The sequence below is a fragment of the Thunnus thynnus genome, chromosome 6 (genome assembly GCF_963924715.1).
Source record: "Thunnus thynnus chromosome 6, fThuThy2.1, whole genome shotgun sequence".
Lineage (NCBI taxonomy): Eukaryota > Metazoa > Chordata > Actinopteri > Scombriformes > Scombridae > Thunnus > Thunnus thynnus.
This window is the reverse complement of record NC_089522.1, coordinates 21,691,511-21,813,706: the sequence shown is the minus strand read 5'-3', so window position 1 is coordinate 21,813,706 and position 122,196 is coordinate 21,691,511. Positions and strand designations below refer to the sequence as shown.

Sequence of the window (122,196 nt, the reverse complement as noted above, 5' to 3'; positions counted from 1 at the left end):
TACGTATATAGTATAACATGAAAAATATATATTTTTATAATGAAAAAAGCCACAAAAGCTAAATTCCTCTAACTTTGTATGGGCAAAACAAATTGCAAAAACTTTTCTTAGTTCCCTAACAAATATCCTTTACAAGTTTTAATTTTAGGTCATTTAACAACAACAATTTAACAATTAATTTTATTTGTGAATTTAAATGTTAAATACATGTAATCTAAAAAAAATCTGGTATTGTTTTAATTTTTCATGTATAGTTTTTATCTGTTTTCATCAACATTATTTACATGTGAATAAAGATTTTTGCTTGTGTGTTGTGTGATTTGCTTTGTATTTCAACTAAATAAGTTAATGTAATTGTGTTAACTGCACTGTTTCCATCAAATAAACAGCTACCATAAATAATATACTGGATAAACAAGTACAGCCGACATTTTTCTGTCTTTTTCTTTGTTCTGTTGTTGCACTCACTTAGATCTTTGCAGTAGAGAAACAAATTATATTTGCATGAGCCATTTGCCTACATTTACATGAATTGCCTCTCTCATTTGTCCCATTTTTTGGAAACAATTAGAAACCGGAAATGAGCGTGACCACTAAATGACCACCAGGTGTCGTCCTGCACCACCTGGTGTGACAGGACTGATTGTGCAGCTGAACAAAGAGCCCATGACTGAGCTTCACACGCATTCAAATATTCTGTCATTACTCTAGAAAGAACAATGTCATATATTTTCTTACTTGTAAGATTTAAAAAAAAAAAAAAAAAAAAAAGCTACACCGTTTGTGTTTTCACTTGGTTCAATTCAACGCTGTGTACTGATTCTGATCGCACAATATACTAGGTCACCCTTCATCGTTCATTACATCTTCCGTGGAAGTAACCAATGAATGCTTCGCCATTATTTGCCCAGATTACAACAACAGACTGCGACGAGTAAATGCTTTTCACTGAGCCAGTTACATTTTCTCCACAGTAAAATTAGGCCTAGACCTATAGAATCAGGTTTTTCTGATATATACTTAACCCTTTTGTGATCAAACATTAGGAAAATATTATTTAAGCCTATTAAACATTACATACAGCTTTTTATGTTTACGTGCAACGTAGCTTGCGTGCACATTAGAGCTTGCAGTGCAGCACTGACTTGACGTTAGCCTGACTATTACAACATCTGTATTGTAGGGCCTGGCTTTATCACTGTAACCAGCTCATAATGCAGGCCATGGTGTATTACTGGTTAAAGTCACTTTAAAATAACAATCTAGAATGACACGAAATAATAATAATAATAATACAAAAAAAAAAAATAGTGTTTTCTAGATGCACCTATCCATAATTAAGACTGGAAACCAGTTAGAAAGCACAACCTACTACAATTCACAGTTGGGTTGTCCTCTATGTCCCAAATTTAACACCACCCGTGGGTGGACAATATGGAGACACCTGGATGCCTACATCAAAAATGCATGCATTTCCAAGGTTAGTTGATGAGGCGCATCTGCTTAAAAAATGACCTGAGAGACCTAACTGGCTCAGAGCTGACAAGCATGTTGGAAATGCAAATTGGTGCTAGGTCAGTGAGAGCTTTGTAAAACATCAAATATATTAGTAGATAAGTAATAGTATAATTGTTTGTAAACTATCTTTTCAAGAATTTTACTGAGAAATTGGAGGTTATTATAGGGTTTGTGTGGTCAATCTTTTTCCCCTCTGGAAAAAAAAGTATTCAAACTAGGACAACACAAGGAATGATTGGACCATTTGCAAACTGTTTTCTCAGATTACCATCAAAATCCTGGAGGCCCTAGGACAAAGTCAGTACCAAGCAGAGGTCAACATGACCATGGGAGGGAGACAGTTTCAACCTTCCTCAGAATCAGAATACTTTTATTGGCCGAGTGCTGTATATTTGAACATACAAGGAATTTAGCTTGGTGGCTGCATGTGTACATTTAAAAACAAAGCAATACAAACTGTACATAAAAAATGGAAAAAAGTAGGCTACATATAGTCTTGCTTAAAAGTTTGTGAACCCTTTAGAATTTTGTCTATTTCTACATAAATATGACCTAAAACATGATCCGATTCCTTTTATCTAGTTCTCAAACTAGATAAAAGGAACCCAATTAAACAAATAAGACAAAAACATTTAACTTAATCAATTATATATTGAGGAAAATTACCCAATCTTACATATTTGTGTGAGGCAAAAGTATGTACCCTTCCTTTCAGTAACAGGTGTGACCCCCTTTTGCAGCAATAACTTCAACCAAACATTTCCGGTAACTGTTTATCAGCCCTGCACATTGGCTTGGAGGAAGTTTAGCCCAATCCTGATTACAGGACAGTCTAAACTCAGGAATGATGGTGGGCTTCTTTGTATGAGCTGCTGCTTCAGATCCTTTCATAGCATTTCTATAGGATTAAGGTTAGGACAGTTCGATGTAAACAGCTCTTGCATGTCAAAGAGTGGCCAGCACTGATGTTGGAGTCATATAATCCATTTTGTCGTCCAGAGAACATTAGGCAACATGATTGTTGGAACTGCTGGTTTGCTTGCCCTACTTCCACGTCCTGTCACACCACTTTCAACGTTTCCTCTCTGGCGCATTCCAGGCAAGGCCTTGGTCTCCTTTGGATCCACTGGGCGGCACAGACCCAGCATGCTCAGCTATGATGATCATAGACATATTTCCCTTGCACTCCACACAATGACATAGATGTAGACGTAAACATGGACAAAGACACTGCATAGTTGGAACCAGGAGAAAAGAAAAAGGAGAAACATCAAAAAGGAAAGTTTTAATCCTACTCTTAAACATAGAGAGGGTGTCTGCACCCCGGACCGAATCTGGAAGATGGTTCCACAAGAGAGGAGCCTGATAGCTGAAGGCTCTGCCTCCTGTTCTACTTTTAAAGACTGTAGGAACCACCAGTAAGCCTGCATTCTGGGAGCGCAGTGTTCTAGTGGGATAATACGGTACTATGAGCTCTTCAAGATATGATGGTGCCTGACCATTAAGGGCTTTGTAAGTTAGGACAAGGATTTTAAATTCTATTCTAGATTTTACAGGAAGCCAATGTAGCGAAGCTAAAATGGGAGAAATGTGATCTGAAATGTGACATGCGGCTGCATTCTGAACCAGCTGATCCTGATCAAAAATAACTCCCAGATTCCTTACGGTGGCGCTGGAGACCAGGGTAATGCCATCCAGAGTAGCTATATCATTAGATAATGTGTTTCTAAGGTGTTTAGGGCCAAGCACAATAACTTCAGTGCAGTCACACACTGCTTCCTTGGTGCCACAGTCCCTGACATACTGGATAAATTCCTGGAGCTGCTATACACACTCCTGTCCTCTGTCAATTGAATGATAGTTCACATACAGCATACGGTGCAGTCCTCTCCACGACTGACTGTTTACACCTCACACACCTCCCCCAGAACATACTTCTTTTTCTCTGGGTTCATCTCAGGCTACTATTTCCAGCGTCCTCCCCTGGCATTAACACTTTCACTGATCCATTTCCCTATTCAGACTATTGTTACACATAGGGCCTTCCCCCTGGTGAGATGTTCCACTGTGTGCGGCGGATCAGAGCCTTGTTACTTGTGCTCCTTGGCTCAGGCCTCTGCTGTTGCTAGCAGTGCGTCTGTGCCCCTCAGGATGGCGCTGTTATATGCTCACCCCATTGTGAATAAGTTCTTCAAACTGAACAATTTATTCACTCTCAGTTGGGGGTGTTCCCCAGAGATAAAGCTGAGCTACTGACACACGCGAAGTGCTCCCAAGGGACTCTCCAGAACCTGTTGTTCCCCTTCTCCTTTCCACAAAGTTTGGTTGTAAAAAATAGGCAATAAATGGAAAGGGCAAAGTAATAATTGCCTTTGAAGTTCTTCCCTACACGATACACAGTGTGCTGTCTCTGTGTTTTGGGTGTATAAATGGGTAGAGGTCTCTTTGTAATGTGGTGATGAGTAAAGTTTTAGCTCAGTAGTTAGTGCAGTTGTCTATGATCTGGGAGACTCCAGTTTGACCTGGTGTGGGGACCTCCTTCGTAAGGTAGTTTATTCATGAACACTTATTGTAACACTTTAATTTTCTAAAATTAAAAGTGTAATAAAAACAAAAACAGGATTTTTAAGTCTCTTTCCATTTTTATTTGAATACAAATACAAATACAAATCATTTTGCTGCCTCAACAAATACAGATTCAAAGACAAATACTGGGACCTCTGCACATCCCTAGTCACAACCCCCACGAAATGACTTGTTTCACTATCAGAATTTGATCCATTTGGTCCGATAAGAGCCACACAATTTAATTGTTTTATCCCGATTCAAGTTAGCTGGAGGGCTATACCGGCAGTTAGCGGCACAGGCTGACAGAAGTCTCTAGTGAGCATGCTCCATGGATGCATAGAGAGTGCGCAGTATGTTTTCAGGAAGTGGGTTTTTTGGCTTCATGCGCCTCTGAGCAACTTTCATAGGAATGAACAGGGGCACACCTCTGACACTGTATCTAGTTCTCTTAATACATCCATGGTAAAATGAGACTTGTCCCCTCTGTCAGTTCATCACCCTGGTTAAATGACAACATTTGTCGTGTCCAGTGTAAATGTCGGAGGGTAGAGCGACTGTGGAAATCGACTATGCTCCATGGGCACTGTCTCCTTTACAAAGAACTTTTAACTGAATATAACAACATGGTTAAAGATGTGAGGGCTTCCTACTTTGCCAACCTAATCTCCTCCAGTAAACAGAACCCTAAAGTCCTGTTTGATACCATCAACAACATTGTCACTCCTGCACCTCCTGCTGTGCCTGTCTTTTCAAATAAGGATGCAGAAACTTTCTCTCTTTCTTTGTTGATAAGATTACAGATGTCAGGGCTAGCATCATCCCCTCCTCTACTCCCTTTTCTGCTTATCCCCTCCCATCTCCTTATCCGGCCGTCAGTTTTGGACTGCTTCTCTCCTATTTCCCTGCAAGACCTCATTGACCTGGTGGGCAGCATGAAACCTTCCTCCAGCCCTGCAGATATTTTACCAACATCTATGCTCAAAAATGTATTTGGGTGTATTGGTCCATGCCTGGTCTCTATTATAAATAGCTCCCTGCAGTCTGGTTGTGTCCCAGCCTATTTTAAACATGCAGTTATTCCACCTCTTCTGAAAAAAACTAAACTTGACCCTTTCCCAAAAACTACAGGCCTATAGCCAAGCTGCCTTTTATCTCTAAAGTTTTTCCAAAGAGAAAGTTGTTGCCAAACAGTTCACTGCTTTCTTGACTTAATACAACATTTGTCATGCGTCAGAAGCATTCCACTGAAGCAGCTCTTCTCAGAGTCTCCAGTGACATAACGATGTCTTCTGATGTGGGTGGCTGTTTTGGTGCTGCTAGATCTTGCTGGCAGTGGGTGGATGACTCTGGGAGCGTCCTGGACTGTTTCTCCTCCTATTTCTGAGATAGGAGTTTTTCTGTGTTGCTTGGTCCCTACATGTCTGACACTGCTGCTCTTTCCTGTGGTGTGTCCCAGGGTTCTATCTTGGGTCCTATATTATTTGCTCTGTATTTGCTTCCCTTAAGTCATATTATTAGCAAATTTAAAGGCGTGTCTTCTCACTGTTTCGCTGATGACATTCAGCTGTATGTCTCCTTTAAACCTGATGAGACTGATAAACTGTCTGTTTTGCACAATTACCTTACTGCCATAAAGGACTGGATGGCTAACAACTTTTTACAACTAAATGCAAATATGACTGAGGTCCTTATCATTGCTTCAAATGGCATAGGTTCCAAGGTTGCTCATTAAATTGGTTCCCTTTCTTCAGCTGTAAAATCTAATCTTATCTTGGTTATATTTGACCAGACTATGTACTTTGGCCCAGGCTTGCCTTGGATCAGTACCTTGTTATACTGCTATAGGGTGCCGGGGGACTTCCATGATGCACTGTATGTATTCATGTACCATTAATGCATGTTACTAACTTGGATACTAACTTCCCCATAGTTTTGTGCTTTTTTGTCTCGCAGGTGACCTTCAGCTGCAGACTGAGTGCTATCCAGCTTGATGCCCACTGCTGCTGCTATTATTATCAGTCATATTCTACTATCATTATTATTATTATTGTTGTTATTGATGTTGCTATACGTCTCTGTGTCTCTCTCTCCTCTCTCCCTCTTTCTCTCTCAACCCAACCAGTCAAGGCAGATGGCCGACCACCTAGAGCCCGATTCTACTCAAAGGAGGAGTTTTTCCTTGCCACTGTCACCAAGTGCTTGCTCATGGGGGAATATTGGGTCTCTGTAAATTTAAGAGTACAGTCTAGACCTGCTCTATATGAAAAGTGCCCTGAGATAACTTCTGTTCTGATTTGGTGATATATAAATAAAATTGACTTGATGTGAATTGACTTGGTTTGAGTCTTTACAGTCCGGAACCTCCTTCCAAAGGGGAGCGCCTGGAAGATGTGATGGGCTGGACAGGAAATGTGTAAAACTGGACCGTCATTGTCATTGGCAGGTTGAATTTCTTCAGTTGCCTGAGGATCATTTTCTTTCTCTTTGTTTTGATTGATAATTGGGAAATTTCCCATGAAAAAAAATGTTGCCATACTTAAGGGCCCTAACATAAGATGCACTGTTTTATTGAGGTCCATTTTTAAAATCTGTACTAATTGCAAACTTCTCAATTTAAAATAATGTATAAAGCCTTTAAGAGAGTCAATTGGCTTTTGGAATATATTTCTAATGGATAAACTTTGTATATTTTAATATATATTTTTTAAATCCGTGTGCTACCTCAAAGGGAAAAGAAGGACAAGAAGACCAACTTCTGCTAATGAGGTCAAGTGATTTCCTGTCCACTGCGGAGTGGACAACATTAAAATCCACCGGTTAATGTGAGTGAGTTAGGCTGAGTCTTTTCCTCAGCAGCTCAGGTTCAGTTCCGACCCAGACACTTTGCTGCATGTCATCCCCTCTCTCTATATCCCATCCTTCCTGTTTCTCTCAAAAACGTAAAAAAGTAAGTGCTGTTACTGTACCTTTTTCAGTGCCATGCTAAGAAGAGAAGTTTTTTTTGGATTAAACAGTAACAGAACTAGGCTAAAAGTTACTCATGTATGTACAGTATGTGTGTGTGTGGGGGTGGGTGGGTCTGTCATAGGCTACTTTTAGGGACAAATTTCTGACTTCAAACCAGTTAATTGGGGACGGCTTGCCCAACTGGGGACAAAAGTTGTGTCCCCAATTGGTAAAACGTTTTGGGTCAGTGGTTATGGTTAGGGTAAGTCTCCAGGGAATGAATGTAAATCTATGTAATGTCCCTAAAAGTGCCCTAAGACAACGTGTGTGTGTGTGTCTGTCTGTCTTACAGAGGAACAGAGCTAATGATAAAACAAGGAAGACAAAGACATGTTTTTTTCTCTCCATACATTAATTGAGCCACTCAAAGCACAGAGCGTGATTTTTTTAATGGTTGTTTAAAAGGTCAACAAGATATTTTTGTTTTGATATTTTTGTTTTATGAACTTTCATTTTCACTCATAGACCTGGGTGATTGTTTCTCTCGCGAGATCTGGCAACGTTGCATGCAATGATAAAAGGCTGTATGCATATCATTTCCATTATAAAAAGATATGCTAGACAGCAGATTTTATGTCTTAGACGGCTGGTTTCACTGCCTGATCGGAAAGAAAAAAACTACTCATCAGATGCAGAGCTAATCAGGACATCAGAAGGCATTAAGTGTGGAGTAATTGAATTGGCACACCCTCCCTGTGTCGCAATCGACCTCAGAGTAACTCCACGTTGCAGTAACGGAAAAAATAGCCTACCGATTCGACCGCTCCATTTGCGCAGCTGCATATCCCACTTCTGAAAAACTGACTGGGCTGCAGCATCAACACAAGAGTACCAGCCCCTTCTCCGCATCAGCACAGACTCTCTCCTCCTGACGCTGCGGGCACTCAAACCTCTGAGCACAGAAGACAGAGAGAGGAGGAAACGCGTAAAAACACAATGTTAGAAGAGTGCTTATAGACGACAAGGGAAGGAGAGCCGGCGAGAAACGGGCGAGTTGCAGCAGCCTACAGCGGTCTTCAGAGCTTCGCGGTGGCGGTGGAGGTTGGTCATGGTCGGACGGGGACTGTGGGTATGTAAGACCCGATTTGGAAAGCGAGGGAGCAGGCTCGGTATTTTGCCTTTTCTTTGCGCGGCGATAGCGAGCGCAGCCCTGTTGGCTCTGTTGTTTGTGGACTTCATCGAGTCATGGGTCACCTCTATGAGCATGAACACGGTGGTGGAGCCGCACGCCGGCATCATCCCCCCGCAGAGCGTCCCTCCCACCAGACCCGAGGAGTTCCTGCTCATGCCCAGCCCGCTCGTGTGCCAACGTGCGAAGCCTTACCTCATCACCATGGTTACCTCGGCTCCTGTCAATCAGAGGGCACGCCAAGCCATCAGGGACACCTGGGGTGGAGAGGTGGAGGTGAGGGGCCTGCGGGTCATGACCCTTTTCATGGTGGGTGTGGCGTCTGACCCTGGACTGGCCAAGCTGCTGATAGAGGAAGCCCGAGAGCGAGGAGACCTGATTCAGGGGCGTTTTTTGGACACCTACTCCAACCTCACCCTGAAGACCCTATCCATGCTGGGCTGGGCCCGCCGGTTCTGCCCTCAGGCTCACTTCATGGCCAAAGTGGATGATGATGTCTTGTTCAATCCCAGTGCCCTCCTGCACTTCCTAAACAAAAGCCGCAACCCCTATGAACAAGGAGACTTGTACCTCGGGAGGGTGCATCTCCATGTGGCTCCGGACCGTGACCCGGATAGCAAGCACTACCTCCCCTCAGGGGCCTACCCTCCCTCTGTCTTTCCAGACTACTGCAGTGGTACAGCCTATGTTCTGTCCCGTTCCGCATTGCTCAAAATTTCCCTGGCAGCCAATGCATCACCTTTATCCACACCTCTGCCCCCTGAGGATGTGTTTGTGGGTCTGTGTGCCCGGGCAGCTGGGGTGCTGCCCTCGCACTGCCCACTCTTCTCCGGCGGCCCAGGTGTGCCATACGGGCGCTGCTGCTTTCAGGCCATGGTGTCCATCCACCACATACCACCCAGGGAGATGCTGCACTACTGGGCTGACGTCCATTCATCACCCCCTTGTTCCTGGCTGAGTCTTCGCACTTCTCTGGGGATGTGCAAAGTCAGAGCGATGCTGGGGTCGGTGCTGGGGCTAGAGCAGGGGTTGTGAGGGTTGGTGAGAAGGAAAGCTGGACTCATCAGGGCTGTGCCTTGCTTCAATACTGTGAACAGCACAAGTGCTCTTCATGCTGGGAAGAAAATGTGACTTTATTTTTATGAGCTTTATTTTTTTAAACACTGTAATGTATTTAACAGGCTGTTTTTTGCAGAAAAGGGGACTATCAACCGAAGGTATGAAAAATTGCCACAGCAGTCTTTATCCTGTCTTTAGACAGTTTCAGCATCTTTCATTATTACACTGACTGTTGATGTATATGTAGAGCAAACACACAATATTGGCATGCTGATAGTATACAGTGAGGAAATACTGCAGCTTATGTGATGAATGCACATTGGACATTTCTACTTAAACACACAGTCTGACATCTGTAGGCTGCTACCTTCACATATTTAATACCTGTGTAGTCGATCACCAGCTACTTGGATTGTAGATGTTAGTCTAATAAGATGCTGAAATGCATGATGTCTCCAAAACATGCTACAATAGATATCAAACCCACAGGCTTCATATATCCCGCAGGAAGGGAGTAATGCTAATATTTATAACTTATGTTCACAACTGTAGAATAATCACTTCAGCACAGGATGTATGACAGGAGATGAGGTAATATGTTTTTCAGTAATATTTATATGATGATATATACAACATGCCATGAATTAGATAGTTGAAATTGGGGACAGTGATGCTTGTATGAGTTTGACAAGTTCTGCGATGGACAGCAGAGGATATTAGGTACCATAGGCTCTTGAAGGCTAAATTATTCCGCTGCTTCGTATCACCAGACACCGAAAATATATGAAATTGACGTGATACACCACTATAATCCCACTAAATAGTAGTATTTATAACTTTTCTCTGTAGTGAGATTAAACATTAAGTAGAGTGTGAATGGCAGCTTTGCACAGATGTGGCTGGACTTTATTTGGTCCCCGCCTTTGGCAAGCTGGAATGACTGTATTTCAAAACACACTATATTATGTGTCGGGTGAAGCCCCAGGCTGTGTTGCTCCTCCCGCAATTTAAATAAAGAGAAAATCAGTGTCTTTACACTCAGGAAATATATGTGAAAATGTGAATTGAATACTCAGTCACCAATAAACCAATCTGAATCTTATTTTAGGTTTTCTTGATGTTTTTTTCAGAAAGGAAACACACACACCTACATGTCAAATGTGTTTCTCATTAAAAAAAAAAAAGAATATCCCCCCTGCCTCTATGACAAATAAAGGAAAGGAGTGGCACAATATGAGTGTCATGTTACACCATGACGAGAAAACATGCTGGCAAACGAATCAGGAACTCAGTGCTTTGACATTTGATGTCAACTTAACCTGTCAATTTGTTTTTTCTAGAACTTGTTTGACAATGAGGATGTACCTGACGTGTTGCTGCCTGCAAATCATCTTTTGCTTTCCACATTCTTTCTTTTATCCCTAGAGCCTTAAAGGGTAGGTTCACAATTTTTCAAGTCTGTTTTAAAACAACAAATATAGTAACAAAAAGAGGCACTAAAAAGACTGTAACATTGAAAGATATCTACTTGATTTGACCAATTTGGACGACTGAAGCTTCATATTAGCTTCAGATAAACCTTTAAATACGTTTTTATTATGAAGGGATCTCCTAATATTCAGTATGAATGGAAGGAATGTTTTTATGACAAGAAAAACCTATTTCAATGTTCATTTGGGAACCTGACTATTGTTTTAAGAGAGACTTGAAAAATTGTGGACCTGTCCTTTAAGCCTGTAGCAAGTACACTCTGTAAGTCATGCCAAATTAATGCGCAACATGAACTGTTTATGTTTAGGGCTTCAAAGAGTCTGTGTGAATCATTGTCCACCCCGCCTTTATGAGTTATTTCCTCAAATTCTTGTGAACTGCCAGTGCCAGTTGGTAACTGTTATTCAGGAAGTGTGGTTGAAATCACTTCTGCAAGAGAGACCCGAGAACAAATATCATACGGACAATTTAGTCACACAAAGTAGTTGTCTTACTGATTGAAACATCCACAAACAGTATTAAAAATATCGGCAATTAGAGCCTTTGTCCCTCGGAGGAATTGGTATCTCTAGCTTCAGCTTCAATATATTTTGCAGTTTAGTAAGGTGTATTGTACTGGAAACCAGCCTCCCCAGTTCATAGTAGGTATGAGGAACTTCATAGCTAATCTATCCTGTTATCTAGTCTAACTGTATTTATTGAACTCAAGCAAGGATGTTAAATACCTCAGTGTGAATGTGACAGTGTGCATTAAACCCGCAGACAATAGGACAGTGTTTGTCACTCAAACACTTCCTGTTGTCGACTTCACCGTCCTCTTACTTTTTTTATTTTGAGAACCTCATGAGTATATACACTTTTCTGAATTCTTGTCCTTTTTGAATCATAAATGAATCATTACAAAATTATTTTACAGGACCTCATTGTTTGTCATTGCTACTTGTAACTGTTGAACAGACGTCACCCAAATATGCCGGCTGATGACTTTAGGAGGGATACAGGCTGTGCTAATATCAGCTGTTAATCCGTGACTTATTCTGTTAATGACTTCTAGTGCTGACAATGTGTAAGCATGTTTAAGTATGTTTTACATTCAGCTGTGATCTATAATAACACTGAATTCAGAGGTTTGGTATTATTTTGTTTATTTTTTAGAACATATTTATATAAAACATTTGACAGATGCCACCAAAGCACTCCATTTGACAAGGTCAAAAATCTTGCTTGAAAAAAATACAATTTAACACAAATTCTCGGTGACATCCATGCCAAAGAAGGGACCTCACATTAGTTCATCCACCCATGTAGACAGGAAGTGCTTCAGGCTACAGGCATTAAATAGAATTGCCCTACCACTGCACTCAACATTGATTACAGATGAACAAATGAGCTGACTACATCCAGAATTTCTGCAGGACTTGTTTTGCTCGCACAGAGCAGTAATGTGTCCTTTATATGAAGTTCAAAGGTCACTCCCACAGAATGTCACTGGGTTTTTGGCTGCACAATGGGTCCTCTTTTTCTACTTTTTGAATCTGTCCAGAGCTGATCTCTGGCTAGATAACGCCGCCGCCTTCTTCTCCCTCTCGCTTCTTTCTTTTTCCATCTTCACTTTGTCCTGCACGGTTTTTCGTATTACATCCTGTGGGGGGGGGGGGTAAACAAGTCACATGACAAGTTAGATGAGCCTAACACTGCAGATGTAGCAGAAAGATAGTGCTTTTGCATTGGTTATGTTCTGAATTACTTACCCTCTGGTCTTCATGAGCCACTTGCTTCTTGCGCCTTTCAACATTGCCAGTAGAGCTCCGACCTTTTTTCTTAAACTTGGGAACAAATTTTTCTTTGGCCAGCGGGTCATAGCCCTGACAAGACAAAACATGATTTCAGGAAGCTGTAAAAACAACATGTTCTGACCATGCATCAATATTTCAAAATGTACAGATGTGTGTCTTAAAATAAAATGTGATATTGTGCCATTAAGATGCTTCCAGACACTGACCAGAGCTTGGACCCTGTCTTGGTGCCTTTGCTGAAAGGTGGCATGGTCAACCTGCCCCAGCTCAGTCGGATCCAGGCTAATGAGATCTGGCTGGATCTTGTCCAGCAGGGCTTTAACCTCCCATTCCTGCCTCTGTTTTGCACTGCGGTATGGATTTGCATCCAGACCATCGAAGTTAGGCTCACCAGCACCTGAATGTAAATTAGAGTGACAAAGGGAAGAAGGGAAGAGAACAGTTCATGAAGTTAAAGCACAGAAAAATATAATGTATGGATTGTTTTCAAAGTAAATCAAAATATTTTGCTGTATGGTTAAGTGACAGCAGCCAATTTACATACCACCACACCAAGCTGAAACACCAGTTTTAGTTCACCAAACAATGACCTACTTATTGCTTCCTTGTTATTCAGTCTACTTTTAAATATGTAATGTGAAATCGAATCAGACCTGGTACAAGCATGCTAGTGAAACCGTCTCCATGCCCAACCCCGAGGACATCCTCAAAGGGACAGAAGTGCAGACCCCACACTGATCCCCGAACTCTATGAGCCATGTAGGGTTTAGTCACTGGAGAGCTCCACACGTCCCTGTACACCTGCAGGGAGACCGTTTTTACAGACACAGATGAATTGATTTGTGGGTATAAGGTTACCAATATGTAAAGATAAAAATGTCGTATGTGTCACAAGATTAAAAAAAAAGACAAAACTCTGAACACAATAATTATGATCAAAATTCATTTCTGTGGTGTCATGGGTCATTTCAGGCAATAACTTTCAACTTCATTTTAAAAAAAAATTCATCTTTGGAGAGAAGGTAGTTTGTCACTTCATTAAAAGGAAAGTAATATGTAACCATAAATTCATAGAAAGTTACTGAAAAGGCCAATGAATTAATTTGGTGCTTATTATATGGAAAATAGAGAGTGTTCAGTTGCACAGCAGGTCAGATGAACATGCTAAAATATAAATTTTACAAGCAAACAATTCACAACATACACAGTTTCAGGTTTGAAATAATAAATAATGACTGCTGCAACTAACAATTACTTTCATTATGGAGATATATAAAATCTAAGACCAAGAAAGGCAGCAAATTGTCACTTTAAAAACCTGGAAACATCAAACTTTTGGCATTTTTGCTTGAATGACCTAAACAATTAATCGATTATCAAAATAGTTGATTAATATTCTTTAACCTTAATCTAACAATTAATCAAATAATCTTTGCAAATCCATTTCCTAAATCTGCAGTTAACACTTTCTCCATTAAACAACAGTGTTTTTTGCTTCTCATGGTAAATATACAGCAGTGTTCTTTCATGACAAACTGCAGCTCCAAATGAAAAATGCATCACTTCCTGTGCACCGATTGTATTTCAATGACAAATCATTAAAACGTGCAGTGTGACAGGGATAATGACCTGAACAATATCTCCCGTGGCTGCAGACAGCAGCCCCTTTTGGCTCAGTGACAAACAAGAAGCTCCAGCTGGGAGGAAGTAGGACTTGAGGGGCTTGAAGGCTCTGATGTCATATACTTTCAGCTTTTTATCCATGCCTGATGTCACCATGTATCTGCCAAAAAAGGAGACCATTACAACAGAGTGCTCTCTGGTGGACACTGTGGAAACTGCAGTTCACTGCTCACAACAGAAAATATACTGTAGTAGTTATTCAGCCTATAAATCTCTTTATCATTTATGGAATTATTCAGCCAAAGAAGAACTTGTTCATTTTTTACCACCCACTGTTCTGCGTGGAGGGCGCTAGCACTATGACTGCTACAATGGAGAGTTGTATTAATAAGAACATGTAATACACTGTATCAATAGATTACACTATATTTTGTCATTGTGGTAATTTTTAAAAATGATGCAAAGTCATTAAAATAATCCAGGTACAATGCACAGCCAAGTATACAACTGAATCTTTGAATGTTGTCTCCAGAGGGTGTTAATGATTACAAAGACTTTTAATCAAAGAATAAAGTAAAATACCGTATTGACCTGAATATAAGACGACCCCCCCCACCTTTACCAACAGCTGCTTTTGGAAAAAGACTTTTGGAAGATACAACACACTTTGGGAATGTTTCCCTGAGATACTGATAATCCAAGGAGAAGACACACCTCATCCTTGAAGTCTTGAAGAAAAAAGTAAAATACTTCCATTAAAGCAGAAGGTAAATCTCACATTTGTGTATCTCTCTCCTGTCAGGCTCTTGGAAAAAAATCTACATTATTTTCTACAAAAATTAGCATTTTTCAGTGTGTTTGAGCTCCTCATCATCTGTGACAGAGGGAATTCTTGGCAGCTTGACAGATGATTCGGACCCCGGTCTGTTTCTGCAGTAAAGACGTTAGAAGGCGCTTTGGACTCATTTTTATAGATTTCTTTCCTCTGTGGCAGAAAAATGGCTTAAACTGGTACCAGTAGCTTAAACTGAGTTTAAAAAAAAACACTTTTTGGGGTGACTGACTCTAACAAACTCTAAAACTCTACAAACAATCCATAATGCTCTCTGTAGTAACTGGTGTTACACCTGCACATTCTCCATTCAAGAAGGATCTCTTATCTTGTGAGCATGTGATTGTGGTTATTGTCTTATATTCAGGCCAATACGGTAATAATGAAAACAATATCATTGGAACTACTATGAAGCAACCTCCTGCTTCCAAAATAAATAAATATCCATGAGAAGTTTACAGTTTTAAGATGACTCACGTGCCCGTCTTGTCCACAGTGACAGAGCGCACGCCGCCCTGGTGACAGAGCATCTTGACAAGGGCTTCTTTCTGGTTGGGCGACCAGAGGGTGACTGTGCCGTTAGGGTGGCCGAGGTGGATGATGGCATTATGAGGGTTCTGGCACATCACATCAAGACGGCCAGTCTTGGTGCAGATAGCTGCCACCTCCTTTCCCACAGACACATCGAGGTATTGCAGGAAACTTGTGGAACTCTGAACACAAGAGCAAGAACAGGAGGATTTAAGCTAAAGAAACACTCTCAACTGAGCTGCTGATATGTAACATCAGGGTTCAGGGCGAATCCGCAATTCACAGATGATACATTTTAGTTATGGTGACAAATATGCAACAGATCATGTGTAAATCCTAGAAAAGAGGTTTAATGAACCCACCGCTGTGGCTAGCAAAAAGTGGTAGGGGAGGAACTGCATACGAAGGACGTCATTGAATTTGCGGATGCAGTGAAGCTCTATTCCATTGGAGTCGTAGATGTATAGCCACTTCTTCTGAGCCACTGCGTACATGGTCTCACTGTGGAGCCACCTAAAACACAGTATTTTATTATATTTACAGAGTGGATGTTCACAGTTGCTGGTAGTAGAAGAATAATTCTAAAATACTAAGCTGTGTGCTAAGTATGTTATAACTATTACAAAATGGTTGGATAACTTACTTTACATCATTGACAGACTCCATCACATTTATCTCACACATCAGCTGTTTGGACTGCCAGTCTATACAAGCGACATGGCCTCTTCTGCCACCAAGCAGCAGGTGACTGGAGGAAAGAACACATCATTAACGACACACGAACACCTCAAACACACAAACATATTTATTTAAAAATGTCCTGAGTTTTCTCTTAACGCTGTTCCAACAATTTAAAAACATTTGCTGTAGTAGTTAAATGATTAAATTATTATATGCTGTCTTCCACTAACACAGATCATTTGGGAACATATAAATCAATACAAGATAAACATTTGATATGTTTGTTTGTATGAGTACAGAGAGTGTGACACTGACCGTCCAGTCCTGCTGTAATCTACTCGATATGGTCCAAACTGAGACAGTTTCAGATTAAAATACTGAGGAGGAAGTAGGAGAAAGGAAAAACAGATAAAGAAGAAGTAAATAGTCAGAGCAAAAACAAAAGACCTGGGACCTCCTAGAATTCATCTTAAATGTAATCAAACATTTGCCACAGTATGCTCATCTCTGACACATAAAAATACAATAATAAAGTTACATTAACTTGTATCTTTCCTGTACAAATCTTAAATGAAGTTTGACTGCATTGAAGAGAGAAGGCATTCAGAAACAGCAGCAAAAGCAGCACATGAAATGAAAAAAGAATTAATAAGTGACTTAGTAACAACTCTTAATCATGAGCTAAAAAGTAATCTAAGTCTTGTTCCCTTCAAAAAACATGGTGTTCAGTTAGTTTTGGGTGTGCTTTGTGCTTTTTTAACTAGACATAGAAAACATTGGATTTGATACAATACACTGGAAACAACATGTCCTGTGTGTACCACACACTGTTCCCAGCCTGTGTAATCCCACAGACACACAGCCTGTCGGATGATGGCTGAAAACCTGCCGTGCCCCAGGCAACCAACAGAAAATCCTCATATGTTATGTCTGGACTAGATTCTGTGTAGAGATTTTTTTATGCCAGGGAAGGTTTTGACCCACATAAATAGCTACTTTATCGTGGGTTTTTGCTGTAAATTGCTATTTAAAAGTAACATTTGATGATTAACAAGGTCAAAATATAAACCTTTAATAAATATCAGGGTTTCTGCAGGGTTCACTAAGTTAAATTTAAGACCTTTTAATACCACATAGAAAGCAAATTAACACCAGTCATACCAGAAAGTAACAAAGTATTATCGGAAACCAGTAAGGACGATTTCACCTAGAATTATTTATTATTATATCACATTATTTAGTACTTCCCTGCAGTATATAACGATAATTCCTGATTACATAATCAATTAATTTAATGTGACCAGGAAAGTGGCAGAAAACGTACAGATCAATTAACCAGTTACAAATGATTAACTTGAGTTAATTTGAGTTTTTGCAGCTTCCTGTACACAAAATCCACTGTTGCAAGAATTTTTTGAGGAAGATAAATTCTTTTAAAATTGCTTTTTAAGACTTTAAAAGACACATATGTAGATACCCTGAAATAAGGCCGCAGCACTAAAATGTCAGAAGTGCCTACACTAGTGTTCAGTCAGTGTCCCACCTTTGCCCCAGATGTTATATCCACAGCATCAGCAATATCCTCCTGAGAGATGGTACACGTGTCCTCGTCTTCATCTCCTTCTAGAAACCTGAGATTAAAGGGAAATGTAGCACAACCAGGTGTTTCAGCGGTGGCTTAAAGTGACACTTTTCACCATTTAATCTCTGTCAGTATAGTGACATAAATAAGCCAGCAGCTGAAATTACCCTGCATCCTCTGGGAGTAGAAGGTCAAACCGAGCAGCTTGTTTCTGGGCCATTTCGGAGGCTTCTTCTGAGCGAGCTATCACATCTTTCAGCTTGGAATGGTGGCGCCGAGGCTAGGACGAAAAGAATAATGAAATGAGATGACGCCTAGTGGAAACAGCTAACTTCATTTACTTACCAGGAATTGTAAATAAGACACATTGAGGTGCTTACCTTTTTAGTTTTTTCTTTCCTCTTGAACTTCTGCACCCTGTCTTCAGGAATAGGGGCAGGCCCAGGGAAAGGGTCTGATTTCTAAGGAGAAAATACACTCACTTTAATTTTTTTAACACTGAAATTATAATGCAGAGCTGGAGGATATAGTGATAGAATATAATACTGGAATACGACATTAGATGTTTTTGGGAATCTGTGGTATTTCAATAATGTGGTGTAGAGTAAATATGATCTACTTCTGGTTATAAATGTTGCTTTACAGTTCAGGGATGCACTGCATGTACATTCAGTACATGGCTCTTGAATCAACACATAAGTTTGGTACGACTATTGTTCACTTCCGTCACAAAGATAATACTTTAAGAAAGATACATTTTATACTACATTGGAAAAAGAAATTTACAAATATTGTTAGAAAACACTCACTGTTGCTGTGTTAAACGCACATAAATTTCAAATTCTAGCGGAGATCTTAACGTTTCCAAAGACACTAAAAATGTCAGGCCGAATTTGGGGGACATGTTTATAAAAATGATGCACGAGATTATTTTTATCAAAAATATTTCCAGTTGATGGAGTAGTGCAGCCATAAATCCCATGGCATCTTACCTTTGATATTTCATTTAGAGCTTAAGCAATTATCAAACGACAAAACTAATCAGCAACTATTTGTTTTATAATTTAGTAAATGTAATTTAGTAAAAATAATTTTTTAACACATTCCCTGTTCTATCTTATCTTACATAACAGTAAATAAACTCTATTAAAGCTGCAATGATAAGTCAATCGACATAAAATGAATTGCCAACTATTTTGACAACCAAATAACTGTTTTGAGTGATTTCATAAGAATGCCAAAACTCTCTTGATCCAGCTTCTTCAATATCACTATTTCCTGGTTTCTTTAGTTTATAATAGTAAACTGATTATCTTTGGGTTGTGGACTGTTTGATAGGACAAAAGAGAAAATTTTAGGTTGCAGCTTGGGCTTTAGGAAACAGTGATTTTTCACTATTTCCTGACATCTTATAGACCAAACAACTAATCAATTAATTGAGAAAATAATCAACAGATTAATGACAATAATCATTAGTTGCGGCCCCTAACTGTATAACTTTGGTTTTTGGACTGCTGGTCAGACAAAACAAGACATATAAAGATGTTGTCTCTTTTCTGACATTTTAGACCAAATGATGAACCTAACTGTTAGTTGCAGCTACTCATTTTTTTAGGCCACAACTATCCCTGGCCTGACGATACCTTACATAAAATGATCCTGTTGAGTTGTACACAGTTTAAAACTTAAATTTTAATTAAAAAGAGAGCACTGGTATCAGATTGGTACTCTGTCTCAGCAGATATCTAGAGCTTAAGTATTGGACTTGGTATACGGAGAGTTTGTTTGCAAGGTGATGAGATCTTGCTGTTATTTTTCTGTATTTAACCATCACATTAGGTTCAAGGTTTCAGTTAATTTGTTTTCAATCAGCTTCAGTGAGTTAATATAAACTGATTGAAAGGGGCATTGATGATGGGCCAGTCAAACAACAATCACTTTTATTCTCTTACCCCTGATATGACTTTATTTCCATCTGTTTGCTCCTCTTCTTGCTTTCTTTTCTTTGCCTTCTGTGTCTCCTGCTCCTCAGCAGCTTCAGTCGTCTCTTCGTCTTTTCCCACTTTGTTTTCATCTTTCTCCTCTTTCTGCGGTTCCTCCCAGTATCGAGCAGGAGGCTGTCGGAAAGGAGAAAATGGTCTCAGGTTAGCAGCAGCGACTTTACGGAAATAACTGAGTTTAGAGTATTAATTTGTGCTCAGAAACAGGGTCAGCTCGACTCCTCCGAGGACCTCCTCTAACTTACATCAAGGCTGCTGCAGTTAGCTGCCTGATGCTAGCAAATAACGAGCTAAATGCTACTTTGAATGTGTCAGTTTCAAAGGCACAGAGCTAGCCTGTCTTATCCGACAGCAACAAAAGCTCGACACCGTTGCGATAATGACCTCTTACTTATTTATTCACAGTTACCTTTTTCTTTTTCCCCACGTGTGTATCCTTTACCGTTGCCTCGCCGACCGACGCCATCTTTCTTGTATACGTTTTTTACTTCCTGTGACGTCTCTTCCTGCCCTGTCCACTCTCATACTGTAATATTATTATTGTAGTTATTTATCGGGACAGTGTACAGTTTTTAACATAAATGATGCGCTACACCAGAGTTAGCTCAAAGCTAATTTACATCTGCAGTCCTCCACAATCAAAATATACAACAGCACAACAATAAACAGTACAAAGCAAAAAAAACACACAGAACACATCATACAAAATACAAAGCCACACACAAAAGCAAATCACATACACCCACAAGCCCTTCAAACTTGCTCCTGTCAGCCCTGATCTCCTCATTCCCTCCATCGTGTCCTTTCTTTCTGAGGTATATTCCCTGCAGTTAACAATTACATGTTCAGTCAACAACTACATGTTCCTGGAACCTGACAATGCTCACAAAGTCCAGTTGGATGCTTCCCTATAATGTGGAGAGTCCTCCTCTTTTCTATTTCCTCCCCCTGTTTCTCTCAATACCAACTCTATTTGTCTTCCTCTTGTCTCCTGATCCCAGTGCTGCTGCCACTCTATTGATCCTAATCCAAATGCATGTGACCACAGTGCCTTGATGTATTACTTGTGAATGTATTTCCATTATTTCAAATAGTATGTCCTGCGGATTTAATGGATGTGCCTGGCTTTAAGCTGTACAGACGCTGAGTCGTTACAGATCAGAACTCTGTTAGGTTTGGCTTGTTCAATCCCCTCATAAGCCAAATGGCGTACAACTCTTGTTGTACTTGTTTATTTTATAAATGCCTGGAAGTATTACCTATACTAAAGTAATTAACAAACCCAATTATTTTATAAATGAATGTTATTGTTTTGTATTCCATGTAATCAAATAGTTACTTGATAGTGATTTTTACTTTTTTAAAATTATCAAGGTCCACTTACTAGCTTTTCCTGGGGCTTTCAACCAAACCCCACAGAAAACGCAGTTAGTGAACCGTAGCCTGATCATTGCTGGATTTTTTGAGGCAAATACCTACCTACTGATATTTGAGAGTTTTTAAAAAATCAGAAAATTATTTTTAGCCAATTTTCCTATATCTTTACATTGAAATAAAACATAAACTTATAATAAGGTTCCCTTACACTTGTTTTTTAAAGAACTGTGAACAAATTTGGCTTTTAGATGGATGCAGCCCAGATTCTTACTACTTGTCGGTTTAACTTGGTGGTGGACGAACTATGTAATGGTGTCACTGTTCCTAAATCGCCTTAAAAGCATCTTTGCATTTCTGTAGTGCAATTTTGTGTACTTATCGGCAGGACATATACAGTATCTGCAATAAGATAACAACAGCCGATGTATTACACAGGCTGATTTATTGGTTAATTTATCTAAAGGCTAGATTATCTAGAGTGGATCTTAGAATGGATTTTTTTTTTTGTCAGATAATTACAAACTCAAATTGAATCAAATTCCTTAATTTTCCTTTAATTCCGTTACCCTAACCCTAATCTTAACCTCAACCTGAAACCTAACCCTAACCGCTAGAGTTTGTCCCTCCAGCAGATCCAATCTAGCATTTACCCTCCCCTTCCAAGTGTGTAAGAAAACCTATGGTGGCTGCGAAAGGCCCAATCTAGAGCCGGTGTTTGGGTTGTCCATTTTATTCTGCTGTAGAAACATGGTGGTGCAACATGGCGGGCTCCATGGAAGAGGACTCGCTACGTCGGGTCCTCATATGTAGATTAAAGGGCTCATTCTAATGCAACAAAAACACAACAATTCTCATTTTCAGGTGATTATACACTAATTAAAACATACTTATGAATATTATATTCCATTTCTGCCAAGTCCCTTCTGCTAGATGCCACTAAATTCTACACGCTGCATCTTTAAGTAAAAGTTGAGATTTTTCAGCCCGGACCAAAGTGGTGGAACAACTGACAGACAGCCCTATAGAGTCAAGCCGCCAGTGTGGTAACTCTCACTTACCGCTATTAACCTAAGGTTAATCATGCATATAGCTTTGTTTTTATTTACCCAGCTTTTGAGATATACGTTGAAATATATAAAAGTTGAGTTCAAAAATTCATACTTGACATTCTGCAGCACAAAGCAAGTCTTTATCTGAAAGTCAGTAGTTAACTTACAGTATATGTATTTCCTTGCATGACATGTTTTAGAAGTGATCCCTCCCTTCAGATGCCCCATTAACTTCTTATCTGTTTATTTTGTGTGCGTGTGTGTGTATCCTCAACGACCGACAACCAATTAAACTTTTGAGAGGTTACAGCTGCACATGGCCTCTGGGTCCGTGCTCTTCCTCCCCAGGCTCACTGGAAATATTTTTGAAAATGGGCCAAGATTCTTCATCTATACATGGAGAAAGTGCAGTTCACAGACAGGACAGAACTGCAGATTGAAAACTAACTGCAAAGAAGAAGCTTTCTTATGTTTTTCTTGCTGTGTATTGTGGTTTTAACTCAAATGCACTTTAAAGGATAAAGAACTGTGTGTGTTTTGAGTTGAACACAAGCACACAGTTCCCAAGTGACTGTGACATTGTTTAAATGTGCATACACAACTTATGTAACTAAGGCAAAGTAATGAGGCTAGTGGGCCTCAAGGTTGGACAACGCCATCTGGGGAAAAAATCCCCAGGAAAACTAAATAAGGGTTGTCATGGGTGTAACAAAATAATAAGGAAACATGGATTTTGACTCTCGATGGGCAATTTATTGAATACTAGTTATAAAAAAAAAATCAGGTTTAGGGCAATTTATTTATTACAACATGATGAAAGCACAAAGTCCTAAAAAAAAAGAACAAAATGTTAATGCCAACTTGCCACGGACGCTAGAGAAAAAGATAAAATTACTAAAAACACCTCAGAATTCATACGAGCCAGACATGTAGGGGGTTACCCGAGTGCTACCAGGATTCCCGGACACCACCACACACATAGTTGTGCGCTGTCATCTAAACACAAGACGACACAATAGTGACCCGGTTGAAAATGCACACAGTTAGCACCTCACACCACCACCATGCAGTAGAGAGGAGAGGGACAGCAGCCAGTACAACACCCTGTTCGTTTGGCAGAGACACTAGGAAAAAAGGGGAAAAAGTAAGGCTGAAAGCCAACCTATCACACATACATAACTCGTTTATGGTTACAAAGAACAAAAAAATGTGGTATGAAAGTAGGAAAACCTGTGTTTGATGATTATTTGGGATTACTGATGCTGAGTTTTATGTATTAATCTGCTGCATTCAGACAGTCAGTTGTCAATAATGAAATAAAGGGGCCAAAACAGGGGGGGGGTACTGTATTCAGACAGACAGCAACAAGATATAACAGATTCTTCATCACTGCACACAATGAGTTGAAAAAAGTTGAATCAGACGAAATCTTGATGTATTAGGCAAACAGCTGCGTATACCATGCATGTTCTGTATGTTTCTGAGAAAAGAGGGGAATAAAGGGGAACGACTCGGGACTTCTGGTGGGACGGGGAGGGGCTGGACTTTTCATATCAGCTCTGGCACTGAGACCAAAATTACAGTGGGGAGACTATTATGTAACAGGAAGGAAAATAGTTGGGTGGTTAGGGAAAAATTACAAAAGGAGACAAGAAAAGGATAAGAAACAGAAACGACAGAGAAACTTGCGGTGATCAGCATGTCAGTAAATCCGGACAAGGTATGTCTGATCTGTTACTGGATTTCTAAATGAATCTCTTTTTTTAGACCTACGTGTGCTTTACTGTCAAGTGGGGTTCATTACTTGTTAAACATGTAGTGCAGAGCTTATGAGAATGGAATTGTAAATGCATGTAAAAGTGATGTATTATCAACTGCTTTTACATATTTGAAGAATTCAACCCCTCTTGTCTTTAACAGCAACAGTGTTTTTTCTAACTATTCTTTGAGCACAATATTGTCCTTTTTGGCTCTTAATTGTTTGTTGTTTCTATCCTTTTAAGATGACTTTTAGAAGTTATTTTTAAGACATTTTGACTTCACTGTCTGCAGATGACAATGAACAATGTTGTTTGGCATGTTACATTAATCCAATTCTTTATTTATTATGAATGAACTTTCGTACACTCTTGGTAAATATACAGTGTCAGTCAAAAGTGTGGACACACCTTCCCAAAGTGTCCAAACTTTTGACTGTTACTGTATGCACATTTTATTCATTTCATTTTAAACTCTGACAGATTTTTTCAGTTTATTTTTATTGTACATTTATTTTGTATTATATATTTTTGACTTGTGGTACTTGTACTATCTCTTACTTTGTGTAGGTAATTATAGTTTGAATTATCTTTTATATTTTGATTTTTATGTACCACAACATCAAGGCAAACCTACTTGACAATAAATCTTTTAATAAACCTTGTGCTTGTTTCTTCTTTTCTTTTTCCCCAAAATCAAATTGCTCCAGTTTCATTGCATTTTTTTTTTTTTAAAGATGGATTCACGAGCAGAGCTGTTTGATTTCCATGGAGTTTCCATGACCCACTATTTCACAGACAACTGGGAGAACATTCAAAACTTCCAGGCCAGGCCAGATGATATACTTATTGCAACATACCCCAAAGCAGGTCAGTCCATAATCTCTTAAAAAGATGTATGTATAGAGGTGAGGGGTCAGGATAGTCTAAGAGTACTGTCTCTAAAGAATACAGTCTAGACCTGCTCATATGAAAAGTGTCCCGAGATAACTTCTGTTATGATTTGGCACTATATAAATAAAATTGACTTGACTTTCTTTCTCCTCTTCTTCTTTTAGGGACCACATGGGTCTCATACATCCTTGACCTGCTGTATTTTGGCCAGAAATCTCCAGAGCGTGAGACATCCATCCCTATCTATGAAAGAGTGGCTTTCTTGGAGATCTGTGTCCCTCCTTTGGAGTCAGGTTAAACAGAAAATCTCACGTCACACACATATTTCATTTAAAACTGTGGTAGTGATTGTCTACATTTTTTCCAAATCAGTAAACTAAATCTTTGACATCGGGTTACATGAGATTGTGTTGTATTGTAAAGGTTGTGTAATAGTGAAAGTGGTTGTTGCATTTGTCTTAATCATCATATTAGAGAAGTTCTATTCCCATTATTAGCATGTTTCTATCTCACTGTAAAATTCAAGAAACTATACATGAATGGCTTATAGGATCAGAGTGTTGCTCTCTCCATCTTCATCTCTTCATCCAGGGAAAGATCTGGCGGACAAGCTCCCCACCTCTCCTCGACTCATTAAAACTCATTTTCCAGTCCAGTTTGTGCCAAAATCCTTTTGGGAGCAAAAATGCAGGGTACAGTAGCCTGTGTTTTATTTCCTTTCTCAACATATGATCACAGGAAGCTGAGATAGATGATGAAGTAACTTCAGCAGCATAAAGGACTCATATTTCATTTAAAGGCTAAATGACGACAAAATTAACAAACTGATGTATACTTCCAGCTACAAGAAACACTTATGTCTCATGTAATGTTAGCCTTTAGATTACTGAAGTCTTTTCTTCTCCTGTAGATGGTCTACGTGGCCCGAAACGCCAAGGACAACATGGTGTCTTATTTCCACTTCAATCATATGACTATGATTCAGCCAGAGCCAGGAGACTGGAGCAACTTCTTCCAGAAATTCATGGAGGGAAAGAGTATGTACAGAATGATAAGCAATATTAATGTTTTCATTGGAACAGAGATGCACATCTTTCCTCAACACTCTGCAAGTGCTTTCATGTATTGTTTTATTGCTTCAGTGGTGTGCGGATCCTGGTATGACCACGTGAACGGCTGGTGGAAGAAGAAACAGACTTATCCAAACCTCCATTACATGTTCTACGAAGATCTGATTGAGGTTATTTTTTATTTTTGGATTCCCTGTGCTTGTGTTTGTTTGTGCTGTAGCTGATAATAGCGGGATTATGTTTGACCATTGTGTTTCCAGGATACTGGACGGGAAATAGACAAACTCTGCTGCTTTCTTGGTTTGTCTCCTTCGACCGAGGAGAAGAACAGAATTGCATGTGGGGTGCAGTTTGACAACATGAAAAAGAACAACTTGGTCAACTATTCTACGTTCGCGATTATGGATTTCAAAATCTCTCCCTTCATGAGAAAAGGTAACCTGATGAATAATTAACAATGTGTGTGACAAGAAAAAACACAGCTGAAATACCTGACTGATTCTTTGTGGCTCTGCAGGGAAGGTTGGTGACTGGAAGAACCACTTCACTGTAGCTCAGAATGAAGAGTTTGATGAAGACTACAAGAAAAAGATGAAGGATCCCACTCTTCAGTTCCGCACTGAAATTTAAACAGGACTGAACAGGCTGAGAAAACAGTTATTGTAGCTGATATGATCTGAATTAGGCCTGTGAACTACATATCATGAACACAATAGATATCAAATTCTTTAAAAACAAGAGGATGTACTCTATCTGTATAAAACACAAATATTAACCATTGATGTAATTAACCAAATTAATTCTTAAAGAAAACATGTAGGTTGAGTTTGTATCATGTCTCTGTATGACTGAATGACAACTATAATTTACATTGATGCTCTCAAATGAGACAAAGAGATCTGTGTGATCAGTAATCCAAAGATATTCATTTGTTCTTTCCTTTTGTGTCTGCCATTTCTTGTACTCTGATTAAAACTAGGGTTTATATCATTTAAGTATATTTGTAATAAAACAATAATAGAACTCATTCTTACTGTTCCATTTTCTTCTGTGTGTGAGACAATAAAACTGAGTGGACATGCCAGAAGCCCAAAGGGACCAAGAGCAGCTGGCTGGCTGCACTGGGGGAAGGGTGAGGTGAAACACTTATCAGTGGGGAAACAAAGGCCGTGTCTGAAATCACTCCTAATTCACTATATACTGCACTACATTTACTTTCCACCATTTTATTTGAGTATCTGAATTCTGTGTGTGTAAATCTAACCACTATGTATAGTATACAGTCGCCTCAAAAATGTCACAATGAACAAAACAGTGGTGCATCTACACTACTTTCTGCTAATAAAGTCCCATAATGTAATGCATTTTATAGATGCAAAAAGTACCACTGTGTGTCTCTACAGCAGACAGTGATGATGCAAAACATGATGATTAGTAAGTCTCCAAAATCTCAATTAAACAAGTGAGTTTCTATTACATGGACATGTTTATTTACATAAATAAATTTGACTTTGACTTGACACAGGGAGTAGCGAATGAGTGAATGAGGGTGTAATTTCAGACAAAGCCAGTAGGTCTTTTATAAAACTAACAGTGACAATATTGAGCACACATGATTGAAGTACACTTCAACACAATTTTGGGTCAGTGCGAGTGCACATGGCCAAGCAGTGTGGAGAAACAATGGACCATGCAGAGAAAACAAAAAAAAGAGAAAAGGTAGAGCTGAGAGGGATAAATAAGTCCTCATCTGGTGTTTTCCTATATTTAAGAACCAATCTAAAGTAGTTGTCACTACTGAGCTCGCTTAGATATCAAAGGTCTATGACATTTAACTATGTTCCTGTTGAGTCAACATGTGTGTTCCCATTAAGCTGCCAATGCAGACTGGATTAAATATTTTTGCAAGCCTGAATATTTAGCATAACCTTTGCCCCTGTTTGCCAAGATGGTAAGAGCAAAGCAAAGCAGAGCAAAGAGAGCACTGTCAATATTCAGAAATTTGATTTGATGGCAATATTTTAGTGACAGATATCTAGGTCATTCTTGTCTGTTGGTTATAACTCTAAACCAAACTTATATGGCAATATGACCAAAATCTCAAATCCCACCATAGGTCATTTCATATCTGAATAACAATACCTATATCAATATAGCACATTTTAATTTAATTAATAAATAGTTGGTCCTTGCCCCCCTGTTGTCTGTCCATCGTTTGTACAGATTAAATACTCTTAAAAGTACAATAAAAGCTTTGCAAGTAAAAAGCAAAGAAGAATAATTTATTAATGTAATCCACATAAAAAAGACAGACAGACTCCAAATGATGAAAAATATTGTTGTAAAGAGTGTGATTTGCATCACAACAAAATAAATGATAGAGCGTAATATGAAACAATAGATGTTTTTCTCTTGATACACCATATATATCGTCCTATTGCACAGACCTAACCCAGCAGTATATATACTCGCCAAGATTAATTGACTCCTCGCCAGTTTGTCAATGTTGCTTCATGCCTTTCGCCTTCTAAACATCTTGTTACCTAAACCTGTTTCCCTGTTCCCTGTTATTAGTCTTTAAAGCAGTTTCTAAACAAACTAACATGATTAAAGGTTTATGTCACAGAGGAATACTATATATAGGCTTTGGATACATACACAATACTTCTAATTAAGATCAACTTATTGTTGGTTTGGCTCTGCACATGAGATTTATTGACAATAAGAAAAATAGTAGAGAATCAACAGCTTTATCTTTTAAAGAATTGAGGACAAACATGTGATATCAATCTGTAGAAACACGCTCAGACTGGAAAGTCAAGTAGAGACAAAAGACAGTTGTGCCAAGAAAGGAGGAGATGTATAGGGGAGATAAGAAGAGAAAGGTATAAATACTACAGAGACCAACAGTGATCAGAGGACAAACTGAACATCAACGGACAAGGTACTGTATGTCTCCAGATGAGTGTGTTTAATTATTAATTTTTATAATGTTCCTGTTTCAAATGCTTTACTTTGCAGTGGGGCTCAGTACTTGTTTAACATTCAACATGGAGCTAAACACAAAATTGTAAATTGTAAAAGCAAATTTGCTGTTCATCTTATGATGAACAGTGATCAGAGGACAAACTGAACATCAATGGACAAGGTACTGTATGTCTCCAGATGACTGCGTTTAATTACGATAATTTGTATAATTTTCCTTTTTTTAAAACACTTACTTAGGTGCTCTATAAATAAAGCTTATTATTATTATTGTTATGTTTGGATATGGATATACACACGATACTTGTAAGTAGGATCAATTCATTGTTGGTTTGGTTTGATCTGTTGACAATAAGGAAAATATAAAGAATTGCTAGTCTCCTTTTAAAAAATTGAGGACAACCATGTGAACTTTATGTTTTTGTAAAAGCAGGAGTATAGTGAACGAATAAGCCATAAGAACAATGAGTTACTAGAAAACAAAATAAAGACCAAGGTCAGTTGGGCAACGAGAGGGTAGTTGTACATTTGATGTATTACTAATGTGGGTGAGATAAGAAGAGAAAGGCATAAATGCTATATAAAGCGAACAGTGATCAGAGGACAAACTGAACATCAATGGACAAGGTACTGTATGTCTCCAGATGACTGCGTTTAATTACGATAATTTGTATAATTTTCCTTTTTTTTAAAAAACACTTTGCCTTATTTTCCAGTAGAGTTTAATACTTGTTTAACATTCAACATGGAGCTAAACACAACAAATATGTAAATGCAAATTTGCTGTTTGTCTTCTTCATTTTGAGAAATGACATGAATGTGTCTTGAAAATTATTTATTTCCTGAGACAATCTCAAAGTTAATTAGAATTAATTTACTACTTTCTCTTACTTTTACTTTCTTTTTAGTCTGTCCTTTTCCCCAACAATCAGATTGTTCTAGTATGAAACCAAACACCACCATATGTTTTTCATGTCTCTTTTTTCCTTTTTTTTTTAAAGATGGATTTATCTTCTCGACCAGAGCTGTTCGATTTCCACGGAGTGTCAATGACCCACTATTTCACAGACAACTGGGAGAACATTCAAAAGTTTCAGGCCAGGCCAGATGATATACTTATTGCATCATACCCCAAAGCAGGTCTGTCCATCAACATGAATAGCATGTGTAACTGCTCTTTAACAGATGTGTATATGGAGGTGAGTCGTTTGGATCGTGACAATCTTTTTTATTCTGTCTGTCTTTTAGGACAGACATGGCTCTGCTACATCCTTGACCTGCTGTACTTTGGTCAAACATCTCCAGAGTGTCAGACATCCATCCCTATCTATACAAGAGTGCCTAACTTAGAGATCACCGTGCCTTATCTGCAGCCAGGTTTAGCAAACAATCTCATACTCATCATATTTCATGTCACAAACTTGCACACAAACACTTGTGGTGGCCATGGTGGAAATTTTTCACCCTTTGCTTCAGTCTGTAAACTAAAAATGCACATTAAATTTTGTTTCATTGTGTTTTATTGTAAAGGTTGTGTGTCAGTGATGCATTTATCTTCATCGCATCAGAAATGTTCACAAGCCTTTTATCATTGTAGGCAGCAGATAAGCGTAAAAATTGCAAAGAGGCAGTAGCAATTTCACTTTATTTCATGAGCTGACATTTCAGCACAAGCTTGTCTTCTGTAGCACTTAAACTCTGATGTGCAGGTCTGAAGAAGGCACGCTTGTAGTGAAACATCAGTTCATGGAATAAAGTCTGTGCTGCATAAAGTCAAAGTGCTCCTGCCTCTTTTTATGCTTGTCCACTGCCAAGACATCTTGTGCAGTTGAGCACACCTCCCTTCTGTAGCTATATAAAAGCATTTTATCATGTTTTTATTCAGGCACTGTATTTACTACACTGAAGGAATCACTGTGATGTAAACTGTTTTAATAATTTCCAGGATCAGGGTCTTCTCCACAGATCTTCAAGGGAACAGAAATGGCCGACAAGCTCCACACTTCTCCTCGACTTATCAGAACTCATCTTCCTGTCCAGTTTATGCCAAAGTCCTTTTGGGAGCAAAACTGCAAGGTACATTCCCTGTGTTTTATTTCCATTGTCTCAAGATCAGAAAAAGCTGAGATAGGGGAGGATACTTATATAGTGCAATCTAAGGGAATATACTGTTCTCTATCATGTCGAGATTATCTCATTGATTAACTTTGACTGGAATGCGTTTTGGAGTGGCCTGGAGCTGGAGAGATAGTCTCTTCAGACCCTGGATTATACAGACATGGCCGAAATGATTGGTACCCTTGCATTTTATTAAAATAATGCACCATTCACCCTTAACAGTGTTGAAATGAAAATATATCTTATTATCAATACATGTGTATGTTTGGTTTGCAGTGGAACAAAATATAAAAAGTTGTGAAAATAACAGAATTCATGCTTATTCTACAAAGACATTCTACAGTAGCCTGGACAAAATGATTGTTACCCCTTAGACGTTATAAGAAATAATTGATTTGTAGTGATACTTTAAGCAGACTATTGTGTTTTAATTAGTATCACACACAGAAGGACAGAGGGACCTTGAACAGAGGGATTGTTCAAATGGTTGAGAGAGAGAACCAAGGAAAACTTCAATACAGATCCAAGCTGATTTTTTTTTTTTTTTTTTAAAAGGTGGAAGGGTACCATTTTTTTCAGCCATATCTGTATATGTAATCTTCTGTCTAGTCTTGCCTGTTAATTTATTGCCGCTTTGATCATTAAATCATCAAGCTAACCTTTGTTTTGAGCAATTTCAGACCTGTGATGTTCAGTCCTACTCTGGTTTGTTTGTGGTGGGAATGAGATCCGACTTGCCCTGGCTCTTGTAGCCAGATGCGCTTTGCATAGTGGGATGAGGATGAGTGGAATTATCAGTTGCTAGCAGCCAGCTAGAGAGTGACTTGAGGTCCAAACCTGGACTAGTACAACAAAGTATGTTGCATATTTGATATTTGGCAGATAGGAGCTTCTTCAGGACCTTCATCCATGGATTCGGACCAGAGGAAACAAACTATAGGTTTGAAAATGCACAGTCACATAGTGTTAAACAGCACACCTGACCAAAAGTGTATGAAATCATGACATGTAATGGAAGAAATTGAAATTTATGTAGGAAAGAATATTGTCACTATTGTATTTTGAATAATCCTGTTATGTAACTGATCCATTAACATTTTTGAGGTGAATGTTGTCCTCTGGAAACCAAAAGACCTTTGGTGACACTGAATAACCTCTGGTTGTGAAACAATGTCACAGGTGTCAGCAGCACATATAACAACTTTACACAAAAGAATAAAAATGCCTTTTAAGTATCAACAGTTTAGTCTTTAAACCAAATTGTGTTTTTGTTGTTGTGTAGATAGTCTATGTGGCCCGCAATGCAAAGGACAGCGTGGTGTCTTATTTCCACTTTGAACGCATGACCAAAATAAATCCAGACCCTGGAGACTGGAGCAGTTACCTCCAGAGATTTATGGAGGGAAAGAGTATGTATTAAATACAGTGACAGAGTTGTTTGCATTGGAGATGCACATATTTCTTCCACACTCTGCAAGTGCTTTTATATATTCTTTTACTTTTTCAGTGGTATTTGGATCCTGGTATGACCACGTGAACGGCTGGTGGAAGAAGAAACAGACTTATCCAAACCTCCATTACATCTTCTATGAAGATCTTATTGAGGTTATTTATTTATTTTTGCAAGAGGTCTTTACTTGTATTTGTGTGATTTAGAAGTCTCTTCTTGTTCACATGACTTTTCCAAAGTTCTGCTAGCTTTTAATAATATGATGATAATATTTGACCGTTGCATTTCCAGGATACTGGACGGGAAATAGACAAACTCTGCTGCTTTCTTGGTTTGTCTCCTTCAGCTGAGGAGAAGGAAAGAATTAGAGGGGAAGTGCAGTTTGATAATATGAAAAAGAATAACATGATCAATCATTCAACATTTAGAGGGATGGATTTCAAAATATCTTCCTTCATAAGAAAAGGTACAATGAATAATGTTATACAGTATATGTGACCAGGAAAGAAACCAGATATCCACCTTCAGCTAAAATAACTGACTGAATCTTTGTGGTTCTGCAGGAAAAGTTGGTGACTGGAAGAACCACTTCACTGTGGCCCAGAATGAAGAGTTTGATGAAGACTACATGAAAAAGATGAAGGATCCCACACTTCAGTTCCACACTAAAATTTGAACAGGACTGTGGTATATGTGAAGATCATTTAATGGACACTGTGTGGCAAATTTATGGTATGGACATGACATGAAGACAAAAAAAATCAAATTCTTTAAAAACAGAAATATGTGCTCTATCTGTATAAAATACAAATATTAACTACTGATGTAATTAACCAAATTAATTCTTAAAGAAAAAATGTAGGTTAAGTTTGTATCATGTCTCTGTATGACTGAATGACAACTATAATTTACATTGATGCTCTCAAATGAGACAAAGAGATCTGTGTGATCAGTAATCCAAAGATATTCATTTGTTCTTTCTTTTTGTGTCTGCCATTTCTTGTACTCTGATTAAAACTAGGGTTTATATCGTTTAAGTATATTTGTAATAAAACAATAATAGAACTCATTCTTACTGTTCCATTTTCTTCTTTGTGTGAGACAATAAAAAATGTACCAAAAAACAAAACAGTGTAAAGGGTAAACAGTATCACACTGACATCACTTGTGCACTTGATACAACTGAGCGGACATGACTGTGTGTGTAAATCTAACCACTATATATAGTATAAAGTCCCCTCAAAAATGCAACAATGAACAAAACAGTGGTGCATCTACACTAATTTCTGCTAATTAAGTCCCATAATATGTCCCATAATCTGCAAAAAATTTCACATGCTTGATTGGAGTCCAGGCCTGAACACATCCACGTTATCAATATTGAGTCGTAGTTATAGTGCCACCTACTGAGAACAGGAAGTCACCTTATTTGACAAACATATTTGTCGAATTTACATGGTGAGGTCTACACATGATATACAGTGACAATTAGTGGGTGTTCTCTAGCACCACATAGTGAACACAGGAGGGGGTATTAACTCCTTTGTGCAACATTCATGACAATGCACGTGCAGGTCAGATGACCCACTTGTGTTGCACCTCCTACTGGCAACAGCAAGAAAGCCTTATGTGACAAAGTTCTTTTGATTAACATGAAATTTATAGTGTGTGGTCTACATTTGATATGCAGGAACATAATGTGCATTTAGTGCATGCTTTCTAGCACCACATAGTGGACACAGGAAGTGATATTTATCTCCTACATGCAACGTCCAATATTCATGAAAATGTATATCTGTGTCTGTTGCCCCCTGGTAAAGGTAATGTTGCATCATGTTGCTCCACAATAACAGTGCTTCATGGTGAAGGAACATGTCACCCAGTGCAACAGTGTGTCTCACTGACATGTTTTTAATACTTTTTGGACAAAACTGGAGGTCTACAGCACAGAGGAATGAGATATGTGGCCCCACAGGTAAAACCAATAATGAAAAACCTTGGTGTCATTCTTGATCCTGACCTCAATTTTGACAATCACATCAGCAATGTTACTGAAACAGCCTTTTATCACCTGAGAAACATTGCAAGAGTCAGACCATACCTCTCCCTGGAGGATGCAAAAAACACTGACTGCCTTTGTACTCTCACGGTTAGATTACTGCAACGCACTGTACACTGGTTTGCCAAAAAAAACTATTGATAGACTGCAACTCGTCCAAAACTCTGCAGCAAGAATTCTAACAAAAACCAGTAAAAGAGGTCACATTACTCCTGTGTTAGCATCTTTGCACTGGTTCCCAGTAACATTGAGGATAGATTTTAAAATTCTTTTACTTGTTTTTAAAGCTCTGAATGGGCTAGCACCTTCTTACCTGCCAGATTGCCTGTCGGAGTATGTTCCAAATCGCTCCCTCATATCGCATGGTGCTGGTCTGCTGAAGGTGCCACTGATGAACAGCAAGAAGTATGGCGATGCTGCCTCCAGTTGTTATGCACCGAGGATTTGGAACATGCTCCCTCCTCATATCAGGCAGGCCACCTCGGTTGACAGTTTTAAGAAGCAACTCAAAACCTACTTCTATGACCTTGCCTTTAATTGATTTTGTTATACCTAAAATTTTATACCTTCTCTAGAATTTGTCTTTTACTCCTCTATTATGTCTTAACTGATATTTATCCTGTTTAATATGTATGTGTCTGTGTATATCTATGTATATGTTTATGTATGTATATATATACGCATACATATGTATATATATGTGTATGTGTGTGTGTGTGTATCTATGTGCTTGTGCATATGTATATATCTGTATCTATATTTTATATTTCTTTGTAAAGCACTTTGAGCTGCATTTTATGTCATGAAAGGTGCTCTATAAATAAAGCTTATTATTATTATTGTTATGTTCGGATATGGATATACACACGATACTTGTAAGTAGGATCAATTCATTGTTGGTTTGGTTTGATCTGTTGACAATAAGGAAAATATAAAGAATTGCTAGTCTCCTTTTAAAAAATTGAGGACAACCATGTGAACTTTATGTTTTTGTAAAATCAGGAGAATAGTGAATGAATAAGCCATAAGAACAATGAGTTACTAGAAAACAATAAGTTACTTGGGCAACAAGGGGGTAGTTGTACATTTGATGTATTACTAATGTGGGTGAGATAAGAAGAGAAAGGCATAAATGCTATAGAGACGAACAGTGATCAGAGGACAAACTGAACATCAATGGACAAGGTACTGTATGTCTCCAAATGACTACATTTTATTACGATAATTTGTAAAATTTTCCTTTTTTTTTTAAAAAAAACACTTTGCTTTATTTTCCAGTAGGGTTTAATACTTGTTTAACATTCAACATGGAGCTAAACACAACAAATATGTAAATGCAAATTTGCTGTTTGTCTTCTTCATTTTGAGAAATGACATGAATGCGTCTTGAAAATTATTTATTTCCTGAGACAATCTCAAAGTTAATTAGAATTAATTTACTACTTTCCCTTACTTTTACTTTCTTTTTAGTCTGTCCTTTTTCCCTACAATCAGATTGTTCTAGTATGAAACCAAACACCACCATATGTTTTTCATGTCTCTTTTTTCCTTTTTTTTTTAAAGATGGATTTATCTTCTCGACCGGAGCTGTTTGATTTCCACGGAGTGTCAATGACCCACTATTTCACAGACAACTGGGAGAACATTCAAAAGTTTCAGGCCAGGCCAGATGATATACTTATTGCATCATACCCCAAAGCAGGTCTGTCCATCAACATGAACAGCATGTGTAACTGCTCTTTAACAGATGTGTATATGGAGGTGATACCCCAAAGCAGGTCAGTCCATAATCTCTTAAAAAGATGTATGTATAGAGGTGAGGGGTCAGGATAGTCTAAGAGTACTGTCTCTAAAGAATACAGTCTAGACCTGCTCATATGAAAAGTGTCCCGAGATAACTTCTGTTATGATTTGGCACTATATAAATAAAATTGACTTGACTTTCTTTCTCCTCTTCTACTTTTAGGGACCATGTGGGTCTCATACATCCTTGACCTGCTGTACTTTGGTCAAACATCTCCAGAGCGTCAGACATCCATCCCTATCTATACAAGAGTGCCTAACTTAGAGATCATCGTGCCTTATTTGCAGCCAGGTTTAGCAAACAATCTCATACTCATCATATTTCATGTCACAAACTTGCACACAAACACTTGTGGTGGCCATGGTGGAAAATTTTCACCCTTTGCTTCAGTCTGTAAACTAAAAATGCACATTAAATTTTGTTTCATTGTGTTTTATTGTAAAGGTTGTGTGTCAGTGATGCATTTATCTTCATCGCATCAGAAATGTTCACAAGCCTTTTATCATTGTAGGCAGCAGATAAGCATAAAAATTGCAAAGAGGCAGTAGCAATTTCACTTTATTTCATGAGCTGACATTTCAGCACAAGCTTGTCTTCTGTAGCACTTAAACTCTGATGTGCAGGTCTGAAGAAGGCACGCTTGTAGTGAAACATCAGTTCATGGAATAAAGTCTGTGCTGCATAAAGTCAAAGTGCTCCTGCCTCTTTTTATGCTTGTCCACTGCCAAGACATCTTGTGCAGTTGAGCACACCTCCCTTCTGTAGCTATATAAAAGCATTTTATCATGTTTTTATTCAGGCACTGTATTTACTACACTGAAGGAATCACTGTGATGTAAACTGTTTTAATAATTTCCAGGATCAGGGTCTTCTCCACAGATCTTCAAGGGATCAGAAATGGCCGACAAGCTCCACACTTCTCCTCGACTTATCAAAACTCATCTTCCTGTCCAGTTTATGCCAAAGTCCTTTTGGGAGCAAAACTGCAAGGTACATTCCCTGTGTGTAATTTCCATTGTCTCAAGATCAGAAAAAGCTGAGATAGGGGAGGATACTTATATAGTGCAATCTAAGGGAATATACTGTTCTCTATCATGTCGAGATTATCTCATTGATTAACTTTGACTGGAATGCGTTTTGGAGTGGCCTGGAGCTGGAGAGATAGTCTCTTCAGACCCTGTGTAATTCCCTCGAAGCACAGGCAAACACAAGTGGCTTTCTTGCAACTGCTTTATTTGTAGCTTTCTCTCCAAATCCACCGTGAAAACTACAGACACATACACACACGGTATAAAGACAAAGTTAGCGAAAATAAAAGCCTTTACAGCATGTGGAAAACAGCTCATCAAAGTAAAATAAAAACAAAAACAAGAATTACCTCGTTGGCTGCGTTCTGCAAATAAGGGAATTATCCTTGGTCCTTGAAGGGTCCTTAAACATTTCACAACCACTTAAATAGGTTGATATTTAGCATGTATCTTAGCTGGAGCACATGTGCATCTTTACCTGCTCATTTCTCCCTTCTCCCGTACGTCAGAACAGCACAACTGGCTTTCTAAATAAAAGTGGCTGTTTCACAATAAAAGCTATCTTCTTAAAATAATACAAAACATCAAAGATAACTGAAATATATTGCAAATGACTCAAATGTATTCCAAAAGACAATACTGACATTACAAATTACAAACAACGGTTACACCCTGGATTATACAGACATGGCCGAAATGATTGGTACCCTTGCATTTTATTAAAATAATGCACCATTCACCCTTAACAGTGTTGAAATGAAAATATATCTTATTATCAATACATGTGTATGTTTGGTTTGCAGTGGAACAAAATATAAAAAGTTGTGAAAATAACAGAATTCATGCTTATTCTACAAAGACATTCTACAGTAGCCTGGACAAAATGATTGTTACCCCTTAGACGTTATAAGAAATAATTGATTTGTAGTGATACTTAAAGCAGACTATTGTGTTTTAATTAGTATCACACACAGAAGGACAGAGGGACCTTGAACAGAGGGCTTGTTCAAAGGGTTGAGAGAGAGAACCAAGGAAAACTTCAATACAGATCCAAGCTGATTTTTTTTTTTTTTTTTTTAAAAAGGTGGAAGGGTACCAATTTTTTCAGCCATATCTGTATATGTAATCTTCTGTCTAGTCTTGCCTGTTAATTTATTGCAGCAGTTTGCAGCAATTAATTTGGCAGATAGGAGCTTCTTCAGGACCTTCATCCATGGATTCAGACCAGAGGAAACAAACTATAGGTTTGAAAATGCACAGTCACATAGTGTTAAACGGCACACCTGACCAAAAGTGTATGAAATCATGACATCTAATGGAAGAAATTCAAATTTATGTGAGAAAGAATATTGTCACTATTATATTTTGAATAATCCTGTTATGTAATTGATCCATTAACAGTCATTTGAGGTGAATGTTGTCCTCTGGAAACCAAAAGACCTTTGGTGACACTGAATAACCTCTGGTTGTGAAACAATGTCACAGGTGTCAGCAGCACATATAACAACTTTACACAAAAGAATAAAAATGCCTTTTAAGTATCAACAGTTTAGTCTTTAAACCAAATTGTGTTTTTGTTGTTGTGTAGATAGTCTATGTGGCCCGCAATGCAAAGGACAGTGTGGTGTCTTATTTCCACTTTGAACGCATGACCAAAATAAATCCAGACCCTGGAGACTGGAGCAGTTACCTCCAGAGATTTATGGAGGGAAAGAGTATGTATTAAATACAGTGACAGAGTTGTTTGCATTGGAGATGCACATATTTCTTCCACACTCTGCAAGTGCTTTTATATATTCTTTTACTTTTTCAGTGGTATTTGGATCCTGGTATGACCACGTGAACGGCTGGTGGAAGAAGAAACAGACTTATCCAAACCTCCATTACATCTTCTATGAAGATCTTATTGAGGTTATTTATTTATTTTTGCAAGATGTCTTTACTTGTATTTGTGTGATTTAGAAGTCTCTTCTTGTTCACATGACTTTTCCAAAGTTCTGCTAGCTTTTAATAATATGATGATAATATTTGACCGTTGCATTTCCAGGATACTGGACGGGAAATAGACAAACTCTGCTGCTTTCTTGGTTTGTCTCCTTCAGCCGAGGAGAAGGAAAGAATTAGAGGGGAAGTGCAGTTTGATAATATGAAAAAGAATAACATGATCAATCATTCAACATTTAGAGGGATGGATTTCAAAATATCTTCCTTCATAAGAAAAGGTACAATGAATAATGTTATACAGTATATGTGACCAGGAAAGAAACCAGATATCCACCTTCAGCTAAAATAACTGACTGAATCTTTGTGGTTCTGCAGGAAAAGTTGGTGACTGGAAGAACCACTTCACTGTGGCCCAGAATGAAGAGTTTGATGAAGACTACATGAAAAAGATGAAGGATCCCACACTTCAGTTCCACACTAAAATTTGAACAGGACTGCGGTATATGTGAAGATCATTTAATGGACACTGTGTGGCAAATTTATGGTATGGACATGACATGAAGACAAAAAAATCAAATTCTTTAAAAACAGAAATATGTGCTCTATCTGTATAAAATACAAATATTAACTACTGATGTAATTAACCAAATTAATTCTTAAAGAAAAAATGTAGGTTAAGTTTGTATCATGTCTCTGTATGACTGAATGACAACTATAATTTACATTGATGCTCTCAAATGAGACAAAGAGATCTGTGTGATCAGTAATCCAAAGATATTCATTTGTTCTTTCTTTTTGTGTCTGCCATTTCTTGTACTCTGATTAAAACTAGGGTTTATATCGTTTAAGTATATTTGTAATAAAACAATAATAGAACTCATTCTTACTGTTCCATTTTCTTCTTTGTGTGAGACAATAAAAAATGTACCAAAAAACAAAACAGTGTAAAGGGTAAACAGTATCACACTGACGTCACTTGTGCACTTGATACAACTGAGCGGACATGACTGTGTGTGTAAATCTAACCACTATATATAGTATAAAGTCCCCTCAAAAATGCAACAATGAACAAAACAGTGGTGCATCTACACTAATTTCTGCTAATTAAGTCCCATAATATGTCCCATAATCTGCAAAAAATTTCACATGCTTGATTGGAGTCCAGGCCTGAACACATCCATGTTATCAATATTGAGTCGTAGTTATAGTGCCACCTACTGAGAACAGGAAGTCACCTTATTTGACAAACATATTTGTCAAATTTACATGGAATTTACATGGTGAGGTCTACACATGATATACAGTGACAATTAGTGGGTGTTCTCTAGCACCACATAGTGAACACAGGAGGGGGTATTAACTCCTTTGTGCAACATTCATGACAATGCACGTGCAGGTCAGATGACCCACTTGTGTTGCACCTCCTACTGGCAACAGCAAGAAAGCCTTATGTGACAAAGTTCTTTTGATTAACATGAAATTTATAGTGTGTGGTCTACATTTGATATGCAGGAACATAATGTGCATTTAGTGCATGCTTTCTAGCACCACATAGTGGACACAGGAAGTGATATTTATCTCCTACATGCAACGTCCAATATTCATGAAAATGTATATCTATGTCTGTTGCCCTCTGGTAAAGGTAATGTTGCATCATGTTGCTCCACAATAACAGTGCTTCATGGTGAAGGAACATGTCACCCAGTGCAACAGTGTGTCTCACTGACATGTTTTTAATATTTTTTGGACAAAACTGGAGGTCTACAGCACAGATGAATGAGATATGTGGCCCTACAGGCAAAACCAATAATGAAAAACCTTGGTGTCATTCTTGATCCTGACCTAAATTTTGACAATCACATCAGCAATGTTACTAAAACAGCCTTTTATCACCTGAGAAACATTGCAAAAGTCAGACTATACCTCTCCCTGGAGGATGCAAAAAACACTGACTGCCTTTGTACTCTCACGGTTAGATTACTGCAACGCACTGTACACTGGTTTGCCAAAAAAAACTATTGATAGACTGCAACTCGTCCAAAACTCTGCAGCAAGAATTCTAACAAAAACCAGTAAAAGAGGTCACATTACTCCTGTGTTAGCATCTTTGCACTGGTTCCCAGTAACATTGAGGATAGATTTTAAAATTCTTTTACTTGTTTTTAAAGCTCTGAATGGGCTAGCACCTTCTTACCTGTCAGATTGCCTGTCGGATATATCGCATGGTGCTGGTCTGCTGAAGGTGCCACTGACGAACAGCAAGAAGTATGGCGATGCTGCCTCCAGTTGTTATGCACCGAGGATTTGGAGCATGCTCCCTCCTCATATCAGGCAGGCCACCTCGGTTGACAGTTTTAAGAAGCAACTCAAAACCTACTTCTATGACCTTGCCTTTAATTGATTTTGTTATACCTATAATTTAATCCCTTCTCTAGAATCTGTCTTTTACTCCTTTACTATGTCTTAACTGATATTTATCCCGTTTAATATGTATGTGTCTGTGTATATGTATGTATATGTTTATGTATGTATATATATACGCATACATATGTATATGTATATATATATGTATGTGTGTGTGTGTGTGTGTGTATCTATGTGCTTGTGCATATGTATATATCTGTATCTATGTTTTATATTTCTTTGTAAAGCACTTTGAGCTGCATTTTATGTCATGAAAGGTGCTCTATAAATAAAGCTTATTATTATTATTGTTATGTTTGGATATGGATATACACACGATACTTGTAAGTAGGATCAATTCATTGTTGGTTTGGTTTGATCTGTTGACAATAAGGAAAATATAAAGAATTGCTAGTCTCCTTTTAAAAAATTGAGGACAACCATGTGAACTTTATGTTTTTGTAAAAGCAGGAGTATAGTGAATGAATAAGCCATAAGAACAATGAGTTACTAGAAAACAAAATAAAGACCAAGGTCAGTTGGGCAACGAGAGGGTAGTTGTACATTTGATGTATAACTAATGTAGGTGAGATAAGAAGAGAAAGGTATAAATGCTATATAAAGCGAACAGTGATCAGAGGACAAACTGAACATCAATGGACAAGGTACTGTATGTCTCCAGATGACTGCGTTTAATTACGATAATTTGTATAATTTTCCTTTTTTTTTTAAAACACTTTGTTTTATTTTCCAGTAGAGTTTAATACTTGTTTAACATTCAACATGGAGCTAAACACAACAAATATGTAAATGCAAATTTGCTGTTTGTCTTCTTCATTTTGAGAAATGACATGAATGCGTCTTGAAAATTATTTATGTCCTGAGACAATCTCAAAGTTAATTTGAATTAATTTACTACTTTCCCTTACTTTTATTTTCTTTTTAGTCTGTCCTTTTTCCCTACAATCAGATTGTTCTAGTATGAAACCAAACACCACCATATGTTTTTCATGTCTCTTTTTTCCTTTTTTTTTTAAAGATGGATTTATCTTCTCGACCGGAGCTGTTTGATTTCCACGGAGTGTCAATGACCCACTATTTCACAGACAACTGGGAGAACATTCAAAAGTTTCAGGCCAGGCCAGATGATATACTTATTGCATCATACCCCAAAGCAGGTCTGTCCATAAACATGAACAGCATGTGTAACTGCTCTTTAACAGATGTGTATATGGAGGTGATACCCTAAAGCAGGTCAGTCCATAATCTCTTAAAAAGATGTATGTATAGAGGTGAGGGGTCAGGATAGTCTAAGAGTACTGTCTCTAAAGAATACAGTCTAGACCTGCTCATATGAAAAGTGTCCCGAGATAACTTCTGTTATGATTTGGCACTATATAAATAAAATTGACTTGACTTTCTTTCTCCTCTTCTTCTTTTAGGGACCACATGGGTCTCATACATCCTTGACCTGCTGTACTTTGGTCAGACATCTCCAGAGCGTCAGACATCCATCCCTATCTATACAAGAGTGCCTAACTTAGAGATCATTGTGCCTTATTTGCAGCCAGGTTTAGCAAACAATCTCATACTCATCATATTTCATGTCACAAACTTGCACACAAACACTTGTGGTGGCCATGGTGGAAATTTTTCACCCTTTGCTTCAGTCTGTAAACTAAAAATGCACATTAAATTTTGTTTCATTGTGTTTTATTGTAAAGGTTGTGTGTCAGTGATGCATTTATCTTCATCGCATCAGAAATGTTCACAAGCCTTTTATCATTGTAGGCAGCAGATAAGCATAAAAATTGCAAAGAGGCAGTAGCAATTTCACTTTATTTCATGAGCTGACATTTCAGCACAAGCTTGTCTTCTGTAGCACTTAAACTCTGATGTGCACGTCTGAAGAAGGCACGCTTGTAGTGAAACATCAGTTCATGGAATAAAGTCTGTGCTGCATAAAGTCAAAGTGCTCCTGCCTCTTTTTATGCTTGTCCACTGCCAAGACATCTTGTGCAGTTGAGCACACCTCCCTTCTGTAGCTATATAAAAGCATTTTATCATGTTTTTATTCAGGCACTGTATTTACTACACTGAAGGAATCACTGTGATGTAAACTGTTTTAATAATTTCCAGGATCAGGGTCTTCTCCACAGATCTTCAAGGGAACAGAAATGGCCGACAAGCTCCACACTTCTCCTCGACTTATCAAAACTCATCTTCCTGTCCAGTTTATGCCAAAGTCCTTTTGGGAGCAAAACTGCAAGGTACATTCCCGGTGTGTTATTTCCATTGTCTCAAGATCAGAAAAAGCTGAGATAGGGGAGGATACTTATATAGTGCAATCTAAGGGAATATACTGTTCTCTATCATGTCGAGACTATCTCATTGATTAACTTTGACTGGAATGCGTTTTGGAGTGGCCTGGAGCTGGAGAGATAGTCTCTTCAGACCCTGGATTATACAGACATGGCCGAAATGATTGGTACCCTTGCATTTTATTAAAATAATGCACCATTCACCCTTAACAGTGTTGAAATGAAAATATATCTTATTATCAATACATGTGTATGTTTGGTTTGCAGTGGAACAAAATATAAAAAGTTGTGAAAATAACAGAATTCATGCTTATTCTACAAAGACATTCTACAGTAGCCTGGACAAAATGATTGTTACCCCTTAGACGTTATAAGAAATAATTGATTTGTAGTGATACTTTAAGCAGACTATTGTGTTTTAATTAGTATCACACACAGAAGGACAGAGGGACCTTGAACAGAGGGATTGTTCAAATGGTTGATATAGAACCAAGGAAAACTTCAATACAGATCCAAGCTGATTTTTTTTTTTTTTTTTTAAAAAGGTGGAAGGGTACCATTTTTTTCAGCCATATCTGTATATGTAATCTTCTGTCTAGTCTTGCCCGTTAATTTATTGCAGCAGTTTGCAGCAATTAATTTGGCAGATAGGAGCTTCTTCAGGACCTTCATCCATGGATTCGGACCAGAGGAAACAAACTATAGGTTTGAAAATGCACAGTCACATAGTGTTACACGGCACACCTGACCAAAAGTGTATGAAATCATGACATCTAATGGAAGAAATTGAAATTTATGTGAGAAAGAATATTGTCACTATTGTATTTTGAATAATCCTGTTATGTAACTGATCCATTAACAGTCATTTGAGGTGAATGTTGTCCTCTGGAAACCAAAAGACCTTTGGTGACACTGAATAACCTCTGGTTGTGAAACAATGTCACAGGTGTCAGCAGCACATATAAAAACTTTACACAAAAGAATAAAAATGCCTTTTAAGTATCAACAGTTTAGTCTTTAAACCAAATTGTGTTTTTGTTGTTGTGTAGATAGTCTACGTGGCCCGCAATGCAAAGGACAGTGTGGTGTCTTATTTCCACTTTGAACGCATGACCAAAATAAATCCAGACCCTGGAGACTGGAGCAGTTACCTCCAGAGATTTATGGAGGGAAAGAGTATGTATTAAATACAGTGACAGAGTTGTTTGCATTGGAGATGCACATATTTCTTCCACACTCTGCAAGTGCTTTTATATATTCTTTTACTTTTTCAGTGGTATTTGGATCCTGGTATGACCACGTGAACGGCTGGTGGAAGAAGAAACAGACTTATCCAAACCTCCATTACATCTTCTATGAAGATCTTATTGAGGTAATTTATTTATTTTTGCAAGATGTCTTTACTTGTATTTGTGTGATTTAGAAGTCTCTTCTTGTTCACATGACTTTTCCAAAGTTCTGCTAGCTTTTAATAATATGATGATAATATTTGACCGTTGCATTTCCAGGATACTGGACGGGAAATAGACAAACTCTGCTGCTTTCTTGGTTTGTCTCCTTCAGCCGAGGAGAAGGAAAGAATTAGAGGGGAAGTGCAGTTTGATAATATGAAAAAGAATAACATGGTCAATCATTCAACATATAGAGGGATGGATTTCAAAATATCTTCCTTCATAAGAAAAGGTACAATGAATAATGTTATACAGTATATGTGACCAGGAAAGAAACCAGATATCCACCTTCAGCTAAAATAACTGACTGAATCTTTGTTGTTCTGCAGGAAAAGTTGGTGACTGGAAGAACCACTTCACTGTGGCCCAGAATGAAGAGTTTGATGAAGACTACATGAAAAAGATGAAGGATCCCACACTTCAGTTCCATACTAAAATTTGAACAGGACTGCTGTATATGTGAAGATCATTTAATGGATACTGTGTGGCAAATTTATGTTAAAATTAAGTTACTGTCGCTTCTAGTGTGACAGCCGAGGTATGGAGTGTGTACCCAACTTGTTGCTCATGTTATGTCATTAAACCAGTAGACTACAATAAAGTGCAAAGCAGATCAAGCAACTTATCGTGTCTAAAACAGTGGTTCCAAAACATTTTTAGACCACTGTGCCTATTCTCAATCGCTGAGAAGTATGTATGTATATTAAATAATTGTAGCTATGTCTTTGTCTGGTTTGCTATGTTGGAAATGTATACTGTGTTTGTGTAAAAAATTCCTGAAAAAAAGTACTGATGTTTGTTTTATTTACACTTAATTTGGTAGATAATGTTGAATTTGCATCTGTCCTTTACTGCCTTGTCTTTGATTAATGTTCAATGATTGCATGATTTTAGGAAAATATTAATAGTAAAAAAAAAAAAAACAACAACAAACAGAAATGGGATTTTGAAGTGTGAAGGGGACATGTCTCCACTATCCCCAGTGGAAACTATGCCCTTGTATGCAGGTATAATCTTAGATTTGTAATTAGCACTACACACAAAGTACAGCTGGGGCTGTCTGATGTGATTATTTTGCAGGTATGGTCATAAACCAAAGTGTTTTGACCTGATTATGATGCTATAATCTATAAAAATCTGTAGGAAGAGCCTAAATCAAAAACAACAAATGACAATTCTTAAGCTTTTCTTGCTGGTTTATATTTACCCTCGATGTCAGAAGATGAAGTACTGCAAATGATATCAGAGTTTACAGAAACTGAAATATGGGAAGCCATAAAAAACTAAGAGACAACAAATCTCCAGGGAAGGATGGACTCCCTAGAGAGTTTTATAAATGCTTCGTAGGTGATTTAGTACCAATATTAACTAAAGTTTTTACTTATACCCTCTCCAAAGGCAACCCACCAATTACATAGTCAGAGGCCATTAGATCAGTGATCTACAAAGAAGATAAATACTTAACATTCTGTGAGGGGCATAGACCCATTAGTTTGCTATGTAACTACCAAAAGTTGCTGACCAATATTCTGGAAAAAAGAATGCAAACAATTATAGAAAAATTAATTAATCCACATCAGACAGGCTTTATCCATGGCAGACAAGGAGCTAATAATATAAGGAGAATACTAAATATTATAACAAGAAAAATATGCAAAACTCTATGCTAGTCAGTTTTGATGCACAGAAAGCATTCAATACCGTGAATTGGCAATTTTTGTATAAAACGCTGGCTAATATGGGATTCCACCTGAAGTTTGTGGATTGGGTAAGGGTTATATATACAAATCCAAAGTCACATATCAGAGTGAACGGATGCTGTTCGGATTTTTTTTCCTGGACAGGGGAGTCTGACAGGGAGACTGTCTCAGTCCCTTGCTCTTTGCTGTAAATATTGAACCTCTAGCAGCATTAAATAGACAAAATGATAGTATAAAGGGTATAAAAGATGAAGATCGAACAGAACACAAGATTTCACTCTATGCAGATGACGTATTGACATATCAGTGACCCAGTTTCTTCTGTCCCTGCATTGATAAGAAATCTAAAGGAATATGGAGAATTTTCAGGTTATGAAATTAACCAATCAAAGTCTGAAGCAATGATCTTGATGGGGGCACTGGCCTGCACAACAAGCAGGAAGATTCAAATTCCACTGGTCTAACTGTTGGGCCTCAAACCACAAGGTCACACAGAGAAGGCCTACATGTAACCTGTGAGGCTTGACCACGAGGTGCTTTTTCCTTTGTTTCCCCCGAGACAAAGGAATAGCGCCAAAATGCTGCTTACAGACAATGGGAGTCCATTGCAAACTCCATTTCCAAGGATGCTTTGCGATTTTCACACCTCAGCAGGGAACAGTCAACATACAGTCTCTCATTGGCGGAGAGGCTCCTGCACAGCGGAGTTGTTTGTTGCTATTGTTTCTTGTTGTGTGAGTTGACGGACCGCCGAGTCCATTTTTCCTGCTTACTCTTAGGAGTATTTTAAGTTTGCTGCCTGTTTAGTTGTGTTCACCACGCTAAACTGTTTTGAGTTTGTCCCACTCGGGACTACTGCTGTGTTTGTGCCACCGTGAGTGAGAAAGTAAGTTGCTTTGTCGATCAGAAACCAGACAACGTGCGTCACAGAAAAGCGTCTGATTGAAGGAGTCAGAGCTTGAACTCACCCTTCTTTGTTCATCCTTGAATGTTGATATCTCTCAGATATTAACATTCAAGGTTAACTCCTTTTATGAGACTACCTTGTTTGGTTATTGGTTCCGGTTTCCGGGTGGTGCCCCGTATTTGTTAATTCATATTAATAATTCTATTAATTGTTATAATTAGTTTATCTTTGATAATTGATAATTATTGCAAATAATCAACTGTGTTCCTCACAGATCCAACAGTTGGTGCCCTAATTATTAAGGTTAACAATATCTTATTTTCATAATTCTTAATTATCTATGATAATTATGAATTATTGCTAATAAACACAAACACACTACTGCCCATCCCATCATAACCAAGGGTTCAGATACCTAGGAATTGTCATAACTTCTGACACATCAGTTATTCAAGGCCAACTATTGGAAACTGATGGATGAAATAAAAACTGACCTTACAAGAGGGGAAGTCCTCCCCCTATCCCTTATTGGGTGAGTGGAAACAACATGAATGAACATATTGCCAAGGCTGCTCTTTATGTTCCAATCTCTCCCTTTAGATGTCTCAATTTCTAAACATTCAAAACAATTAACAAATGGCTATCTAAATTCATGTGGAAAAACAAGACCGAAAATTAAATTGAAAAGAATGCTAATTTCAGATGTAAGCTGGGAATTATCATGCAGATCAGGACATAAAAACAACAAATAGTCCCATTTGGAAGGAATTCCAATGGAAAGTTAAGATGAGATTTTTCTGGATCCCTCATCATATCAATTTGTTGGCACCTCAGATCAGTACTGGAGGGGCTGAGGCCTGGTAGGAGACCATACACATATTTTAGGTGTGTCCAAAATTAGGATATTAGCAAAACATACAAAATGAAATTAAAAAATGTAGATATAGAGCTGCCCTTAGAGCCATCTTACTTTTTTATTAGGAATATAACCAGAACATGTAGAAGTCAACAATCAGACATGTTTATGTGGCGATATAACGAGGGGGAGGACTAGCGAGCGAGGAGTCATTAGAACACTTTACAACTACGCCACCTAGGGAATTTCACCCTAGGAATAATCAAGGTGGTGAAATGACCCACAAAGCACAGAGGTTTGTTTGCTAAATAGACAGACAGGACATGGTTCCAGTTAAAATATATTTATTTATTATAACAATTAAAACTGTACAAAAAAAAAAAAGGGGGAACCTGATCGGTGCTGAGGCTTACCAGTATGGGGACGTGAGTCGGGAGTGAGAGGAATCCAGGGAACACAAAATCACCTCGATCAGATGTGAAAAACTAAAAAACAAAAAAAGGGGGTGCGCAACACACACACTCAAAAAGGGAAACCACCACAAGGACACCAGGGACCACCACCGGCAGCTCTCAGCAACTGAAAAGGGAGACAACAAATTAGAAACAAAAGAAACCTAAACCCAAATAAACAAAACTAAATAAAAATACTGTTGGCAGCTAAGTAAATGGACACAACAAACCCTAAGCTGCCAAAACATTAAACTAAGGAAAAAAGTTAATTCTAATCTAACCAAAGTAGAATGAAACCAAAAATAAGCTAGCAAAGAAAAGCATTATATAATGAAACAAGGTAAATCCAAAAACACATGAAACAATACAAAAAAAAAATAAATAAATAAACATGGCCAAATTCCACTTAAGTAAACAATGGATGTATACAACTTATCACAATTACATAAAACTACTAATGCAAAATAAACCACAAACCATAGCAAACTGAATAGGAAATCAAAAGAAAAGATAACCCAACCCAAAGTTGATCAAATTAAATTAACCCCACAATTGGGACCCAGGCCGACACACACCCGCTCCCGAGAGCAGATCGACGAGCTGTTGCAGCCACGACACCGGCTGGAAAGGACAGCAGCAGAGCCTTGGGCTATGGTTAGCCGTGATGGCTAACCGTACCTATAGTAAACAGAGCCGTGTTAACACAGGCAGGCTAAAAAAGTAGAGGCTTGAGGAGACAGAGCATGTGGCATACATACCGTCCGACAAGTGATCTGTTAACGAGCGTTAACGATGCATCAAACACCGGGTTCTGACAGACCGGGGGAGTCAGCAAAAAGTCTGCAATGATGAAATTCGTGAAGCGCCAACCAAACAGTCTACACCAACGCAAACGGTGTAGCCAACACACACTTACCTGCAACCGGTGAGCTACCGTCAGACGGAAGCGCGGCAGCCGGAAGTGGGCGTGCCATCCAAAGAGTGAGAGGCAGAAAGATGGACACCTCTCCCCTTTATAGATTAGCCTCCCTCTTGATTGGGCCAGGGGAACCAATGGAACGGCCGCAATCACCCAAGCTGGGAAAATATCTATTATTTAATTTATGACACAATTTCAATACTTATACCAATCATTATGGTTTATTGGCTTACATAACCTTTTAGCTTAGGTTGTACAGATTTTAGGGATATGAAGCATTTAAGCAAAGTACAATAAGCAAAAATACCAATGTAGGCACTGGTGGACCATTTCTATTGCAGAGTTCAAATGGTTAACCTGCAGTAATAGATTTTACTTGTGATCTGATAAGCAGTGATTCACATATTTGACCAGTCAGTCACACTCTAGGTTGCTACGTACATGCCCACATGCGTTTCAGGAAGTTGTCTAACATGTCATTGTGACTATTACACAACAAACTGACTTCTTCATTGTGAATGATCCAGACACAAGCACTGTTTTCATCAGGGTGAGTGGATTTCTTTGACTTTGAATATTCACTAAAACAACATGGTATAGCTTTAAATATGTATGTTTCAAATGTGTGGCAGTGAACAGTTATTTGGTAGATTATTAGAGTAATGATATTTTTTAGACTTCATGCTCTTAAAATTATAGATCCTAGATGGCAAACATTGAATCAAACCACTTGAGGTCCTCTCTCTGTTTATGACAGGATTAATGAGTGAAATGTGGAGACACACACCTCACTCACGACCTGGAGAATATTTGAGTTGTTGAGGAGTGAACCAGAAAGAGGGGTTGCAACAGTGAATCAGCACATTTTTCGCTTAAAGAAAAGGTAAAGTAAAGGTTAAATGGATTCATGAATTTATTTTAACTTTTTTTTTTAAATTGCCTTTTAACAAATTAGTGTAAGCAGCAGGTTAATGTTGTTCTTTTGTGTATTTGGGTATTTTATTTGCTGTGGGTGGGGAACAGTCAGCATTAGCTGAATAGGAAATGATGTAATTTTTGAGTTTCCCTCTATTAGTAAAGCACCATGAATGTTTTTACTACAGGTGTGGTCAGCTGCATTGTCATTTTTTCTCTTAAATGCAATTAACACAAAAAAATAATTTACTGTTGTTAATTTTTAGTCTCTAACCAGTATTCTACTTGCAAATGCCAGTTCCAAATTGACAAGTACTCTAGACCGGACTAGATGATAACTGACTAATTTGTTTTGGTAATAAAATAAAATAAAATAAAATCCAGACAAATATTGTGTCAGTCCTGGCAGCGCAGCCATTATATCATATTGATATTTGAATTTAATATGAATCATTCTCACAGATGGAGCTGCCACCTCGGCCTACACTGTTTGACTTCCATGGAGTCTCCATGACCAAATACTTCACTGACAACTGGGACAACATACAGAACTTTAAAGCGAGACCAGATGATATTCTCATAGCTACTTACCCTAAAGCAGGTGGGGCTTTGAGTATGAGGTTATGGAACTTGTAGTTATTCTTTTAAATCTATTATTTTATGTTGATACACAACTTGTGTTGATATATTTTCCATGTTTAGACCACTGAACAGCTTGTATTCATATGTTTTAATCCCAGGAACCACATGGGTCTCTTACATCCTGGATCTGCTGTATTTTGGGCAGATGTGTCCAGAGCATCAGGCGTCTAGTCCTATTCATCAGAGAGTGCCATTCCTGGAGATCAGCATACCTGGTCTACAATCAGGTTGAGTCATGTGGTCATAGTCACATTTACATATATTTATATTACAGTGCAAACGTCAGTTGCCATAATTGCTTCATTATAATTGTTATTTTGACAGTTAGTGCTCTATTTTTTGCAATCACTGTACAAAGTCCTGAAACAGCATTCTGTAGGCTCATTCAGTTATCCATCAGATCAAATTTGTTTGCATGAATGCACTCAGTTATGCGTGTCATATGGTGAAAGGGCTGCTGCTAAAATAAAACCTGCCTCGGTGGCTTTCTGATGGCATTTTACAAACTAAGGAGCTTATGACTCTGCCGTAGCCACGATTATTAATGGGATACTTGGCACTGACTCCACCATTTTTTCCCCTGGTAGCCTCTTAACATCCACCCTTTTTTTAGAATTTTTGCCTATTTGGCATACCTAAATGGAAAAGCTTATGACAGAAGAACTGTGAGGCCATGTATTAGGCTTCATTTGAAAGGTAACATGTTCTAGTTTCTGGAAATGTGCTTGTTTAGCATGTGGCTAAAACACAATCAAAACTACATCAGTTTAAATATGGCTCAAAAAAGAGGTCCTTGTCCTTGAGTCATATTTGAATAACAATAACGAGGACATGCTCTATGCCAGAACTATGCAAATCACCACATATGTGGATACCTGTATAAAATTTCAGACCTCTAGACCTAACCTTATCAGAGCTAGGGTGTTTTTAGTTTGTGATGTCACTGGTGTCCCCAAACCTCTCCAAAACATCTCTAAGTAGAATTTTTATTATGCCAATTGCTTTTATTCATTACTACATGATGATAAGCAACTTACAATTGGCTTAAGTGGATTGACGGGGGGGGGGGTTCCTTATCAAATCAAGGGTCTAAGGATAGAGGGTGTTTTATGATGTAGAGATTGTAAAGCAACGCTGAGGCAAATTTATGATTTGTTATAATGGGGCTATATAAAAAATTGACTAGACTTGACTTGACTGTCAGACATGTAAATTGACATCTGTTCCATTTTTTCTGCTAGTGGACCTGACTGACTCACGTCAATAGTAACAGTCAGTCAGGTTTGTATGTAGCAAGTTTGATTGATTGTTTGTTTTTTTAGATCCCCATTAGTTGCTGTATCACATGATAACATGACAATACCACACACAACAAGAAATATAGAACCTACTGTACATAACATACATAACACTTAGAAACACAGACAAGCTCTGATCAAATAAAAACCAGCGTGTGTTTGGTAAGCACTAAAGCCCATCAATACCCTAATGCATCAATGCTATCATAAGACTTTACATTTGAACCCATTCATGAATATACACACTATACATGAACTAGCATGCATGATACTCATTAGTGATCTGTCTCAGAAGTCAATGCCATTCATTAATGGCACAATAAATTACTGTAAATCGGATTGAGTTTGTTCTTGTTTTAAATAAAATATAAAATATCCAGCTACTGCATGTCTTAAAGAAACATGATGTAGTATCAATATTAAAGGTTAAATTTTTATACAAAATATATTGAGTTTTTGTATTATGATATTTCTGATACAGTAAAAACTAGCACAGTAGATAATATGACCTTTTCTCAGCAAGGAGTGGAGTCGTGCAACGCTACCCACTCAGTCAACAGTCCCTTTAAAGTTAATGTGCACCTGAGGTCTTACCAGCCCTATAACAAGTGACCTTTGTGTCCTGAACATTGTGACTCTGTATTCATGTGTATTCAGTAGTTATATCTTTTTTTATCTTGATTTCACCCATGCAAATATGTAGTTGTCTCACTTTTTTGTGCTTGATAATTATAGGCTACTTAAAGAGGACATACTATACTTTTTGTGATTTTTAAAAAAAATCTCCTTATGATGTTAGACATCTATAACCCCTCTCCTGTATGTGGTCATGTGTGAATGGGATCAGGGATCAATATTCAGGGAAATCTGTACCACCAATTTCCCACCTCAAAACTCAGAAACATTTCAGGGAAAATGCTGGTGCGGCTGTGCTGTGAATGAATGCAGTAACACTGCAGGGACAAGTACATAAAAGGTTATGTCTGTCTGACGAGAGATGCTTTCACATGGAGCGAGCAAACCAATCATAAGACTCTGATGATGACGTATTTGAATGCGTGACTTGTTTACAGTTGCCTTGCCAATGTTTTCGTGGGCGATTTGATAACTAACAAGCAATACAAGTTCTTTTGTACAATACAAGCTCCTTTTTTCAAAAATGGCTGAAAACTGGACACGCCTTGCCCCATCTTCTTCTTCTATTGAGTTTTATGATAATTGGCATCCATAAGTGTTGCATGACTGTCATCTGCTGCACTGTCCCTTGGCCCATCTATTCCAGCATTGCCATGGTATGTGTGTATGTATCTGAATGTAGCTGCATGTGTGAATAGTGAAAATCACTAGTGGTGCCTGAAAGGTTATCCCAGATCTATGTGTGAAAGAGACTTCTGTTAAACACGGTCAAAGGTTCAAAACTTTGAGGTGGACATATGTAAAAATGCTCCCTGCAAGTCAAAAGCCCAGGTTTCAGCGCGCTCTGATCACTCTTTTTACCTCTACTTCCTCGTTGTGATGACATCAGATCATTAGCGAATGCCCACAAATGGCACAAATGTTCTGTAGCCTTTGTTGCTAATGTTGTTGCTCAGGTTTGGTGTTTTCAGGTTTTCAGGTGTTTCATGGATAGTTTGCCTTGTCGACTCACATATTTTGGATCGACTTTCAGCTTGAACATGTACAGATGTATTTGAGAAGTTTCCATTTTGAGTAAAGAACCAGAAAAAGAAGTGAAATCCTACTACTGCTGTTTGTTTACATAGCCTCCCAAGCTGCTGGAAGTCTGTCGAGGGGCTGTTTCAGACAGAGGCTGAACTGAGGGGCTGCATAAAGAGCCAGTATAGGATAAATAAGTAGTTTTTTGAACTGTATATCATGCATATTTATACAGGTAGAATTCCAGAATATAAATATAGACCTGGAAATGTGCATGGTATGTTCCTTCTAACAATGTTTTTATCACCAGCTTTTCAGTGTGTAAATTCATTTAGCCAAGTGAAATGTCTCAGAAGCACCTCACAACTGTGTTGGCTATAAGTCATGTTGTTCTCTGGTATTAAACAACTCTTATCTACCACTGAATTATCCTTCTCTTCATAAAGGAAAAGACTTGGCAGACCAGCTCCCCACCACACCTCGTCTCATTAAAACTCATCTACCAGTCCAGTTTGTGCCAAAGTCCTTCTGGGAGCAGAACAACAAGGTACAAGCCATGTTGCCTGTAAATTCACAAACACCTCACTTGATTCTGATTCAGATAGCTTTAAATTTTGTTTTTTTCTCTTGTGTAGATAGTCTATGTGGCCCGTAATGCCAAGGACTGTGCAGTGTCCTATTACCACTTTGGCCGCATGAACAGTCTCCAGCCAGAACCAGGAGACTGGAGCACATTTCTACAGGATTTCATGGAGGGAAAGAGTGAGTTTAATAGTAGTTGTAGTGTAAACGAGGCTTAATTTTCCACTCATTTTCGATATGTTCCTTAATGTGTTTTTCTGTGGCTTTAGTGGTGTTTGGACCGTGGTATGACCATGTGAACAACTGGTGGGAGAAGAAACAGACTCACACAAAACTTCATTATATGTTCTATGAAGATCTGATTGAGGTGAGCTGTGAAAAGTTGTTTCGACCATGTTAAATCAATTGTGACCTCAATAACCACCTGTCTTTGTTCAGTGGTGGCATTTATATTGGAAAATGTTTCATATTTTAGGAAATACTCTTATTTGCTTTCTTGCCATGAGTTAGATTAATAAATATGACTCTAAAGCCAAGAGACAGTTAAGTCAGCTTAGCATTAAGACTAGGAGCAGGGGAAAACAGCTAGCCTGGCTCCTTCCTGTAGTCACTACGAGTCACTACACTGCACCAAGAAAGAGCTGGGCTAATAATCCCCCATAATACCATGGGTTGTTTTTACATTTTAGTTTTTGTACGAATTTAACAAACAAGATGTGCTGATTACTGAGCTTTAGAGGTGCTGGTAGATGGATTGGTCGGCTAGCTGTTTCCCTATGTTTCTAGTCTTTATGCTAAGCTAAGCTAACCGTCTCCTGACTCCAGCTTCATATACATTGCACAGACATGAGAGTGGTATCGATCTTCTCATCTAACGCTCGGCTAATTAGCGTATTTTTCAACACGTCAGACTTCTTTTAACATATAGATGTTTAGTACGTTGTATAGAAAAGTGTTGTACAGAGATGTGTCAAGAATAATATAACATTTCAAGTTGTTGGTCAGAAAGACAATCACGATGTATCCTTGATTTCTGCATCACAAGACTAACGCTGAGATTCTTTAATGCATGCAGGACTCTGGACGAGAGATAGACAGACTCTGTTCCTTCCTTGGTTTGTCTCCCTCAGCTGAGGAGAAGGAAAGAGTCATGACTGGAGTGAAGTTTGACACCATGAAAGAAAACAAAATGAACAACTATTCCACCGTTGAATTTATGAATCACAAGGTGTCTCCTTTCATGAGAAAAGGTACAGAGAAATGTCTACTGAGAGTCCTTGTATAGATTTTTTTTTTTGTTTGGCACCAAAATCAGCTTAAATCATTTATCCCTGAATTCTTTATGACATCTGAATGATTCTCTCTGCTTCTCCAGGGAAAGTTGGTGACTGGAAAAACCATTTCACTGTGGCCCAGAATGAACTGTTTGATGAGGACTACAAGCAGAAAATGAAGAATCCGACACTGCAATTTCGTACTAACGTTTAGTGCAAAAAAGTGCATAATGAAGTCCTGAAATGATAAGCGATTAATAAGATAATAATGTTGATGCCACTGAGTCAGATGTAAAATTTGATTGACAGGAATATTACCTAATCAGTGTGGAGTATTTCTCATTTTAGTGATGCTGACTGATGATAATCAGACTTTTTTTATACATTTGATTGACATTAAATGGGATATTACTATATTTGGGAATTACATTACTGCATTACATGACATTGATTTGAGGAAATCAGTTGGACTAAAGTGTATTTACTTTATTGTTATTTATTATTATTTTTATTTTTATATATCTTCATTGACTGCTCTTTACTGAGGCCATCCAGTAAAAGAGTTCAAATTAGATAAACTTTGCAGCGAGTCGCATCGGGGGCACAAGAGAACTTGGATATCGTCTTCTGTGTTGACTTCATTGCCTCAGTGTTGCAGATCATGTCGACCAGTCAACATAAAAACAGCATTTACAGAAATATCAATAAGTAAATGAATCCTAACACTACCATCAGTAGCAGACTGTGCACAAAGTTAAAATCTAAATAGTAAGAAATAATTATTATTAAGCCTTATTTATTCGGAAAATCTCACTGAGATCAAAATCTTTTTTGCGAGAGAGACTTGAAAACAGGTTAAATATACACAGGATCACAATAAGATAATTTACATCACAATCACAAAAGAATCATCATACACACTCACAGACACACTACTTAAAACAATCACAATCACATTGCAACTAAACACTGGAACTCACTTCCCGTGCACATCAAGGAAATTCTTACACATCACACTTTCACAGGCCGGCTGAAGATGTGGCTCATTGAAATCATTGATCAGTTGTTTTCTGTGATTCATCTTTTTCCATTTTGCTGACTCTTTCTTTCTTGCTCTCATATGTTGTGTTTATAAAAATCTTATCTTTTTGTTTTCTAACATATGTGATTTTAGTTTTAGGATGCCTTTTAATATCTGACCAGGAACAACAGATGAAAATTTTGTCTTTTAGGCTAACTTTGGCTCATTAACATATATATGTATATATATATATACGTTCATCAATAAGCACTGTCCCTGACAAATAAAATAATAAATAAAATGAAGAATATCAGCTAATAGAACTTTAAAGTCCCTCAGAGGAACAAGTGTCTCATTCCAGTACTAAGGTGCATAGTACCAAAAACCAGTCTTCCCCAGTTCAGAGTTTGTATGAGGAACTTTTAAAGCCAACATCTCCTGTGATCTGGTGTCATGGTTATTAGCTCTGAGCTCGACTAAGGATGTTTAATATCTCTGCAGTTTGGATTCAAGATTCAAGATTCAAGAAGTTTATTATCATGTGCACAGTAAACATGGGCTGTTACACCATACAATGAAATTCTTACTTTGCTAGTCCGCCCTTCACAAAAAACAAAAAAAGAGTTAAATAAAATTACAATTTTAAATTTTAAAAATTAAAATCACAAAGTATATAAGTTACATATAAGTTGAAGTATTGCACAGCATAGTATTGTGCAAAAAAAAGCAGCAATCCTGACTTGACCGAGCAACAGGTCATAAAATACTAAACAGTGTTCATGTCAGGAGGGCAAAGCAAAGACGTCTGCTAACAGTGGGCACCATCATTAACACTGAGTCCCCACTGTTAGTCACACTGAGTAGATAGCAAGGCTATTGTGGTTTCATATCAATTATTTATTGGACATTAATTGAAAATGATATTCATGTGATATTAATCTTTTATTTATGATATTCATCTTTTTTGTACCCATTTCTCAGATTTTTTATCTAATAAGTGTGTGTGTGTGAGTGTGTGTGTGGGGTGTGTGTGTGTGTGCATGTTTGTGTGTTGTGTGCGTGAACTATCTGGCACATCCTGTAACACGAGATGCACAGTGTGTCAGATAAAGAGTTGACTTTGCCCTTTTGACACACACACACATAAGTGAAAGACATTTGCAGGTGAGCTAATGCATTTGAGTTTATATATATTATTTATGGCTTGTTTGGGCTTTTAAGATATGTCATGTTTTCTGTTGATAGATTGTGAGTCCAAGTAAAGAAGTTTAATTTGTTGTTATTACATATAGCTAACACTGTGTTATCTCATGTAACTGCCCAGTAAAACATTAACAGACCATGTTTGCATTTTGACTGTTTGTCATTTGTCATCTAACTAACTACAACAAACCAATCACTCACCCTGAAACTTTCTTCAATCATGTAATTTATAATTACATAATATTAAAATCACAGAAACTAACATATTGAGTATTTTTATGAAGCTGTAAGTAATAATCATCAAAAATTGGAGATTCCAAGTGTTCCAACTCATGAGAGGAACACTTGAAGGAATCTCTGAGTGTTTGTGTGTGTTTTGTGCCAAAATATATCACCAGGTGTTAAACAAGCAGAGAGGGAGAATATAAAAAGGAGATGGTGATCAGAGAGACTTGAATCGCTTTGTTCGCAGTTCTTTGTAGGTCTGCTACTCAGGAGAATAAGTAAAATAGCCTTTTATCTGTCTGGGTGTGCCCATTCCTCTTATCTTATCAAAAAACATGTTGAATATGAACATGTTTGATAAGTGTACTGCTCATGTTAGATATCAGTCTAACTGCAACTCATTTGGAGAAACTTCTGCCATTGAAAAATCTGCCATTCTCACAGATGGCGCTGCCACCTCGGCCTACGCTGTTTGACTTCCATGGAGTCTCCATGACCAAATACTTCACTGACAACTGGGACAACGTACAGAACTTCAAAGCCAGACCAGATGATATTCTCTTAGCCACTTATCCAAAAGCAGGTGGGGTTTTAACGTATGTCAGTGAGCTTTTTTTTTTTTTTTTTTTACACAATACATTATTGTAACATTTTGTGGCAGTATGTGTTCGCTTTTGTTGATGCATCTGTTTCAACTGCTATAAGACATCTTTCTTTGAATTTCCAAGGAAACACATGGGTGTCCTACGTCCTTGACCTTCTGTACTTCAGCCAGATGTCATCTGAACGTCAGGAGTCAGTCTCTCTCCATGAGAGAGTGCCATTCCTGGAGTTACAAATGCCTGGGTTCCCATCAGGCAAGTTCATTAAAAAGCAGATGCAGTAAGTCAGTGTCATTTTTCATTCTGGTAACATCACACTCTTCTGTATCAGGAGTGGATGAGCTGAATAAGTTAACCACCTCTCCACGCATTATCAAGACGCACCTGCCAGTCCAGTTCATTCCGAAGTCTTTCTGGGAGCAGAACTCTAAGGTATATTGCAAATTAATTTTCAACGTAAGCCTGGAGCTCTTCATGCTTGTGCAGCATTTCCCTCTGATTTCTCTCTGGTTGCAGATTATCTACGTGGCCCGCAATGCCAAGGACAGTGCAGTGTCCTACTTCCACTTTGATCGCATGAACAAGGTCCAGCCTGAGCCCGGAGACTGGAACAGCTTCCTCCAGAGATTCATTGAGGGGCAAAGTAAATTATGAGGAAATAACTTACATTTCTAACACTTATGAATGAGTAAACACGTAATACCTCTGATTTGTGTTCCTGTTATCTCACAGTGGTGTTTGGTTCCTGGTACGAACATGTGAGAGTGTGGTGGGAGAAGAAAAAGACCAGTTCTAATATCCTCTACTTGTTCTATGAGGATCTGATTGAGGTGAGCATTGAAATGACTGTCTGTGGGATTGAGACTACACAAGCACAAGATCACGCTTGTTTTCTTTTTGTAGGATACTGAGCGAGAACTGAGTCGGCTGTGCTCGTTTCTGGGACTGTCTCCCTCCGAGGAGCTGAAGAAGCAAGTGATAGAAAAAGTTCTGTTTGACAACATGAAGAAAAACAAGATGGTGAACGGCTCCAATGATGAAGTCTTTGACTTTAAGATATCTCCTTTCATGCGCAAAGGTTAGACACGTTTGCCTTCATGTTTGCATGAGACATAAATACTGTTAAGTAAGAAAGAGAAAAACGACAGCTTTTAAATTTTATTGATGCTTTTACAGGAAAAGTTGGTGACTGGAGGAATCATTTCACTGTTGAACAGAATGAACAATTCGATGAAGACTATGAGAAGAAGATGAAAAACACTGATCTTGAATTTCGCACAGTTGTGTAGTTGATTACACTCATTCTCATCCCTGCCATAATGTGAAATACACAATCAAAAATAATAAACAACATATGATAATAAAGAGATTTCAAAGATTTCTCGTTTTTATTTGAATCCAGACATGAAATGCAGCAAGAAATACAAGAACAAAAGTTCAATGAGCAAAACAAGAATCTAACACTGTATTTCTGCACTGTGACTACAGACTGGAGGGGGCACATTGATTGTATTTTCTATGGCACGTACTGCTTTGTGGAGGGGACAACGCTACGGGTGCTGGAGGTACCACCCTTGTCATGAAGTAGTAGAAGAGGTAACAGCAAGTACAGATTCATTGGAATGTAGACAACAACACGAAGGCCATTGTACTGCAAATACTAAACAATTCAAGCATCTCACATCACTGGGAGGTACTGAAAGTCACCCTGAGGTAACGGGAAAAAACAAGTCGTTGTGTGATACATTGACTGGCTCACGTCATGTTTATCCACTTAACTGAAATGTATCATTCAGTATTTCATGACAGCAGACCAAGATAACATCACAGTAATAATTTATAAATAAAGGATAGCTCATGTTGGAACAAAACTTTTCAAATATAAGACTCAGGAAGGGAAGCACTGGGCTATTTTCAGGGTCACCTAACAGTTTCAAGTTGACTAGACTAAATATGATTCCACTTGAAATGTTTTGTCTGTTTTTTAGCACTACCTTCGTCATCATTTAAGGACAGGAAAAATAAAGAAATCTAAGTCCTGCAGACCTTGGCCGTTAGTTACACATTTTGCAAAACCTGCATCAATATTACAATCCTGAGCATAGCCCAGAAAGACCTTGACATTAACCTCTGTAATCAAGCATCAACCGTCACAGCTCTGCATGTCCTCACAATCTGATGTCAAAATAACAAACTGTCTGCACAGTTCAAGCAATACCACTTTAGATTGTCTTTCACAGTAACAACTATGATTATGTTTCCAATACACCTTTATTCATGAACATCAAAAATAACATTATTTACATTGTTGCTTATACATAATTTTTTATAAGATATTTTCCTCTTGAGTAGTAAAATACTTCAGTCTAGTGCTCAGGCGTACAGTTAAGTGCTCTGTTATTGAGTTAGGTCGAGTATAAGAGTTCTGAGGTTCATGCCAAGCCAGTCTTGTGTGGTGCAGCCCTGCAAAGCTGTGTAGTATTTAATAGTTCGAATTGATTCAATGCAACTTATAGTATCGTGAGTATATTCAATATTCTTCTTCAAATCTGGTAAAAATGCAGTCAGAGGCTTTAATTGTACATTATTATTGATTGCAAAAGCGTAGTCCTACAGCAAAGTAACAGGTTGAAATGCATTAATCTCACAGATGAATGCTTGAATTTCATTTTGACGTCTCCCAATTGCAGCCGCAATGTAAGCATACTGTCTGCGTGTCACCTCTATGCCCGCTGTGTCACTGGCTGTTGTTTACTACCTGCCTCTTTATGTAATCAGCTTCACATTAACATAGAAGGCAGACTGGACAACAACAGCAGCAGCATATTAAGAGCTTAGAAGTAGTAATCCCTAACTGAGTCACTATGATACTGGTAAGACGCTATAGAGAGTTAACCCAAATAATGGGTTTATAGAACCATAAAAAGAGCACGGAACCAACCAAAGTTATGTATGGCACATCTTTACATCACAAAGTAAACTGAAATATGAAAGACAGCAAATAAGCTCTATGAAAGCAATGAAATTCACTATTGTTGATATGCAGACATTTTTTTTTCACAGAAACAATACGGATGGGACCTACAGAGCCACATCTCTCTTTTACCCATCAAACTTATCCAAACTATTAAGTACTGTTCCTTGACAGGGAGATGATTTAAACCTATTTCATACAGTATGAGAAGCTGAAAGTCATCACAAATCTTAAGCCAATCACAAGCAGGGACCTGCTGAAGAGCCATTCTTAGGACTTGCTGTAATGTAAGTATGTCCCAGTGCGTTTTATGTTATATCAGTGTTATACAAGTGTTTGTGTGTTTCAGAGAGAAACAGGACAAGACAGGGAGGAAGATGATGTGTGTGTGTCAGAGAATGAGATGGAGAGTGTGTTGTATTGTTGATCTGTGCGAAATCTCCAAGTTTTACTCCCAGAGTAAAAGGTACACTATACCTGTTCCATAAACACAAGTTGTTGAACCCTTAAGTGAAAGGCAACTAGGTGATATCCTTGAAAGTTCATCACCCAGAGACACTTTTGTATATTTTCCCTCTTCTAAAAATAATTCATTTTAGGCAGTTGAAAGGTCAAATTTTCCCAATGTCTGTTGAAGTTGTGCTTTTTTGCACAAGTCTTAGTTAGGAACAGTATTTGTTGAATGGGAGTTTGATGTGTGGTCATTGGTCCTCATGTCTAAGGTTTGGTTTATAAGTCAATAATTTCACTGCTAACGCTGGCAGAGTCGTCATGTCGGTTGACCTCCAGGTAACTCCGTGACCCGACTGGCCTCCCAGCCCTCCCCCGCACACTTTCTGAGTCTGGGGTGATAAATGGCCGCGTGTCGTCCACTCCATCCTCCCCCAGATGCCCCGTTGATGTTCTGGAGGGACGTAGTGACACGGGGCAGGACACTGATGAGGGGACACTTCCTACCCCGTTCCCAGCCCACCTGTGACCCTGATGGGAGGGTGTGGGGGGAGCAGTCACCTGCCTGCTGGGCACACTGCTGAGAACGCTGCCCCCTAGTGGCATCGAAGACTCAGTCGGCGCCTCGCTGCTTTCAGAAAGCTGAGGATCACTGTTCCTGCGAAGCCAAGGCCCCTGGCTGACCCCTGAACCTGGGGAGGGCGATTGTGAGATGTGGTTTAAAGGATGAAACAGGCTGCCTACTCCAAGCAAGTGTTCCCTGTGCAGAGCCTCGTCAATGCTGCGGGTCAGGTCAATGGGAGAAGGGGGCCGTAGATCAAACTCATACAGAGACAGGGAAGTGTCCCTATCCTGATCCAGACTGCCACTCACTGAACGCTGTGGAGGCCGACCCAGTGTCTGCAGTCTGAGCAGGGAGCCTGTGGAGCCATCAGATATGCCTCGTTCTGCAGAGTGGCCCCTATGGTTGCGTCCCCGGTTGCTGTCTTTGATGCAGCGTGGCTGAGCAGTAGCCTGCTCGTGGTTCTGGTTCCTGATGAGACTCTTACTGATGTCAGCTCCAGGACGCTCCTGGCCTGCCCAGTTGTTAGGCACCTCCCCTGGTCCTCCTCCTCCTACTCCTCCAACCCCATTGCTATCAGACTTTCTACAGGGCTTCCCCCTCAGGCTCTGGACTATCTTGGACCAGCAGGTGTGTCTATGAGAGGAGCCTACAGATTGGCCAGGGGACGGCAGGTCTCCTGCTGCTCTGCCATCTCCTGCTTCCCCCTCCTCCCTTCCCCGGCAACTTTGAGGCCTCCAGAACACCCAGGAACCCAGGAGTAGGAGGGAGAACCCCCAGGCCAGTTCCAGGAGCCGGGCCCAGAAGTGAACCAGCCACCATCCCCAGTTAAAGCGCGTCCAGTCCCCTAGCAGTCCATAGAGCCATAAGGTTGCATGGACATGGAGCCCACAGCACAGTGCCCCCAGAACAGCACACACTGCCAGCACTCTCCCTAGGATCACCCCCATCCTCCTGCTCCCTGTCCAAGTCTTCCTCCTGGCTTCTTCGGGGACTCCAGGTTGGGGAATGAGAGGGCAGCGTATACGTGGAAAGATATAACAGAGGAATCCCAGACAGAGACCCAGGCCCCAGCACAGGGACATGACCTGCAAGGTGACGGGCACCACAGGGGACAGGGCTGGGGAAAGCAGATCAGCCGCCAGCAGCAGAGTACACTGCAACACAGCCAACACAGCCACGAGCGGAGGACGCTCCAAAGTTGAAGGTAACACACTTACGCCTGCCACCCTCAACGCCAGCAGTGCTATGGCAGCCTGTGTCCACACCAGCATGTGTAGAGGCAAGTTGTAGATGGCCGTAACTGCGGGGCGAGGGAGGAATTTACGTGTCCCATAGGGGTCAATTACAAAGAGAACTGCCCTAAGGCCACCAGCCACAAATAAGAGAGCATTGGCGAGCGCAAGAGCCCCCCGATGAGGACAGTTCGCACCAGGTGACAGGGTGAGGCCAAGAGCAGCTCCAGCAAATAGGAGGAGGAAGAGGCTAGCTGACCCGTAGACATGCAGCTCCCAGGCGAAAGCCAGTGTCCTGCTCAGGTCACCCCAGTAGAGAAGTGTGCCATTAGGGGTGGGATTGGCAGTGGGAGAGGGAGCTGGATTAGAGGTGGAGTGGGGAGCTTGGTGAGGATGTCCCAGGAGAACAGAGCGGTTCTTCTGACCAATACCAGCCTGATACGTGGGGCCAAACCTGCTTTTGGTCACAGGTACAATACCGGTAGTAAGGAAGGAAGAGGTCCCTGGAAAAAGAAAAGCAGAGTTTTAAAATTTTAAAACATTTGAAGCCAAAATGAAAAAAGAAATTTCCTTCCTAAGTGCCCATTAACTGAAAGGCAGAGCAACCATATAAAGGCACATGAAATGGTATTTTATAGCCACTAGAGGGGTGTAGCTCACCATCAAAGTCCTGAGCTAGAACCATTCGGCCCTCTCAGTTGTTCATAGTAACTTAATCAGCTCTGCAAAGACACATTGTCCCAGGGCTATATATGATTTCTAAATACAACAAAATGCCTAAACAAGTTAGCCAACTTGTACATTCACATTAACATCTATTTTTATAATCTTAAATTTGCATCAGTTCCTTTTCTCTCTCCTCCCTGTGAGCATCATGCTAGTGTTTTGCCACCCATCAGCTCTACAATTGTATCACAAAACTTGGCCTAGTATGGAAATAACTTCCCTAAGCTAAAGACAAAAACCAAAGTGTCCCTTTGTGCAAGAACACAAGTACAGATTACACATCATGTATAAGTACTCCAACAGAGCTGCACGTGTAATCCAATAACAAGACACCTCAGCTTAATACTAGCAAACAGAGAAGGAAGAAGGTGTTTACAAATTCAAGCCAAAGTGTAATTCTGGGTATTGTTAGTCACCTTTGCATTGAATTAGTCAAAGTGGTGAAAATGCTTTAGAGAAAGTTTTTTTGTGTAATAAACTTGAAATGTCAATAGTGATAAACGAGAATCTCAGTATGATTTCAGTGTCATGTCACCTGATAATCCACATTGCATTCATAAACACATGAGACATATGCTGAGCAACACTCCCTTGGATAACTGAGTGGTAATTGTGTGGCTTAATTGGATTAGATTATATAATTAATGAGAACATCTATGTTGCATAACATCATACAGTGTCACAATACATCCATGAACTGGAAAAACTCTATCTTCAGATTTGCAGTATTATACAAGACATAACCGCATCATGGGACAAGACAACACCTTGACAAAATAGCATCTCACTATTTCATTTTCTTATTCACACACACAGGCTACTCATGTTTGTTTAAGGTACAGGAAACACCCCACAAAATTACAATCATATGTCCATTCATCACTGAGTACTTTGTGAGCTATTTGACTGTCAAGATAACATACTAGAGCCATTAAATTAATCATTAAATTACTTGAACAATACTACTACTATTACTATTTTACAGGAAGGTCTTTGTGACTTATGGGAAACTAAGACACAGTTGTAGCCAACAGGTATGCGTCTAGAGTTATTTTTAAGGAATTGTTACACACACCTACAGATTTAACTTGATGGATGGTGGAACAACATGATCAGTGGTAAAACACTCAAACCATCAGCCTCTTGGAGGACTTTAAGCCTGTCCTCACCCTGTAGAAGACGCCCATAAAGCTGACACACCGACTAATGACTCACTCCAACATGTGTGGCACTTCCTGGCTTTCTCCTTCACTGTGTCCCTCCTTTTACTCAAACACACACACATTTCACTCTCACCCTCACATACATGAGGCAAGCAGTGCACACAGATCACAGACACACTTCTTTATTTATATAAAGGTATGTTTTACTTCCTTCCCTCAATTTTTTTTTTCTTTTTCTTACAGGAGCAGACACATTCCAGATGTGCCGATCACATTTCGCAGCTGGATATGGTTAAACTTACCCCTACCCTTGAGTTTTTTTCTTAAACACACACGCTGCTTACATATGTCCACATGTGGCAGTGAACTAAAAAAGAAATATCCTGTTCCATCGCATAGGAAATACAGTTATGTTTATGACCAAGATATACTGTAAATGTGGGCAGATATGTACGTACATGGATGCAGGCAGTTAATCCTTTCAATGACCTGCTAAGGAGCCCACTTGAATGTTTTAAATGTGCTCATGGGGCAGGAGAACCTGAATTTTAAAAGTTATTAAGATGTTGTTCTCAAGGTATCTAAGAGGCCGGCTCATGTGCCCCATGTGTCATGCTTTCCCCTTTTCCATCGACTTTTCCTCAGTTCCCCTCCCTTCATCCCTTTCTCTCTGCATCTGGTTTTCATTACCATCCCCACTCCCTGCATTTCTACGCCTGTACCTTTCTTCCACTACACTTTCACCCAACCCTGTCTCCTCTCTCATCTGTATTCCCAGCAGTCTCTTTTTCAGGTCTGACTTTCCTCTCGTCTATATCTTTGCCTGGCTGTGATTTCTACCTGCCCCCCCCCCCCCCCTCTCTCTTCAAACCTCCCTCTCACCTCCTACTCATACTTTCTTCCCTTGCTGTGTCTACCCCACATAACTAACACCCCACTTTCCATGGAAAAGTGTCTCTGCTTTTTCCCTCCTTTGAAGCCTTTTCCAGATTCTTCCAGTAACAAAAAGTCCCAGCTGCACAAATAATTCCATTTTCAATCTAAAACTAGTCAATCCAGCTGTTTCTTAAACAACCACAAAGCGCAAGACCTTCTTCTCTTACCTGTCCGGGCTGTCGCGTTAGCTGAGCTTCTACCCAGTAGTGCTGTTTTGTTGGGTTGATTTGTTGTTTTGGGTGTTGGTTTCACTGCCTCCTGTGTAGTAGTGAGCACACTTGCTGTAACTGTGGTCGTCACTTGGTGTGTCACCGTGTTTAATTGTGAACTGTTTTGGTTTTGACCAGTAACTGGCTGTCCTGCAGTCTGTGGCTGTTTCTCAGTGGAGCCAGCAGTGGTGGTCGTGGTTTGGGGTAATGTCACAGCAGCAGAGTCCTGCTTTGGAGCAACTCTGTTGATGGATGGAGTATTCGCTGTCAATTCACCTAAAGATTGGTGGAAAAGACACATTTGTGACATTATGCAAAGGTTTCAACCTCAACAGCACCTTAGCATCATGAGGCTTTCATTCTAACATATTTGTTTTCTCACCTGTTAATACTGAAGTCCGAGGTGTCGCCTGTGTTACCACAGGGGACAGCGTGGCTCTTGTCTCAGTCTGTGGTGTCGTAGAGACTCTGCCGGCTGTTGTCAGCGGTAACAGTTGGGGCTTCACAGTCGAAATGTCCGTTTTTGGTGTCTTTACATCAGACATTTCAAATGATAAACCTTCAGATATTGCAGTCTGTGCCTGCGGTCGATACTGTGCCATTTCATCACCGACAGTTGGCAGAGGAGCGGGTGATTCCTTCACAAGTATCACTGCTGGAGTACTACTTGATCCCAACCACTGCAAATCATCATCCTCTGTCCCTTCGACTGATCCCTCCTCTAGATTGCCTACTGTCACTGGCTTATCACCTGCAGGTTCAGCAACAGCAGCGGAGGGTAAAGTTGGCAGAGGTGGAGTTGAGCCTTTTATTGTAGCATCTCCCCTTGCAAGAGCCCTGCTGAGTGCTAGACTAGCTGTGTCAGTCCTGGGCCTGGAGGATGTTGGTTGAGTTAGTGGCCCACTGCTGAGATTCTGCATAGAAAGGGCTGATATAGAAGAAGGAGTGGACTGTGCAGTAGGACGGGTCAGTCTTTGCACCTGCTGCACTGCATTCGTAGTCGTCAGCCTATCCTGGATTGTAATTCTGATAGGCACATCACTGCGTCCTCTGGGAGGCAAAGAGGGCCAGAATCGAACAGTCTGCTTAGTTGGTTGAGGTGAGGAATTAATAGGTAGCTCCAGAGGAGTGAAGGAGGAGGAGGAGGAGGAGGAGGAGTCAATGATGACTTGGGCATCTGAAGGATAGAGGAAGGAGAGGAGGAGGCTTAAGAAAAGGAGGGATATGGGAGCCATGGTCTGCCTCTGAGTGGTGAGCAGTGCCTGGTGCCTCTGTCGGTATGTTACACCATCCTTCAACTGTGCTTCTGTTGACAGAGAAAAATAGGGATTGTGTAAATTTCATAAAAGAAAACACTACAAATCACAGACATATAAAGTATTGTGGAAATGTAGACATTTTGATATCACACGGTGCAAATTGATCCCAATCTCATCTATTTAACAGTAATGATCATTGTTTGGTGCCTCACTGTTAAAGAATAATACTTAATGGAATAATCTAAGTAGTTAAAAATTGAGGAGTGCATATTGCAGACTTGTTATGCTGATTCAGAGGTCAATGAAACTCCCATGTAGTTTTAGCAGCATGTCACCAGCAGGCGCACAGGGTGTGGTAAGGTGTACGGTTTCAGAATATATGGCCCATATGCCGACACACACACACACACACACACACACACACACACACACACACACACACACACACACACACACACACACACACACACACACACACACACACATCAACAAAGGTGAGTTTTCAGCTTGTAAGTTATATAACAAGTTGCACCATCAAAACTTCAAGCCAAAACCCTAAAGGTGTCACAGATGGTTTCATTCAATGGCAGATGGATAGATTTTTCCTTATTATCTCTGCCATAAAATGTTCTTTGGATGACTATCAGTTTCTTTCTCCTCTTCAGTTCTTTGTTCCAAGCGGCAGGACTTGACTCCCTTTTTCTGTGAGTTGTTTAAGTCATGTATGCCAGGGGCTGACAGCTGTAACGCCGAGTGTGGTGAAGCTCAGAGAGCCCAGTGACACCGAGAACCCCCCCGGCCCTCGAGAATTACACAATCCGACGAGTCATCTAGCTAAACAGCTGCCAGTCGCATCGCCTAAACATGCATATCACTCCAATCACAAACACCCATTTTCTTTTACTGTTTCAGCCTACAACTTACATAAACCTCTCTTGCTCACACCAGCCTCTCTACCTATGACTCACAGTGGGCAATACCCTCTGGGAATAGAGTCAGGCTCATACTGAAACGTCAGCCTGAAACATTGGGGGAAAAAGCACAGAAAATAGAAATCAGTGCCTGTGGAAGAATTCATTGTACTGCTTATGACTCACCTAGGCCCCATTCACAGCCGAGAAGTAACTGCAGCTGCCGCCATGGTTGACGTGTGCATTTCATGCTCATGAACACATACGATTGAGTAATCTATATGAGTATTTGGAAAAAATGTGTTGTATATGTGCACACACAAGGGGGTCAGTCACCAAGCAGGAAGTCACAGAGCATTCTATAGGTATGTGAGAAAATATAGGCTACTATCCAGATTGCCTTGTGTTCACCCATGATTTCTTTTCCAGTTTATTAAGTATTGGGAGTGTTTTAAAAGAGCAGCTGGACAGAAAAACTGTCCATATGTACAGCAACATAAGTGGTACTATATCTCAATCTTGACCCTCTCACAGTAGCCTCAATGTTTATTTTCCTTCCTGTCTCAGCCACCTTTTCTGCTCTCAGTCTAGCCAGCTGTTGGCCAATCCAACCTCTGATTAATGCCTGTTTTCCCCCTTTTTTTCTTTTCCTCTTGTCCCCCATTTAACTGTTGTTATCTCAACCCACTCATACAACATGCTCCTGGGCGAGGGTTGAAAAAGGGGGCCTTGAAGATAGAGAGATAAGCAGGAACAGAGGAGGTAGAAGTAAGAATGTGGAGATAAGACAGAGGAGTAATATCACCGAAAGGATAGGAGAAGCAGTGATGGAAAAGCGGAGAAGGTGGAGGAGGCTTGGTGATGTAATGAAGCTGACAGCGAAGAGTATGGCTAAAGGGGTGGGGGGGGGGGTTGAACGGATCGTGACAAAATTAAGACTGAGAGAAGTGGTGAAGGCTGTAAATTTAGAGGATGTAGAGGAGATGGGGTTGCTAGTTGATATAAGCTGACAGGCACTAAGAAGCAGAATATTTGAGGAAAAAAAAGAAGAGTCACGAGGAAACTATGTTTCAGGACTAACAGGTTTTATTATGGTCCAAATGCAGATATGGCATTCTGTCCAGGAAGCCGAGCGGAGAAACTGAGCCTTTTTCACCTTTCCACTGAGGTTAACTAGCAGGTGTGTAATCACTGGCAGCCAAGGATAAACAACCTCACTATTGAGAAATGGCTTTTAATAAACATGCCGCTATCTTCATCCAAAGTAATCCAGCATGAGTCAGCCTGTGTGTTTATGTGTGTATGTGTATAAAGGTAGGTAGAGATTAATGATTCTCCAAAGGCATCTGGCCAAATAAGCTTCAGTGAGTGGCGAGAAACACTCTGCCGCTGTATTTGAAATGCTGTCAACATTAATCTCATCTACACACATCAGTCATAAGGCGCACACACATACGGTTCCCCAAAATATTTTTCTCCACTGGATTTAGACCGTTTGACTTTCCATTGCACTAATACAAATGGAGCAAATTTAGGAAGACTGGCCGCTTCTCTAAGCAGTTTGAATTACAGGCCAGGAAAAGGCGACCATGTGTGTCGTTGGATTTCATTTCCAACCAAACACTACAAAGACCAGATCAGTGTAATCACCTAATTTGGTGTTTGGCTACATCCTCTCAGCCCTCCACGCCACATCTTTGTGTACTGCCTCCCTCAACAGTGAGTAAAATACAGAAACACACACTCACACACTCTGTGGCTGTCCAGGGGGAGAAAGAAGAAGGGTGCACAGTCAGTCAGAGTATTTTTATCATGTTCAGCCCCCCCAGGGGCCAAGGGACACATCACTCTGTATTTCATTTGCACTGGGTTGGGCATGTTGTGTAGATGTCGTCACTCTCTCTTGCACAATACGTCCTCTATTCAGAGCAGGAAATGCCCACGGATAATATTGAATAGTACAGCAGCGAGCAGCAATCTGAAGATTACTATAAACTCCTTCCCCACAGTATAGACCTGCTGGTTATACAATCACATTACTCAGTACTACAGCAGCTGCTACTAATCAGTTAATCATTGCAGTAGTGATGTCATGTCTACACTAATGTATTAATATAACTAGCTGATGTTCCTACATAAAGAACCAAGCAGAGGGGGTGGGGTGTGTGCAGTGAAGTTTTTGGAGAATCTCCCTCTTTCTTGCAAATGTTCACTCTCTCCTCTGCCAGATTCCAGTCTGGCAGTGCAAAATTTCCATTAATTTGAGTGAATATTTCCAGCAGCAGATATAAGTCTGTTTGCGGACAGAAGGCCCTGTGTCTTTTCAACAATGGCCGGTCTAATGTACACTTGTCTCCATCAGGGCTGGGTGTCAAACCAAAATACTTTTTTTGTTATCAACCAAACTGTATCTGTGGCATCATTGAAAAGTACTGAAATCTGGCAACGAATGTTTGGTTAAATTGTTAATCTCGTATTCTTTTACAAGTTTGTTCCTTATTCAAATCACCATTTTACTAGTTTTACACTTTATTTTGTCTACGCAAAGTTCTTGTGCAACTTTTACTCATTAAAATTTACGACATGAGCTTCTATTGTTAAACGAAGTGAAAGGTTTTGTAGGAAAACAAATTCTTTTGGTAGTTATTTGTTACAGAAACTCCTATTGTATCTGCAACGAGAGTCTACAGCCACATCAGCAGCTCTGTAAGGCTAAATGCTAAAGTCAGAACGCTAACATGCTCACAATGACAATGCTAAAATGCTGATTTTTAGCTAGCAGGTATTATGTTTACCATGTTAACCATATTTAATGTGTTAACATATTAATATTTGCTTTTCTGTACTAAACACACAGTACAGCTGAGGCTGATGGGAATGTCATTAGCTCTGCAGGTATCACCAAAGTTATTACAATTCATACTTAGGGGAACACGATTGTATCTACCAAATTTAATGTCAATCCATTTAATAGTTATTGAGACATTTCACTCAAAATGGCAAATGTCAAGCTCATAGAGGCACTGGGGAAAAAGTCAGGGGATCGCTAGAGTCATTAGGATTCACTGTTTGGGCACCATGAATGTAGAGCTGCAACAATTAGTTGATTAATCAATTAACTGATCAACAGAAAATGACTCAGCAACTATTTTGATGATCAAATATTGTTTTAGTCATTTTTTTAAGGAAATATACCTAAAGTTTGCTGATTGCAGCTTTTTGAATGTGAGAATTTGAAGCTTTTCTATGTCATACATGACAGTAAATTGAATATGTTGAATATTTTGGCCTGCTGATAAGACGAAACAAGACATTTGAGGTCTTCACCATGAGCTCTATAAAACTATAACAGGCATTTTTCACTATTTAATGACATTTTATTAATAGATTGATAATGAAAATAATCATTAGTTGCAGCCCTACATGAATGCCTGTACAAAATTCAATTGCAATCCTGTTCTTGAGATATGTCAGTCTTAGCTAAAAATTAAAAACATTACGCAGGTCTAGTCTGCAGCAATATGTGTGAATTTCTGTAGACACATGCTCGTGTTGTGTGTGTCAGAGCTTATAAGGCTGTGTCTTTAACTGAGTACCCACTACCTAGTTAATTGACTCTAAGTAGTATCCAATGTCAAGGTGTCTGTCAAATGAGTAGGATTAGAAGTCACGACCAGAGAGGCGCTTAGCTGGTTAACGGAAGATGGGGAAGAATATGAGTAAAGCAGAGGGAAATAAAAAGACACAAAACCTAAGATTCTGATTACAAGGCACAAAAAAAACTATGAACAAAAAAATACAGTTTCTGCAGTGACAGCAGAGATGGAGAGACGCCGAGAGCAAAGACAGGGAGAAAAAGAAAGAGACTGGAATAAACCAGCAGAGAGCTGTGAGCAACGGTTCCCCAGTCCAACAGAGCAGTTAAATATTACTGCTCACCCATCAGCTTGCCATACAGATGTATAACTTGTTTGTACTGTGCTATGTAGGGGGAGAGGTGAGACTGTGAAGCAGTGTATGTGAATATGTGTGTACGTGAGACAGAAAGAAGGGGGAAAATGGGAGAGGGAGTATGTGTGGTTATGTTGGTATGCGGGTGGTGGGGGGGGGGGTCGCTGGTTTGACCGTTAAAAATTCCACACCTTGAAATAACATATGGATTGCAAACAGCTCCCACAATATTCTCTTGCTTGTTTTATTTATTTTATAGCTACCATATCAAAATAATCAACTCAAACAGGCAGCTAACAACTCAGTTTAAATTAAATTGATTAATACATCAGGAGATCTACAAGCTTCACATGCATTAACGACACTCCAGGATGTTATCCAGGGGAGGTCAGCCAACTTGTAGACCTCTGCCTGAGACTAAAGCTGACCATTTAGCTCTTAAGACAAACCAAAGCCTGTTAAAGATGCCTCTGTCATGGTGCTCCACTGCCTGGGGGGGGGAGTGTCAAAACTTCAGCAGAGTAACCGACCACACAGAGAAGTCGTGCTATATGAAGAGAAGAGGCTCCGGAACCAATCACAGATGCTTTTGATCCCCAATTGAAGCGGATGTCCAGCTTAAAAGTGCAGAGCCCCACAACATCTTTGACTGATGTTCCGCCTTCACGCGAGCCACAGATCAAAGGCTGAAGGTCAGCCTGAAAGGGTGAGGCGCTTTAAGTGTGCTGTGACTCAACCACACACACACACACACACACACACACACACACACACACACACATACACATACACACACACACACACACACACACACAATCTCAACAGACACAGCCCTCTGCACACGAGGCTAGCTCACACATGCTACAAATATTGACATATGATGGTGACCATGGCAAGAAAAGTTTACCACAACATTTACACAGATTCAGTAATAATAATATAATATGGCCTGTCCAGATGTTCAAAAAGGGGCTCACACACATTCTCAGAAACACACCATGAGAGAGAGCAAGCCTGGTGACTGATTGAGACAGCTGCCAAGCCATGTCAAGTCACCAAACACTTTCAGGAAAAGAGATTACAGGCATCACAAGTCATAAACTGTTTGCCTGCAACAGGGAGTTAACCACAGCTCCACTTCAACCCAGTACTCTCACATTGTTACAGCTGGATGCAATAAAAATAACGGCTGTGTTAAGTGGTGTGTTGTGTGGCAATTACTGAATTTGCAAACAGATTGCATAAAGCATTATCTTGTACATGTGTGTGCTTATTTGGGGCATATTTACAACTTCCTAAAAATGTAATAATGCATTTACTAGACTACTTGGTCTACACATAGCCAAAAAGATCTTTAAAAAAAATATGTAAAAGAAAAAAAAACTTGGGGATAGATGATGTCTATTGCTTTGTGGGTTTGTACTTCATTGATATACTGATGTCTTGAATTATGGTTCATTTTCCACTGTTCTGACAGTTTAGGACTGTCTGTTCTGGCAAGCGTGTTGTGTCTGCTGGAAGGTATTATTTAAATATCCTGCCAGTTTAAAAGCCTCTGGCCCAAAATACGAGTGAATGATATTTTTTTCACAAGCAAAGCCATAAGTAAGTCATTTAAAGGCTACTCAATACTAAGGCATGTCTGCATTGAATAGCTTCTGTCCTGTTACACCCTTTTACTCTCTAAAAACCACATCACTTCTCCATGAAACCACTGTCAAAGCAGGCAGTAAATCTTTTTTGAGGTGCTTTAGAAACGGATAGGGCCGTTTTGTCTTGTCAGTGGATCAGGGTGTGTTGTTTTTCTTTTGAATTCAAGTGGTCAGGCAGGGCTCTGCGTTACATCCAGCAGCACTTTGGAGCAGCTCTGGGCTGTGTGCGCTTTCATTGACAGGCGCACTGGCACGGTTTCGCCTCTGTTTGCCTTCTCCCTCCGCTGGATGCGTCCTAATGTATCCTGATGAGGAACAGGTGAATCCAGATCCTCAAAGTGCCGCAACCCTTGTGCCTGCATGCTGAGGTTAAGCAACCCTCTTAAATGTATTACCCTACTGTAAACAATAAACCACAACACGTTGCGCACCTGCTAGCAGTGGACAAATGGAGAAATAGTAACTTACTCCACTTGTTGCTGTTTCACTAAAGAGCACGCTTATTTCCACTTTCTTGGCAGTCAAGCCTTTTCAATTTCCTGGGACATTTGGGACATTTTAGTTCGCTATTCAGTCTAATGAAACACGAGAAGCTGCTGGCTGAATCGCATTGCTTGTGGAGCGTGAAGTGGGCTATATAATGTGTCATAAACTGGGATTATTTATAAGCTTCCCAGTAACTTAGTTGGCTCATTATCAAACAACTGAAGCGAAAAGGCCTACTTTACTAAGAAAGCATGCGATAAAACTAAATTAATAACAGAGCCTACTGTACCGATATAACCCAGGTTAGGTCCTCCTTTATGGGCAACGTTACGCCCCGTAAACTGGCGGTTATACGTATCCATGCCGTAGTAACTGTTAGCTAACGGTAACGTTAAACAACGGTGCTAACGCTGAGTAACGTTAGCTACAATAACGTATAACGTCTCCACGTAAACTTTGCAGGACTATGTTAGTTTCTGAATAAAAAAAATCGCTTCAGTTTAATTCAATATGGAAGGATTTAGTTATGCTGTGTTTTAGCAGTTCGTCGAAGGCTGTTATTCTCCGTTTATCACAAGCTAACGTTACTGTGTAACGTTACGTTACCATCCAAACGGCAGGAAGCCGACGTGATGGCTTCAACTGACACATTTCTCCATAAGTGCCGCTTTGTCCTGTGGACATTAACAACGTACACAGAGTGGTACACAGGAAACCACGTACAGGTAAATATGTGAAGGTAGGACAAACCCTCAGTATGTTAAATTAACATTAAAAGCGTGTGAACCTGGTGGTACAGCGGCGCTGTAAAGGTAAAGGTAAAGGCAACGTTACGCATGAATCACTGCGCAAAGTAACGCCGCATAGCAGCCACTCCACAGATGTTATCGTTGTCCACCCGTTACCACCAAACATACCTGCAGGTCTGTGTGGCTCCTCTCCGATGGCGTCCTCTGCGGCAGGATAGCGATTAGGGCATACCGACGCGATAGCAAAAGGAAAAGTGTAGTCCAGGTTCACCGTTTATTAGCTGCAGCATACAACTGAAGAGTAAACGGTCCTCTATCGACACACAGAGAGGCTGCGTTCAACCTTGTAACGCTGCCAGCTCTCCAACCATGAGCTAAGGAGGAGATGTACGCCCCCCCCGACCGCTCCATCTCTCTCCACATCGCTCCCTCCCTCTCATTTTTTCTCTCTCACAAGCGGATAAACACGATTGCCTACCTACTAACCTACCGCCTGGCACGTCTGTTACGCAACAGCCCTGCACGTAGTTTCAGCCTGAGCACTGTATCGCTTCATCTACCTTTAGTAAGCAGCCTGTTTAGACAGTGCCCTCTGGCAATATGACGACACTGACATTGACATCATCACACAGCATTGCAAGTGCCACTATCCAGATTCTGGGGTTTTTTCCCTCAGATTATAGCTGATAATAAAGTGTCATGACGCACACCGGTTTGTTAAAGTGGCCAGGTGGTGTGAAAGGTGTGTCATGTGGATACAGGTGAGGATGCACCTGACATTTCTGGCAGAGTGGTGCAGCAGCAGCAGCAGCAGCAGAGAGGACAATAAGCTGGGAACAAAGCTGTGCATGAAACTCTAGCTCCCTCTCCTCTCCTGCCCTCCAACCAGGGTTTGTAGAGAGGAACAAGCCAACCTGAGCCAAGATGATACAGTTTCCTCATGCTGCACCTTGGCTCTGTGCCTCCCTTTCATCCCCCCCACCTGATTGTCTCACTGTTACACAAACACAACATTCTAGTTTGGACATGCTGTTGAGGCTCCATTCTCTGCAGAAATGCAGATATAATCTCGGTTTACATGCAGGTGACCATCTCATTCTCTACTCATTATTTCTCTTTGTGTATTTGTCACTTTCATTAGATTGCCCGAGTCCTAAAATAACCTGTGCAGCTCAGAGGATTTTACTAATGCCATTACATTACTACTGAGCCAGCAGGAGGACACTGAGGGGTTTGGACATGAGGAGCGAGGACACTTCAGCATGGTAATCACATTATTGTACATGGATTATGACTAATATTGTAGAGGTAGGGGATGTGCAAAGGTATCAAACAAATAAAGAAGAATAAAGAATGCATGTTTATTGTATGTCAAGTTTTAGCAAGAGATGTCATGTAATTTAGATTAACACATGTAGGCATTTTGTGTGTTTTTGTGTGTGCCTCTTGTGCTACTCATCTCCTGGGTGCAGTGTTTATGTATTAATTTACTTTTATTTTTCTGCTATAACAAGATTACAGTAATCTGGTGTACCAGCGGGGGGTCTAACTCATCTGACATCCTCAATATATATTTAAAGGCGCTGATGAGTCTTTATTTTACCGCGAGGGGGAGCTTAGTGAACACTCCACAAGAGTTAAGAGATAAATGAGACATTGAGGTACTTTGGTGGTCCTGTGTTAATTAGCTGAATAAAATTGGAACTTTGTTCCATAATTAATGCCTGGATATGAGGCGATTTTGTCCTTTTGTCCCACTTTCTAAATTGACTTTATTTCAGATAAGCTCTTCATACACAAAAGTGCCTCAAAGACACAGTTTTGTCAACACAGTCAGCCGGTAACTGTATTTAATGACACAGTCAAGCTCGTCAGGGAGTGTGTGTAGAATTTTACACTTGATTTTTCTCCATACGGGTACCAATTTTATCATTTTCAATTAAATAATTCAAATTTTCCTTATAAATGCGTATAAAATAACCTTGACTACTGTATGTTTACATGTCCTACTTATCTTAAATAAAGCAGGTCAAACCTGTAGCTGACACGTATATCACATTATATCACAGCTCTTCGTATAGGGAATTTTTAGCAGGCCTTTAAATAAAGTGAGAGGGGCGCAGTATTTCAAGCTCGCTAAATGAACAAATTCTTAAAAAGGAGGGAGTTAGCTGCACTGACACTGACACACACCAAACCCATGGTCCTCCTGGTCTCCCACACCCATATATACTGTGGATAGTGTTACTATACCATCTTTGTCCAGGAATGTGGGGAAATACATTCCACTTAGTCATTTGGATTGATCCTGGTAGGGGCTCTGAAATTCAACACTGGAGCAGACGGAACTGTTTCTTTCTCCCAATCTATACGGCATTGAACCTTAATCACTGCCAGCCAAGCAGGGGATCCTATCAGATGGTAGAACGTATTAATTATCTCCACAAAAAAAGCCCCTTTCATTAAGAACAGCCAAGACCTTCATATGCTAACATCCATTTGCACATATTATGAGTCAGGAAAGTTTGAGATCTGAAAATATCTCTGCCAACTCACTCTCTCCATGGCTTTTCCCCCTCACCCTATAGCTGTCTAGACACCAAAGAATAATCTCCCCAATACTGGGCCTCAAAGACAGACTTCCATGTGGGGACTGCCTTCCCTTGTCGCTCCCCAACGGCCGCCTACAGTAGCATTGGGTTTCACCACATCTAAAGTGAAACAACACAATCTCTATATTTTATCCATCTTAGGTATTGTATCATATACTGTTATATAATACATCTGTTACTACTCAGGAATAATAACATCCATCATTTTTAGTAGCAGAGAGAGGAGGGTTAATGTACATTGATCATTTTTGGGCTCACAGGGGAGAGAAACCTGCGCAGGCCTGCATATGAAAAAAAAGGATCAAAACATTTAAAAATACTGTAACCTTTGACGTAAAGTGCAATATGATTATACTGTAAAATAATACAAATTTATGAATTGTCAGAGATACTGATATACCATTTATATTGTGATGGCTATTGCTTTGATATCTCTGGTTGTTTGTATTGACCACAATTTTGCAAATCAGTGCTTGCTTTATGGCAACATATTAGATTTTTACATGATTTCTGCATCAGTGTGATGGTGTGCCTTGATTTTCCAGGTATTTAATTATTTGGATTAGTCAAAAAACATTCCCACTTTGTCCATAAACAGTTTTGGTTTTCCAGAAAATGTCCAATGTACAGTATAATGACGTCTATATAAAATCACATCTCTGTAAAATGTCCTAAAATTAACCGTTAAATACCAGCAAATTACTTTTCCAGTAAATTAGTATAAAAAAAGGGCCTGGAAAAATAAAGTGTTATCAAACCATCATCCAGAGGCAAACAAATTCAATCATGATGCTGCACATCTGGAAGTAAACGGAAATGTCTCCTATTTGCTGGCACTACAAATGTGGCGCCCCCTGGTGCCTGTAGGAAATAATAAAGCCCTCTTAGAGAAAGTAGGTGCGTAGAGAGATGTCCTTTCGACTGAACAGTTCCAGAGGGCATAGCACAAGCTGAGACCCATCTCTTGCATAATGCACAGGCCACTGTTGTGTCGTTAGTCTTTGCGTGTACAACTTGCGTGTGCACATGGCTTTTCCTTTAAAACTCATGTCCCCACCTCCAGCACACTTTCACCTATCCCTCTCTTTTTGTTTCGTTTCTCCTGTTCTCTCGGCTCTATTTTTACTGCTGCTTTTCTTCTTCACCCTGACTGTGCCCTAGAGCTGGGCCCCAGCTTCTGTCCAGCTCAACCAGAGTGGGGATGAAAGCTGACTCACATATTCGTTAACATGCATGGCTGCACACACTTCCACAAATAAACAACATCTATAGATGTAAGACATGCATATGCAGACCCCCACACAGACGCAACAAGGCTGTGCACCTGCTCACTTAAGCCTACATGAAAATATGTCTTTCAAATTAGGTCAAGAAGCTGTTACCACATTTTAGAATAATTTTTTCCATATATTTTAAACAAACTAATATCTTGCTCTGTCACTGTTGTAAAGGGACAGTAAGAGGCAAAACACTCCAAAAGACATGTCCATGATGTCACCAGAGACTGTCACACTAGCCCCGAGCAGTGACAGCAGATAACTGCAATCCCTGCTATAAAAAGACCAGCTGACACAGTCAACTAATGCCTATAGATAAACATACAGACATCATGGCATTTCACAACCACCCAGCCAAGCCACTTTTTTATGATCCAACAGACAGACACACCATTTCGATGCAGGGAATGCACTGAAGAAACACAACACACCATTTTGGTGTCCTATGACCTTTTCAGACATGCATACAAATGCCATGACGTATTGGTATGCAGTGTAACAGAAACCCAGGGGGCCTGACATAAAGTATTCACGCAACAAATAGTGCAATTTGTTCTCAAATTTAAAAAAAGAAGGATGGCTAAAGCAAATGACCCACTATGTGATATTAGCTTGCAGGGCAATAGCTTCCAATGCATGCTGCCACCTAGAGGCCACTTATGGCAACATTAAACCCAACTGAGAGCAACCATGACAGAGATGGTTTTAGTGAGATTGAAGGTGCCTGTAATAATAAATGAGCTACTATGGACAGTTTTTCTCAACATAAATACACTAAACAAAAATAGTGAATAAGCTGTTTTCTATTTATTATAAAAATCACCAGTGTGCTGGCATTTGAAGTAGGGAAAGTAGACCTAGGAGAGGTTACAGTAAACAACACAAACATATGTACAATAACCTGAGATTTTTTTTTTTTACAATAATCAGTTTTATACCATGTTCCTAGCAAATGAATTCTTTATGTATTTCATTTTCAAACATGAAGCCGAGTTAAAAAAGTGTGTGGAAAATGTCTGGTGCTGATGTGAATCCTGATGTAAGAGGCTTGTTTACCTCACACCACCTTCTCATCCTTAACAGACTTCTTTGCTCTCTTGTGACACGCTGGCTTGGTTTTCCTGTTTTTCACAGTTCCATTTTCTTCCGTCTTTATTTTTGTTTTCTTACATGCTACCATCCTCTCTTCTTCACTGTCTTCCTCTTTTTTTGGCTTCTTCAGATGCAGCGTTTCTTTCAGCTTTTGGAACTTCTTGAGGTCAGCACAGAACAACACCTAAAGCAGGGAAAGACAATCTGTGGTTATTGTGGGCAGAGTGCAAACAGACAGAAACTCATCGACCGATACTGAAAGATGACACTCACCGACTGCGCCCAACCAGCATAAGGACCCCACAGCTTTCTGAAAAAATCCCCTGTGTAGAAATATAACATTTGGCATTGTCTTAACAATTAAAGATAATCATTATTCATTGTTTACAGCCAGTGTAACACTACCAATGAGGTGCATCAATACTAACCAATATCTTTGTGAAGTTTATCTGTGATGGTTTTCTGTCCATTGCCAGCAGCATATTTGTAGTCACGCTTTGCAATCTGCCACACATGTGTGTCGATGGGCACGGCCTCTGACTTATCCAGGGACATCAGACATACACAGTCTGCCACCTACAGGACACCACAAAGCCTTAACCACATGTTACTGTTATAAGTGCACTCCCTATGTTCTCTAACCATAAATACAACTGAACTATATGAAGCTAACCAGTTCTGTTCCTGCTGTACCTTGGTGCCCACACCAGGGAGAGTACGGAGAGCATCACGGGCCTGCAGATACGGGACACCTCGTAGACCTTCAAGCCACTGGAGCCCATGGGTGTCCAGAATCTGTTTAGCACTCTGCTGCAGGAACCGAGCCCTGTATCCAAAACCAAGTTCCCGGAGACAGGCCTCTACGCTGCTGTCTGCCAATTACAATGTAGAAAACAACACAATTATGATCACTGTGTTCAGTACAAACATACTTTTTTTATTGGAAAGATTCCAGTAAGTAGCCCCACAAGTTCTCATTGAAGTAGATATACATCTACTTGAAACTACATGAAATATTTAGGCACTTGAAGAAAGAAATAAACAAAAGAAACAAGGTAATAAAATATTTGTTTTATAACCCGGAAGTTTTTATACCACTCAGTTCAACCTAAGTACTGATCTTATTATTATACTCTCATATATCAGAGGCTGAAATCAAATGAAGGTGGTAGTAAAAACTATATGTCTCATGTGAAATGTGGTTATGTACCACTGAAAATATAGTGTCTGCTGTTTGGCAAGAATTTCTGCCACTGAACCACTAGCAAAGCACTACAGCAAAACATATGGGGCAAAAAATATTTGTGAGCATCCAAGAGACCCAGGGCCCTGCCAGATTTGTAAACCCTGCACAGGTGATAGTATTTCAAGATTATAAATAGTGGTGTAGGTCTGTGGGGAATGTATGTAGCACCTGCAAGCGCAGACAGGGAAGGAAAGTTGTAGTAAGAGGTTTGATCCAGCTGGCACAGTGGGGCGCCCAGAGCCTGACACAGCCGCTCTACCATGCCCTGGATACGAGAGATGTGGTTGTTGGAGGTGCAAATGAAGGAAAACAGGCATTCAGTGGGGTCCTGGCGTAGCATTCGCACACCTGGGGAAAGAAAACAGTGTATTAAAGACACATTTGGTGAAACAAATATCATCTCAGTCATTACTTACTGTGTAACACACACACACACAAACACTGACCAGTGAAGATGTCCGCAATATGCCTGAAGTGGGGGTCTGCTGCTCCCCACTCCCTGTACAGATCCCCCAGCTTCACGTTCAGCTGGAAGTAATCTCTCAGCATCTCTTCTTCCTCTTCAGTGTTGTGCTGTGGGGTCACAGCCACTGGCTCCTCTTCTTCCTTCTTCAGAGCCCCTTTAAATCTCATCTCTGACTTGATTTCCTCCTGGAGAGTAGCACCAGCTCTCCTCTTCCTGTCACTTAGACTTCCCTCCTCCTGCTTGTCCTGGTTTTTGTAAACGTGGTACCACAAAGTGTCATCTGTCTGGGTCAGAGTCCACACTCGTCCTCCCATCACTCCGGTCCAGTGGCCTTCTGCAGTCTCCCTCCAGCTGTGGGTTGAGATATGTGTGAATGCAAAGACACAAGAGGATGATCTCAACTGTGTCGGGTCTGCCCTGCAAGTCTCCTGTTGATTATGATGCTGACAGGCTACACGTGAACCTTAACCAACTTACCGGAAAGATTGTCCACAGGCTAGAGTAAGATCCAGACGCAGCTCTGACTTTGCACAGGCCAGACATCTCCACATGTTTGCACCCAATGACAGCACCGCATGTTTGGCCATAACTGCTTCGATGCCACCTTGTTAATTATAGTAACTGGATATTAAAAACGTATATATAAGTCAGTATATTAACTTACGGTATCATAAAACACATCGTAGTGCAATCCAGTGTGTGTGGCACATCCCTAAACATTAGTGTAGAGTGATTTTACGGGGAGACACAACTCCATTGTACAATTCATGTTTACACCAGCCGGTGTAACAGAAAATAACTTTCGCAGAGTTGTTTTGCTATAGCGTCGATTATGATGGACAAAAAAGACCTTACACTGCGTAGAAAAGCTGCACATATAAAAGCAGAAATGTGCAAAGTTGAATGTGTTTCTAATTTCAAATGTTATCTACTATAAATAAGAAATTATTCTGGTGATAATTTAATATAAATAATTAAATGAAATTACTGAAATGTTAATCTGATGCAACATTTCTTAGATTCCGGTGGCCCCTCCCTTACGAATGTCAACATAACCGCTGATTGGCTCTCTCGCTCGTAGTAGGCGGTAACTTCAGTCAAGCTCATTCACGATTGGCCAATGCTATCCGTACCGGACGTGTCCGATTGGCTAATATTTTTGTACTTCTGTTTTTTTTCTCTGAGGTTACAGGAAGTCGCCCCTCGCCGTGTCTCTTCGACAGGAAAGTGGTGTCCGGCAGCGGCGTGTCTGTGTGGCTCCGAGCAAGCCGGTGAACACGGTGGAAAAAATGGCGGATACATTGACACTTTTCACTTCGATTGGGCTCAGTGAGCAGAAAGCGAAAGAAACGCTGAAAAATGAAGCGCTGAGTTCCACCCTGAAGGACGCAATTACTCAGGTTCGACCCGACACGTCTGAAATATGACATTTACTCCTTTAGCTCACTTGTTGTTCTGTACTTCTTTCTCTAGTTATATGTTCAGAGGTATTTACACCTGTATAGCTCACTAGCTTTGGTTGTGTTTCTTCTAAACTTTGAGTAATTAATGAGGCAGGGTCACTAGACTTTCATTTTCAATTTCCTGAGATTGTCTACAAACACATCTTGGAGCATGATAAGGAAAATAGTGGCACTGGACCTCCCTGCTTCTGTCCATTTTCTCTTGACACACACACACACACACACGATAGAGAAAACATTTAATTCTGGTCTTTTGTCACTGGTTTCAATAGGTTCATCGTGTCAATGGGCCATCAGGAGTGGACAAAGCCATGGGTACATTGCTGTACAATATGGCATCTCGCCTTAAAGACACCAAACGCCTGGCATTCCTCGCAGACAGTATAGCTCAGCGCAAAATCTGCACAGAGCTACAGCTGGCAGGTAATTTTTGACATTTCTGACATATTGCAACTTGGCTGATCTATAGGAAAGAGTTGATCTATAGAACTGAGTGATCCTGGACAAAACTGAATGATATTTAAGAACATGACTCATTTTTAATATTAAATATCCCTTCCAGACATGTTTTAAGATGTATATAAAATACTCTGCTTTGAATAATTATGTCTGATTATTCAAATATATCAAATGCTAATTATTTCAGCATCTGATATAGTTTTATCCACAAAAGTTAAGTTATCTTAAGTAATCCTTAAAATGACACCTGGTCCCTCTCATTCATTAAAAATGCCAGAATCTTTAAATCTGCAAATATATTTCATCTCAAAAGTTGAACTGTAGGACACAAGATGTCTCCTACTTCACTGAAAAGTTTCCACAACACACTTTTGTAAGTTGAATATTGGACTAGGATTGGCTTCCAAACTATTTATGATAAGCCCATCCCTTTAAAATTGGATCTTCAATGAGCACAGAGAAACTTTGCACTTTCAGCAGATGAATGTGAGCAGCAGTGAACAGCCTTCTAGTGTCAAACTCTTTACATACATCATTATGTACAGTGAAGCTTAACACTCAACTGTAGGAACAAGAAGCAAAACACATATTTGAGTGGAGGTGGACATTGATCTCTTCTGACAGGTCATTTTGTAGACTGACCCATCACAAAACATTTTCTACAAGTTCATCACATAGCACGTTAGTAGCTCTCAAATTCACTCAGAATCAGATTTATTTGCCAAGTTGCAAGTACAAAAAATTCAGTGTGGTCCAGAGGGGTGTACTAAGAAGCGAGATTTGAGAGTTAGTGAGGTATGTTGAGCCTAAAGTCAGAGTTCTCAATGGCACGAAGGTGGCTCTCTTTTAACCTGGCGAGATCACCATGGTAACTTATGCTGCAAACTTAAACTGGTCAGGAGCAGGTTATGTGCCGAGTTTCAACTTAAATCGGCTATAAAAAGCGCCGCCCTTTCACTAACCACCTGATTTGCTGCCAAGTCCATTTAACACTGCAGGTACTGCAGCTATTAGAACACAGGCTGGAAAATTAATTAGTCTTTTATAATACTTTCTATTGCTTTGATATGTCATATTGTAAATTTGTAATGGTGCAGTAGGTTAGGGTTACTTGTTGGATGGGTTAACATATGTTAACATATATCAAACTAATTTCAAATTGTAAAAAACAAAGCTAATAAAAACTAATGAAAAATACTTTGAATAAAAAAAAAATTGATTAGTCTATTGGAATTCATCACAGATAATATTCAATCTATAAAATTAATTTCACTTTGATTTGGCCAAAAACTTAAGTGATCTCCACTTATCCATCATTATGGGACAGAGTCAAACCAAAATGCACTTCTTCAGTATAATGTTTAAATCTGCTGCATCAAGTTTTAAGTTTAAGAGCTCTGAATGTGGGAGGCATTGAAAGTGCCCTAAGTGGTAAAATAAATATATTAACTTGCAAATTTACACAATCAGCAGTTTTCTGCCGGCATTCCTCTCTTGCCTTATTTGCAGCAACAGTGTTGCTTTTTGCTGTCATAATGTATTTACATTCTTGATAGCTCTCCGTTATAATGACCTGTTCCTCCTGACTGAAGTAGGCGGCACGCGATCGGTCCATTTTGTGCAGCGGAAGAGTCAAATGACATGTCAAACATGTTTATGGGAACGTGCACAGAGCGTGAAGCAGAAAGCTTGGATTAACAAAGAAAGTTGATAACCGCCGTCATGATACCACTTATCTCTGATTGTGTGTGTGTAGGGTTTGCTGAGCCAGCTCACACAAAGAAAGCCTCAGTATGTTTAACTTGCTTTGTAGTACACCCCTCACATGTCAACAGTGGACTATGTGCAGGCATATTGACATGATAAACTGGGTGTGCAAAAAAGCATAATTTAAATAAGTAGTAAGAAGTAATTGGTAGAAGTATAAATACCAATGTAAATATAAATTTGAGGGTAAATAAACTATTTACATCTACACAGTGCAGAACAGACAGTGACACAATATGAATGAGATATAGGGTGCTGGTATGTTTACTCAGATACCACTGCTTCCACACAAAATACAGAATATCTTGCATACCCAAATTCAGTCAGGACACACGTTTTAAATCATATATTTCAACACAATATACATTTGAATCAGGCTGTGTGCTCATGTGATGCTCTTATAAAAATCTGAGTACACTTGATATAAACTGACCTTGAGCTCAAAAATCTTCCAGCAGAGCCTGAGATACAAAACATTTAACTAACATAATGCACACAGCTAAAAATCTCCTGAAACCACATCTAATACTAATACTTTTAGAGGCTGGGGGAGGAGGTTTAGCAGCATTGTGAGCATTTTTCTAAGCAGAATGAATGAGTGACAGCCTAAATGATAGCTTGTGGACTTTACTGGCTGGATAAAATGGCTTCTGTGCCTGTTTAAATTAGTGCAATCCTCCATGAATTTCTACTTCCTCTTTTTTTTTTTTTTTGCAGCTGCTTTGGACTTTGTGAAGGGTCATCCTCAGGACCCCCTCGACCAGAAGGAGTTTGAAGCAGCATGTGGAGTGGGCGTGGTCATAACGCCGGAGCAGATTGAAGATGCAGTAAGTGCACGAGTTAACAAATGATCATAAGTATGTCTTTTTTACAAGCTTTATTGGCCGCGGTGTGTTCAGTGACAGAGGAATGTTGTGCAGGTGGAGACTGTGATCAAGAAGCACAAGGAACAGTTGTTAAAGGAGAGGTACCACTTCAATATGGGACTGCTAATGGGTATGATCTCATGCTCTCTCACGGATGAATACTTTTGATTACATGGAAGTCTGAAAGACCTACGGAATGACTCACGGAGCTTTTGTGTCTGTTGCAGGAGAGGCACGCGCTGCTCTAAAATGGGCTGACGGAAAGGTCATCAAAAATGAGGTGGACATGCAGGTGTGTTTGAAAACGTCTGTCGTTGTGATTGAATATTTGGATCAGAGATTGTTAGATTGTTCCCACTGCAAACTGTAACTAACCGGCTTTGGTATTAAAGGTCCTACACCTCTTAGGACCCAAGACAGAGGCTGACCTGGAGAAGAAACAAAAGGTAACTCATCTCTCGTTATATAAAGGAATAGTTTGACGTTTTGGGAAATACACTTGTTTGCTTTCTCCCTTGAGTCTTGTACACAGTGAGGTTGGCAAAGACTACAGAAGTCACTATGCTTGGCCAAAAAATAGTCCTCATGCAAACTACAAAAACTTGTTTTTTTGTACAAAAACTTGTTTTTTTGTACGGATTAAGTAAGAGATATAACATGTTAATTAGTGAGCTCTAGTCATGCTGGTTGGACAGAGCCAGGCTAGCTGTTCCCCTTGTTTGCAGGTTTCCAGTCATTATGCTGAGCTGAAATAACCAGCTGCTGCCTCTAGCTTCATATTCACCATTCAGACATGAGAATAGTATCTCATTTAACTCTTTGCAAGAAAGCGAATAAGCATATTTCCCAAAATGTCTCAACCATTTCTTTAATTGCTGCAATGAAAGGTTTTGATTTCATCTTTCATTCATAAAAGGTTTTGATTTCATCTTTCATTCATAAAATAATTTTGCAGCCCCAGAAAGCTAAAGTTGCAGAGAAGGAGGTGAAGGCGAAGAAAGAGGAGGTAGCAGTGAACGGTAAGCAGCAGGCAGGCAGCAGTGGACGGCTGAATTTTACTGTTTGTGGTTGTGTCAGGTGGTTTGTTTTTAACCGTGTGTGTTGGCTGTTAAGGTGAGGTGACGACCGGGGAGGGAAAGTCACTAATGGAGCAGCTCAGAGGAGAATCACTGAAGTTCCATAAACCAGGTGAGAAGGAACCACCTGAACAAATAGATACGGTGGCATCTCTGCTCGTTGCTCTGCGATTTAAAATGTTTCCTTATCTTCCATCCTTGCTTTTTATCATGCAGGAGAGAACTATAAAACCGAGGGCTATGTGGTTACAGAGAACACGATGAACTTACTTAAAAAGCATCTGGAGATCAGCGGTGGACAGGTACAAACCTTATATGTTAGCTTTTTGGAAAAGAAACATGCTTACTTGAAAATGATCACCTATTTTGATTTTTCTTCCTCCCATGTTGAATTCTTTTAGATTCGTACCCGTTTTCCTCCCGAGCCCAACGGTATCCTTCACATCGGACATGCCAAAGCTATCAACTTTAATTTTGGTTATGCTAAGGTGCGAGTCTTTTTGTCCTCTTTAACCTCCACATAAGTGACACTAGAGGTTGTTTAATCCCCACTGGTGCAGATGTTTTCTTTAAACCTCGTCTCTTCTTATAGGCAAACAATGGAATTTGTTTCTTGAGGTATGATGACACAAATCCAGAGAAGGAGGAGGAAAAATACTTCACTGCTATCAGGGACATGGTGGAGTGGCTTGGTGAGTTTAACTCTGTTGATTTACAATATTTGATCTGATGAAACCTTTGTCAGGCACTTTGCACATTCATGACGATAGTTTCTTATCAGTGTAACTGTATTACACAGGCTACAAGCCGTATACTGTCACACACGCATCAGACAACTTTCAGCGACTCTACGATCTTGCGGTGGAACTTATTCGTAGGTGAGTGTAAGAACTATGTGTATGTGTTGGTTAAAACGCACGGCTGGATAGATGACATTTCATTCTTCTCTTTGTCTTCTGTCAGGGGTCATGCGTACGTGTGCCACCAGAAGGGGGAGGAACTGAAGGGCCACAACGTTCCTCCATCACCATGGAGAGACCGTCCCATAGAAGAGTCACTGGTGTTGTTTGAGAGGATGAAGAAGGGCCTGTTTTCTGAGGGAGAGGCTACGCTCAGGATGAAGATGGTCATGGAGGACGGGAAGATGGACCCAGTGGCTTACCGTATAAAATACACACCACATCATCGAACAGGAGATGAATGGTATGAAAACCTGAACTGTTGCTCTTTTCACGCAGTTAGTTTCATTTGAATATTTTCCTCACAACAAGCTGTGTTTTACTCATCTTTCCTTCCAGGTGCATCTACCCCACTTATGACTACACCCACTGTCTGTGTGACTCTATCGAAAATATCACACACTCACTCTGTACCAAAGAGTTTCAGGCCAGGTATAAATGAATTCATTGGCGCTTTTCTTTTGTATTTGAACTACATCATAGTCCGTCATGTAGGCATACAAATGCATTGTTAACTGTTCCTTTTGTCTTTGTGACAGGCGTTCATCATATTACTGGCTATGTAACGCTCTGGATGTATACTGCCCTGTTCAGTGGGAATATGGCCGCTTGAACCTCACCTACACTGTTGTATCCAAGAGGAAAATCATCAAATTGGTAGAGACAGGTGTTGTCAGGTAAAATGGCATTTCTTTTAGCTGTTTGTTTCCAGTCTGTTAGTTATTTGTTTGAAAATGTGGGAAAGAGAGAGCACTGGTATTGGAACAGAAATTGATATCAGTTAAAGTTTTGCATCAGGAGAGGATAAGTCCTTTTGATTTTTCCCTACCTACCCACTACAATATTTTATATTTCATGTCTTTTTTTCTTTTCTTTTTTTTTTTACTTTTTCACAAAGCCTTCTTAGAGCTGCAGCAATTAGTTGATTAATCAATCGATCAAAAGAACATTAATCGGCAACTATTTAGAGAGTAGAATAATTGTTTTAGTTATTATTTAAGCAAAAATGCCAAAACTCAACTAAATATCCTGGGTTTTGGGCTGTTGGTCTGTCAAAAAAAGACACTTGTTGGAAATTATAACGGGAATTTTTTGTATATTTCTGAAATTTTAAAGACAAACGATGAATCAAAAAAAAAAAAAGATAATGAAAATTTTTGTTAGCTGCACCCATCTACTTTAATGAGATGGCTATGCTACATTGTGGTCTCATGACAGAATGTAAGTCAAGACGGCAATCTTACAGGGACGGACCAAGTAACATTTTCATAACTTTCAACATGACCCAAGTCCTCCCAAGCATATCGAATTTATTATAATAGAGACACAAATGACTGTGACTCCACCATCCTGAGTGACTCCAAAGCATACAGTATATATTACTAACTGTGATTTGGTGTGCAGCCTTTTCGTGTGTTGTCTTTGTGCTACGTAGAATGAGTAAATTAAATACGGAATATATTCTTTCCAATCACAGAGACTGGGACGATCCCCGCCTCTTCACTTTGACTGCACTGAGGAGACGAGGTTTCCCACCAGAGGCAATCAACAACTTCTGTGCACGGGTATGATGAATGTATGGATGGATGAATGGTTGGATGGATGGAGGAACTAGGTATCTAATGTAAGAGCACGTTGTAATAATCCGTTACCATGTGTTGGTAGGTGGGAGTCACCGTTTCCCAGACAACAACAGAGCCTCATCTACTGGAGTCGTGTGTCAGGGATGTGCTTAACGACACAGCACCTCGAGCGATGGCCGTCCTGGAACCACTCAAAATCACCATAACTAACCTTCCTGAGAACTCAAAGGTACATGACTAACAAATACACGAGACCCGACATGTCTAATTACCGGAGAACTTGTTCTGTCCTGTATGTTCTGTCTTTTTTATGTGACATTATACGTCATGGGCACTAAATCATCCCAGTGTCATCTTCTTCTCTTTCAGTCAGATGTACGAGTGCCGGACTTTCCTGCCAACGAGTCCAAGGGCAGCCACACCGTTCCATTTACACGCACGATCTTCATTGAACAGAGTGACTTCAGAGAGGTTAGAAACAAAAATCTGAACTATGAATACCATCATAGTATAAGTACTTTCTTTCTACAGTTTTTGGATTGTGGACAGAAGATGATGGTGCACTCCTCTTCTTTTGCAGGTGATGGAGAAGGGCTACAAGCGTCTGACCCCAGAACAGCCTGTAGGTCTAAGGCATGCTGGGTATGTTATCTCTGTCCAGAAGGTCATCAAGGTAAGTCCAGATGTTTTACTCAGTAGCCCTTAGGTAATCTTTAATAGTTTCCCCAGATGTTATTACATTTATATGCTAACAAAACGCATGATCTTAGTAATTTATATTCTTAGCAGTCTTTGATTCCCTTTTATTTTCTTTACTTGTCTTAGTAAAGTACTCTTTCACGTACCATCTGGTCCATCTGCTGTCTTCCACTCTGTTTCTCAGGATGCTCAGGGTAAAGTGGTGGAACTGGAGGTGAACTGCTGCAGTTCTGAGACAGCAGAGAAACCAAAGGCCTTCATCCACTGGGTCAGCCAGCCATTGAAGTGTGAAGTGCGCCTCTATGAAAGACTGTAAGTCACAGAAACGTCATTCTTAACCAACACTGCATTTAGGAAACTCATTTACCAAAACCCAGGGTATCTGCAGGTCTTGAAAAGTCTTAAAGGTTTGATTTAGGTTTCCTAAAAGGCCCCAGAAGGTTTTTAAAAGTCTTAAATTTAATTCACAGAGGTCTTAAATATTTTTTCCAGCCTGCCATAGGCAATTATGTTAGTTATAAAATGTAATTTTAGCCAAACCTGGCTTGAAAATCCCCAATTCTTTTGTTCCAGACATCAGACCTTAAATGAATGTTATCCATTCTTTTTCTGCTGTTTATCCACATTCAGGTCATAATTAATCAGTTATTAGTTATATTATTGGGAATGATTGTTATATACTGCCAGGAAGTAATGACAAAAATGTGAAATAAATTTATATTGCACATGGTAAATAATTCTAGATATTACCATCCCTAATGGTTTTTATTGATATATTTCATACTTTGAACATAAAACACCACGAGTCTCTGTATTAAAAAGGTCTTAAACAGTCTTAAATTTAACTTTGTGAAGGCTGCATAAACCCTGAAAATCTCTCTCTGTCTTGGTAGATTCCTGCACAAACATCCAGAGGATCCATCTGAAGTGCCCAGTGGCTTCCTGAGTGACATCAACCCTGTGAGTTGCTCTGCTCTACTATGACAGAACTGGATTAACTGAGATGTGCCAGTGGGTTGTAGTGATTGTTCAATAAATTTCCTCCTTTTTTGTCATTTAGAACTCCCTTATGGTCAGCAGTGCCTTAGTGGATACCTCAGTCAGAGGAGCAAAAGTTTTTGACAAATTCCAGTTTGAGAGAGTCGGCTACTTCTCCCTGGACCCTGACAGCACCGCAGACAAGGTACAGTACCACAAAAGGTTCTGCTGCTACTAGATTTAGCCAGATATACTTTGACAGCATTTACTCTCATGTTTGTTATGTCCTCACATCTTGCTCATCTTTTAAACAACAGCACTGTTTTATATCACAAATGCTCATTGATGAAAGCTTCTGTTTTTAGTTCATTTGAGAAATTATTTATGACATCTACTCTGCTGCTATTAAAAACATTTTGGGATCCATGTGACATGAGAGTGAACTGTAACTGTGATCTTTTCTTTCATTGCAGCTCATCTTCAACAGAACAGTCACACTCAAAGAGGACCCTGGGAAGATCTGATTGACTCGGATCAAACTGCACTTCCTGCTTCCCATGAGCCCACAGATACATGTCCAAATTGTTTGCATCACTCAGTGTGTAAAACCAGCAAAAGAACAGACTGCTTAGCTTGAGATTGAGTCAAATCAGACACTGTGATAATAACATGTCTCTAAACTGCAGTTCTCGTGCATGCATCCATCTCACTGAAATTGGAAAATATAATTAATTTCTTGATTGTTGGTTATAATTTCATGAGAGATTTATGGTAAAAGATAATTACTGCAGCTTCACTTTGATCAATCTGAAGCTCTGCCAGTCAGTCAGTGTCAGAGTGGTCAATTTTCTTTCTACTTTCACTGCAATAATATACACTTAATGTTTCCTCTTTGTTGAATGTATGCAACTTTGATCATTGTTCAACAAGGACCTCATGCGTGTTAATTTAATATTGACTCTATGCTGGTATTACACAGAGGAGATGCTCTCAAATGCCATAAATGACTTTCTTACAAAGGCGGTGGGTCACTGCCAAAGCATCGTGTGTTTTTTTAAGTCTCAGAGGGGTGCACATGTGTCATTTTGACAGGACATGAGAATAAATAATAATAATAATAAAAGAAAACTGCATCGTGTCTGTTAATCACCTGAAGTATTGATGCATTGATACCAGTGATATAATTTAGACCATGATATTTTATCAACAGAATCAAATATGTCTGATGTAGTATATTATATGTTGTGTATGATTATTGATGCCTTCACACAATATTGAAACTAGTGGTGAGTGACAGTGTGTATGATGAGCCAACTGGTAGAAGTATTCACTATTGATTTCAAAACTTCAAAAAGAAAGTCTACAGTCTAAATCACTGTAGGCTGTTACTGAACTGTAATATAATCTGTAAAACGACGGGCTGCATATAAATAGAACAAGATAATGTGTAAACTAAACTGATTTAAACAAACAAAAAAAGAACAATCCTGGACCGTACTTTGGCTAATATTATTTAAATATATCTTGTAGCCTTTTATTCTGTGGCTAATGTGGATCAACATACTCTAAATCTGCAATCAGGAAAATTTGACATAAAAAAATATTGGTCTAATACTGATGTTATTAGGATATGAGTATACAGCGGTGCATAAACCAGAAGTTTGGAATAAAAAGGAAAAGGAAAAAGATATTTTTATAGGTTGCAAAATAGTTCTCAGCTTATTTGCAAAAGATACACCCTGTCCCAGTGGTGGAAAGTAACTAAATACATTTACTCAAGTACTGTACTTAAGTACACTTTTGAGGTACTTGTACTTTAGTATTTCTAGTTTATGCTACTTTATACTTCCACTCCACTACATTTCAGATTGAAATATTGTATTTTCTACTCCACTACATTTATCTGACAGCTTTAGTTATATGACACAATGGATAATATAACAAGCTTTTAAAATGCAACACATTGTTAAAGATGAAACCAGTGGTTTCCAACCTTTTTGGCTTTTAATGTCTTACAAAAAGCAGTGTATAGTCAGGGTCACATTTCAGATGTCTATGAGTTGTTAACAGCTCCACCAAATAGTGATTTTTCCCTCTAAACTTCTCACATGGTTTCATTTCAATAAATGATCAAATGATCCAATATTTCACCAAAAATCAAGGAGTAGAGAAAAAGTCCATAAACTGAAAACAGATTTGTGTATCAGAACTTTGTTTTGTCTTCTTTCCTCTCCCATTAACCATCTCACAACCCCTCAGATTTATCAGGTGACCCTTTGGAGGGGCCAAACCCCTAGGTTGGGAACCACTGGACTAAACTAGCTAACTATATATAAAGTAGTTCAAATTAGCTCCACCTCCAGCAGCTATAATAGTAACATGATGCTTTAGTATTAATAATCTAATGATGTCATATATAATAATATATCAGTCAGAAGGATGAAACGAATACTTTTAATTTCATAATTAAAGTACACTTTGCTGCTGATACTTATGTACTTTTACTTAAGTGCAATTTTTCATGCAGGAATTTGACTTGTATTGGAGTATTTTTACATTTCTGTTGTAGTATTTTTACTTAAGTAAAGGATCTGAAAACTTCTTCCACCACTGTCCTGTCCTCTACTTTTCCCAACAAGCAACAGAAAGTAATGCTAAGCAGATATTTGGTCCATAACAGAAAGCAGTGTGGGAGATACAGATGATAGACACATATAATAATATAAAAAATAATATTATATACAGCTATGATGCAGATCGTAGACTGTATATAATAATATAATAATGTAAAAAAAAATAACAATAATAAAAATACACAGTCTATGATGCAGGCCATGCTGAACTGAATTAACCCTCAACTGCCCAGAGTTTGCTGAGCACCACCCGGATATTCAGCGCATCTCTCTGGGACCACCTTAAAAGATTCAGAAGCCAGTGAACCACTAGGAGCGCCTGTCTGGCATAAGTGTGTTTTAAGGTGGACTGACATCTACCCGATCCTGTCAGCAACTCTGCCTGCGTCTGTCGCCTTTAACAAACCATCTTAAAAGCCCCAGTTATCGCGATATCAGGCGGTGGAATTACCGCGACAGCAGCGCAGAGTTACAAATCGCTCGCTTATTGGTCTGAGGATGCTGTTGTAAGATGGCGCCCAGCGAAATATGAGTGGTTTGGAAAAAGAAAAAAAAAACTATAGCTAGCCACCTAACGAAAATTACGAAAAACAAAGAGCAACCCAGCCACAGAGAAGCACCAGCAGCACGTCGCTCTCCCTCGCTCGTTGGAAGAGACGCGCCGATTCGAGGGCAGAGAAGCGCTCGTGGGCGGCTCGAGCTTCGGCCCGGTGGAGGAAGAGGTAGCTCACGCGCCTGCTAACGTTAGCCTGCTAGCCTTGGGAGATAACAGAAAATATAGTCGGTGTGTGTAGCGTTACCGACACTAGAGAGTCACCTCAGCTTGTGTTGTTTTCTGTTGATGTACCAGCTGCGAGTGTAAGTTAGCTATGACGCTGCTGTTGTGGGACATGAGCGCGTTATTACACCAAACTCAGCTGTGGCTGGATCTTATTTGTACCGTGTACCTGGCTAACGTAGCTCGTTGTGTAACCAGCTGTTGTAACTTAGAGCTACTGTGCCATGCAAATAATCGTAAATTAACCGCTGTGTAAACCTGTGTAGCTCTGTGTTTCCGTCGCTGCTTTGAATAACTGCGTCGGATTTTGGAAAGTGACCGCGCTTTTTGTCCCAGCTCGTATACACTCAGCTAGACTTAACCCTTTCGTATTACCATCCGTCTGTGTTGCCACTGGGCAGCGAGCTGTGGGGCTGTTTGAAAACACTGTTTTTAAAGTTTTTATCTCATGGCAAGCTTAGCGTTCTTGTCCTTTTTATTGTTGTTTCAAACACAATGTATCTGCCTTCGTGCGTTTTAAATGCTTACAGTTTTGAAAGGGTTACTGAAATGTAATTCCTTGTTGATGTTGCTGTAGTTAAAAAACACATTCCTAAATTAATTCCCCCTTTACCCAGATTCCCCTTTATAGAAGAGGACACTGTTGGCGGCAATGAATAACTCCCTGGATGGCACAGGCTCCTATGAGGAGCTTGTGAGGCAGAAGGCTCGGAGCATCCCTCAGCATCGCATGAAGGAGTTCCTGGAGTCCTTGGCCAACAAGGGTCCAGATGCCCTGCAGGAGTTCAGCCAGCAAAGTGGAGATACTACAACCACCACCACCACTATGGTCTACCAACAAGAAGCTAACTGCATCTACACAGACAGCACTGAGGTTGCGGGGTCACTCTTGGAACTGGCTTGTCCGGTAAATCTGCTTATTAAGCTTTGTTTTTGTTTGTTATTTTTAACTCTGTTAAAAACCCCTGCCATTAAAATTGAGCTCTAAGACAGGGATTGTTTTCTGATGCAGGTTCAGGTGCAGGTTCAGCCGCAGCAGCAACAGATACAAGAGTCCACATCTCAGCAGCAATCTGTACAGCAGAATACAGAACAACAGATAGTGCAGGTTTGTAACTTCGATGTACTGTTGTGTTATCTTTATCACCCAATCATCCATTTAATTCACGGGACACTAAATTTTTTTTTCTTTTTAGGTGCAGATCCAGGGCCAGCAGCAAGGTCAGATGCTGAGTCAGGTCCTCCAAGTGCCCTCTGGTTCCCATCAACAGCTACAAGGTGTGACTACCGCACAGCTGATTCAGCCTGGGGAACTCACTGAGGAGCAGCACCAACAGGTACTCCCATGCAAAAACGCACACACCACATCCATGGCAGAACTGCAAACATTATTATTAACCAGAATTTGAATTGAAGCAGTGACTCAGATTCCCTCCCGTGTGTTTTAGCTGCAAGCCCAGTTGGTGGCAGCCGTTGCAGGAGGACAACAGATCCAGATCCAGACAGTCGGAGCTCTCTCTCCCACCCAGCAGCAGGACAGTACTGAGAGGAGGGTACTGGGAACCACTGTTGCCACATCCCAGGGAGCAGGCGTCCTTCAGCCAGCCAAGAAGCGCAAGGTGGATATGCCCATCACTGTGTCCTATGCTCTGCCTGGTCAGCAGGTAGCCACAGTCCTAGCTATCCCTCAGGGACAGGGTCAGCAGCAAAGTTATGTGTCCCTGCGACCAGACCTGCTAACTGTGGATAGCTCTCACCTTTACAGTGCCACAGGCACTATCACCAGTCCAACAGGGGAGACCTGGACCATCCCTGTTTATTCTGCTCCTGCTGGGTCTGGAGGTCGTGAGCAGGTCACACATATTGCCATCCCCCAGGAGGCCTATGGAACAGTGCAGGTTGCAGGAGCAAACACTACAACAATGACTACAATGCCAACACAAGTTACTATTGATAATGACAAGCTGAAAAACCCTGTCAGTCAAAGTCAGACGGCACAGGCTGTTTCCAGCATAACGAGTTCTGGAGGAATGGGGGGCCAGGAAGAGGTGGTGCACACACTGGCTGCAAACACACTGTTCCCTGCTCAGCTGATGAATGGAAACATCCACATCCCAGTGGCAGTACAGGGTTACTCCAACGCTACACAGTCCCTTATCTGGGACCCACAGCAGCAGGTGCTGCACACACAGGGGCTGTCAGGGCAGGACGCACAGCAGCTACAGGTAATAACAGTTATGTTGCTATTTCGGTCTTTTATCTTTACCAGATGTACATGCAGTGTTGCAGCTCTTTCTATAGAATGAGGTAAAAGTGTTGGTGTGTTTGTGTCTGTTTAGGGTCAGACAGTGGTAGCAGAGGTAGACGGCCAAGGCCAGCAGCAAGTGCAGGAGCTGTTGTTGCCTGCCACTCTGAAGCCAGAGGAGGGGCTGGACGTGTGGCGGATTTGGGCTCAGCGGAAAAACGCAGAATTGGACAAATCGGACAAAAATAAACTGGCCCCGATTGGCCGTAAGTGCATATACACAATGTTTATTACCTCTTTGCCTTTGTTTTCATCTGTCAACCCAGTCACTGGTGTGTCTGTGTTTTAGGACGCCAGGCACTGCGTTTCCAGGAGGACTTGGTCTCATGTGCAGTTGCTGAGCTCTGCATGGGTCTCTCTTTGATGACAACAGAGGCTCGGGGGCTGGAAGGGGAATGTTATGAGTCTGATGTTCTCTACTATGTTTTTCTGTGCATACAAAAAGTGAGTTCACTTAAAACACACACACTCACAGCTCTCAACATCCACTCCATCTCTGTTGGTACTTGGTTTTAATGCGGAAACACTGATGGACCTCATCTGTTTTCTTTCCTTGCAGTATCTGTTTGATAATGGTCGTGTGGATGACGTTTTCTCAGATCAGTACTACACTCGCTTTGCTCAGAGTTTGCACCAGATCCTGGAGCCCTGGAGACCACCTATTCATCCACTAGGTGAGAACAAAAAATGTTTATCAAACCTAGCGGGGACATGCAGTGTGTTCTTATCATGTTTTGTCAACTAATTTTATCTCAGGCACAGTGTGCAATAGTTAATGTACAAACCTATTGTGTCAAAATTTCTGTGTCAATCTCGTGGCAGAGATAACAGGTTATTTCCTTGTTTTTCCTCCTGGTAACAATCTGGTATTGCTGGGTCTGTGGTTTCTTCACCAGCATTTATCTGCATCTTGTCAAATCTTATACAGTTGTTGTTTTCTGTGATATCTATGGGAAGATGAATATCAGGATTTAGACAGCTTCTCTTCCTCTCCAGCGTGAAAGAAAAATGCAGTTTTCACAAATAGCAGGATTAAGGACGCACAACAGATCTGTAAAATTGTAGAGGCACTGGGCCTTTTTAGTTCTGCTCATTTTACTTGCTGACACACTGTCAGTGTGGATATATCTATATGTGTATCTGACGCATGGTATAAAAAAGAGGCATATTCACTCCTTAAAAGCATGTTTCTTACTCAAGTGCACTTTGTGCTAAATCAATGACTCCCAGAGGTTTCCATAAGCAATGGCTGCCGTCCAAACAGCCAACTACTCATTTAAGTCCAGCCGGTTACTTTATTATTAATTTTAGATTCTAATAAAATAGTTTTGATTAACAAGTTGCGATTCACTGTGCATGTGTATTTATGTGTGTGTGTGTGTGTGTGCGCTCAGCTGAGAGGTTGTGTCCTGCAGAGTAGAGAGTGAAGAGCCGTTTTCAGTGTTTGATGAACATTAGCAAAATGATTGATGACAAAACACATTGAATTGTATTGATTGCACAGACAGGGGACATCATTAGACGGGCTACTTCGAAAAACACCAATGGTAGCAACTTGATGATTGCTCAGTATAAAAGTCCACTGAAAGCGCTGCATTTTCCATATACGCCACACAGACATTTATGGGCTTAATGAATAAACGAATAAATGAATTATCTTTGTTTACATTGCGCTTTTTACAGCAGAGCCATCTGTAAGACGCATTGCAAACACACACAAAACTGGCAATGTTGTCAAAGTAACAGGCCTGTGTCATATGTGGAAAACGTAGGTTATGCCTCAGTCTCACACTGTTATTTTACAGTTTAAAATATCCTAGAATGTATTTTTTGCTATTGACCAGTTGCAAACTAATGTCAGATGCCTCAAATTATCTTTTTAAAAATTCAATATGATGGAAACTTAGTGGAACTTCCTGCAGAAATGTATATGATCAAGTTGATATGTTTTTCCACATCATACGTTTTATCCATGGTTTCTATTTTTGGTTCTTTCATTGAGTAATTTTCTCCTGCTTTCAGATCAGTCTATAAATGATGGAATAGTGGAATAAGAATGTGCCAGAGTCCACCAAATATGGGCTTTTACGGCCAGAATTTGTCCCCGGCATGTCCCTGGAACCCTCTAGCTGCCCACTTTTTCCCCACTGGCTGGCTACTCTATATCCTTGTGGAAAACTCTGGACTCTAGTCCTTTTGTCCACTGAACTGCAATATCAAACATAACTGACAGTTCAGCTAACTGCTCCTGGTGAAGGTCACTGTCTATTCAGCTTTTTAAAAATGATTTTAAAGTTATATATTTAAGTTTACCGCATTACATTATCTGCTGCACCATTTGTACCACTGTCATCAGATACTGCTGTACAGGTGCAGGGTTTTTAAATGAGACAGACAGTGGACCAAATTATTTTCTACGCTCCACCAGAGTTGGTTTCAGTTGTTAGTTGGTTTGTGAAGTGCTCCAGTGTGTGTTGGTCAGCAGGTTTTGTTTGTTAGCGCTAGAGTTCGTCTGTGACTGACAGGGTAAGAGCTATAAACAAAATACTTCTCCATCCTCTTGCAAAACTAATCATTAAGTCATTAAATCCAAAATGTGCCCACACGTTTGCTTTTTTGAAGTTGAACTACAAGATTACTCTAGTGTGTGCACCGTTAGGCTGCTGCCCTCACGGCTTAGTTCCATCAGCATATGTTATAGACTAACGTTGTTACAAAAAATATTTTTTGGCATTTGTCAATTGATTCAGAAGAATTGTAGGTTTTTTTTTTTTCTTTTTTCCCCGCCCACCCCTATTCCGAACTGTTCTGAAATCCCTGCAGTAGTTTGCCTCAGTTGGTTACACTAGCATGCAGCACTGTTTTGTTACAGATAATCTCTTCATCTCCTCTCCCAGGTTATGTTATCCCCAGTCATGTGACAGAGGAGATGCTGTGGGAATGTAAACAGCTGGGAGCTCATTCCCCCGCAACGCTGCTCACAACTCTAATGTTCTTCAACACCAAGTGAGTGACACCGTGCGCCCGCATGCTGCCACATCAAATTACTTCAGTCATTTAATGTGGCGGCCTCATTCTTAAAAAATGTGGTTATACTGCTTAATTTACATGGCATATTATATAAAATCTAAAACACAATAATAATCGTAACCTGTTCATCTGCACAATACAAATCTACAAAAGACGCTGCAGTTGTTATTCTGCATCACACCCCTCCCCTATTATGACTACTAACGTGTATATATATACTGTATTTCTAAAGGTATTTCCACCTCAAGACAGTGGATCAGCATCTAAAAGTGGCCTTTTCTAAGGTGCTAAGACACACCAGGAAGAGTCCCAATAACCCCAAAGACAAGAGCACCAGTATCCGATACCTAAAGTCTACAGAGAGGTTCATAGGGCAGAAAGGTAAGAAAGCACATTGATTGGATTTATGCTGTAATCAAACTTATTTTAAGGATAAATAACATTTGTATGTTTGTTCTTTCAGTCACGGATGACATGTACTCAGAGCAGCTGGAGGACCCGGAGAACCCGTTGCGATGTCCCATCAAGCTCTACGATTTCTACCTCTTCAAATGGTAAATATAAAACAATAGGAAACACCTGTATGAAAAAGGAAATAAAACAAGACCAAGAAGAATAGAAAACAAACAAACAAAACAAACAGTTTTGGTCACCTATGAGAAATAAGAAGTCATGTAGTTACATGGCAACATCTATATGTGTGTACGCGTGTGGAGAACACCAGAAAATAAGATTTTTTTTTTGTTTGTTTTTTGAGATGTAAACATGTTTGTGTAGCCTTCATATAATTAATCCAACACTGAAACATAAAAATGTCCAAAAACGCAAAACAGAATAACTTTTCATAACAAGAGTCAGTTTCTCTTTGGAGATGCTGCTGCTACATTTAGGTAAAACTCTGTGTTTGTGTTCGGCAACTGGCAAGAACATGAATGTGTTAAAACTCCGTCTTGCTCTCTTTTCAAAAACGGTGAATGATTTGCAGTGTAGGTACAAAATTGAACATACACAATAAAACATACCCTGTAAAAACGATCAAAGACAACGTCACACACCCAGTACCACAGACAACACATACTGTATGATGGTCAAACAAACCTGCTGAGGGAAGATTATATAGTACAGAATATCACACGGCACCAACATGCAGTGCTTAGACAGTGAGGTGTGTGTCTGTCCCTCTCAGACAATTCGATACGGATCAAGATACATTGTCCACGATCCAATACAAAAAGGATACAGATAAATTTGTAATGATATGAAACACATATGATTCGATTCAGCTGCAACTAGGAATTGATATTTTTACTTTGTTACTTCAAGTGTGACTAAAATAAATAACTTATTTCTTATTCCAAATGCTAAATCATAAATACTTCAGAAAAGTATGTCTGCCACACTAACAGTAGTAAACATGGGCAGAGATATACTGGATATCTTTTTAGCCAAGGCATTTTGTCACTAAAATGCTGCTGACTGTGTTTTGTTCACTTCAGTCTCTGGTTCAGTGTCATCTCTCTGAATTTGCTATTTTCAGTAACGCTGTATGTGCGTATGTCCCTGTAAATAAAATTGCTGGTGGTAACAGCTTTGCCGTCAACCAGGAAGAGCTCGGGGTCAGTTGGGAGTAGCTACTAACACTAATGTTACCTTGTGTTGACTCCTCCTTTTCAGTAACTCCTTGCTCCTTCTGGTTAAATCACAGACACACCTGCACTTGATGCAGGACTGTGCTTGACATCAAACTGTTTTCAGTTGCTGTTATTTGAAATTGTTGCTATTTAACTGAGCTACAGAACATTAGCTTGCCTAAATTGAGCCAACTTTAGCTTTGTTTTCCACAGCGATGAATAATTAACAGTGATGTATGATGAAGCCGAGTTCATAATCACTTTTTTTGTCACCTTTTTCTAACCACTTGACTTTGCAGCTATGATGACATTTTACTGAACTTGAATGCTGAGATTTCAGGACATGGCAATAGAAATGAGACTATATGTCAGTAGGACAAAAGGAACAATGGCAAATTCCACAAGAATAAGTGCCAGTTTGTAAAAACATTGAATTCTCCTTTTTTAAGGTCACTATCTGCATTCACTGTGGTGATATGAAAGCACATTTTCCCGCTAATCTTCTCCTTCAGTTGCAGCGAAAAGAGTATTTAATAAAACTGTGAAGTGGCTAAAATTGTAACTTTGACATCAGTTTAATAAGCGTATCCTGAAAATGTGCTCACACTGTTCTGTTTCTCTTGTCAGTCCGCAGAGTGCTAAAGGTCGTAACGATACCTTCTACCTGACACCTGAGCCCGTGGTGGCTCCAAACAGCCCCATCTGGTACTCGACTCAGCCAATCCCAAAAGAACAGCTGGAGCAGATGCTCGCCCGCATCCTTGCTGTCCGCGAAATCCAGGAAGCCATTAACATGTCTGAGAGCGTGCACTAGTTGAACGGGAGGAGAACAATGAACGGACTAGACTCTTCCTCTTTCTCTTCACCTAGCCTTTGATTGCTCATTATCAGTAGTTTTCTATTCTCTCACACACCCTCTTGTGGTCTTTAAGGGTGGCATGTATATGTTTATATTCATTATGTGTCAGCATATCTTATACAAACGGACTGTACATACACATACAACCAATACAGGTAATTATTTGTCTTACTGAGGCAATTTCTCAACCTTACCACAAGTTTTTTTTTGTTTGTTTGTTTTGTTTTTTTGTCTGTTTGTTTGTTTGGCCAAAGGATGATTGGATATGAACTCTAATTTAAATGTTATTTTAACTGTTGGATATTCTTACCAATAGTCTGGAAAAAATCATTTCTCTTTTCTTTTTGTTTTAATCTGTAATATATTTCATATATATTTTCACTGCGGTTGGCCTGCGCTGTGCTGCTTTTCATAGACATCCCTCTTTGTTGCTCTACTTCCCTCGTCTGCCTTGGTCACTGTTAAGTCTCACAGTGAATACCTCAGTGGTATTAAGATTGCATTAAGTAGCCAAACGTAGGCTAAAAGCTCATTTTCAAGTTTTGTGACTTCACCCTCTCTTTCTTTGTGTTCTGTCACTCTTGTCTGTGTTGAGCCGAGTTCACATGTGGACACCGAACTCTGGAGATGACTGGCTTGTTAGTGAATGCTGCTTGGGCTGTAGCGCCCCCTGCTGGACAAGCTCAGCAGCACTGAATCACATCAGGACACTTGTTATGGACTTTATTGCAATGCAGCGTCTCCACCTGTACTGCAGCTACTAGCACTTGCCACACAGTGGAGATGTGGCAGAGGAAGAGTCGTGGATGCTGATTGCTGCTGGATCCTCCTTTCTCTCTTCAGTACCATCACCAACACCCACCCCCCCCCCAAAACTCACCTGAAGAGGGATCTGTTGTATCATACATGTTTATTACATGAAAGATGAAAGACTCTAAAAAAAGTGGTTTGCCCTTAATGTTCTATAATGTATAATACTCATAGCTCCTTCATGTACTGTAATGGGTTTCAGTCATCTAAGGAGAATGGCAGTGCCTGTGTGTTTTTGAAACATGACCTTTTTTGTACAGCCACTATACCATGTGTCTGCCTTTCTAGCAAGTCCGTTATCAATTCTGCACATGCATCCTTAAGTACTGATAGCCTGCATTGTGTGATATAAAATGGTGCACAATGATTTTTTCAAAAAATCTTAATAAAAGTCATCTCACAACATCACTAGTAGAAGCAAACAGACTTACAAAAACAATGAACCAATTGACGCTGGATTCTTAAATATTTTGTCCAAACATATTTGGTAGCTGCACACAGTGAAAGGAGAGGTTCACAGTTTTTCAAGTCTTGTCTTAAAACAACAGTCAGGTGCCCGTATGAACACTGAAAGGTTTTCTTCATTGTAGTCATTCCTCCTGTTCATACTGGCTGTTAAAAGATCCCCTTCAAATGTGCTTTCAATGTAAATGATGGTGGCCAAAAATCCAGTGTGTCCACAAAGTCATTTTGTGCAAAAATGCGTTTATCTTAAGCTTATATGAGGCGTCAGCAGTCTTGAGTTAGTCATATCAAATGGATATCTGCCACATTTACATTTTTTTTAGCATCATATTCCCTCTTTGTACTTCCCTGCTGAGCTGCAGTGGAAGTATAGTAACAAAAAGTGGGACTGCGGCACTAAAAAGACTGAAATGTTGAAACATCTACTTGATTTGACTAATTTGGATGACTGAAGCTTCATATTAGTGTCAGATAAACTTTTAAATATATTTTTGCACACAAGGAGGCTTGTGGATTTTTGGCTCCCATCACTTACACTGTAAGTGCATTATGAAGGGATCTTTTAATGGCCAGTATGAATAGGAGGAATAATTATGGCGAGAAAAACCTATTTCAATGTGCATTTGGGCACCTGACTGTTTTTAAGACAGGCTTGAAAGATTGTGAACCTGTCCCTTAACATGAAGAGTGTTTCCTGAAAGGTAACCTGCTGACAGATGTGCTTGCACTCTGTGTTAAATTGCGTACTCAGGTCTCATTGTTCTAATGGATCTTGCGGCAAGTAATTCACAGGCTATTAGAGGAACAGGTTTGACCTGAATGGCAGGTTATCTCCCTAATTTTTACTCCTGGTAACAGCACATACTGCTGCGTGAGTAGTTTCTTCACCAGCATTTATTTGCATGTTGTCAGGCCAGTTTTCCGCCTGCAGGGCTTGTCGTCATACCGCTGCATCACATTATTTCTGCGGTCTCTATTCTTCTGCGTCAGGTATGACAGACCTTACGGCAATGTCTTGCTTGTGTTTTGTATCATCAGCTTTAAAGTATGTGAGTTCATGTGAGTTCAGGAGGTGTGTGATCCCGGATTAAACAGTGATGAGGAAGGCCGCAACCTCCTGAACAGGTTTCCAGGGTGTAAAATCTGCTGCATTGTGTTCTGTGGTTGGTCTGATGGAGGTTTCTGTCTGTGGTGGTGATGTCTTCTCCACCCTGTTCGGTCTCTGGGTCCTGAGGAGCTGTGATGTCGATCCTTAGTGTGGTTAATGTTTGAAGTGGCACCCTGAATCTGGGGGCTGCTGGGAAAGAGAAGACACCTAATTAAAATGTCATCATGCGTTACGGTGACTAATAATATGCTGCCTGCACCGAAACTCAATTTAGTGTGAGCGTTGGTGCTTATTTCTGTATTCTCACCATGCTGAGGTTCCTCCACTGAGCCAGTACTGAAGACACTGATGAACAAATATGTACTGTTCCTGAGTACACACAAAGGAATGAGCAGGTAAAGAGCTTATGTTTGTCACAAACCATTAAAGCACATGATGTTCTTTGAGTAGTAAGGACATAGTGAAATAGATCCAAATGAATTACAGGTATGCATTTGAATACACTTAAAGGTTAGGATCACAATTTTTTCAAGTCTGTCTTGAAACAACAGTCAGGTGCCCATATGAACATTGGAACAGGCTTATATATATATTATATAATAATTATTCTCCCATCCCCCATCTTTTGGCCCCCATCACTTACATTGAAAGTGCATTGTGAAGACATTAATCTCCAGAATAAACAGGAGGAATGATTACAGCAAGAAAACATGTCAATGTTTATTTAGGCCCCTGACTGTTGTTATAGGAGACACTTGTGAACCTATCCTTTAAGTACATTTTTGTTTATATTGTGGTATTACTGTTTTCAGAGCTGTACAGGAACTTAAAACAGTCAAGCATAATTATTTTATCACTATGACATTCTCAAGTTTCATTAATGCCTGATGACCCAGTACAGACGCGTGTTAGTACTGGACTGACCAGATTCTGGACCATCCACATTCGATGTAGCCGTAAATCCTCCACAGCAGCTCGGATATCAGGCCGGATGCCCCTCGCACACAGCTGCATCAGCCACAACAGCGTCACAAATGTCCCTGATCGCCCAACACCTGCACTGAAACACATAACGGAGGATTGATTTTAAACACCACCCATGTACAGTCTGATAAACCTCCAAACGTGCTTGACAGGATTAGAGGATTAATGCCAACAGAGGCACATTGTTAAGATTATAGGTTTCTTAAAGGAGATGGTGATGGGTTCAAGGTTAGAGGTCAGACCTGCAGTGCACCACAGCTGGCCCCAGGCGTGGAATGGCCTCCAAATGTTGCCGCACATGCTCAGTGAAGGCACATAGTGATGAAGGTTCTTTGGGGACGCCCTGGTCTGGCCAGGTAGGGTAGGAGTAGTGTGTGATAATCCTGTCTGTTGGACAGTCTCTCTGAAACACAAACCACCCTCCTTTAATCCAACAACAAGGACTTTTTCTTCTTTGATTGATTACTGGTATGGTCAGTGCACACAGAAGTCAACGGCAGCAGTTTAAGGGTGCCAAACGGGATGATGAATGCATCCCCCCACACTCACCTGTCTGAGGTTAATGGTGGTGATAAAATAGTCTGGACCTTGTTTGCGGGTCACTGTCGTCACTTGGATCAGTCCATGATAAACTGTCCCTCGTTCCAGAGGCCAGTATTTGTGACACAGCACCTGCACACACACAAATAAACTGCAAGGTCAATTCCTTTAGGACTTTTAAGGAACTTTCTATTATTGTGTATATTAAAGGAATAGTTGAACGTTTTGGGAATTGCGTTGATCTGCTTTTAGAGCTAGATGAGAAAATCGATACCACTCTCGGACATGAAGCGGTATTGATCTTTTCGTCCAAATTTCAGTTGAGTATTTCCCAAAATGTCAAAATATTATAAGGAACTTGTTCTCATGAGAGAGTCAGAGGTGAATAGAGATTAGCATGCACCAGGCACACACACACACACACACATCAACACAGACACACCCACAGAAACTTAATGTGTCTTTCTCACTATGTCCTTGTGTCTCAGAGCTGTCACCATGACAATTATCCTGACGTTTTGCTCCCACACCATCCTCCAGAAGTCAGCCGTGGTGTTGTGCAGTGGACCCTGGGTGCAGATGAAGTCTCTTTCTGATCCTCCACCCTGAATACAGACACACAGTCATTAACAGACGGACACAGGTAGTAGGGCGGGTAGAGTAAGAAGTTAAGAAAGTGAACGAGTTCTTACAGGCACAAAACTTGCATTGATGTAGTCAGAGTGTGGATAGGAGTGTTGAATGGACAGCCTCACCCGACAGTGGTCATCTATAATCAGATGTGAACACAGAAAATGAAGAGCAGGCAAATAAACGTCTCAAACACTGCTAAACATAATTAATGTAAACTGTTCTACTAATTTATGCACTTACATGGCAGCATGTGGGGGTATCTGTTCTTTTCTCTGTTAGCATCTGATTCCCCCACTCTGGTAGGGAGGTCTTTGCCGACTTCACTCAGGTCCTTCACAGAGCCAAAGACATTAGCACATGTGATTAACAATTCTAGCTTCACAAATCGTTAATCCAAGATAAATTTTTAAACATACTAGTTACCTCGAACTCCTGCTTAAAGCCTCTCTTGTCATTGCCAGCAAGTGCCTGGCAGTGCGAATTAAATTCCTGCAGAATCTGCGCTCTTGAGAAAGTTTGCACCCTATAAAACATGATTTTGTTTCATTAAGATCACAGATTTTAAGATCATTGATGCACTCAGACAATACAGATAAGTTCGGTGATATTCTTTATTTTTCTTATTGTTAGGAAATGGAAAAAAAAAATACAACCAACAATTAATTGATCCTAACAAGTTTTGTCTGTGTAGCCAAAGCCTGATATACAACTTATTCCTTTGTGCTCAATTGTTGTACAAAAACAATTAAAAACTCATCAATGAGCCACAATAGGTGTTGCACTAAGTGCACTGCACTACATTTTGTAGTTTATTTTAAGTTGAATCCACATACACCATCCTGCTGTTGTAAATACTCACTAGTGCACCAAATCTGTGACGGATAGACAGAATAGAGCAGCATATGCACTGTTAAGTCCTGTTTGAGTAACATTTTCTAATATCTATAACGCTCATCTATTTTAGGAAATTATTTAGCCTTTTTTTTAAAAAATGGAAGTATGTATTTGTGACTATTTTTTTTAAGATGAGAGCCACAGACAAGGTAGAGAAGTTGGAAAGTATTGAGAAAGTATTTTAGTCTTTTCAAGGTATTTGTTAAAAAAAACAAAACAACAACAACAACAAAAATATTACTAGTTATTTAATCATATTCTCAGGATGCTATGATGAATTTTGTCAGCCTTACCTCATGTCTTTTCTTGCAGTCAACTTGAAGTAAAAATACAAAGTCAGCAGGGACTCAGGATGTTCAATGATGATAGTCCTTCTCAGTGTCGATGCTGTGAAAAAGATACCAAATCCTCTCTCATGAAGTAAACATTTATAGATTCAAATTAAGGATAATCGCTCAAAACAGAAAGAACAAGAAAACAGAAAGTGAACAACTGAGGTGTTGGAGGATTGTGTCTAATATTGTGTCTGGCTCCTGGTTCCCCCTCCCCCAAGCAGTTAAAAAGGAATTCACCTCCTCAACAGTTATGTGACACCACTAAATACATAACACACAATTGTGCAGCTACATGCAATTACATCTTTTCATGAATTTAGGTAGTTTTACTGTATCAAACTGATAAAATTATACATTCAAATCTGACTGTACCTCTCTTCCCACTGCCTCATTAAAATAGAAAGGCGTACGCAAATCGCACAGCCCAACATTCACACAGGACAATTAGCAACACTGACCTGACAAGAATGAAAACCTGCTCCAACAAGTTCTCAACCCCAAACAATACAACACCAAAGAACTGCAGACGGACAAATCAGCTTCAGTGTCGTATGTTTGTTTCAGGATTACCTTTCCAAATGGGCCTCCGGTTGAAAAGAGAACAAGTACAAGACCACACTGCTCCAAGTCATCTTAAAAGTTGTCTGATTTGGTTTTAATCATTTCTCTCGCTCTCTCTGTTTGTGTCTTTTTCTCTCCCCAGGCAGGAAAAAGTGTGATGGGTGGAGACTGTGGGTGGAGATAGGAACACAAAACTTCAGAGGGGGGATGTCATAATGTGATGGCCTCAACTATTCTTTTTACTCACCGTGTCATTCGTTGCAACTGGAAAACAAAATGTCTTTACTTCTAGGAAATCTCTTCCATTCTGAGTACAGATTTATTTACTCGTGTCATTTCCATTGTGGCATTTAGGTTAAATTTTTACCTGAGAGTTTACTCAAGCCACATCTCGCTTAAGAGTGAACTAAACCAACAAGAATTGTTTTTGTTTGTTTAGTTTAACACATATTTGTGTTATTTCTAACAGAAACATATATAAACAAGACGAATTTTCTTACCAACATGTTACATCATCAGTCTTGTCAGATACAAAAATACAATGACACATTGCAGCATATTTCATAGTGTATTGCTTAGTCGCCTTAATAAGAGGCCATCTCAGCTGTTTCTTCTTACACACTGTAAAAAGGCCAATTAACAATTATAATTAACTTAATGATTGGATTTTAATGATAGACTTCATGATTTATTTATTTTTTTTGTTTTGTCAAAACAGGTTACAGTGTGATATTCATGATGTTCAGCACAAATTGTTGTACAGTGTATGTTTTGTGTATGTACAGTACCAGTCAAAAGTTGGGACACTCTTTCTCATGTATCCAAACTTTTGACTGGTATTATATGAGGAAAGATGGTCTGTTGATGTTTGATATGAACCTAAATAACAAACATATTGTCTCATGAAAAACAACTGGTATTACACTTACAGTAAGTTCAGATCTATTACATTTTCCTATAGAAACAGGCAGGTTTAAAAGTCTCCCTGAAGAGAAAAGGCTTTGTTTTTTTTATTTGATTTAGGTGTGATTGAAAATAAAGTCCATTCTATATTACATTGCTAATTGTATACTTTTTCAGTAAAACCTCTTAAATTCCTGGTAAGTTCTTCTGAATGAGTGAATATTTTTTTTAAAAAAAACTTGAGTTATGTTTTTGAAAGGGATTTTTTCTTGTGTTCAATTTTATTTGTAGCTCTTGTAACAGAAGACTTTTTTTTCCCGCTGTCATGTTATAAATAAGTTATTTTCTTGTCTGGAAAATGTTTCACCACTGCAACAGTATTTTTTGGTGAACAACACAGTAAATAACAACCAAGTAACTAATTAACTGTGCTTGGGGGAGAAAAAAAAAGCTTCAAGCTTACATTTCTAGTTTAAGGATTTGTGAGCACACATGTCCTGATACAACACTAAAAAGTAGTTCTACATATGGTTATAGTTCATGTTTTATTCACATTTGCACAGAGATGCACTGTTGGTAAGTCATTTAAAAACATGGACACACAGTAAATGGCTACACAGAGATCACAGGTCCTTTGAGGATGTCCTTGAAGAAGCAGAGTAATAAATATTTTGTTTTATTACACTCATAAATGATTTTATTTCACTCATAACTGTATTATGACAGAAAGTGTTAGGTTAATTATTTGCAGAAGTGTCACTCCTTGCTGTTTTCGATGAGGAAGTGAATACATTAACTGTCCACAGATACTCTTCTTTAGTTTGTTTAAATCAAATTTCCGAGCCTTAATTTTAGGTTTCAGTATACTGTTTAAAAAATCTTCACTAGTTGTTGAAGTGTGCCATCATTTGGTAAAACCACAGTCAGTCATGTAGTCTGACTGTAACACAAAGGTGTCAACAGGTGTGACAGAAGAGTCTATAGGGGGAATTAGTGTCATATGAAATACTGCCAAAATTATTAGGGCTGCTGCCAAATTAAACCTGAGTGTCATGAAATTGAAATCACATCAATCCACAGCTGTGTGTACTTTCAATAGGAAGTACTTGCTGTGAAGTCTAAAGGTCAGTGACAAAGGATTTTGAGTAATTGAATGTTAAGGATATAAAGCTGTCATAAATGCTGCAATATTGCCAACTGTTATCAGATTGTGTTTATATTCATGGCTCAAATGATGCTATAATATGGTGAAAATATGTTTCATATTCTTTATTTCAGTCAAACTTTCACTGTCCCACTTTAGTTTGAAATGTGGGACAGCTGGTTTTACTATTGTGGGCCAGTTATATATGTTGTTAATAATGTGCAATGCCATTAATAGTTATTTTTAGACAGATTGCAAATTATATTATTACTAATATTAGTACATAATGCATATGCCTAATATAACACATTACTATACTATCTGTAACAACAAAAACATTGCAGTGACCAAACATGGGCTTGGACTTTGGCCTTGAGTGTTACTGAACAGAGAAGTTAGTGTCCCAGATTTCAGCCTGAACTGTCCCACATCAGGGAATGCACATAATTTGGGACACTTTGGCACAGGGAGCACTTTTACATTTCACATGTCTTCTCCGAGTGTGATATTCTCTTTTCTTATAATGCTTTGAAAACACCTTGGGGATATCAGAGTGGTATTAGTTGCGGATATAATTTATTGGCTTCATATCAAAATATACTGCTAAAGTGCGAGTTGCAGAAATTGTCCCACATTACTGTAATTCAGTAATAATAATTCATTGTTGACTGCGCCTGCGTGACTTTATAAGCGGCGTTGCCCGGTTGTAATGTTTCGGTTTTGATTAGACTTTATGGCTGCAGTCTGAATCTGATTGGGTGGCTGTTGAAAAAGGAAGTAAAAACATTGCTGCGCAACTCTCACTAAACGCAGGTTGTTGCTCGTGGACACCGTGTGAGATATTTAACTTAAAGTACACACACTAAACTAGTCGACACGGTCCAGTGTGCGAGCTGATAGACCGTGAAAGAGACAGAAATGCAAAGAAGTCACCTCTCGAGACACTTTTGAGAGGTCACGCGCGCTTCCTGGTGTGGATTTTTACGAAGAAGGGAAGTCATTCATAAAGAGCAGACTTCGACCTGCAAAACTGGCGGACATGGATCATGCTCGACCACAGGACCCGCAGCAAAGCAAGGTAAAACCATTTCCTGGGAGTGAGGAGTAACAACTGACAGCTGTCACTAAGTGATTCATCGTAAGTCTGCTAAACCCCCCCACCCCCCCGAAAAATAAATAAATAAATAAATAAATAAATTACACCTTCATGTTCATTTGAAATAAAACCAATAACTGAGGGACGGGACACCAACAAAAACTGTACTTATAAATATTTAGAAAAATACTTCACACATATCAAGTGCATTAACAGAAACACCACAGGAAACCTTTTTAAGCACATGAGGGCACTAATGAGTATCACAGGAGGACACACACACACAAGTGATGCTATACACCTTAGAGAAGTGGTTCTCAAAGTGGAGTGTGGGACCCCCAGGGAGCTTTGAAGGGGTTCTAGGGGGTCCCGAGCAGGAGGAGTAACTTAAAGGGTAATAATTTATTTTCACTATAATTCCATAACACAGTGACAGAATGTATGAATATTCTTCTCATAGGTTTCATACACTTTCTCTAATAAAACCTCTAAAAGAAAAAATCTTATCAGATGGGGGTCCGCGGTCTACTTTGTGTCAGTTTAGGGATCCTTGACATGAAGAAATTTGAGAACCACTGCCTTAGAGCACTTAATGAATAGCTTAAAGATAAACAGGTTTCTTTTCAAGAAACTGAGTAGTATTAAAACATTTTATTTTACCACAGTGTCACTCACAAGAAGCTATGACAGACAAACAGTGTGGTATTGACTTTTTCATGTATTTATATATATATTCAATAGTTATCTCTCAGTGTGTTGTAAAGACATTCAATACTCTTCTGACACTCATAGAGTTTACAACAACTAAATGTAAATTAGATTTCCTGAGTTGCTAATCCTCAGTATCACATTATATTTAAAGAACCAATGCACAGTTTGAAAATCCTTAAAACACGAAATACATTTTTATTTTCTTAAGGAATAACATCTTCAATGTTTCTGTATTATTTGTATTACAATATCTAGAGTTGCAACTAATGATTACTGTAATTATTGGTTAACCTGTCTATTATTTCTTTGATTTAACTAATGTGAAGTGTGTGTCTGTGTGTGTGTATTTATGTTTGGATAAGAGGTGTATGTGTCTCGTGTAAGATGAATGATTGTGATAATACTTGGAAATGTGAATGTGCATGTGTCTTATGTCTTGTGTCTTGTGTATGTGAATGTATCTACATTTCATGTTAGCCTGACACCATCATAGGGTATACTGTATATATACACTATATACTGTATACACTGTTTATATACACTATATACACTATATACTGTATATATACTGTATATATAGTGTATATATACAGTATATATATACAGGATATAGTGTATATATATACAGTATATATACTGTATATATACTGTATATATACACTATATACTGTATATGTACTGTATATATACACTGTATACACATCTTATACTGTATATCAATGTATTATCATTTATTTTGGTTAATGAAGGAGGTTGTAAGCAAACCCCTGTAGTAGAAAGCATGAAATTAAATAAAGATAATTATCAATCAGACAAAATCTTTGATTTTTAGTCTATAAAACGTCAGAAAATTATTGACTGATTTTGGCTGGCCAACAGTCCAAAAAACATTTAGTTTACTTTCACATAAGACAAAGAAAGAGACAAATCCTCCCATTTGAGAAGCTGAAACCAGACAATGTTTGACTTTTTTAGCTTGAAACGATTTACCAATTATCAAAATAATTGCCAATTATCTTTCTATTGCTCAACTGATGGATTAATTGTTAACTGTTTCAGCTCTAATAATATCATACATGATATTAACTGTTAACATGGTGCTTTCTTTCTGCAGGGCTCCACGTCGTGGCACAAGGAACACAGTGAGGAGTCTGCTGACAAGAGGCCCGCTGACAGCTCTGTGTCTCCCACTCAAGTACGTCTTGTTCTCAGATGTCATGTCTCAAATGACCTTTTTAGACTGTAAGATTGTTCTGCTCTCTTTGTAAGCACGACGCTGTGATAAATCGGTTTACCCCTGTTGATTCAGGATGAGAAGAGGCCGATCAGGAGAGTGCGAAGTCCATCCAGGCCGAGGGCGTGGCTATCCAGTTCTTACAAGCCCAAGTTTGCAGGGCGATTCTACAAGCCTCGGTAAGACTGAAATGGCGAGATCAGGGAGCACATTATATTGTATTTTCCTTACAGTGTGTTCTGTTTCCATGTCCAGTATGAACAGTTGACTTTTTTTTACCTGCAAAGTATTGCCAACTGTGGCTGCTCTGAAAGCGTTTTCCTTCTCATGTTGCAGTTTTTCGAGGGACGACCATTCATTCTACAAACCTGGCTTCAGCAGCCACAAGTACCATTACTTCAAACCCCATTCTTACTTCAACCGGAGGGATCATTTCCACCCTAAACTTCACCACATTGCACTGAGGGAGAGGGAGCGAGAGAAGGAACGATACGAGCAGAGGGATAGGGATCAAAAGAAGGAGCGATATGAGAAGAGAGAGAGCGCTGATGGGAGTTCACCTCCAAAACAAAACAGCAGTAAGTTTATGTTCATTTGAACATTTACTGAACATACACATCAGGTCACACTATACAGCCAAAAAAACGTTTAGTCTGGGGCAGATTTAAAGGTTTTGATTATGTTCTTGTTAAGGGAAATCATAACGTCGGATGTTTGAGCTTCACTGTGCAGAATGCTGTCGGCTGTTTTCATATTTATCTGCTGAAAGTGGAAAGTTTCTCTTTGTTTACTTCATTAAATCTGAGTATATAACTACAAGCATGATTTGTGACATCACTAGTTTGGAGCCAACCGTAGTCCACATATTGTATATGATGTGGAAACTTGAAGCCCCCACTGCAAACAAACTTTATTGTGAAGCAGGAGACATTTTGTGTCCAGCAACTTTTGAAACAAAAAATATACATAGCCTCTGGATTTTTTTTTTATGAGGGAGAACGAGTAGATGTCATTTTAAAGTATTTTAAATAATTGAACTTTTTTTGTGGAAAAAAAAAAATCAGACACAAATGATTATTCAAAACAGTATTTCTATCTGTCTTTAAAACGTGTCTGGAGGGCGTCTTTAATGCCACAGCATGCAATGATATTTTATGTGGCAACAGTTTGGGGAAGTCCATCGCAAGCTCCCTGTGCACAAAGTGAGGTTCATAAAGAAATGACTTTTCTGATGTTTGGTGTGGAAGAACTTGACTGGCCTGCACAAGGCTCCAATTTCAACCTCATCAAACACCTTTGGCTATTAATATGATGGCGTCAGCTATTTTTGTACTCACAATGTCATCAGGACTCAACCTTGCTAAGACTTCCTGTGCAGTGGAGTCAACCAGTAATAACAAGCCCTAGTGCAAGATTTTTATCAGGACTTATTCACCTATTGTCAGTATTGCAGATAACTAGGATTTCTAGCTCTGGTGTTCACACTACCATTTCTTATGCACAAGAATATAAATAATGTAAATAAGTCAGTTTGAAGTTGTATAACATTTGCTTTTTTTTGTTATTTTAAAGATGATGTTTCCTTGTGGCGTTGCACAGTGTATGAGGCAGGATTTTAAAACTATGTAGCTGATGAAGGTTCAAACCAGACTATCACAGGTTTTAATTGTAGTACATACAGTTATAAAGGGCTGGAGAACCAAAAACATATTTCAGCAGAGAGAAGACAGGAAATAAGTGGTGAAAGTGGTGCAACAAATGTCCCTGACTGAACTCAAACCAAGAACGTTACAGTTCATGATTGGTGCTTACTACCGACCTTGGACGTCCAAATATGTTGCTGACAAAACTATAAAAGCACTCTGAAAATACTATAATATTGTTTTATCCTTACTTTTGGCACATGATTATCAAAAATATCATATTTCATATTTTAAAAAATACATGCTAAGCAAGCAACTTTATTCATGCAACAAAGAAAACTGGCTGCAGCAAATTTGAAAACACTCACCGCCATAATAACCTCTTCACCTACAATATTATACACACACACAGATTAAAAATGTAATTGTAACAATGATAGACATGAGTTAGTTTCTTTGAAGGTATATAAACTGCTTCTGGTCCGACTTCATTTTAAGCAGACTGGACCAATTAAGCACCAGCTGCACTGATATTATTTCCGTCATTTCTCTTGAGGCTGAATGGGAGCAAATCCCTGCAGCCAAAATCTTGTGGAAAACCTTCCCAGAAGAGTGGAGGCTTTTATAGCAGCATATGAGTGGCCATGGTTTTGGAATGAGATGTATAGCAATCAGATATGACTGTAATGTTTGGGTGTCAATATACTTTGGGCCATAAAGTGAATGAATCTGTGAGTTGGAAGGAGAGTATTTTCTGCTTTAGGGCTTAAATGCAATAACAGAGGCACATGTACATTATAATGATAAAACACCACCACAAACTACACAGATAAATAATATTATAAACTTAACCAATGTAATGTAAGCCTCTGTCTTATTGTCTCCACCCTCTGTGTATATGAACACATTTATACACGCATATACAGTATATTTACATGAGCTTTACAGTATCTTTGTGCACTTTATTAAATGACCATTGGGTGGCAGTGCAAGCAAACACAGGCAACAGAGCATTTTCATGAGCTCTTTGCATTACAAATACTTGGAGGGCATTTGCTCATCGTGGTATCTGGTGGTTGGTAGGTAGTCACATTCTGGTAGCAACAAACCAGTGTTACATAATACTGATAACTAAGAAGCTTTTCCTGGAATCAATAGACGGATCACGTCAACACTCTTAACGAGTTGATAGTAGTCAAGCTGTTACACAGTATGTCTGAAAATAATGTAGTTTAGTTACAGGTAGATTTATAAGAAACATGAGGATGACCTCATCAGTTGTCAGTGTGAAGTCTGGAAGTAAACAGGAGGACTTTAAAATCTGTTATGATTATGTTTCCTTGGTTTTAACACTAATTATGAAGCTCGTGTTTCAGATTTCTCTTCATCTGTTGCTGGTATGAAGTGGCTCGGTATGTTGTTGTTAACGACTGAGCTGTTGGTACTGTATGTTTTTATCTTCTCTCGCACTCAGGCACTGTATCTGTGCGCACACTGCAGCACTGTGGAGGTGTGCGTTTGTGTATGTGTGAGTGTGGAACAGGTTTTTCGTGTGCCAGAGTGATGGTGCGATGATGGTGACTCATCGCTGATTTGTGTGTATATATGAGAGAGAGAGAGAGAGGAGCCAGCAGTATATAATGAGCCATAACAAAGCTATTGCTTCACATAGGAATACTGCAGTCCAATGTTGCAAGGAAAGTTTCCCAAATATCAGCAGATTCTGCTTAAAGTTATATTGATTATAGACCTCAATACCTGCCAAGAAAATGAGTGTTGTTCTAACAGGAGCCTGAGGAGACAGAGAGGTTGATTAGGAGGCTTTAAACATCAATGGTGACCTAAAGATGCACCCAAGAGATAAGTACCTGCAGGCATAGTGAAAGAAAAAAGAGGACTCTACTAACATGTATCAATCATTTTGTTTCAGATAGTAGACAAATTCCTGTGTTGTACTGACCTTCTGGTTTGTCTGTTTTCCAGCTACTAGACCTTTCTCACCCAGGCGCACTGCCAGCAGAGACAAGGACATTCAGTTCATCGTAAGTTCACAAGCAGAAAAACCTGCTTTCTATATGGATTGTGGAAAACTACGGTGCTCCATCCATCCCTTAAAACCTAATACTAAACTTCCCTACAGAATATTGATTTGTCTGATTGTTGGTATTGAGATATGATTTCTAAAAGCTTTATTCTGACCAGAAAATAAAAACATTTGAAGATGACATTCATTTTAAATGGTAAAATTTTTTTGTCACCACAGCTTCAAATAACAATCATTATCAATTAAGCTGCAGAATAATTTCCTGAGTAACTGCTGGGTCTTTAAAATGTCATAAAATACTGAAAAATGCTTGTCACAATTCCCTAAAACCAAAAGTGACATTTTCAAATGTCTTATTTTGTATAACCAAAAGTGCAAACTCCAAATATATTCAGTTTGCAATGACAGAAAAGCAGCAAGTCCTCCCATTGTAGAAGCTGGAACCAGAGAATGTTTCTGCTTAAAAAAAAAATCAAATCGCTTATCAAATTAGTTTTTCTGTCGTCGGTTAATCAAATAATAATCTGAGCTCTAGGAGAAATACTTCACATCATAACAAACGTCATTAATAATTGTCTGAAACATCAACAAAATCGGTAGTTGTTTTAATGTTAATATTTAATAGTTAATATTTTATTCAAGGTTTTCCCATTACAGTTTTACCTGATGTGCCGTGTTTGTTCATCAGACATAAAATCAGAGCAGAGACTTATGGGAACAGCTCAGGTGCTGCAAAAAAGGCTGAAATTACATGATCGCATAAATTTCTTGGCTGACCTAAACACAGCGAGGAGCGGAGCAGCACATGATGAATCACTGCTGATCACTGTTGCAGTGGAGGAAGAACGAAAGAGAGAATCAAAGAATCATTGGGCTGGTTTCTTATTTCTTTCAGTCAATACTCTAATCAGCACTGTGTTAATAGATGTGACTGGAGCTGTTGATAACATAAGTTTAGTGACGGTACAGATCTGTGATTGACAAGTCAGGAAAACAACTAAATGTTCTTATCATGTTAGTTATTAATATTTAATTAATATTTGTTATTAATCTTGATGCTGCTAAACACAGTTAACAGGAAAATATTTGATTATGATCGCGTTGAGTGAGAACATTTCTTCATTTAGAAGTTAAATGTAGATTTATCAAAGTACGACCGCAATTAATATTATGCAAACAACCCTCTATAAAATGTAATCAGGAAAAGCAGTTTTGTTATGTGCAGCACTGATATTTTATGGTGCCATTTTTGTAGTGCAATACTTTATGTATGCTTTGAAGATCAAGAGTAAGAAAAGCTTTTGGGTTGTCAGGTTGTAAGACGTCCCTTCAGCTGGTGTATTTCCTTCTCTAGTACAACTTTCATTGTCTCTGTATCTAGGTATTTAATTCATCTTTATGGCTAAATAGGAGGTAATAAACATATCCTCCTTTATTAATGACTTACTAACATTTATAACTACAGACTTGATGCTGTTAGAGGCTAAGTAACTAAACAACTCATTAAACCTGCATTAAATTACTTGTTAACTATTATTTTGGTCACTTAGGGCACCAGAAAGAAGATGTTAACACAACACTGACATATTTTAAAGAGTTGATTTTGCGTACATGTTAGCGAACAGTGGCTTATTTATATATTCAGCAAATGTGGAGCAACATTTATTTTAAGTAGTATCTCTTGGGCCACCTAATAAATATAAGTCCAATATTCACTCTCCTTTTAGCTCTGTGTTGTTGTCTACCGACTCCTGACGGAAATATCTGTAGCAGCTAATGCTCCACTATGTTCACTAGCTAGCTGCTAACTTTGTTTTCTGCTGTTTGGCGCTGGACAGGTAGTGTACAGTGGATTTTTAGAGCTCTTTTTGCTGAAAACAGCAGCTGTGGCTGGAAACAACACTATGAGAGCAGTGAGAGTGAAAAACAGTAAAGCTACTGGCTATAAAATCAAAACAATGAGCCAAAAAACACTAAAATGCTCTGTAGACAGTCAGGTGATAAATTGCTCCTGTCCCCACGAGTCCCCTTTCTCACTACATGTAGTAATTTGATTTATTGTTAATCTACAAATATTGGCTATGGCAGCTTGAATATAAACTTTTAGGGACTGCATTACTGGCTAAATCAGGGGTTATGCTGGGGGAAGACAGCCACAAATGGGATTTTTACAACCTGACAACCAAGATGATGTTCTTGCTAGTGGCTTATTCTGTGCTCCAAATTATTAACAAATTATTTAAACATGCAAACTATGACTATTCATTGGCA

The 122,196-nt window shown here is 39.4% G+C and overlaps 13 protein-coding genes and 3 long non-coding RNA genes across 21 annotated transcripts in view; 11 read left to right on the top strand and 5 right to left on the bottom strand.

Moving 5' to 3' along the window:
• Positions 1–7,556: 7,556 nt before the first annotated feature.
• Positions 7,557–11,989, top strand: b3galt4 (UDP-Gal:betaGlcNAc beta 1,3-galactosyltransferase, polypeptide 4). The gene has a single exon (XM_067592613.1). It carries the CDS (start codon positions 8,141–8,143, stop codon positions 9,254–9,256), a length of 1,116 nt encoding a protein of 371 aa, XP_067448714.1. The 5' UTR covers positions 7,557–8,140; the 3' UTR covers positions 9,257–11,989.
• Positions 11,900–20,358, bottom strand: wdr46 (WD repeat domain 46). Its single transcript, XM_067592612.1, has 14 exons — positions 20,226–20,358; positions 19,769–19,933; positions 18,197–18,277; positions 17,984–18,096; positions 17,778–17,865; positions 16,550–16,611; positions 16,197–16,301; positions 15,916–16,066; positions 15,500–15,735; positions 14,197–14,350; positions 13,221–13,368; positions 12,774–12,964; positions 12,523–12,636; positions 11,900–12,413 (listed from the first exon to the last, which is right to left on the bottom strand). Exons 1-14 carry the CDS (start codon positions 20,280–20,282, stop codon positions 12,294–12,296), a joined length of 1,785 nt encoding a protein of 594 aa, XP_067448713.1. The 5' UTR covers positions 20,283–20,358; the 3' UTR covers positions 11,900–12,293.
• A 3,448-nt stretch (positions 20,359–23,806) lies between these two features.
• LOC137184697 (cytosolic sulfotransferase 3-like) lies at positions 23,807–26,990 on the top strand. Its single transcript, XM_067592611.1, has 8 exons — positions 23,807–23,962; positions 24,737–24,869; positions 25,058–25,186; positions 25,485–25,585; positions 25,804–25,930; positions 26,036–26,133; positions 26,224–26,398; positions 26,481–26,990. Exons 1-8 carry the CDS (start codon positions 23,942–23,944, stop codon positions 26,591–26,593), a joined length of 897 nt encoding a protein of 298 aa, XP_067448712.1. The 5' UTR covers positions 23,807–23,941; the 3' UTR covers positions 26,594–26,990.
• Positions 26,991–28,884: 1,894 nt separating this feature from the next.
• LOC137184696 (cytosolic sulfotransferase 3-like) lies at positions 28,885–33,586 on the top strand. Of its 2 annotated transcripts, none has more exons than XM_067592609.1 (8): positions 28,885–28,907; positions 29,950–30,088; positions 30,197–30,325; positions 30,894–31,024; positions 32,349–32,475; positions 32,574–32,671; positions 32,808–32,982; positions 33,080–33,586. In XM_067592609.1, exons 2-8 carry the CDS (start codon positions 29,950–29,952, stop codon positions 33,190–33,192), a joined length of 912 nt encoding a protein of 303 aa, XP_067448710.1. In that variant the 5' UTR covers positions 28,885–28,907; the 3' UTR covers positions 33,193–33,586. The 2 variants fall into 2 exon arrangements, with proteins under 2 accessions (XP_067448710.1, XP_067448709.1); XM_067592608.1 differs by lacking the exon at positions 28,885–28,907 and adding an exon at positions 29,333–29,575.
• Positions 33,587–35,669: 2,083 nt separating this feature from the next.
• LOC137184695 (cytosolic sulfotransferase 3-like) lies at positions 35,670–40,232 on the top strand. Of its 2 annotated transcripts, XM_067592606.1 has the most exons (8): positions 35,670–35,760; positions 36,139–36,277; positions 36,542–36,670; positions 37,239–37,369; positions 38,996–39,122; positions 39,221–39,318; positions 39,455–39,629; positions 39,727–40,232. In XM_067592606.1, the coding sequence occupies exons 1-8, from the start codon at positions 35,752–35,754 to the stop codon at positions 39,837–39,839; spliced, it is 921 nt and encodes a 306-aa protein (XP_067448707.1). In that variant the 5' UTR covers positions 35,670–35,751; the 3' UTR covers positions 39,840–40,232. The 2 variants fall into 2 exon arrangements, with proteins under 2 accessions (XP_067448707.1, XP_067448708.1); XM_067592607.1 differs by lacking the exon at positions 35,670–35,760 and having other exon boundaries at positions 36,263–36,353.
• A 2,108-nt stretch (positions 40,233–42,340) lies between these two features.
• Positions 42,341–46,306, top strand: LOC137184689 (cytosolic sulfotransferase 3-like). 2 transcript variants are annotated; one of them, XM_067592601.1, is made up of 8 exons: positions 42,341–42,419; positions 42,794–42,932; positions 43,197–43,325; positions 43,894–44,024; positions 45,125–45,251; positions 45,350–45,447; positions 45,584–45,758; positions 45,856–46,306. In XM_067592601.1, exons 1-8 carry the CDS (start codon positions 42,411–42,413, stop codon positions 45,966–45,968), a joined length of 921 nt encoding a protein of 306 aa, XP_067448702.1. In that variant the 5' UTR covers positions 42,341–42,410; the 3' UTR covers positions 45,969–46,306. The 2 variants fall into 2 exon arrangements, with proteins under 2 accessions (XP_067448702.1, XP_067448703.1); XM_067592602.1 differs by lacking the exon at positions 43,197–43,325.
• Positions 46,307–50,080: 3,774 nt separating this feature from the next.
• On the bottom strand, positions 50,081–50,564 carry LOC137184692 (uncharacterized). The gene is made up of 3 exons (XR_010928703.1): positions 50,358–50,564; positions 50,200–50,281; positions 50,081–50,119 (listed from the first exon to the last, which is right to left on the bottom strand). It is a non-coding gene; the product is annotated as an uncharacterized lncRNA (long non-coding RNA).
• A 145-nt stretch (positions 50,565–50,709) lies between these two features.
• Positions 50,710–57,487, top strand: LOC137184691 (cytosolic sulfotransferase 2-like). The gene is made up of 9 exons (XM_067592605.1): positions 50,710–50,910; positions 51,118–51,243; positions 51,738–51,876; positions 52,016–52,144; positions 55,318–55,418; positions 55,507–55,633; positions 55,723–55,820; positions 56,529–56,703; positions 56,829–57,487. The coding sequence occupies exons 3-9, from the start codon at positions 51,738–51,740 to the stop codon at positions 56,939–56,941; spliced, it is 882 nt and encodes a 293-aa protein (XP_067448706.1). The 5' UTR covers positions 50,710–50,910; positions 51,118–51,243; the 3' UTR covers positions 56,942–57,487.
• A 1,368-nt stretch (positions 57,488–58,855) lies between these two features.
• Positions 58,856–61,154, top strand: LOC137184690 (cytosolic sulfotransferase 2-like). 2 transcript variants are annotated; one of them, XM_067592604.1, is made up of 8 exons: positions 58,856–58,912; positions 59,621–59,759; positions 59,905–60,033; positions 60,110–60,210; positions 60,295–60,421; positions 60,511–60,608; positions 60,682–60,856; positions 60,955–61,154. In XM_067592604.1, the coding sequence occupies exons 2-8, from the start codon at positions 59,621–59,623 to the stop codon at positions 61,065–61,067; spliced, it is 882 nt and encodes a 293-aa protein (XP_067448705.1). In that variant the 5' UTR covers positions 58,856–58,912; the 3' UTR covers positions 61,068–61,154. The 2 variants fall into 2 exon arrangements, with proteins under 2 accessions (XP_067448705.1, XP_067448704.1); XM_067592603.1 differs by lacking the exon at positions 58,856–58,912 and having other exon boundaries at positions 59,570–59,759.
• Positions 61,144–78,144, bottom strand: LOC137184686 (proline-rich transmembrane protein 3). Its single transcript, XM_067592597.1, has 4 exons — positions 77,210–78,144; positions 68,416–69,339; positions 67,992–68,309; positions 61,144–65,502 (listed from the first exon to the last, which is right to left on the bottom strand). The coding sequence occupies exons 2-4, from the start codon at positions 69,266–69,268 to the stop codon at positions 63,482–63,484; spliced, it is 3,192 nt and encodes a 1,063-aa protein (XP_067448698.1). The 5' UTR covers positions 69,269–69,339; positions 77,210–78,144; the 3' UTR covers positions 61,144–63,481.
• LOC137184693 (uncharacterized) lies at positions 76,926–82,241 on the top strand. The gene is made up of 3 exons (XR_010928704.1): positions 76,926–77,017; positions 78,183–78,306; positions 82,153–82,241. It is a non-coding gene; the product is annotated as an uncharacterized lncRNA (long non-coding RNA).
• Positions 81,716–84,642, bottom strand: ogg1 (8-oxoguanine DNA glycosylase). Its single transcript, XM_067592600.1, has 7 exons — positions 84,212–84,642; positions 83,715–84,085; positions 83,437–83,616; positions 82,716–82,894; positions 82,451–82,598; positions 82,296–82,345; positions 81,716–82,206 (listed from the first exon to the last, which is right to left on the bottom strand). Exons 1-7 carry the CDS (start codon positions 84,319–84,321, stop codon positions 81,988–81,990), a joined length of 1,257 nt encoding a protein of 418 aa, XP_067448701.1. The 5' UTR covers positions 84,322–84,642; the 3' UTR covers positions 81,716–81,987.
• A 293-nt stretch (positions 84,643–84,935) lies between these two features.
• On the top strand, positions 84,936–94,361 carry qars1 (glutaminyl-tRNA synthetase 1). Its single transcript, XM_067592598.1, has 23 exons — positions 84,936–85,134; positions 85,470–85,620; positions 88,141–88,250; positions 88,344–88,419; positions 88,517–88,581; positions 88,682–88,735; positions 89,245–89,308; positions 89,403–89,477; positions 89,582–89,667; positions 89,767–89,853; positions 89,958–90,057; positions 90,165–90,243; positions 90,329–90,568; positions 90,664–90,756; positions 90,864–91,001; positions 91,802–91,889; positions 91,990–92,136; positions 92,277–92,378; positions 92,488–92,580; positions 92,791–92,918; positions 93,500–93,566; positions 93,667–93,789; positions 94,058–94,361. Exons 1-23 carry the CDS (start codon positions 85,024–85,026, stop codon positions 94,106–94,108), a joined length of 2,328 nt encoding a protein of 775 aa, XP_067448699.1. The 5' UTR covers positions 84,936–85,023; the 3' UTR covers positions 94,109–94,361.
• A 2,326-nt stretch (positions 94,362–96,687) lies between these two features.
• LOC137184683 (transcriptional regulator QRICH1-like) lies at positions 96,688–106,038 on the top strand. Its single transcript, XM_067592596.1, has 12 exons — positions 96,688–96,939; positions 97,613–97,902; positions 98,008–98,103; positions 98,192–98,332; positions 98,444–99,220; positions 99,335–99,506; positions 99,590–99,744; positions 99,860–99,974; positions 102,198–102,306; positions 102,563–102,711; positions 102,794–102,884; positions 104,589–106,038. The coding sequence occupies exons 2-12, from the start codon at positions 97,648–97,650 to the stop codon at positions 104,773–104,775; spliced, it is 2,247 nt and encodes a 748-aa protein (XP_067448697.1). The 5' UTR covers positions 96,688–96,939; positions 97,613–97,647; the 3' UTR covers positions 104,776–106,038.
• Positions 106,039–107,208: 1,170 nt separating this feature from the next.
• Positions 107,209–112,210, bottom strand: LOC137184685 (uncharacterized). 2 transcript variants are annotated; one of them, XR_010928701.1, is made up of 7 exons: positions 111,160–112,210; positions 110,548–110,641; positions 109,198–109,883; positions 108,430–108,859; positions 108,128–108,263; positions 107,511–107,572; positions 107,209–107,392 (listed from the first exon to the last, which is right to left on the bottom strand). It is a non-coding gene; the product is annotated as an uncharacterized lncRNA (long non-coding RNA). The 2 variants fall into 2 exon arrangements; XR_010928702.1 differs by having other exon boundaries at positions 107,209–107,389.
• Positions 112,211–113,930: 1,720 nt separating this feature from the next.
• LOC137185272 (uncharacterized) overlaps positions 113,931–122,196 on the top strand; it is a 10,505-nt gene continuing 2,239 nt past the window's right edge. Inside the window, exons 1-5 of the mRNA XM_067593618.1 lie at positions 113,931–114,275; positions 116,119–116,199; positions 116,314–116,417; positions 116,575–116,816; positions 119,865–120,044. Of these exons, the coding sequence (XP_067449719.1) occupies positions 114,237–114,275; positions 116,119–116,199; positions 116,314–116,417; positions 116,575–116,816; positions 119,865–120,044 (646 nt within the window). The 5' untranslated portion in view covers positions 113,931–114,236. The remainder of the gene's footprint in view (positions 114,276–116,118; positions 116,200–116,313; positions 116,418–116,574; positions 116,817–119,864; positions 120,045–122,196) is intronic.

Bases quoted from the DNA above. Each gene is read 5' to 3' on its own strand.
- b3galt4 (XM_067592613.1), top strand. From the start codon at position 8,141: ATGGTCGGACGGGGACTGTGGGTATGTAAGACCCGATTTGGAAAGCGA.
- wdr46 (XM_067592612.1), bottom strand. From the start codon at position 20,282: ATGGCGTCGGTCGGCGAGGCAACGGTAAAGGATACACACGTGGGGAAA. The intron at 19,934-20,225 runs GTAACTGTGAAT...CCTTTCCGACAG, and splicing joins ACGTGGGGAAAAAGAAAAAG to CCTCCTGCTCGATACTGGGA. The intron at 12,637-12,773 runs GTCAGTGTCTGG...TTGTCTTGTCAG, and splicing joins AAGACAGGGTCCAAGCTCTG to GGCTATGACCCGCTGGCCAA.
- LOC137184689 (XM_067592601.1), top strand. The intron at 42,933-43,196 runs GTCTGTCCATAA...TTCTTCTTTTAG, and splicing joins TGCATCATACCCCAAAGCAG to GGACCACATGGGTCTCATAC. The intron at 43,326-43,893 runs GTTTAGCAAACA...AATAATTTCCAG, and splicing joins TGTGCCTTATTTGCAGCCAG to GATCAGGGTCTTCTCCACAG.
- LOC137184690 (XM_067592604.1), top strand. From the start codon at position 59,621: ATGGCGCTGCCACCTCGGCCTACGCTGTTTGACTTCCATGGAGTCTCC. The intron at 59,760-59,904 runs GTGGGGTTTTAA...TGAATTTCCAAG, and splicing joins AGCCACTTATCCAAAAGCAG to GAAACACATGGGTGTCCTAC. The intron at 60,422-60,510 runs GTAAATTATGAG...GTTATCTCACAG, and splicing joins GAGATTCATTGAGGGGCAAA to TGGTGTTTGGTTCCTGGTAC.
- ogg1 (XM_067592600.1), bottom strand. From the start codon at position 84,321: ATGGCCAAACATGCGGTGCTGTCATTGGGTGCAAACATGTGGAGATGT. The intron at 84,086-84,211 runs GTAAGTTGGTTA...CTCAACCCACAG, and splicing joins GCCTGTGGACAATCTTTCCG to CTGGAGGGAGACTGCAGAAG. The intron at 82,207-82,295 runs GTGAGTGTCATC...TCCCTGCTTTAG, and splicing joins ATGCTGGTTGGGCGCAGTCG to GTGTTGTTCTGTGCTGACCT.
- LOC137184686 (XM_067592597.1), bottom strand. From the start codon at position 69,268: ATGGCTCCCATATCCCTCCTTTTCTTAAGCCTCCTCCTCTCCTTCCTC. The intron at 68,310-68,415 runs GTGAGAAAACAA...ACCAATCTTTAG, and splicing joins TCGGACTTCAGTATTAACAG to GTGAATTGACAGCGAATACT. The intron at 65,503-67,991 runs GTAAGAGAAGAA...TTCTTTTTCCAG, and splicing joins TAACGCGACAGCCCGGACAG to GGACCTCTTCCTTCCTTACT.
- LOC137184683 (XM_067592596.1), top strand. From the start codon at position 97,648: ATGAATAACTCCCTGGATGGCACAGGCTCCTATGAGGAGCTTGTGAGG. The intron at 98,333-98,443 runs GTACTCCCATGC...CGTGTGTTTTAG, and splicing joins CTGAGGAGCAGCACCAACAG to CTGCAAGCCCAGTTGGTGGC. The intron at 99,975-102,197 runs GTGAGAACAAAA...CTCCTCTCCCAG, and splicing joins ACCACCTATTCATCCACTAG to GTTATGTTATCCCCAGTCAT.
- LOC137184696 (XM_067592608.1), top strand. The intron at 30,089-30,196 runs GTCTGTCCATCA...TCTGTCTTTTAG, and splicing joins TGCATCATACCCCAAAGCAG to GACAGACATGGCTCTGCTAC. The intron at 32,476-32,573 runs GTATGTATTAAA...TTACTTTTTCAG, and splicing joins GAGATTTATGGAGGGAAAGA to TGGTATTTGGATCCTGGTAT.
- qars1 (XM_067592598.1), top strand. From the start codon at position 85,024: ATGGCGGATACATTGACACTTTTCACTTCGATTGGGCTCAGTGAGCAG. The intron at 90,757-90,863 runs GTATAAATGAAT...TCTTTGTGACAG, and splicing joins ACCAAAGAGTTTCAGGCCAG to GCGTTCATCATATTACTGGC. The intron at 93,790-94,057 runs GTACAGTACCAC...CTTTCATTGCAG, and splicing joins CTGACAGCACCGCAGACAAG to CTCATCTTCAACAGAACAGT.
- LOC137184695 (XM_067592606.1), top strand. The intron at 36,278-36,541 runs GTCTGTCCATCA...TTCTACTTTTAG, and splicing joins TGCATCATACCCCAAAGCAG to GGACCATGTGGGTCTCATAC. The intron at 39,319-39,454 runs GTTATTTATTTA...TTGCATTTCCAG, and splicing joins TCTATGAAGATCTTATTGAG to GATACTGGACGGGAAATAGA.
- LOC137184691 (XM_067592605.1), top strand. From the start codon at position 51,738: ATGGAGCTGCCACCTCGGCCTACACTGTTTGACTTCCATGGAGTCTCC. The intron at 52,145-55,317 runs GTTGAGTCATGT...CTCTTCATAAAG, and splicing joins CATACCTGGTCTACAATCAG to GAAAAGACTTGGCAGACCAG. The intron at 55,634-55,722 runs GTGAGTTTAATA...CTGTGGCTTTAG, and splicing joins GGATTTCATGGAGGGAAAGA to TGGTGTTTGGACCGTGGTAT.
- LOC137184697 (XM_067592611.1), top strand. From the start codon at position 23,942: ATGTCAGTAAATCCGGACAAG. The intron at 23,963-24,736 runs GTATGTCTGATC...TTTTTTTTAAAG, and splicing joins TGTCAGTAAATCCGGACAAG to ATGGATTCACGAGCAGAGCT. The intron at 26,399-26,480 runs GTAACCTGATGA...GTGGCTCTGCAG, and splicing joins CTCTCCCTTCATGAGAAAAG to GGAAGGTTGGTGACTGGAAG.